The sequence below is a fragment of the Zingiber officinale genome, chromosome 8A, assembly GCF_018446385.1.
Source record: "Zingiber officinale cultivar Zhangliang chromosome 8A, Zo_v1.1, whole genome shotgun sequence".
Lineage (NCBI taxonomy): Eukaryota > Viridiplantae > Streptophyta > Magnoliopsida > Zingiberales > Zingiberaceae > Zingiber > Zingiber officinale.
Genome location: NC_056000.1, coordinates 12,616,542 through 12,760,720, shown reverse-complemented (window position 1 = coordinate 12,760,720; position 144,179 = coordinate 12,616,542). Strand labels below are relative to the sequence as shown.

Genomic DNA, 144,179 nt, shown 5'->3' with positions numbered 1-144,179 from the left:
AAAACTTAGTTTATAAAGTCAAATTTAAAAGCTTAGTTTTATAAAAAAAAACTAGTTTTCATAAATATATATTTCAAATTGGATTTCCAAGGATCATATTTTAAAAAGATTTTTAAGAGGAGTCATTACTTTTAAAGTGGAGAAAATAATTTTGATACTAAGTATGAAAATAAGTTGATTTAATCCTCCCCTAAACCTGACATTTAAAATAAAGCTTTTGAAAATATTTGCTAAGAATATTTAATATAAGATTTTCAAAGTAATTTTTTTTAAAATAAATTGAGGTAGAATTTTCTAAAGAGATTTTAAAGAGAAAAAAATTACACTTAAGGAGATTAAAAAAATAAACATCCCCCTGAATTTGATACTCCTTTAATTTATTACTCTCCCTTAATTTATTAATCTTCCTTATTTTATTATCCCCTTGATATAATACTAAGGTTTGAGTGTGTTAAATTTTAAAGCTCTAACACATTTTTCTACCTAATGGTCTGTTTGGGAGGAGGTGAGGGAAGGGGAAGGAAGGGGAAATAAGGGGAAGGGAAATTTTGAACCTCGTTTGGGAAGAAGTGAGGAAAGGGAAGGAAAGGTAAGGAAGGGTAAGCTTTAACATTCGTTACCCATGGAAAGAGAGATTTTCTTACACCCCGAATTGGGGTGTAAGGAAGGGGAAGGGAAAATAAAATATTTTTTATTCCAATTTTATCCCTGTTCTTAATAGTTTAAGAAATATTTCAATTTCTAATTTTACTATATCGCCGGAGTTCAATTTCCTCGCCTTCTTCACAGCCCGCTTGCTACCAGGTTATTAGAGGAGGGGATCCGACACGTCTTCTAACTGAATTGAAGGGAGAAATTATGTTTGTCGTCAAAATTTAAGAGGATATCTACTATTTTTTAATTTTTTCCATCAAAATTTAATAAGTTTTTAAAGAATAGAAATTTTCGTTATCAGCGTTGTCTTTCAAATTTTTTTATTTAAGATTTTTAAAATCATTATTTTCATTATTTCTCATTTAATTACTTGATTATCGATAATTCATTGTTTTGTTATGAATAGTATAAAAAATTAATTTTTTATTTAAAAAAAGCTAATTTAAATGATAATATAAAAATTAATTTTATTATTAAAATTAAAATACCTAATTTATATTTATAAAATAAATATTAATATTATGAAAATTTTCTTATTTAAAAAATAAGGGTATTTTTGTAACTTTATCTATTTAACCTTCATTCCCCTTCCTTTTCTCCCAAACAAAGTAACACATGTTACGTTAATGAATCTTCCATCTCTCCCAAACAAGAAGAAGTTAAATACTTTACTTCGCCTCACTTCTCCTTCCTTCCCCTCCCTTCCCCTTCCGTTAATGAACCTTCCCTTACTCCATCCAAACAGAGGGTAAGTGTTCTAGGGGATTTAGTAACACATAATTATCTCCGTATCTTTGGTATAATTATTTATTTGAGTTTGATTAATCAATAATTAATTTTAGATTCAAGTGTTTAACTTTAGTTTAAGGTTAAATAAGATAAGATTTTATTAATTCAATAACAGTTAACCATTATCAATAATTTATTAATTGGTTTTTACTTGATTTAATAATTTAATACTTAGTGAAATAATTTAAATTTCGTATTGATTTAACGAAAGTGCTAGTTATAGTTTTAACTATTCATTTACTTCCTTAGTTTAAAGTTAGCATTAATTCGACGTTAAATTTATTAAAGTTATTTAACATAGTTAAGGTTCAATTTAAACCAATCGTTAATAATGATAAATTATGATTTAATTATATTTTGATTAACAATAAAATTAAGATTTATTGAGTTAAATTAAGGTTAAGCATTAATTAACTGTTTAATATAAGGTCACATCTAATTTAGATCACAATTAATTTTTGAAGTTTACTTCCATTATTAAATTTATGATCTTAAGTTAATCAAATTTTAATAATGTCATTAGGTTTAGATTTAGTTCAAATATTTTAATGTAATTAGAATTTAGGGTTTAGGGTTTATTATTATATAATTTTATTTTATTTTAACTTTAAGTTTACTTTTTGAATTACAATGACTTTTTAAACTAATTTTTAAGAAAAACATAATTTTTTAAGTTAAAAGATTTAAGCTAAAAAGTAATATTTTTTTTAAGTAATAAGGATTTTTAATATAATTTTTTTAAAATGATTTAAGTTTAAGTATAATTTTAATTGTAAATTTTAAATTAAGTTTAAATTTTAAGTTTTAAATTTAAATTAAGTTTAACTTTAATGTTAAGTTTTAATTTAATTTAAAATTAAGTTTTTAACTTTAATTTTAAAGTTTTTAGTCTAAGTTATAAAGTTTTAATTAGCTAAGTGTCTTAATTTTAAAATGATTTTTTTTAATGATTAAAAGAGTTTTTTAAAAGGATTTTTTTAAAATGAATTTTTAGATGTTTTTAAAATATTTTATAAACAATTTAAAATAATTTTTAAAGAATTTTTAAAAGAGTTTTTAAATAAATTTAAAAAATACTTTTTAAAGAACTTTTAAATAGTTTTCAAAGAATTTTTTTAAAAGAGCTTTTAAAATAGTTTTTAAAGATTTTTAAAATATTTTTTTTAAAGATTTTTTTTTTAGAATAGTTTTAAAAGAATTTTTAAAATAATTTTAAACTAATTTTTAAAAGAGTTTTTAAAGAATTTTTAAAATAGTTTTTTTTAAAGAATTTTTAAAAAAGTTTTTAAAGATTTTTTAAATAGTTTTTAAAGAATTTTTTAAATAATTTTTAAAGAATTTTTAAATAATTTTTAAAATAGTTTTTAAAGAATTTTAAAATAGTTTTTAAAGAATTTTTTTAAAAAATAGTTTTTAAAATAATTTTTCATGAATTTTTAAAATAGTTTTTATAGAATTTTAAAATAGTTTTTAAAGAATTTTAAAATAGTTTTTAAAGATTTTTTTAAAAAAATAGTTTTTAAAATAATTTTTCAAGAATTTTTAAAATAGTTTTTAAAGAATTTTTAAAATAGTTTTTAAAGAATTTTTAAAATAGTTTTAAAAGAATTTTAAAATAGTTTTTAAGGAATTTTTTTTTAAAAAATAGTTTTTAATAAAATTTTTCAAGAATTTTTAAAATAGTTTTTAAAGATTTTTTTAAAATAATTTTTAAAATAATTTTTCAAGAATTTTTAAAATAGTTTTTAAAGAATTTTTTTTAAATGATTTTTTAAAATAGTTTTTAAAATAATTTTCAAATTAATATTTAAAATGATTTTAAAATAGTTTTTAAAATAGTTTTCAAAATAAATTTTGAAATGATTTTTAAAAATGGTTTTTAAAATAATTTTCAAAATAATTTTTGAAAAAATTTTAAAATGATTTTTAAAGTTGTTTTTAAAATAATTTTTAAAATATTTTTTTAAATAATTTAAAAAGAGTTTTTAAAATGATTTTAATATTTAAGTTCAAAAAAATTTTTAAGTTAAAAAAAATTAATTTTAATTGTAATTTGATTTAATTTAATTTAATTTAACTATATTTAATTTAATTTAAATTTAAATTTAGTTTTAATTAATTTAATTTAATTTAATTTGAATTAATTTGAATTTAATTAATTAATTTAATTAATTTAATTTAATTTTTATTTAATTTTAATTAATTGAATTGAATTTAATTTAATTCATTTAATTTAAATTAATTTAATTAAAATTCAATTTATTTTTAATTTAATTAAAATTTAATTTAATTAATTTAATTTAATTAATTTAATTTAAATTAAATTAATTTAATTAATTTAAGTTAAATTTAGTTAATTTAATTTTTATTAATTTAATTTTAATTAATTTCAGTTCATTTTAGGTTCTTAGTCATGTCACCCGATCTATGTTTTCAATTAGGGAATATTATAATTTTGTGAGATGAATTAGGTTCAATTTTTGGATTTGTTTTTAAGTTGTGTTAGATTCAGGTTTAGCTTTGGGTTCAACAAATAGGCGTTCTCTGGATAAATTTCTGGGCTATGGTGAGTCACTCGGAGATCATTATAGTAACCATACCTTCGAGGTTTTCCAAATAGTCCTATCCACTGGACTTAGTACAAAACCTTGGTCTAACTGGCTAGGATCCATAAATGATAGATTCGGTCAGTTCCACTTAGCCAAATGCACCAGGTCGAAGTCATATCTTCCTAGACATGCATAAACTAAGCTTCCCTAAAGTTCTATCATCCAAAACTTCACCAGTACCATTTTTCAAGTTAAACTTAAATCCTTTTTAACTAGTCATAGTTACCCTGTCGGGTAGGTTGATTAGAGTTACCCTATCGGGTAGGTTAGTTTTGGAGGTGTCATCTATTCTGGAGCCTCCCCTGAATTATTGGCCGTTAATTTAATTTTTAGTTCTGGGTTTATTATAGTTAAGTTTTGGCTAAAATTTAATGTTTAATTTATAATTTAGATTTAAGTTTTTAATTTTGAATTAATTAAATTGGTCAAATTATCTTTATTTAAGAGAGTGTATTTAATATTTGAATTTTCTTTTAATTTTATTAAGTTAATTGAATTATCTTTATTTAATAGATTAGTGTTAATGTTTAAATTTTTACTAATTTTTAAATTTGAATTAATTAAAGTGTTTGAATTATATTTCCTTAAAGGTTTATCTTTTAACCTTTTATTAATTGTTAATTTTAAGTTTTTCAGATTATCTTTGTTTAATATGTTATTTTTAACATTTAATTTTAATTTTGTTAAATTTAGTTTTGATTTTATCAAAGTATTTGATTTTATCTTTATATTTTCTTTGTCTTTTAAGTTGATATAATTAGTGGAATTTATTAGATTATTTTTATCATTAAAATTTAATTTTTTGTTAATTAAATTGTCTCGGGTTTTGATAGGATTTTTTAGATTAACATTGTCTAGATTATTAAACAATTTATTAATTGTGTCTAGATTAATATTGACCTTATCATCATTATTATTTGAACTTTCAGATTTGTTTAGGTTTAGATTTAAATTTTTAGGGTTATTAATTATTTTCAGATTTTCTAAATTTTCTAAATTAATTAGATTTATTTTATCAAAAAATATCCTAGGGGTATTTTTGCAAATATTGCCAGCTACACTATTTTCACAGATATTTTCAGAAATATCCAAATTATATATTCGTTAAACTACTATTAGCAGGGGTATTTTGGTAAATATTGTTGGTGCAACCTTAGGTCAAGGTTGATCTGGTTGACCTGACTCGAGTTGACCTGACTCGAGTTGTATTTTGATGTTTGACTTAGGAAGATTGTTGGTGCAACCTTAGGTCAAGGTTGACCTAGTTGAGTTGTATTTTGATGTTTGGCACTCGTGGAAGAGTTGTATTCTTGATATGGGACAAATGTTTGGGAGATTATTGGTGCAACGTAGGTCAAGGTTGACCTGGTTGACCTGATTCGGGAAAGAGTCCAAGTATGGAGACTTGGCACGGAGAAGTCCTAACTGGGATGTTAGGCAGGTGGAAAGTCCTGGTGAGTGAAGCCAGGCAGTGGGAAAGTCCTAACTGGGATGTTAGGCAGTGTGGAAAGTCCTGGTGAGTGAAGCCAGGCAGTGGGAAAGTCCTAACTGGGATGTTAGGCAGTTGGAAAGTCCTGGTGAGTGAAGCCAGGCAGTGAGAAAGTCCTAACTGGGATGTTAGGCAGTGTGGAAGTCCTGGTGAGTGAAGCCAGGCAGTGGGAAAGTCCTAACTGGGATGTTAGGCAGTTGGAAAGTCCTGGTGAGTGAAGCCAGACAGTGAGAAATTCCTAACTGGGATGTTAGGCAGTGTGGAAATCCTGGTGAGTGAAGCCAGGTGGAAGTCCTGGTGAGTGAAGCCAGGCAAGGGAAATCCAGATGGGTCAAGGTTGATCAGACATCTGGTGAAAAGTTCAAGCAGGGAGCTTGGCACGGGAAAAGTCCAAGTATGGAGACTTGGCACGGAGAAGACCAAGTTGGAGACTTGGCACGGGAAGTCGGAGAGAGCTCGGTAGCTCGGTAGCAAGGGAGCTCGGTAGCTCAGTAGCTCGGGAGCTCGGTAGCTCGGTAGCTCGGTAGCTCGGTAGCTCGGTCTCCGGACGAAGTCGGAGAGAGCTCGGGAGCTCGGTAGCTCGGTAGCTCGGGAGCTCGGGAGCTCGTAGCTCGGTAGCTCGGTCTCCGGACGAAGTCGGAGAGAGCTCGGTAGCTCGGTAGCTCGGGAGCTCGGTAGCTCGGTCTCAGGACCAGATAGGATTTAGGGCTGGGAGCTCTAAACCTGGATCAGTCTGGTGACCGATCAGGAGTCGATCCGAAGCCGAACAGGAGCGAGGCGCAAGAGGGGCTGATCGGTCTGGGGACCGATCGGCTTTGACCGATCAGGGACCGATCAGAAGCGAAGGAGGAGGGAATGGATCGGTCTGTGGACCGATCAGGGCACTAGCCGTTGCGACGCAACGGCTAGATTTCTTCTGTGCTTCTTTCTTCGCAGGTATAAAAGGAGGCTGAGAGCTTCTACATTGACTACTACTTCTTCTTCCTTGGATTGAATCTTCTGCTTCTGTGCTCTGAGGTTCTGAGCTTTGTTGAGCTCGCTTCCGAAGTTAGCTGCTGCTGTTGTCCGAGAAGTTGTTGCTTCACAGGCAGTCGACGAGAAGGCGAGTTAGTGTTTGTACATTGTTCTTGTCTTTCTACTTGTATTTCTTGTACTCCTTCTTGTTGTTGCAAGTTTTGTGGCGAGGTTTCTCCACCCAGAAGGAGTTCATATTAGCCGGTTTTCCGGGGACTCATCCACCGACGGATTGACTGGACTCGTCCACCTTACGGACACGTCGAGGAGTAAGAGTCCTAATCTCCGAACCTGGTTACATCGGTTTGTTTTTCTTCTCCTCAGTTTCTTCCTTGTATTTCCGCTGCGACTAACCCTAACTGTAGGAAGAACGCGAGAATTTGGGGCGGCTATTCACACCCCCCTCTCTAGCCGAGTACGAACGATCCTAACAAATATTACTCACCTTAACCGCATCCCCTAATTCAGTAGGCTTTTCGATTGGATCTTACCCGAGTTCAGATTCGATTTTTACTTGATCCTCGAGTTTCATTAGCTCCTCGTGAAATTTGATCAACTGGGTCCAAAGCTCATGTGCATCTTTGTACTTTTCTAGCCTATATAAAGCATTGTTAGGTAAAACATTACAAATAATTTTACTTACATTTGTGTTTATATCTGAGTTCTGAGAGGGTTTTCTCAATATCAGCCAATAATCAAAGTTTAGACTTCCTAAGAAACATTCCATTTTTCGCCTTCAGTAGTTGAAATCTTGATCGTACGATGGTGGTTCATTGGGGTTCCATCCTTCTTGAAGAGGCATTATTCTTGCACACAGAGAAACAGACAAAAAATCCAAAGACTAGGTCTTGAATTAGCAGTGCTGGAAAAAATAATATTTCACTATTTTCAGAAAAATAATAAAATATTATTAAAATATTAATAAAATATTTGAAAAAATATTATTTCAAAAGTTTGAAAATGTAATATTTTGTCAATACTAAATAATGGTGAAGAGATGACGATGTATTTTTCAAAAACTGTTTTGGAGGGAAAAAACGAAAGACGTAAGGTTTTATTTTAAGAACGAACGATATCTAATTTTTCTTTAAAAAGACCCCCCTTTGTCTGATTGGTGGTTGCACCAAGTTAGAGCGGTACCTGCTCTGATACTACTTGTTGGATCGTAATGTTTCGATAGAGGGGGGGTGAATATCGATTACGAAAAATTCTTTCGAAAAGAGTTGAGCGCAGCTGAAAAAGTAAGCAATGCTAACGCAGACCAATTTTACTTGGTTCGGAACCTGTGTCGACTCCTACTCCAAGGGCCACACTCGTTGAGTGTTTTCGGTGGGCAATCACTAGTCGTTCGAAAATTATTACAAACTATATGCTAAAATGCTGATGAAAGTAAAAGCAATACCGACAAAGGAATAAATCGAAAAGGAAAAAGTGTGTTGTCGGAGCTTCGTTAGCGTCGCAGGAGCGCAGAGCAAGTAGTAGAAGATTTTCTTGTCAGTTGTTGTTCTTAGGCTCCACCTCTAACCCTCCTTTTATATGAGGCTCGGGGCGCCCCGGATCCCTTCCGGGCACCCTGGTGAGATGTGGCAGGTCCAACCAGCGAGCTCCACGTGGCGACGACGCGATCAGGATAGAAGTTGCCTCCCGGGCGTCCGGATCCCCTCCGGGCGCCCGGACAACCTTTCTCCAGAGATTCCTTCTCCTACAAGACAAGGTTAGTCCAAGGCAAATATATAATATGTTTCCTACAAAACAAAGTGTTAGCACAATTTATAAATTCAATGTCAAGAGTATGACTTAGATTCCATCTTTTCGAGACCGGAATCTAGTCACGTTCTCGACTTAGATATCCGAAATGGATCTAAGCCGGATCGACGCCTAATGTTCCCTTCCCGGGAACGTGTCCTCACAGTCACTCCCTTCCAGTGACTTACCTTTACTTACCCTCCAGACGTCCGGTCAACCCTTCGACCCGTTTGGACTTCTCGCCAGCTATCCGATCAGCTCGTCGACCTAGCTGGACTTCTCGCCAAGCGTCTGGTCAGCCCGTCGACCCTCTTGGACTTCTCTCCAGCTATCTGGTCAGCCCGTCGACCTAGCTGGACTTCATGCCAAGTGTTCAGTCAGTCCGTCGACCCGCTTGGACTTCGTGCCAGCTATCCGGTCGGCCCGTCGACCTAGCTGGGCTTCGTGCCAGACATCTGGCTAGCCCGTCGACCTGTCTGGACTTCGCTTGCACACTCGGTTAGAATGTTAGATCAACAACAAGACTAACTTAACCTATTTTGTCATTCATCAAAACCTGAGTTAAACCGTTAGTGCTAACCGCACCAACAAAATCCACATCAGGCTATGCGTTCTTGCTGAATGATGACGTCATCTCATGGAACAGTAAGAAACAATCTTGTGTAGCTTTGTCAACTATAGAAGTTGAATATGTGACATGTTCAGCGACTGTGCAAGAAGCAATATGGTTGAGAAGGTTCCTAAAGCATTTGAAGATTACTGAGGACAGTGGGAGTCTAATAACTGTCTACTGTGATAGTCAAGCTGTAATAGTTTTTTCCAAGGATCCCAAAATCACAACAAAGGCAAGCATATAGATATAAAATATAATTTTGAGAGGGGTATTGTGGCTAAAAGAAAAGTAATTCTTGATTATGTCTCTACACATGCTATGCTTCCAGATCCTTTTACTAAGCTAATGACTAAAGAGTCATTTAAAGAACATGTAAAGTCTTTGAGACTTTGTAGAATGTAACAACATTATAATTACAATCAGATATTGTGATTTGATTGTATAATTTGCCATAATTTATTCAATGTATATGATTTTGCTATATTCATATAAGATCTCGATGAGTATGTTGACAGGTTGAGATTGGTCCACTCACATGAGCAATCATCTCTGTTTGTTGAGTATAAATAGAAGTAAGACAGTTCCTTATGGGATAACTTATGTAGCTGTGAACATAGACAAATCCATAAGTTAAGGTCGCATTGATAATTGTGTCAATTTGAGATTATTTATATGTTAATAATGATCGAAGTAATGACCCTACCATTTACTGAATTTGTTGAAAGCTAGATTAGAATTCATATGTTGAATTCAGAATTAGACATTAGATATGTTTAGATCAAAATCTATACAATTTTAAATTTGAGGAAAAAACATGTGCTCTTTTTAGTAAAGAGAATAATATCGTAGCATGTGATTCATACCACATGTGCTATTGTGATAATAAAGGTAATAGAAGAATGGATCCCTATTTCTTTACTATGTGAGACCTTTGAGATTATAAGTTAATATTAATTTTGCCCTTAGTGACTATTTAGCTGTTTACTTGAAGTTTTAATCAGCGTCTGCTACTTTAGCATGTATCCTATGGCTATAGATGATTCAATCTACAGGACATAACTAGAAAAACAACTGATTAGAATGAATAAATTTTAACTAAAAAGGAAGATTAAATAGATTTACATCTTTTGATATTATTCATTGGTCGACTAATTTCTGTTATGTATAGAAATAATTATAAATACTGAATGTAATAGTTCTCTTCTCTCTCCTTTAATTGTTGCATACAATTACTGTAATACTGATTTTTAAAAAAACATCATCACCTTAGTACTTATTTTTAAAAACTAGAACCAAGGTGTTGCTAGTATTTAAAAACTAGCACCCATCACCAAAGTAGTGTTGGTGGTGGACCACCAAACCAGCACCATACACTTAAGTGTTGGTTTGTAAAAATAAACACTAACTTAGTGTTGGTTTGTAAAAACCAATCCTTTAAATCCTAAATTCTAAATCCGAAAATTAGCATCAAAATTTTGCTGTGATTTATAAATCCTAAAATCAGTATTAAAGTGGTGTTGTTTTTTTATAAAAATGGTGTTGGTTTATAAAAATCAGCACCCTAAACTCTAAAATTAGCATTAATATTGGCACTAATTTTTATAAATCAGCATCAAGATGGTACGGGTTCAAAAGAAATTGTCATCCCTAAATACGAACGACGGATCGACAAGCGAGGAACTGTGAGGAACAGGAATGGCGAGTCAGGATCGACAAGTGAGGAACGGAAGGACGACGTCGTGGCGAAAGAGAAACAACTTCGTCAAAACCTAACTAGGAAAATGACCAGAGAGGAAAAGTGGTTTAAGAAAATAAAAGGAAAAAACAAATGACACGACATAGAAAAAATGATATACAAAGATAAAAATCTTCGGAAAAATCTCAACGATAGATACATAAAGTGATAAGGCCCACAATAATAAAAATGATGTGTTATTAATTTATGTGTCTATCCTGAATTTTTTTCTGAAATTTTTTCTCTCTGCGTATCATTACTCGAAAAATTAGGTTTAGAAAAATAAAAGGAAAAAAATTATACCTCTCCTCTTGTGAACACATAATTATTTTTAATTTATTTAATTTTAATACTATAACACAAATTCTAAACCCTAAAATTAAACTCTAAATTCTGAACCCTAATTTAAAAAAAAAACTAAAAAAATTTATATACTTGGTGCGATAATATATATATAATTATATTTTTCACTACGAGGCCAAGCCTTTTCCATTTCTATTTTCTTTCAATCAAGGAAGGTATATTATTCTGGTCCCAGCGTTTCGCATTTAGGCGATCCAGAGGTACGCCTTCTCCGATTCCCGTTCACCTCCAAATCGACCTCTTTCTTCTATCAAAAACACGGTTAAGCAATTCCACTAGGGAATTTCCCAACCTCCCATCCGCTGACGAAGGAAGAAATCCGTATCCTCTTCAATCCTACGCTAGCGTGCGCTTGTTTTGTTTGAGGTTGCACCCTTTACGATCTCGACCGAGCACTTCACGGACTGCAACGAGCCTCTTCCTCGCTTCGCTTGCTGCTGATCAAGACTCGGCAGCTATCAGGTCGATCTTTATGCGCATGTTTGTGTGGCAGGGTTCTAGGGCTTCGAAATTTGTTTTTTTGGGGCAGATGTAGGAGAATCTGTTGGCTTCACTACTACATTCGAACTATTGCTTCAATGATCCAGACCTAGGTTTTAACAATTTTGTTTTATTGACTTTGTATTCGGCTTTGCGAACCAAGTCTGAATTTCAACATCGTAACTGATTCGGATATGTGCATGCTTTTTCTTCAATTTATTATTATTGTTGTTTTGGCTGTGGGGTTTCTTACTAATTACTATGTGGCCGGCTATCCCAATTTTCTATCGATGCTCGTTATACGGATTGATATTGTTTTTTCTTCTTATTTTTCTGCTTGAGCTTTTATGATTTCATATATTCCGTTTATCTTTCTCCACATCTCGCTGAATTGGTTTTTTGCATCTATGTGTCCCTATCGGTTATTCATTAGTTGATCCCCATGCTGTATAACTTTTAAAATGAAAATGTCACCATTAAATCCTAACTGCCTAGAGGCTCATTGCTGTAGTTTGAGAAATGAGGTAAACTGTAGTTTAAGCTGGTTGGCTAAACCTGTAAGTTGCACAACTGACTCTCGTAGATCTAATTAGCGCCTAGACTAAACTTATAATATGATCACTTAGGATACTTGAAGGCCTAGTATATGGTGATCCATCAGTTATTTGATTGGCACTCCTAATAAGTATTTAGATGCTATACTTACTGTAACTTTCCATGATTACCTTTTGCAGAAGTATCTGGGTTTCTCAGCTTGTTGGATGATGTTTAATTTTGTGTGTTGTATTTTTCTTTTTTTTTTCCCAACTAAACTACTGTAGAGAATGGTTCACGAAATATACAACAGCAATTAGTGAAGTCCATAGTAAATTTCTAGAAGCTATTTTTGCCACTTTGTTTATACTTCAGTGTCAATCTGACTTTAGTTTGCTTGTAGCTTTGTTTTTGTTTTTGCTCTATTTATTTTGTGTTCAGATTTAGGCTAGAAATAAAGGTGAAGGTTTCAAATTTCAAACTGTTTGTCCATAAACAAGTTGGGAACCTACTAGTTGTATTTTCTGGTAACAATTTGGTTGTAAATACAAATGTACACACTTATATTATATAAATTGTAGTAACCTTTTTATATATCAATTGCCATAATACCTATTTTCATCTCTCTAGAACTTTTCCCCCCACGCATGCAAACACACAAGTTCTCCACCCTCTGACATCCAGCAGCTATCAAAAATTTTCCACTGATGGCCTTTTCTTCTCTTCCACAACCACAAGATCATGGCGCGCTCTCTTTCTTTTCATTTCTTCTAAATTATTACCTTCTCCTTTCTCCTCTAGCACCAATCTTCACAAATAGGATGATTCACCTGATTCTCTCTCACCCATCCCTGGTTGCATCAGATTTCCACTATAGTTGATATTCTTTGTGTGAAAATTTTTGTTTCATTGCTTCTATTTGCTGATTTCTCAGCAAAAACTGGATTGCAAAGGCAAATTCCAAATTTAATCGGCTGTTCTAGATTGGACTTGGACTATTTGGAACACTGTAATTGTATTATTATGGATGAAGCTACCAGTTGTAATCACATTCCCTTCTAGAAAGTTTTGAAATTTTATTGAAGAACGAAGATTAATGCCAAGATTCCCAAAATTCCTTCATATTACTCAAAGCACCATCTGATCTAGATGACCTTTAGCTTAAATTTGTTCAACATAGTATTGAAAATTTTTCCTTAAACTTATGTGGATTACATTGACTATTTGATTTCGACTAGGTTGTTTGAAGGGACAAGAACTTCAATTTGGACACAAGATGGTATGCTATTTTACTGTTTTAAAGCTTTTGGCTTTCCTGAATTCTATTTCAACAAATTGTTTTTTCATTGCTTTAAAAGTCACTAAGCATCTTGTCAATGAAAAACAATAACTTTGGCATTTCAATCATGGATTATTTTCATCTCCCATATGAAGAACGTGTTAATTATTTATTTCACATTCTGTTAGCTTCTGCCAGAGAATAGGAGAATTCATATGTCCATTGAGTGATTGTCAGTATAGACTTGTACCTGAAGTGCTTGGTATGCTATGCAAGTACATATATTTATTTTCAAATTTGTCTTGTTGTACTCATGTGATCCTTTTTGGAGGTTTGCTTTAGAAAAGGTGCTGGGCAATTAAGAGAGACTCAAATTTGTGTCCTTATGTATAATTTTGCACAATGTTTAGAAAGGTATTCTGGGTGACTAAGAATAATGTAATGTATACTGAGACAACTTCTTCATATATATGCTTGATTGGGATCTTTAATTTTTTTTCTTCTATGCCATTATTTAGTTTATCTTAAACATTCAATTATTTCTGTTTCAGCTATTTGGAGGATTTAATTACCATGGGAATTCATTTGAGCAGTCTTACCTTTGCTATCCAGCTTCATTCATTGATAAGGTTTGGAATTCTTCTCTCTTCAATTGATGACTGTTTACACTTATTGTTTCTATACTCGTTGAACAGTCTTACTATTTGGCTTGCAATCAAATACTGAAGTTGGAGTTTGCTTTTCTCAGAAATGTCTTCACAATATACTGAAATTGGAGTTTTAGAAGTTTCTATTTGAGTTTGTTAGTATATTCCATGAGTTTATAACTGTGAGGATCAAGGACAAATAATTAATATTGGATCTTGAGATTCCAACCAAGTGATTTGGATTGTTTAGTGGCAATTTTGGCCATAGTATTACAAGATTCTAACTCATAACGATAGGATTGCAATCTTAACAATCATGCAATCAAATACTCACAGCTTACTGCATAGCTTAGTATTTTTCATAATATACTAGTGTACATTTAAAATTAGTTGACCTTGCTTAAAACAAATAAGTTTTAGTTTAATTTGTTGAAGTTTGTTTTAACAAAAAAATAATCTCCTATCTATGCAGCCTCAACTGGAGATGGGGGATAAAAGTAAGCAAGTTGTTCCTTGATCCTTATGTTGTTATTGTAGTTTTCTTTTATATACATTTTAGCCCTCTTTAACTTGATTTACTTTTATTCTTTCAGTCATAATGCCACCCTCTGCTCTTGACCGTCTTGGTAAGTTGAAATGTTTGCACTGTAGGTTCATAGTTATTTTTCTCCACTATATCCACTGTCATTCACAGTAACATTTGCTTGAAATTTATAATCTCTTATATTAATTCAATTTCTAGGTCTATTGTATAGTCATTAATTTTTTTATTTCACTTCCATTTGATGTTTTTTTGTACTTCACAGCTTCTTTACATATTGATTATCCGATGTTATTTGAGTTGTACAATGGTGCAACAGAAAGAGTTTCTCACTGTGGTGTTCTAGAATTTATAGCAGAAGAAGGAATGATATACATGCCATATTGGGTAGGCTAGACCTTGAATTTCTTTTGCATATTTATCTTCCTGTTTAATTGTAAAAAAAATATGATTTATGGTCCTCTGTGTAAGGTATTATGGTTCATTTCTTCTTATCCTTCAGATGATGCAAAATTTACTTCTGCAAGAGGGAGATATTGTCCGTGTCAAAAATGCAACCCTCCCAAAGGGTACATATGTGAAGCTGCAGCCTCATACAAAAGACTTTCTGGATATTTCAAACCCCAAGGCTATGTTCGTAAACCTCTTGTTTGCTAGTTAATTTAGCGTCATCTAATTATATTTATGTTTCTTATTTTTTTCCTTGGTTCATTTAATGCGTTGTGTACATCAAGGTAGTTACAACTTTAGCTTCATACATCTAAGCATATTTTCTTTTTGAGTTGTTGCAGCTTGGAAACAACTTTAAGAAACTTCTCTTGTTTGACGACCGGTGACAGTATAATGGTAGCATACAACAATAAGAAATACTACATAGATATAATCGAAACAAAGCCCTCATCTGCAATCAGCATTATTGAGACCGACTGTGAGGTTGATTTTGCACCGCCTCTTGATTATAAAGAACCAGAGCGGCCACAAGCTTCTGTACCTACAAGCAAAAAAGTGGAACAAGGTTTATATTCAGGCTATTTTTTTTTAATTTATACCTACAAGTTTTTTTTTTTCTTTCTTTCATGTACTTTTTAATTTGTTTGATTTTTTGGTCAAGGTTTTCTGCTTCGAGTTTAAATTTTTAGCCATGCTATGATTAATTATTGGCAAAAGTATGTGTAACCAAGGCCTTTACTAATTTAACTAATTGCGCCTTGGGATGCATATACTTGAAATTAGTGCAAAGAATTTTCAGTCCTCCAAAAAGTTAATAATTTTAATTATGTACTTTTGACTCTGTTACACTAATGGTAGATATGTCAAAATAAGTAATATAGCTTTGTAGAGCTGCGTTTGGTAGCTATTTGATTTCTAAAAGGATTCTTCAATGGGTGTACTATCTTAATAATGTTCAAAATTAGTGTTGCTTATGAAACAAATATTCTCAAGAGACTGATATATAGATAGAAGGCTAGTGTGGGTCAAATGAGGGTTGTTGGAATAGACAGTTGGCATTGCCAAGGAATATACCATAAAACTTGACTTTGAGTATACCATGACACGAGTACAAACAAGCTAATTTTCCATGAACATAGAGCTACTGAAATAAATAGAATCTGTGTTCTTATCTTGTGCCTTTTTTTTTTTGCGCCGCTTATATTTGTTAATGTTGTTTAATGTACTTCAGCTGATATGCATTCAAGATATTATTTATCAAAATCTTTTATTTTTTTATGACATAAATTAATATAATTTCAGCTCATGAACCACAAAATGAAGCTGAAGTTGAAAGAAAATTTACTGCGTTTACTGGCTTTGGAAGAAGGCTGGATGGAAAGCCAGCAAAGGAGGTTTTTTCAAGCGATTCTTCACCAATGCAAGACAAAAAGTCTGAAACTGCAAGCAGTACGAAGCCAATATCACCTTCAACTTCCGAGGCCAGCACTTCCCGCCAAACTAAGGGGAAGCTTGTTTTTGGTTCAAATGCAAACCGTGCTCCAAAAGAAGCCCAGGTGCAATACTAATTTCTTTTATTACTAACAAGTTCTTTGTTATAAGAAATCAAAAGCATACTTGAAGCCAATTTTGCAACAATGATGTGCTAATTTTTGCTCCATCAAGCCTATTCAATAACCATGTTAGGTTAAAGTTCAAATCTTGATTCATAAGGAAACAAAAGAAATTTATTTTAAATTCCTTTGTAGGTTGCCCCTAAGGAAACAAAAGAACCTGCAAAAGAAGAAGAACCGAAGTTCCAGCCATTTACTGGGAAGAAATATTCATTGAAGGGTTAAACAACTGCCCTAGAATGTTAAAAAGGTTTCTATAAAGTCTCTCTTACTCGAAAAATATTTCTAATACTTTTAATGTATGACTTAAAGAGTTTATGTTTCGAGTATCTGTTTCCAGCTGGTTTAATTAGTTGTTGACTAATGGTAACTGCTGCATTTATTATAGTCTTTTCATTTGTTAATAACTTGATAGTTGATAGCGTGTGATTCTGGAGTTACCTGCAGTCTGCAGAAAAGATACAGCCTAAGCTAGCGTACTAAATCTTCATTCGTCTGTCTCAGGATCTTACTAATATCCATTTTTTAATGTTTGATTATTTTTTCTTTTTATAAATTTTTTCCATGAATATCTAAGCAAAAATTAGATCATTAAACGTAGGTCTTTTTTTTTAAAAAAATTATTTGACATCATATCTAGTTCTAAGAACCGAATTAGATTAATTCTGGAATGTTGAATTCAATTTCACAAAAAAATTTCATTGATATCAGGGTAAATCGAAAGACATTTGTGGTTATCTATTCAGACGGCTCTCGCTTTCTATTATTGAAGAGAAAATTCTTCACAATTATTTTTTAAGTTGATATTAATTAAATGTCTAATTTACGTTGAATAATTTTATGAGTAGTCAGTTCAGTTTTATAGAAATTTTTTATCGGTCTCTAAAATAAATTGGTCAAGCATAAGCTATTAAGATTGCCTAGTGCTCTAATTTATCTATGCCTAGGCTCCAATAAAATTAGTGTCATTAGTATTAAAAAAAAATTAAATAGATTTAATAATTGAAACTTAATTCTGATCAGAGCCGCTATTTAGTTTCGATTTCTGTACACAACAGTGCACACTGCACAGCCATTCATTCCAACGGGAAAAATAATTTTAATTAATTATATATTAATTATAATTATTATATTCTCCTACAATCCTATATAAAACAACCACGGTAGAATTTGATTTTTTTTTCATTACATTCTTCTTTTCATATTCTCCGTCCATGATGACCGATCCCAAGTTTGGATAAAAAATAGGGTTATGTTAAGTTGTCAGCCAATATCAAAACTATAATAAATATTCAATGAATGGATTCATTAAACTATTGTGCTAATGCTAGGTTGTTTCCCGGAAGGAACGCATTGCAGGTTCTGACTATAACGTCTCGGCAAGGATCGTTGCATCTCCAGAACTTGGGTGTAGTACTAAATATGCAAGAGTTCGCATTACAGGGTTCGACTGTAACATCTCAGAATGGACCGCTACATCTCCATGAGAGCTTAGATGTAATGTTAAATACGCAAGAGTTCTCAAACCATATGTTGGATAAGAATAAATATGATAGAAAAACTAATAATCTAATATTTGTAACATGGAACATAGGAACTCTCACCGGTAAATTAATGAGGTAGTAGATATGATGATTAGAAGAAGAATTAGTATTTTGTGTGTACAAGAGACAAAATAGATAGGCGAGAAGACAAAGATGATAGAAAACTCGAGTTTTAAGTTATGGTACACTGGAAAGAGTAAAGCAAGAAATGAAGCGGGTATTATTGTAGATAGTTTGTTAAAAGATGAAGTTGTAGGAGTAGTTAGAAAATGTGATAGAATTCTTAAGATAATAGTGACGAAAGAAACTATGAACATAATTAGCGTATATACACCACAAATATGATTAGATGAAGCTACCAAATCAAAGTTTTGGGAGGACTTAGATGAAATATTACAAAATATTCCACCAAATAAAATGATTTTAATGGGAGGTGATCTAAATGGACATGTCGGAGTGAAAAATGAAGAATATGAGAGGGTACATGGGAGTTATAGGTTTGGAACGAGAAATGAGGAAGAGAAAACTATATTAGATTTGCGATAGCATATGATCTTATATTAGCTAATATGTTTTTTAAGAAAAGAGAAGAACAATTAGTCATATTCAAAAGTGGGAATAATAAATCGCAAATTAACTTTCTTATGGTTAGGAATAAAGATAGAAAGATTTGTAAAGATTGCAAAGTCATCCATGGAGAAAACTTAACTATCCAATATAAGTTAGTAGTGTTGGATATACACCTCAAACATAGTATTAATAGAAAGAAAATTATATACGATTCCTATAATTAAGTGGTGAAAGTTAAAGGATGGAAAGTAAAATATATTTAAGGAGAAGGTAGAAGTACAAACATTAGGTGAAATATACGATCTCTCTAATACAATATGGGATAAGATGGTATCAAAGTTGAAAATAGTAGCTAAGAGTGTACTCGGTGAGTTAAAGGGGCATGCACCACTAACTAAGGAATCTTGGTGGTGAAATAAAAAACGTACAAGAGAAAGTGAAGGAAAAACCAATAGCTTATAATGAATTATATATTTGTAAGAAAAAAGAAAATTTAAAAAATATACAATAGCCAAGAAAGAAGATAAGAAAGTAGTGATTGAAGCAAAAAATAAAACTTTTGAACGATTATATCAAAAATTGGATACAAAAGAAGGGAAAAGAGACATTTATAGAATAGTTAAAGTGAGAAAAAAAAATGTTAGCCAAATAAAATGTATTAAAGATGAAAGTAATAGGGTATTAGTAAACGATGGAGAAATAAAAGAGCGGTGGAAGAGGTATTTTCATCAACTTTTTAATGAAGGTTTAGGTGACCAATTTAACTTAGATAATTTAAGTAGGTCAAATGACATTGAAATTTTAATTTTTATCATAGAATTCAAACTTTAGAAGTAAAACAAACTTTAAATGAGATGCATAATGGAAAAGCCGTTGGACCAGATGATATTCCGATAGAGGTATGGAAGTGCCTAACGAAACATGGTAGAATGACTTACAAAATTATTTAACATGATATTGAAAACGAAAAAAATATCTGATCAATGGATGATAAGTACTCTAGTTCCCTTATATAAGAACAAAGGAGATGTACAAAATTGTGCAAACTATAGGGGTATTAAACTAATGAGTCATACTATAAAACTTTGGGAAAAAGTAATAGAAAAAGATTAAGGAAGGAGGCCACAGTGACCGAAAATCAATTTGGGTTAATTTTTGAAAGGTCGACAATAGAAGTTATACATCTTCTTAGACAATTAATTGAAAAATAGGGAGCAAAAACAAGATCTACGCATGGTATTCATTGACTCAGAAAAAACATATGATAGAGTCCCAATAAAAATTATATGGAGAATTCTAGAAAAGAGGGGTGTTAGCATAACATATATTGACCTAATTAAGGATATGTACGAGGATGTAATGACTAGAGTAAAGACTTCAGGTGGAGTAACTGAAACATTTCCAATAAAGATAGGGTTACATCAAGGATTAGCTCTAAGTCCCTATCTTTTTACACTAATTATAGACGAACTCACTGCGCACATTCAACACACAGTACCGTGGTACATGTTATTTGCAGATTATATTATTTTGGTAGATGAAACACGTGAAGGAGTAAATGCTAAACTAAAATCTTGGCGGGAAACACTAGAAGGGAAAGGTTTAAGGGTAGTAGATTAAAAACAGAATATATAGAATTTAAATTTAACAATATTAGAAGTAATGAGATAATTGTTAAAATATGAGAGGATGAGTTGCCCAGAACCGAGAGATTTAAATATTTAGGATTATTTTTGCAAAACGATGGAGGGATTGAGAGAGATGTCTTACGTAGAATACAAGCAGGATGGGTGAAATAGAGGGGAGCATCGAGTGTTTTGTGTGACCGTAAAGTACCTCTTAAACTTAAAGGTAAATTCTATAAAATTGCAGTTAGACCTGCTATATTAGATGGAGCTGAATGTTAGGCTATGACTCGAGCACATGAGCAGAGATGAGAGTTGTAGAGATGAGGATGTTAAGGTGGATGTGTGGCCATACGAGGATGGACAAAATAAGAAATGAGAGTATTAGAGAGAAAGTCGGAATTGCATCTATTGAGGAAAATCTCCGAGAGACACGTTTAAGATGGTACGGATATGTACTTAGACGACCAATAAATGCTCCAGTTAGGCGATGTGAAACTATGATAAACATGCATATCAAACAAGGAAGAGGAAGACAAAAAAAGACTTGGTTAGCAACAATAAAATAAGATAAAATGTATTTAAATATAAATGATGATATAGTAAGAGATAGAGCTCAATGGCGTAAAAGGATTCATACAGCCGACCCCACCTAGTGGGAAAATGCTTGGTTGTTGTTGTTGTTCTATTCTTCTTTTCATATTCTCATTCTCTAAGTCTCATCCTTTATAATTTGTATTTTTTTGTCCCTCGTTGTCTCGTCAATGATTCTTTCAGTCTCAGAAGACGACAAGACGTCCTTTGCATTCCTCGATCGTCGGGTAATATTTTTTCGATCTTTTCTTTATTCTCGAAATGTTCTTTATTGTTCTGTATAAATAATAAATTATGGATGAAATGGACTCAAATATCGCTGGAAAAATAGATTATTAGTAATTGTATGAAATTTTCCCCCATTTTTCCTTTCTCGATGCAAACAAATTACTACCATCATAAACATGATTTATGCACTTAAAAAACCATAAAATATGATTCATATATTTTTAATAATCTTTAAGTGCACTTATTTGATTTATTATATATTTATTAAGTACAGTTTATTATAAACCACTTAAGTTAATCGATTCAAATCAAATTTAATATTTTATATTTTATGATTATACTTGTACAGATAATAGTCAATAATCAGTTTGAAAAAGCATCAAATTAAAATTAAATAGGATTTTATTGTTCATTTAATTCTAAGTAATTTTATTTTGATAAAATAGTAGAGACTTATATTTTATTTTTATTATTATTTTAATATAAATATGTCTATAAAAAACTATGATTCTGGCTATATAAAACGTATCAAAAAAAAATAGAAAAATTTATTCAATCTCAAAAAGACACACTTATAGATTTATTATTAATAATCAAAATCAAAACTCAGAAAGTAATATAATTAAAAATTTAAATAAAAAACTAATTGAATTTTCACCGGAAGATAATACTTTATGATAAAAAGAAATCTATCAAGAACTTTCTAATGATCACAAATTGAATTCATCAAATATTAATATTGAAATGAGATTTCTTAAAAATAAAACCATTGATTAAAATTTACAAGAAAAAATAAATAAGGAAAAAAAAACATTTGAAGAAGGTATTAATAAGAATTATTACTATAGTTAAAAATCTTGCAAAAAATAAGTTGGCATTTCATGGTACAAATGAGAAAATTTATCAAGATAACAATAGAAATTTTTTAGATTTAATTGAAATGATTATAGAATTTGATCCTATAATGCAAGAACATATTATTCAAAATGATCAAATTCATAATCATTATCTTGGTCATAATATACAAAATGAGTTAATAAATATATTAAGAAAAGAAGTAAATAATATTATAATTAAAAAAAATAAAAGAAGCAAAATACCTTTCAGTTATACTTGATTATACTACTGATTAAGCCATCAAGAACAAATGTCTCTTATATTAATATGTGTAGATATTTAAATAAGTCCAATCAAAATAGAAAAATATTTTATAAAATTTTTAAAAGTAGATGATATATCATACAAATATCTTTTTTATACGTTTATTAATATAATAAAGAAAATTGAACTGGATGTAAATGACATAAGAGGACAAAAAGATGATAATACGATTAATATGAAAGGTAAACAACAAGGTGTACAAAAGAGAGCTATAACATTTTTTGGTGTGATACAACGTATTTACTTATTATTTTCTTCTTCTACAAAACGATAGCAAATTTTACAAGACCATGTTTCTAATTTAACTCTTAAACTATTATCACAAATACGTTGAGAAAATCATCTTGAAAGTGTTAAAGTAATAAAATATCAAGCTCTGCGGATAAAAGAAGTTTTATATAAACTTGCAGAAACTAGTGATGATCATAAAATAAAAAGCGAAGCAAATTCTTTAGCAACATATGAGTTTGAAATTTTAAAATTTTTATTAGATATGATATATTATTTGTGGTTAATATTGTTAGTAAATTTTTACAATATCTTAACATTGTTATTGCATTAGATCATTAAAATGTTTTATTTCTTTTTTTTTTAATGATTATAGAGAAAATAGATTCATATATGCTGTGATTTCTGCCAAAGAGATTGCAAATGAAATGAATATAGAACCAAAATTTTGTGAAAAACTAGAATATACGAAGATAATTTAAATTTTTTATATGATGTGGAAAAGTTATTGCTTGATGATGAGTTTTTAAAAAATAAAATATTTAAATCTTAAAACTTTTTAATACATGACATGTTATGATATTGATGGTTTAAATTTATTTAGAATTAAAAGTTTTAAAAATAATAATAATAAATCTAGAATTAAAAATCACACTTGAGGTATTGAACCTTATAAAAAAATTAAATTCTTTTCCTAATGTATGAATTTATAGAATATTATTAACTATACTTGTTATAAAGTCTTATTTATGTTTAACAATGTCTCAAGAAGATTAGTGGGTGTTTGGTTGATGAGTTTGGAAATGAGGGAATGATAGTAAAAGATAGTGTTTGAATTATGTGTTTGGGAATGACAATTTGAGAATGATTTCTAGATTTATGAGATCAACAAAATCCATATAACTAGATGGGTTTCATTCCTATTCTCATTCTCATTCCACCTTACTATCAAATACATATCCATAGTCATTCCCATAATTTAACCAAACGCCACCTAAATAATCTAGCAATTTTATCAATTGAGAAAAATTTTTTTATCAAAACTTGAATATAAAAATTTAATTAATAATTTTACATCTCAAAAAGTTAAAAAAACTAAATTTTACAAAAAATCTATTTTAAATTAATATTTTATTTTAAAAAAATAAATCCGTCATTGTCAATCCCAAGTCCAAATGAAAAAGGGTGAAGAAAATTTTATTTTTTTTTAAAAAAAAATATTAAAGACCTAAATATTTTTTTTACCCTAGGACCTCATGGAACCTTGAGAGGGTCCTGGTAACAGACGGCTTGTTAGTCCAGTATTTTTAGATCAATCATTTATTAAAAAAAATTATTCATTAATTCGGTAAGTTAAAATTTGATATGAAATTTTTTTATTGACTTCTAAAATAAATTAAGAAGTATTCATAACGGACAGTTTGTCAATTCAATACTTTTTCGATCAATCATCTATTAAAAGAAGTTATTCGTTAATTAGGGAAGTTATATTTGATCCAAAAAACTGAGACGCGAGAAGATGCCTTGCTCACGCCCCGGGCCTCTTCGTTACCCTTCTGAATCACGATGTTGAATGATTTCTAAATACGATTTACGCGATTCGCTGACAGAAGTTCATTGCTATCGGATGGTCGTTGTCATTGGCCGACCCTTCTCATTGTTAAAATCGTTGTTAATTCAATATTGCCCATTTGGGTTAGTATTCACAACTGTTGAATGATTTTTTTTTTAATAAATATTTAAGTTTTCCTGAATCTTTCTTTCTAATTTACTTATCAGATAAATTTAAAACATAATTAATACAATACTCAGAAAGTAACTTTTAAAAATTCATACGTTTTAGTTAATTCCAAAGCCATTTGTCCTCTTTCAACAATTCAATGCAAAACACTTCCATCATACCTCACTCACATTTCTTTCCTTAAAATAACTTACATTCTCGACTTTTATACTTACACTTAGCTGAAAATTCGTTTGAGTGGTCAATTCATCATTAAGAGCATAATTCGAGTATGGTCTACCTCAAATAGTAACCAAAACGACACATCCCTTCTATAGTTCTATTCACTTGAGCTGTCCTAACAAGCTTTGATACTACTCTGTCTCCAACATTTAAGATCAATCAATGCCTCCTTCTCAATCCTTTCTATTCATGAATCGAAGCAATCTCCACATTTTTTTTGCCATCCAAAACTTGTCTTAATCCTCCTACAAAAGCTCAGTGAAAAAGCTCTGATTATCATCTTAAGCGGCTCGAGCCCCATATTCCTTTGCAAAACCAAAAAGGAAAAAAGAAACAAAAAAATCAAGATTTCTACAAACTTTTTTATTAAAATGCAAATAATTCGTCCTTGTCTATTTATTTATTGAGCGGGCCGTCCAAGCCAAGCCACCCGCGTGATAGATGTGGTTATGTGATTGACGTGGGGGTGGCATCGAACATTTATAACGCACCTACTGAGAGAGGTGCATTATGAATGGTATATAGTGTCAAGCATGGGGATATTTTACATGCCAATGGCGCTATAAAAGTCAAACGTTTATACCTTCACAATTAGACGCTTGCGTTGAGAGCATGAGACCATCCTTATCAATTTTTCTATTATTATATTTAAAATTTAAAATTTAAAATAAATAATTTATTTTAATAAATTTAGATAAATATTTTCATTATACACCATATTAATTATCCTACAATTTCTATCCTCGTTAACTTTTTATTATTTTATTCTCTTTCTTTTATTTTTTTATTATTATATTTATGAAATTGATGGAAGGAGATATTGAAAAGAGTTAGTGGAAGGAGAGAAATTAAAAAAAATATATTATTTTATTTTTAGAATAGATGTTTCATTTCCTAAATTTAGAGAATCATTATTTATCAAATCTAAATTTAGGATAAAATTTTTATATAGGATAGCTGATATGGATGCTCTAAGAGGTGAAGCCTGTGGCAGTTCTCTACTATTACACCATATTATTAAGAGAATCATAAAATTGAAATAAGTCATATGAGACGATATTTTCAGCAATTTTATTAAGAATTGGTGCTTATTCAATTTTATAAATCTACCTCATAGTGATCGTCTTGACTATGCCCCGGGGGTGAGAGTATCATTGCCCATTTCCCTTAAAACTAGGGTTGTAAATGAGTCGAGCCTATCCGAGATTTGGGGTATTCAAGCTTGTTTAATAAGTTAATCAAGCCAAGTCGAGCCGAGCTTAAAATGAATCAAGCCTTTGAAATAATTGTTCAAGTTTGACTTAGTTTATTTTTTATGACCTTGAGCTTATTTGAAAATTAGCTTGAGCTTGGTTCATTTAGATGTTATCGAGCTCTCAATTCAAGCTTGATTTGAGCTTGATTCGAACTTGGTTCGTTTAGATGTTTTTAATTTCTCAATTCAAGTTTGTTTGATTATTTAAAATTTTTACTAATTTAATTGGTTATTGAGCTTGATAATTTAAACTTATTTATTTATTTTTATTTATTTAGCATATTAATAAAAATTTTATTAATGAACATAGTTTATGAATATTGTTTACAAATATTAATGAGTTAAACACATATGTGTTTAAATTTATTATTTAATTTAACGAGTTATTCAATTTTATTTATTTAATTGATCTTGTGTATATTGAAAGAATATAAATAAACTTTTACCAAATTGAACATTAAACTTGTTCACGCATATTTAGTTCATTTATAATCCTGCTTAGAATGGTCAATGTTAATTATTTCAATTAGTTTTGTAAATTTATTTGATGAGTGAAATATTATGATCAGGCCATCTGTTAAAGATTAATCAGTGTAAAATCTAAATATCGAATATAAAAATATAAGTCTACAAGAACATAAAAGTATCGGATTAGAACCTCAAATGCTACCAATATTTTGGATGTTAAACTTCAAATTTATTTAATAGATAATCAAATCTAAACATTTGAATTATCAAAATTAAGGTAAAATTGGAGTGAGCGTTGATATCAAGGTGTTTGATCTCTCCTATATAAAAGGTTGTTGATATTAAATCTCTTGAGATGAACGATATCTTTTCTCTAATCATAAGGGCAACTTCTTGGAAATAAACGAGGAAAGACCGATCGTTATAATCAATGTTGGAGAAAGTTGATATCATTATTATAATAGTGACAAATAAGTTCATTAAGGACAATATAATCTAAAACGACAAAATTAATTAAATATTCACTTGCGGATTCTAAGATATCAACCTCCTCCAAAGTAGTGATAATTATGTTTATAAACATTCTTATGTAAAACAATGCTTCTTGAGTTAAGGGATGAAATATTGTTTTCGTAATGGATTTTGCTTGAATTTAAACAGAGATTCGTGTCTGTTTTCTCTTACACTTTATGCTCATATATATGACTTAACTGAAAGAGACCAGCGGTTAATGTATTGCTTGTTAGCTAAAATTGATTCCATGCTGAAATAATTAGTGTTGGCTAATTATATATATATATATATATATAGTCTTAAATTTATGAATGTATTTAATAGCCCATGAATTAGATGAGAAGTCACTATACACCCTTCAGAAAATTTTTGAGTTTTCATATATTTGACCAATAATGGTGACATAAGAATGATCAAAATGCCATTAGGGGTCTTAATTTTTTTACTAAATTAGAGATAAACTCAAGGACCAAGCTAAAGAAAAGTCAATAATAGGTCCTTTAAACTTCAAATAAATTATGATTTTCCACATTAAAAATTAAGTTTGAATTATTATTACAAGTTTAACTTTACCATTTTTCACTGTAAAGAAGAGATTAATCTGTACTCGTCCATATTTTTTCAAATTCTTGCTTAGTTGATTATATATGGGAAAAGAAAGGCACTCCATAATTATAAAGCAAGTCCAAGCGAATGTACTAAAATTCTCCTGAAATCCTTCATTAAATAGGTAGGGTTGGCAGATCTATGATTATATATAGATATCCACCAACCATGTACCATATCTTGGTTGAACTCAAACTTACCCTCCTTTACTTTTTTTTCTATGCTTAATTCAATGGAATTGACTATTAATTCTGATTTAAGTTAATCTTAATTATTTCCATATATATATAGTAATGCAAAATCTCACCCAACACCATTATAAATCATGGGCAATTATACGACAGTCTGTCAGAAAGCTCTTAATTGCCCTAAATGGTTGCACGAGCCCATGCATTACTTTGGAATGTCATTTTTTTGGCTAAAATTTTTCTTTTCTCCAGTTCTTCCCTCTCTTAATTAATTTCCTTCTTGTAGATGGTTGTGAAGATCTTATCAAGTAATAATTGTGATTTCCTTCCCAGCCTTTGGACTCATCGACAATATATACATATTTCTTTCATATTTAATTTTTGCTCGTAATAGTCCAGAGTAATTGTGTTCTTGCTCTCTAACATGCGCATGACTCTCGCCACCGTATCTCGTGACTGTATTTCGTCTTTGACCAGAATCTAAACTTGCTATGAACGCCTTAATTTCAAGCGGCAGACAGTTGACCGAGAGATAGATTCACTTCGCCAGTACTTGCTCACTCAAGTCAAATGTCGGCAAAACTTAATTACCCTGCAACGAAACCAAGCCAATGTAAGGTTTATAATTAATGTAATGCATGGAACACATACACGTATATACGTTTTGTGTTTTCTTTATTATCTTTAGTTTCATAGGCCGATCGAGTTGATTTGTATGTGGACGTATGGAACTCAAAGTCCACCAATTAAATAATCCGATGTACGTATGTGTAAGTTATGAAGCCGACAAAACGGTTGAGCTTGAAGAAGTAGTCAACGTATGGTAGTTAATGCAAAAACACTCGAGTGCAATTTTCTTATGCAATATTAATTTGCAAATTGCATGCTAAACTTCCTGCTATAGCTAGCTGCTTGTGAATTCATATCGAATACTTCTACTCCAAATCAATAATATATTTAGATGGAATAAACATTAGGATTTATAAGAAGAAAGATATCTTTATTTGAGGTTTTTTTTTATAGAATCAAAAAATAAATCTAAAATAATTTAAGGTGCTCTTTGTTGAATACGATCTTCATATACTATGTGACATGATAGCACTTTTAGTACGGCAATATGTATGCTCTATGTAGGAGCCTAATTAACAATAGTTAGTACACACTAATGTCATTTTCTTTGCAACTATATTGGTTTTATGCCAAACCAGAACTTGTTGTAAAGGGTTGTGGACTCAATTCAGTGCCTGATCAGCTTCAGCGCCCATGGCACCATAACATCGTCACACTCGCACTAGAGGCGACCCCAGAATTAACATTGCTGCTGATTTTTTTTTAAAGAAAAATAGAAAAAGAAAAAGGCCAAATCGCAAAACATAAAAATAGGGCGTTGTTAAACGCGGTATTCAACTACCACCCACCTTCTTTTCCTTGCCCAACAAACCCTTTAAATGAATCAATCAATTCCACTCTTCTCTCGCTCTCCACATAATCAATCAAACCTCCCGACTAGGGTTAACTATCTAACCCTCTTTTCTATTTTTTTTTTTATCTCGGCCGATTTCGATTAATTGCACGTTGCAGTTTCTTTAAATCCACCCCATCCCATTACTACCATTTAGCATTAGATCACTCTTTATTTACTTCTTCCTTTCCCTTCTCGTGGGCTGCCTCCTCACTCTTCCTCCCCTCTGCTCTCCTCTCCTCTCCTCTCCTCTGCTTTGCCGGTGGTTGTAGCTCCGAACCTCACAAGCCACCCGAAACCCAAACCCGCAAGCCACATTGCTAATATAGATTTAGCAGCAGGGCGCGGGGAGTGGCGGAGGAGGCGCGATGAAGGGCGGCGGCGTCGGCGGCGGCAAGAGTGGCGGTGATCAGTCCTTGCTCACTCTCGCTGGGGAGCTGCTCAACGCTGGCGTCAGCTTCCTCGTCTTCTCCTTCCTCGACGTCCTCGATGTCGTCCTCTGCCTCGTCTACAAGCTCATAGACTACTTCATCGAAGCTGAGTGGAAGCCCTGCTACTGCTGCAGCTCTTACGCCGGAGGCATGGTCGCTGGCGGCGGTAGCAGCTTCCTCTTGTCCGTCAACAGAGGTCCCAAGGTGGTCCGCCTCTGCTCCGCCAAGCTCCAACTCGAGGACGTCTCCGACACGCTCTACTCCCGCCCCTCTCGCGTCTCCGAGTTTTCCCGCAAGGCAGCCGTCGCCGTCGCCGCGAACACCAGCATGTCGGTAAAATCGCCAGCGCCGCCGGCCGCCTCCTTCGCCGTCAGCGCCAACGTGATAGAGATGCTCCGGGGGAAAATCGACGGCCGACGGCATCGGCGGCCCAAGCCCATTCCGCTCTGGTCCGACTGCGACTGCAAGGTCTGCAACTCCTGGAGCAGCTCCTCCTCCTCCGGGGGCGAATCCCGGCTCTACGTCCACACCGACGGCCCTGGAGACGGCCGGCGGGGGACGACGTCCACCGACGTGTTGTTCATCCACGGTTTTATTTCCTCCTCCACGTTCTGGACCGAGACGGTGTTCCAGGAGTTCACCGAGGAGACGCGGTCGCGTCACCGGCTCTTCGCCGTCGACCTGCTCGGCTTCGGTCGGAGCCCCAAGCCGGCGGACTCCCTCTACACTCTGCGAGAGCACATCGACATGATCGAGAAGTCGGTGCTGCAGGTCCACGACATCAAATCCTTCCACATTGTCGCCCACTCTCTCGGCTGCATCATCGCGCTCGCCCTCGCCGTCCGCCACCCCGAAGCCGTCAAGTCCCTCACCTTGCTCTCGCCGGTGAGCAATCCATAACCGATCCACCAATTAAGCACTGCTCCATATTTTATACCATCCAATTACTCATGAATCCGATACAATTGCGGCAGCCATACTTTCCGGTGCCGAGAGGGGAGGAGCCGACGCAGTTCGTAATGCGGCAGGTGGCGCCCCGCCGGGTGTGGCCGGCGATCGCCTTCGGCGCCTCCATGGCATGCTGGTACGAGCACGTGAGCAGGACAATTTGCCTGCTCATCTGCAAGAACCACCGGATTTGGGACTTCCTCTTCAAATTCTTCACCCGAAACCGGTAAATTCTGTTTTTTTTGCTTCTTCTTTCAAATAATTACCTTTCACAATCTCTTCATCATCATTCCTCCTCCTTCAATTCTTCTAAAATTTACCACGCATGCAATTATTGAATCCACTCATGGATCCAATTAAACGCTCTCACCAAACTCGCCAGTAGATCATCAGAGCCGGAGCAACAGCCCCACACAAAAGCATTTGCTTTCATTAATTCTCAATTAAGTACACCCTCCGGCTCACGTCAACCATATAAGCCGGCAGTTAAATGAGGGCAATTAACGCCCATTGATGCTACACTCAATGCGAGAGTGAGGAATAAGTTGATCTTGATTGGATTATACTTTATTTACGACCTTTTAACTGATCAATCTGATACATTTAAGCACTTAACCTCCACCTGATGATCCATTGACTGAATGGGTTAATATAATAGCGAGACTTCACATGGCAAGAAGCAACATCCATTAGGGTCCACACCCACCTGTTCCCCAGAGATTGGGCCCCTCTTGCGGGCCATATGCATTGAAGGATAACCAACACAATTGGAAGCTGCAGGGAGTGAGTTTGTGTCTTTTGTGGTTCACAGCGGTGACTAGCTAGGCAAATTATTGCTCTTCACACTTATTGCACCCTCTCAAAAATCGTACATATGTTTAACTACACGAAATTCGAGTGAGAGGTCTGTCACCAGCCATAAAATTTACGAATTTTTTGGCGCAGGATTCGGACGTTCATGATCGAGGTGTTCATGTGCCACACGCACAACGCAGCGTGGCACACGCTGCACAACGTCATCTGCGCGAGCGCGGAGAAGATGGAGAGCTACCTGGAGACGGTGCGGGAGAAGCTGAGCTGCGACGTCCGGGTGTTCCACGGTGACGGCGACGAGCTCCTCCCCGTCGAGTGCAGCTACGACCTGGCGGCCAAAGTCCCCCGCGCCCGGGTCAAGGTCTTCCAGAAGAAGGACCACGTCACTATCCTCGTCGGCCAGCAGAGGGCCTTCGCCAGAGAGCTGGAGCAGATTTGGAGGGACAACGATTGATTAATCCATTGAGGTGGAGAAAGAAGAAGTACACGGCCGAAACAGGGGCCGCGTCTCGTCTGAATTATATTAATTTTCTCTGCTCATAGGAATTAATTAATCGATTAATACTGATTAAATCCTCTTCTTGATTCTGCATTTGAATTCTTCTCTTCTACTCCTGTTAATTAGATCTGGAAGGGGGAATAGTGTCGATACTTGGGGGCTTGCTCTGCCGGTGAAGTCTACGAAAAGTTAATACAATATATAAGCAAATTAATGTTACAGTTGTGAAGTTGGTTACTGTCTGAGCTAGCTGGCGATGCGCTAGATTTTGTCAATTTAAAATTTTAAAGGGGAATTATTAAAAAAAAAAAAAAAAAAAGCAAATCTCGACGATTTTAAAATTATTATTATTTTTTAAGAAAATATTAAGAAAAGACTAACATTGTGAATCGAACACCATAATTGACTATTGACAATTAATAACATCCTAGCCTGGCAGAATGTTATGGTTTTATGAGTTGCATAAGAACGTAGATATATATTTTTGTTTAGCTATTGTAGATTTGATACTATCCCAAAGTATAAGAGATGGATGCTAAGGACGTGATGTTCTTATTGACTTTCAGTGAACTTCGTTTTTATTTGTAATACAAGTAACGTCAGTGTCGAGTCAGAGAAGGGGTCCCTGGCGATGACCTTCCGATACTCAAGTCAGTATTCGGCGAAGCAAGAAGAAACGAGAAGAAGCAAGAACTGTAACGCAATAGTAGAAATCGCGAGAAAAACATACCTCCGTCGATACTTGGACCCCCTTTATATAGAGTCCCGGAAGCACGCATGCACGCTTCCCAAGGCGAGCACGCATCTCAAATCTTTCCCTGAAAAGATATGTCAATAAAGTGTCCCTGACACAGTACCTTAACGGGTCGAGCATATCTCTGAAGTGACAGTAGAAGTTTCCGCCGTACGATCCTCTTTCTGACCATGCCGCCTGTCAGCGGCACTAACTCCCAAAAGGATATCGAAGGATATCCGGCTGTATATGTTGTTTGGCCGAGCGGAATGGTCACTCAGCCGGAATTTTGCTATCCTTGCGCTGTCTGCTGTCACGCCGAGCGGGATAGCCACTCGACCGAGAGTCCGCTATTCAAGTATCGCCGGTTGCTGGGCCGAGTGGGAAGGTCGCTCGGTCGGGAGCCCACTGTCCATATGCTCGATTGACGGGCCGAGCGAGATAGCGGCTCGGTGGGTAGTTCACCGTCTGTGTGCTCAGTTAATGTTTAGTCTGCTGCTAGTCTGAGCGGAGTAGCCGCTTGGCTCGACTTCTGTGTGTCCTTTGAGCGTCGGTCTAATTACTCCTGTGTCGAAGACGATGGATCGGTGTTTAATCCCGGATCGACCTATGACTCACCCAACCGACCAACATCGTCCAACAGTTGACTTTGACCTCCACCGTGGCAGCGGGGTGGGGCCCCTCCTAATCACCGCATCACAAGTCTTCCCTTCAAGTTTAATCGTAGGAGACTGTAGTCCGACTGACTGGACCATTGTGCGAGCTAATTCCCTCCCGATCGACCTTCGTCGTTGTATGGACTCCGATCAGGATAGACCCGATCCTCGCCGACCGACCTTTTGAAGCTTGCCGCTCGATCATAAGCACACTCCCTCGATCCGATCAGACGAACAAAGGTTTGCACTTGTAGAACTTTTTCCTTGGGTTGTCTCGGGCGAGCGAAGGCAAGGCTGACGTCACCCAGATTTCTTGGGAATTGTGCAAATCTCCGCTCATTAAAGCTGAACATGTTCCCACGTCGCGACAGTTGTGATGTGACGTTTGCGTTTGGCGGTTTGAATTCAACGGTGAGATCTTGGCCTGGGTTTTCGCGACCTAGATCGGACGGTCCCGGTTGTCCGAGCCCAGGCCTTATAAACCCGTCGCCTCACCGCCTCCTCTACGCGTCCGTCTTCCTCCAGTGCTCTCAATGACCTTCGTGTTCAGCTTCTGTGCGATTTTCTCCTGCGATCCTCCGCGCTCCTTCCTCGGTGACCCTCTCCCAGTAAGCTCTCTTCCTAATCAAGTCTGCTTGATCACATTTCTTCCTTCGACTCCTTTTTTGTCTATTTTTGTGATGGCCAGCTCCTCTCAGCCGCCTGCTCCTGTCCCTGAACTTTAGTATTGTACGACATTTCCCTTATCCCCCGGGTCTTTCACTACTTTTATTACCCTAAACTGTCCGATCCGGAGACCTTCCTTTTCCAGTCGCAAGTTGGTCTAGTCTTTTTCGACAAAATATCAACCTCCAACAAGCACTGGAAGGAATACTTCTTCTTCATGCATTTTCCCGAGCGGTCAGATTTCTTGACCAACTGGCAGCTCGAAGTGGCACCTCAACCCCCTTGAAAAATTACAAGAGCCGCTCGGACTACTTGAACGCGACCTCCATGCTAGCCGATCAGAAGTACGACATCCATAAGCTACTGCTGGAGGGCGTCTTGTACATATCTTCAGCCTGAGTCCGATCCGCACCCGGCTGCTGACCAGCTTAGGTATGAAGCTTCTTTACCTCTTCCTTTGATGCTAACTGATTTCTCTTTTTCTCTTGCAGCCGCAGTCATGATGCGAGCTTGTATGGCCGACAAGGCGAAGCTCAAGGACTCCATGATCGAGGATATGCCACCCCGGGCTCACAGCCTCCATCCAAGCAACACCCCATTATTCCCGTCGAGGAACCATCGGGCTCGGCCTCCTCTGACGTGCCACTAAATCGGTGCAAGAGGCGATAGGACGACCCTTCATCGCGTACTACTACTTCGACAGCTCAGTCGGTCGATCGGGTCAAACCTTCGACCCCCACCCCGGTTCAAGAGATGGTGACCTCCGTGTCGTCTGATCAGACACCGTCCCTTGCCGAGCTACCTTAAGGGACTCTAGCCGCTCCGCCGGTGTCCTTCATGCCGCCGACTTTGAAGCCCTCAAAGGTAAAGATGTCCGGCATCAACCTCCCGGCCATCCGGCCGGGTGACTTCGGCGCAGTTGGCCCCAAGCTACCAATGTCATATCACGGCGATCCTCCATTTGCCGACCGAAGAGTACCACGAGTCAAGCGCAAAGTCTAGGTCCCCCAAGCACCAGATTCACATCCAAGGGGCACTCGCGAAGATCTGGGATAACAAGATCACCATGCTCGAGCGGCTGAATAAGTAGGTCGCCACCTTTGATAACAAGATCGAGCCGGCGATCGCGTGGAAGAACAGAGTCATCACCGACCTCGAAGAGAAGGATAAAGAGGCCCGGGGCCTCACCCAAAAGCTTAAAGAGGTCGAGGATTTCTTGATTGTTGAGCGGAACAGCCGCTCGGCAGAAGAAGCGTCCCTCCGCGGCCAAATTGCCACCGCCAAGGATGAGCTGGAGGGCTCCCGGGCGGCATTAAGGATTTGTCAGGATGCCGAAGGGACTAGGTTTGAGGCCATGAGGTAATCCTACATCTGTTCGGACGCATTCTGTGATAAAGTCACCGACTGAGCCCTCTGACTGTTCGACTTGGTGATCGACGAGACAATCAGCCAGCTCCAAGAAGGGGGCAATTTATCAGCTGCTCTGACCAGCAACGTCATCAACTGAGACAAGCTCACCGCCTCTCTGCCAGATGACGCCATAGACTATCTTGAGTGAGGCTGAGAGTGCCTGTAATTCTGATGCTTTGTAAAAAATTTTGAAGTCGAAATAAATGCTCGTCCGTTCGGACGAGCTTTACTTCCATGCATGTTTTTCAACTTCTGATTATTTGCCAAAGCTCTTAGCTTTGTTCATAATTTTCCTATCAGCCGATCGACCCCTCTGTTATTTAGAGTCCATGATTCCGCGATCTCCCGCTCGACCCTAGGAGTATTTGAAAGAATAGTGTCGAGCGGTCGCTATATTCTGAAGACTTCGAGCTTTTGAGCAGGCCGGGTTCACGGTCGACTGTACAACACTCGCCTGCTCACTGAGCTTTCGAAGGCTGCTCGACCCCGAACGGGGAGACAAGGAATCCCGCATACTGGTTCGAGACCAGGGGAAATAGGAGATCTGGTATGCTGGTCCGTTACCAGTACCGCTCGACTGTTGATGAAGACCCAGGTTTTAGGTCGCCGCTCGACCATTGTTGAGGAATATGTGAAGACTCAAGTTTAAGGTCGTTGTTCGACCGTCGATGGAGATAAGGATTTAAGATTGCCGCTCGACCGTTGTTGAGGAATATGCAAAGACTCGAGTTTAAGGTCGTCGCTCAACCGTCGGTGGAGACAAGGGTTTAAGGTCGTCGCCCGATCGTCGATGGAGACTCGCGTTTAATGTCGCCGCTCGACGATTTAGTGGAGACTCGTGTTTAATATCACCGCTCGACGATTTGGTGAAGACTTGCGTTTAACGTCGCCGCTCTATGATTTGGTGGAGACTCGTGTTTAACGTCGCCGCTCGACGATTTGGTGGAGACTAGCACCCGGCTTTAAGGTCGTCGCTCAACCGTTATGGGAGATGCACTTGAGACGCCTTTGCTTTCTTTTTATTCAAACTTTGCCCTGCGTTCGACAAACATACCACAGATACAAAGTATAGGATTCATTTGCGCACCTATCATCCAGCCTGTAGGGTTGAAGATGGTTCGCGCTCCATGGCCTCTTGAGCTGCCTCCCCTCTTCATCCTCCAGATAATGCGCACCTGATTGGAGCTTCTGCGTAACCTTGAATGGTCCTGCCCATGGTGTCTCGAGCTTGGCGACGTTGCTAACCGGCTTCACTTTCTTCCAGACGAGGTCGCCGACCTGGAAGGACCTCAGGATCACTCGCCGGTTGTAGTTTTGCTTCATTCGCTGCCGATACGTCGTTAGTCAAACGATGACTTTTGCCCTTGATTCATCCACCAAGTTGAGCTCCATCAACCTCCGTTTAGCGTTCCCTTCGTCGTAGTGCTGCACCGGATCGGATTCTACCCCAACCTCTACGGGGACAACTGTTTCGCTGTCGTATGCCAACTGGAACGGGGTTATGCCGATCGCCTCTTTCGGGGTAGTGTGGAGAGCCCATAGCACACTCGGGTGCTCGTTGGCCCAGCTACCTCCCATGTGCCCAAGCTGAGCATGCAAGACTCTGAGGATCTCCTGATTGGTGACTTCGATTTACCCGTTGCCCTGAGGGTAAGCTGCCGAGGTGAATGTTTGTTGAATGTCATAACCTTCACACCACTCTCTGAGTCCCCGCCCAGCGAACTGCCTCTCATTGTCAGATACGAGTTGGTGTGGGATGCTAAATCGGCAAATGATGTTCTGCCACAGAAACTTGATGACCATCTGCTCAGTGATTTTTGCCAGCGGCTCGGCTTCTACCCACTTCGAGAAGTAGTCCACTGTCACGAGTAGAAACTTTTGCTGACCGGTCGCCATGGAAAAAGGCCTGACGATGTCCATGCTCCATTAGTCGAACGACCATGATACCGTGGACGCTTTCATTTCCTTAGTTGGCCGGTGCCGCAGATTGTGATACTTTTGGCAAGACAAGCAAGTCGCTACCATCCAGGCGGCATCCTCCTGGAGGGTCGGCCAGAAGTATCCGGCCAGGAGTATTTTTATGGGATAATGCGTGGCTACCCGGATGACTTTTGCAAGAGCTTTGGTGCACCTCATTCAAGATGTAGTCGACGTCTTTCCCTTCATCCGACCGACGTGCACCACAAGCGAGACTTGGTCGATTGGCTGACCAATGACGATCGGCGATAATGAACTAGCTAGCTTCACTAGCTCGTCCGTCGCTTGATTCTCTGATCGGGGGATCTTCTATGTGACAACCTCCTGAAAGTTGGCCTTCAGCTTCTCAAAAGCTTCTGCATAGAGCCTTAGCCGTGTGTTGCTTATTTCGAAGGTCTCGGATAGTTGCTGAGTGTCGAGCAGGGAGTCCGAGTGGATGAGGATTTTAACTGCTTCCACGTGCCGAGCTGCCTATAGGCCGACTATCAGTGCCTCATACTCTGCTTCGTTATTAGTGGCTCTATAGTCCAGCCGAATGGATAGCTACATTCGGTCCTCTCGAGATGACATAAGCATTATGTTGATCCCGCTGCCCTACCGAGTAGATGGGTCGTCCACATATATCTTCCATGTTGCTGCCGGCTCGTCACTCTGGATTTTCGTGATGAAATCTACCAATGCCTGAACCTTGATCGCCGACCAAGGTTGATACTGAATGTCGAACTCACTGAGCTCTGTCACCCACTTAATCAGCCATCCGGACGCTTCTGGATTGAGGAGAACTCTTCCCAAAGCGCTGTTAGTCATCATTATTATTGAGTGCGCCAGGAAGTACGGGCGAAGCCTCAGCGCAGCGAGTACTAATGCATAAGCCAACTTTTCAAGACCAGTGTGTGGGACTCAACATATTTTAATATGTGGCTCAAAAAATACACAGACTACTGCTCTGGGTCGTTCTGCCTAATTAGAGTTGACCTAACCGCGTGCTCATTAGATGACAAGTAGATCCAGAGCAGCTCACCCGCGACTGGCTTGGCTAACACAGGCAGTGAGTTAAGATACTCCTTCAGCTCCTCTAGCGCCCGGTCGCACTCAGCGTCCCATTGGAATTTGTAGCTCGACGCAGTGTCATGAAAAATGGTAGGCTCCGATCGGACGACTTGGAGATGAACCTTGACAGCGACGTGATCCAACCAGTTAGCCTATGAGCTTCCTTCAAATTCCGAGGAGGAGGCATGTTCTGCAAAGTTTGGACCTTGCTCGGATTGGCTTCGATGCCCCTCTTGGTGACGATGTAGCCCAAGAAGCGGCCGCTCTTTGCGCCTAGGGTTAGACATAATTCGGTTAAACCCGAAAAACCGACCAAACTAAAATTTTTTTTTTTTTTTGGTTCGGTGTTTTGGCCGGTTTCAGTTTAAGTTTTAGAAATTTGATTATTCGGTTCGGTTTATGATTTTGACTCCCAAAAAATAAAATAAACCGAACTAACCGTATTATACTTAAAATATGATTTTATGGATATTGGGACATACAAGTGAATTGAGCATCTAATCATTTGTAATATAATAGTACAATCAAATTATATATTTATATATTTACTTATTGTTACCGGATAAAATTTTTTTAGTATTATTTTAAATTCATAATTATTTTAATAAATTGATACTTTTTCTTGGTCTCTAAACTAATATTTGTAGTCGCATAAAATCAATTTAATTCATTATATAAACCATATATAATCGATCGTATAAATCAGACCATATTATAATAAAAATCGGATCGAACTGTAATAATATGGTTTGGTTTTGGATCAAAGATTTTCAAAACCGAAATCAAAAAAATCAAATCGTAGTAGAGTAAAACTGGACCAAACCCACCGATGCCCACCCCTATTTGCGCCGAACAGGCACTCGCTCGGGTTCAGTTTTATTCCGTATGCCCTTAGCGTCCCGCAAGTCTCGTTGATATCTACACAAAGGTCAGCGCCTCGGAGGGATTTGATGAGTATGTCATCGACATATACCTCCATATTACAGTCAATCTGCCATCAGAATACTTTATTCATTAGCCTTTGGTAGGTGGCTTCGACGTTCTTCAGTCCGAACGACATGACGTTGTAGCAGTATGTCCCATCGGTCGTAATGAAGCTGACCTTCTCTTGATCCTCCCGGGCGAGCGACACTTGGTGGTATCCTTGATACGCGTCGAGCATGCAGATCAGCTCGCAGCCCGCCGTTGAGTCCACCATTTGATCTATCCTGCGCAGCGGATAGAAATCCTTTGGGCAAGCCTTGTTGAGATCGCGAAAGTCGATGCAGACCCGCTATTTGTTGCCCGACTTGGAGACACTAGCACCATATTAGCTAGCCAGCTCGGGAATTGGACTTCCCTGATATGGCCGATCTCCAATAGTTTCTCTATCTCCGCCCGGATAATCACGTTCTGCTCCGCACTGAAATTTCTCTTCCTTTGCTTGACCGGTCGAGCGTCTGGTCGAACGTAAAGCTCGTGCTGAGCCACTCTCAGGGAGATGTCGAGCAGCTTATGTGTCGACCACGCGAACACATCATGATTCTGTTTGAGGCAGGTGATCAGCTCGGCCTTCTTCTCCTCCTCCAGGTCGATGACCACGAAGGTCGTGGCTTCCAAGCAACTCGAGTGGATCTATACCTCCTCCTTTTCTTCATATACAAGGGTGGGAGGTTTTTTGGTAATAGCATTTACCTTTAGTCGTGGAATCTTTCGAGCTGCTTTGGCCTCGGTTTTGACCATTGTTGGTGCAATATCCCTCAGGTCAAGGTTGACCTGGTTGACCAAGCTTGAGTCTTGGTTTGGGTTTCAATGTTTGACAATATAAGACTTCGATGATATGGACAAGTGCAGGTGCAGTTGTTCATTTGGGGAGATTGTTGGGTGTAATTCTCCTCTGATCAGGGTTTGATCAGGTTGATTGAAGAAGAGTTAAGCAGGTCAAGGTTGACCAGATACTTGACTGGGAAAATCCTAACTGGGATGTTAGGCATAGGGGTGGGCATAATTCGGTTCAAACCGGAAAAATCGACCGAACCGAAAATTTTCGGTTTTTTTTTTCGATTTTTTCGGGGTTTCGGCCGGTTTCGGTTTAAGTTTTTAAAAATTCGGTTATTCGGTTCGGTTTCCGGTTTTGACTCCCAAAAAACCGAAAAAACCGAACCGATCGTATTATACTTAAAACATTATTTTTATGGATATTGGATCATACAAGTGGATTAGTTTCTAATCATTTATAATATAATAGCATAATCAAATTATATATTTATATTTACTTATTGTTACCGGATAACAAAATTTTAGTATTACTTTAAATTCATAATTATTTTAATAAATTGATAGTTTTTCTTGGTCTCTAAACTAATATTTGTAGTAACACAAAATCAATTTAATTCATTGTATAAACCGTATATAACCGACCGTATAAACCAGACCGTATTATAATAAAAACCGAACCGAACCGTAATAAAATGGTTTGGTTTTGGATCAAAAATCTTTAAAACTGAAATCGAAAAAATAAAATCGTAGTAAGGTAAAACCGGACCAAACCGGCCGATGCCCACCCCTAGTTAGGCAGAAGGAAAATCCTAGTGAGTGAAGTCAGGTGAAAGACCTAGTGAGTGAAGCTAGGCAGTGAGAAAATCCTAGTGAGTGAAGCTAGGTGAAAGTCCTGGTGAGTGAAGTCAGGCAGAGGAAAATCCTGGTGAGTGAAGCCAGGTGAAAATCCTAGTGAGTGAAGCTAGGTGAAAGTCCTGGTGAGTGAAGCCAGGCAGAAGAAAAGTCCTAGTGAGTGAAGCTAGGCAGAATGAAAGTCCTGGTGAGTGAAGCCAGGCATGGGGGGAAATCCAGATGAGTCAAGGTTGACCAGACATCTGGTGAAAGTCCAAGTAGGTCAAAGGATTGACTGGATACTTGGCATGGAGAAATCCAGATGGGTCAAGGTTGACCAGACATCTGGTGAAAGTCCAAGTAGGTCAAGGGAGTGACCGGATACTTGGCATGATGAAGAAAAGTCCAAGTGGGTCAAAGGGATTGACCGGACACTTGGTGAGGGAGTCCTAGCAGGTCAAGGGTGACCGGATGCTAGGCATGATGAACCAACAGGTCATGGATTGACCGGATGTTGGTTTGGGGGCTTTGGGACTCGGTTTTGGGCAAAAACCAGCAGCTGGATCGATCATCCGATCGATTGGATAGAGGCCAATCGATCGGCCGATCAATTGGGGTGTCCCCGCTAGCGCACAGAACGCCTCTGGATCGATCAGCTGATCGATCCAGAGGTCCCAATCAATCGGTGGATCGATTGGGATGGTGCGTTTTGTCGCGATAAGCCCTGGATCGATTAGCCGATCGATCCAGGCAAATTCCCAGAGCACAGAGGCGCTCTGGATCGATCTACTGATCGATCCAAAGCCTCCCCGATCGATTGGGAGCATTCCAATCGATCGGGATCCGACCGTTGGCGTCATTTTTAGCTGCAGGCGCTCGATCCCTTCGATAGAACTTTAGAGAGCTTGCACTGTTCACTCCCGATACTCTCCAGCACCTCCACAGCTCTCTCCAAGCTCCAGATCGCCAGTTCTTGAAGATTCTTGGAGGCTCTTCCAAGTCAAGAGGCGGATCAAAAGCAAGAAGAAGAAGTTAGGGTTAGGGTTTTTATTGTACATCTTGTAAGATTTTGCTTATCTTGTATATCCCTTTCTTCTTCTTGTATTGAGAGTGTTGTAGGGCTTCTTCGCCTTTGGTAGTTACCATAAATGAGTGTTATTCATAGTGGAGGGTGCGTGAGTAGGTGTGGATCCTTGGACTAGTCACCTCTTGTGAGGTGGATACCAAGTAAACCATCCTTGTTAGCGTTGTGTGAGTTTGTTTCTTGTATATTTCCGCTGCACATCTTTGAAGAAACAAGCAACATCGACCACGAGCACGCGACGAGCTATTCACCCCCCCCCCCTCTAGCTACTTTTTGGTCCTAACAAGTGGTATCAGAGCAAGGTTGCTCTTCACCGGAATCATCGTCAGAAGGGGCAAACAAAACAAGCAAAGCTAGAGGGTGAAGAAGTTGGAGCAAAGTTATCAAAAGTCAAAGATTTCAAGAAGCTCAACTTCAAGATGCAATTTCAAGATGGACTTGGATTTAAAACGAGGGTGGCTCCACCATACGCTTCAACAAGCTTCGATCTTTGGAAATCAAGGATCGAAAACTTCTTAATGGTGGAGATAGAGCAATGGTTTGCTCTTATGGAAGGCTTCGAAGCTCCAACGAATTCAAAGGGAAAAGTTCTCAAGAGGAGCAAATGGAGCCCGGAGCAAGTCCAAAGGTGCGAAGCAAATGCCAAGGTAACCAAATTATTGGTTAATTTATTGCCTAGCACAATTCTATGTAAAATTGGAGAGTTCAAGGATGCCAAGGAGCTATGGAGTAAATTGGCATCAATTCATGAGATCCCCTCCAATGCACCAGTCCAAGAAGAATCCAAAGAGGGTGACTCATTGGAGCAAAATCAAGAGGAAGAGGAAGAGGACTCCGAAGTTGAGAGATGCTCAACTTCCGAAGAAGAAGAAGTCCAAGAAGCATCATCCTCAAAGGAGTACAACCAAAAGAACAAGGAAGGAGCATATTCCGTGTTTAATGTGCAAGAGGATGAAGAAGAAGAAGAAGCATCCACCTCTAGGATTGAGGGGGAGCAAATTTCGGTGACACCGGATCAAGGAGAAGAAGAAGTCTCCACATCTGGGTCAAGAAGAGAAGAGGATGAAGAAGCTTCCACCTCCACAAGTCAAGCTAAACCAAATGGAGGAGCATCACTATCAGATCAAGAGGAAGCCTCTACATCCACATCACATGGAGGACCAAATGTCATCTCTACATGTGAAGGTATAAACAATTCAATTAAAAATAAAAATCACATTATATGTTTTGAGCGTAGGGAGAATGGGCACTACAAGAGCAAGTGTCCCAACTTGGTCAAGAAGAAGGGCCAAGTGGCACCCAAGGGCAAGGAGAAGCCCAAGGAGACCATCCCCGGAACAAAGAAGAGCAAGGAGCACATTGTATGCTTCTTGTGCAATCAAAAGGGGCATTACCGAAGTCAATGCCCTAAAGGGAAGAAGGTGGTCAAGGCTCAAGGAGGAAGCTCAATTCAAGGGGGAGCATCCAAGGTAAAAAGAAAGGTAACATTTATTGAGCCTACCCCTTTAAATTATGGTAAAAAACATGCTAGTTCTAACTTATATCATTTTAATGCTATTTACCATGAAAATAGGAGGCGTGATAAAATTAAAGAAAATCATATAGCTTATCATGCTAAGACTTCTCAACCTAGGTTTAGAAAGGTAAATAGAAACTTAGACAAGAACCCTAAAGATTCTAGGTATGTGCCTAAGAAGAAGAAAAATTAAAGTTTTAGTCAAAAACCCAGGGTTGAAGAATTATGTAAGGAAAATCAAGTCTTGAGGTCAAGACTTGATAAATTAGAGAGGACCCTTAGAAAAATCACAAATATGACACAGGGGTCCAAGAGTCAAAACCTAGGTCAAGAAGTATCAAAGTTATCCAATGGTTATAAGGGTTTGGGATACAAACCTAAAACCAAGAAGGATGTAATTTCTTACCATAGGGTTTCATATAGCTATGGAACCAACCCTAGGCCTAGTGGGCAAGTTAAAAATACTAGGGAAGTCATCCCTAAGAGTATTTTTGCAACAAATGTAACTAAGACTCTAAGAAGTCTAAGAAAGTCACAAAAAAGGTCACAAGGGAAGCAATCCCTTGAGTTAACCTAGAAGATGTGACCAAGGCTTCTAAGAAGCCAAACAAGGTCACTAGGATAGTATCTAGGGAAGTTATCCCTAGTAAATACCTAGAGCATCCAAGGAGCACCAATAGGTTTTGGGTTCCTAGGAGCATCTTCTCTACCCCATAGATGGGGTAGAGAATGTCAACTCTAAGAAGAAGGGTAGTTAACCCAACTTTGAAGAAATTGACACTCAAGGAGCATTTTCAAGGTTATTATCAACCTTTGAAAATGAAATGGATTTATGATTTACTCTTTGGAAGAGTAAAATGTGTCTAATTCCGGAGATATTGATTTTAATCTTAATTGACACAATTTGGAAGAACATAAGAAATATCAAGTTGGGACTTTGGTATTTTCTTAATAATTTAAGGCAATTTGAGCCTTAATTTAAAGTGCTACTCTTGTGGAAAAACGAAATATGCCAATATTTGAGGAATAAGCTTAATTTCAATTAGCATAAATTACTCAAGAGAATTAGAAATGCCCATTTAGGTTTTGGCACTCTCTTGAAGCACTTTGGGCAATCTAGGGTTTAAGTTTTAGGATTAGCTAAGATTAAGGATACTTAGATAGGTAATCTAGGTATTTTATTTATGCTAGACCTTACCATGTGATCCGGCGGTTAGAACAGGGGACCCCCATTTTGAGGGGTCAACGCCACGTGAAAGTCAAAGGCCAGGTGGCCGACCGGAGAAGGATGGGCCAACCCCCCCCCCCCCCCCCGGCCGGCCGGTCGGTAAATAGCCGATGGTAAAAGGCGCCCCGACAGGGGTCGGGGTTCCGGCGCTCGATTGAACAGTAACGAAGGGCCGAGCGGAAGTCATGTTCGGCCGTAGACATAAGGTAACATACTGCCAGTAGTCCCCACACAGCACCTTACCGAAGATCTCCCCAGCATACCGATGCATATGGAGGGCCGTATGTGATGTGAGGGTCGGCTGGCCGGATGTGAGATGAATGTCGGCTGGCCGGACGGGAGATGAGTGCCGGCCGGCCGGACGCCCCGGCTTGGAGTAGGGAGAGAAGGACAAGGAGCATCTTATGACAGCTGTCAATTCCTATGACTAGGCCATACTCCAAATCTGGCGGTAAGGTGTTCTGCTGTCCCATCGAAGATGTGTCGGGACTGTAGCAGTATGATGTCAGGTAAGCTCTCTGACAAACACATACCGAGGTATGGGCTAAGAACACGTGTTTGCCTCGGTATGTATGCGTGAGTTCTTTCACCGCTCTATATAAGGAGCCCTATACTTCGCCGAAGGTACGCATTCTAATACTAGGGGAGTCACTTCTTCATTGTTCACTTACCTGACTAGAGCGTCGGAGGGTCGCCGCCGGGAACCCCTTCCTGGCCCGACTTCTTTACAGGATCGCCGGAGGTTCGCACCAGCATCCGCCATCCGAAGACCCACGTCAGCAACCGGAGAACGCCACCTGCCCAGCGTCCGTTGATTCAGCTTTCGGACAGGATCAATTTGGCGCCGTCTGTGGGAACGCTCCTGCATCCGAGCGGAAGCAATGGACGAAGCTGGACGGCAACACACGGTGACGCTTTCCACGGAGGAACTCGATGCTCTGATCGAGTTGAGGGCCGCCAAGCTTGTGGAGCAAAAACAGAAAGCACCAGCCGAGCGGCCGGAGCAGCAAGCAACGTCAGCATCTGGTGGCCGAGCGGAAGCACCACAGTCCACCGTTGCATTCCATCGGGCCCTATTCCGCACCCCCGAAGCCGCAGCAACTAATCGAGATCGGGGATCTTCTTCGGATGAAATGCCTTGACGATACGACAGAAAAGGGAAAGCCCCCCGAGCGGATGCATCGCCCGAGCGGATTAATCGCCAATTTTCAGAGGCTATTCTACGAGACCCTCTGGCCAAGCATTACGTGCCTCCGACGATCGGCGAATACAATGGAACCACCGATCCGGATGATCATTTGGGCAAGTTTGATAACACGGCAACCCTGCATCAATACACAGATGGGGTGAAGTGTCGGGTTTTCCTCACCACCCTCTCTGGGTCGGCTCAACGGTGGTTTCGGAGATTGCCGGACGGATCTATCTCAAGCTTCAAAGACTTCCGAACGGCTTTCCTCCATCACTTCGTAAGCAGTCGGCGCTATCAGAAGACTAGTGTCAGCCTGTTTGCCATCAAACAGGAAGCTCGCGAATCGCTCCGAGCCTACATCCAACGGTTCAACAGAGTGGCCATGGATATTCCAACGGTCACCTCGGAGACCATGATGAATGCTTTCACACAAGGCCTAGTGGATGGGGATTTCTTCCGATCACTCATTCGGAAGCCGCCTCGAGACTACGACTACATGCTACACCGGGCCAACGAATACATCAACGTGGAGGAAGCCCAAGCAGCCCGGAAAAAAGAAACTCCAACCGAGCGGACTCCTCCTGCCGAGCGGAAGCCTCACGCTGCTCAACCACCCAGAGGACCAAGGGCCGAAGCAATCCGCTCCCCCCATGCTAGGTCCCACGTACAAGAGGTGGCTGTCGCTCGGCCCAAGCCAAAGAAGAAATGGACCCCAATGTTCTGCTCCTTCCACCGGACGGATACGCACAACACAAGGGATTGTCGAAGTCTTCCCTTGATTGCTCATCCCGTTTCCCAAAGTGGTGGTCGACGATCGCCCTCATCCGACAGGCGACAGAGGCCTCGTGAAGCCGATCAGACGATAGCTGACAGACGACAGCAACAGACTCCCGAGCGACATCGCTCTCCAAGGCGGGAGAATCTCTGGATGTCTAGGGAACGTCCCCGACCGACCGCTCGGGAAGAAGAAAATAGAAGCAATATTTCCCGAGGCGAGATCAACATCATAGCTGGTGGGCCGACCGGAGGAGACTCCAACCGAGCAAGGAAGGCGAGCGTCCGGCAGCTCCAGATCCATGCAGTCGGCTGCAGCCAAGAGCGGGCTAGTGGACCCGAAATCAATTTCTGGCCCAGGGACTTGAAAGGAGTTGAAGTGCCCCACGACGACGCTCTGCTCATCAAAGCGGTAATAGCCAACTACACTATTCATCGTATTTTTATTGACACAGGAAGCTCGGTCAACATCATATTCAAAAAGGCGTTCGATCAACTGCAAATTGACCGCGCCGAGCTGCTGCCCATGACAACCCCCCTCTATGGGTTTACGGGCAATGAAGTCCTGCCGGTTGGACAGATCCGACTGGCTATCTCACTAGGAGAAGAGCCGCTCAGGAGGACGCGGACAGCAAACTTTGTGGTGGTTGACTCTCCCTCATCATACAACGTCATTTTGGGACGACCGGCGCTCAGCGAGTTCCGAGCGACCGTCTCCACCTTCCACCAGAAGATCAAGTTCCCCATCGAGGACAAAGTGGGAGAGGTACGGGGAGATCAACTAGCAGCTCGGCGATGCTACGTCGAGATGGTCCGAGCAGAAGCCAATTCCGCTCGGAAGTCGCCACGGATCGAGGTGAACGCTATAACTGAGAAGCCTCCCTCTCTAGTTTATGAAGAAAAAGAGGAAGTACAGATTCACCCGACCCGAGCGGAGGCCACAACGTTCGTTGCGTCCGACCTGGAGGCAGACCAGAAACAAGAAGTGATCAAATGCCTCCGAAGAAATTGTGATGTCTTCGTCTGGTCGACGCACGAGCTGCCTGGAATCTCGCCGAGCATAGCGCAACACGAGCTACATGTCCGACCGGACGCTCGGCCAGTGAAGCAGAGAAAAAGGGATTTCAGCGCCGAGCAGAATGTCATCATCCGGGCGGAAGTTGAGAAGCTTTTGGAGGCCGGCCATATACGCGAGGTTCAGTTCTCGAGCTGGCTAGCAAACGTAGTATTGGTCTCCAAGCCGGGCAACAAGTGGAGAGTATGCATAGATTTTCGGGATCTCAACAAAGCTTGCCCGAAAGATTTCTATCTTCTGCCTCGAATCGATCAATTGGTGGATTCCACTGCAGGCTGCGAGCTGATATGTATGCTCGACGCTTACCAAGGCTATCACCAGGTGCCGCTCGCCCGTGAAGATCAAAAAAAAGTCAGCTTCGTTACAGCCGACAACACCTATTGCTATAATGTGATGCCGTTCGGATTGAAGAACGCGGGAGCTACATATCAGCGGCTGATGAACAAAGTGTTCAAGGGGCAGATCGGGCGAAACCTGGAAGTATACGTGGACGACATTCTTATCAAGTCCGTCCGAGCGGCCGATCTCTTCGAAGACATGGAGGAACCTTTCTGAACGCTACGGAAATATGGAGTCAAGCTAAACCCCCAGAAGTGCCTGTTCGGAGCAAAAGGAGGGCGTTTCTTGGGTTACATAGTGACCGAGCGGGGTATCGAAGCAAATCCCAGCAAGGTGAAAGCTCTACAAGATATGCCGCCTCCAAGAAATCTGAGGGAAGTGCAGCGTTTGACCGGTCGGATAACTGCTCTGTCCAGATTTATCTCCAAGACCACCGACCGGAGCTTGCCCTTTTTCAAAATACTGCGCAAGGCCACTAAATTTTACTGGGACGAAGAATGTGATCGGGCGTTCGAAGAACTGAAGGCATATCTGAATTCTTTGCCTGTACTAGCCAAGTCAGCCGTAGGTGAGCCTCTTTGTATCTACTTATCTTCAAATGAACAAGCAGTCGGCTCGGCATTAGTGAGGGCGAGCGGAGAAGAGCCTGTATATTTTCTGAGTCATATTTTAAAAGATGCTGAATCTCGCTACACTGGGCTTGAGAAATTAGCCTTCGGCTGGTCCTCGCCGCTCGGCGCCTTCGTCCCTACTTCCTGTCGCATACCATCATTGTCAAAACTAATAGCCTGCTCGGACGAGTATTATTGAATCTAGAAGCGTCCGGACGGCTTATTAAGTGGACAACGGAGTTGAGTGAATTCGACATTCAATATTAACCCCGCTCGGCAATTAAAGCGCAGTCCTTAGCAGATTTTGTGACTGAGGTGCAGAATTCAGAGTCGAAAGCAATGTGGAAAATATTTGTGGACGGATTTTCGACTCGGCTCGGAAGCGGGATTGGAGTACTGCTGCTCTCTCCCCAAGAAGAAAAGATGTATTTATCCGTCTGGCTGGATTACAGAGCTACAAACAATGAAGCTGAGTATGAAGCCCTCATAGCCGGCTTGCAGGCAGCTCGACATGTGGGAGCCGGACGGGTGACTATACATTCAGATTCTCAGTTGGCCGCTCAGCAGTTCTCTGGTACTTTTGAGATTAACAACACTCAGCTCAAGCTTTATGCTGAAGCCTTTAAGAAGCTCAGAGCCAATTTCAGAGAGGTCATCATCCAAAAGATACCCCGAGCAGAAAATCAAGCGGCCGATGAGTTAGCCAAACTTGCAAGTGCAATAACGCCGTTCGTCACCCAATCGCCAATCGAGCAAGTATCTTTGGTGGCGCACGTCGATCGAATGGAAGCCCTCACATTCCCAAGTGATTGGAGGGCACCCATCATGGAGTTTCTCAGCTCGGGTGCTACACCGTCCGATCGGGATGAGGCCCAGCTACTAAGGAGGAGAGCCGGTCGGTTCACGCTCATTGGAGATCAACTATACAAGAAGGCTTTCTCCCGCCCGCTTCTGAAATGCGTGAGTTCAGAAGATGCAGCATACATCCTCCAAGAAGTGCATCAAGGATCGTGCGAGGGACATCCGGGCGGACGATCGCTATCTAAGAAGATCCTGTTGGCTAGATACTTCTGGCCAACCCTACAAGCTGACGCTGCTCGGACCGTCGCAACGTGCCTTTCTTGTCAAAGGTATCACAATTTCTCTCACCAACCGGCGGAAGAAATGAAAGCAGCTACTGTGTCCTGTCCGTTCGACCAATAGGGAATGGATATTGTGGGTTCATTCCCTATGGCGACCAGTCAGCGGAAATTTCTATTGGTGGCTGTAGATTATTTTTCCAAATGGGTGGAGGTCGAGCCGCTAGCCAAGATTACCGAGCAGATGGTTAAGAAGTTTATCTGGCAGAACATCATCTGTCGGTTCGGCATCCCCCGCCGGCTTGTCTCCGATAATGGGCGGCAATTCACAGGAAAGTTGCTCGAAGATTGGTGCAAAAGCTACGACATCGAGCAACACTTCACGTCCGTGGCATATCCCCAAAGCAATGGTCAAGCCAAAATAGCCAATCGGGAAATCCTTCGCATTTTGCGCACTCGGCTCGATCATATGGGAGGTAGCTAGGTGGATGAAGTGTCAGGTGTCTTATGGGCCATCCGAACGACACCGAAGGAGCGAACTGGGGTCACGCCCTTCCATCTGGTGTATGGTGGCGAAGCGGTTATTCCTGTCGAAGTTGGCGTCGAGTCCGCTCGGATCCAGAATTATGATGACGACAACGCCGAGCGGAGGAACATGGAGCTGGATTTGGTCGAAGAAGAAAGAGCCAAGGCGTCCGTCCGGCTGATGGCGTATCGTCAAAAAATGAAGCAGAATTACAACCGGCGCGTAATCCCCAGAGCATTCCAGGTCGGTGATCTTGTCTGGAAGAAAGTGAAGCCGGTCGGCGACGTCGGCAAGCTAGAAGCTCCTTGGGCAGGCCCCTTCAAAATCATCGAAAAGCTCCGCTCGGGCTCTTATTATTTGGAGGATGAAGACGGGCGACAACTGGATAGGCCATGGAGCGCGAATCATCTCCAGCCTTATCGAGCTGGGTGAAAGGTGCACTGATGTAACTCATTTTTGTATATATTTTGGGCCGCCTATGTACTTGTAATGCAGGAAGCAAAAAGATAAAAACGCATGGAGCATTATCCGCCGAACGACCTACTACATGAAGACCCTGTGCCATTCGGCCGGGCATACAAATTACACGAGTCAAAGGCTCGATGGTAAAGACCCCGTACCGTTCGGGCGGGGTGTATATTATTCGAAGCACGATCGAGGTCAAAGATCCCGCGCCGTTCGGCCGGGAGTATGTTAGCCGAGTCGGAGGCTCAATGACGAGGACTCCATGCCGTTCAGGAGTATATAAAAAATTAGCCTTAATAGGCCGTCGGGCTCCGACGTTAAATATCGAGAGACGAGCCGGCGTCTATAAACCCGCCGAGCAGAACACCGTCGAGCTCCGACGTTAAAAATCGAGAGACGAGCCGACGTCTATAAATCCGCCGAGCGGAAGACCGTCGAGCTCCAACGTTAAATATCGAGAGACGAGCTGGCGTCTATAAACCCGCCGAGCGGAAGACCGTCGAGCTCCGACGTTAAATATCGAGAGACGAGCCGGCGTCTATAAACCCACCGAGCGGAAGACCATCGAGCTCCGACGTTAAATATCGAGAGACGAGCCGGCGTCTATAAACCCGCCGAGCGGAAGGCCGTCGAGCTCCGATGTTAAATATCGAGAGACGAGCCGGCGTCTATAAACCCGCCGAGCGGAAGACCGTCGAGCTCCGACGTTAAAAATCGAGAGACGAGCCGGCGTCTATAAACCCGCCGAGCAGAAGACCGTCGAGCTCCGACGTTAACAATCAAGAAATGAGCCGGCGTCTATAAATCCGTCGATCGGAGGGTCGTCAGGCGCTGACGGTAAAATTCGACGTTCAAAGGCAAATAACCGGAGTCTATAAATCCTCCGGACGGATAGCTTTCTGCAAGGTCTTACTCTGTTGTAACGGCCGGCTCATGATCGGGCCTGCCTTAAGGGCGGGAATGAAGATATCGTGCGGCCAAGCGGCTACTTTATAAAATGTACTTGGACGCGAGAAAACTGAAACCGAGACGAAAGTTAAAGATTGGACGCGGTTCGAACAAACAAATAACAAAAGAAGACTATCCGTTTACGCCGAGCGGCGGACAGACAAAATTTATATTCGCCCCTAACGGCAGGCATACAAAAGATTGTACACTTGAGAGAAATTGCATAAGCTCCTCATTCACTATCATCGAAATTAAAGAGGGAGTCGGGGATGGAGCCCATCATAGCCGCCAAATCTTCGGGGGGAACGGACAACTCGGCGGGTATGTGGCCTTTGGTCTTCAGATATTCCACTGCCACTTTGATCGCCTCTTCAAAGGTTAAGGACAGCTTGTCGCTAAACCTTTCGTCAAATTCATCCGAGCGGATGAATGCTTTGCGCACCTCCGCCGACCGGCCAGGTTCCCCGTCCTGATATTCTTTACAAGTAGCTTTAGAAGCATCGAAGGCGGCTTGAAGATCTTTCAGAGCCCCTTCCGCTTTAGCCTGGTCGGCCGAACGACCTTCCTGTTCGGCGGATAATGAGGTTTCCAATTCTTTAACCCGCTGCTCTAACCCCCGGTTCTCTACCTTCATCATATCCATGTCGTCGATGGCTTTAAGCTTCCGGGTGGTAGCGGTCTTTATCTCCTTATCCCGCTGCTTGACCAAAGCTTCGAGTCGAGCCACTTCACTCGACAAGCCAGAGGACTTACCCCGTTCGGCTTCCAGCAGCTTTTTGGCCTTCTCCAGAGCGGCCGTTACTCAGTCTGACCGGCAGTGCAGTCAGTCGAACTTTGCCTCCTTCGACTAGACTTGAGGGGGAGGCAAGTGATCCGGCGGTTAGAACAGGGGACCCCCATTTTGAGGGGTCAACGTCACGTGGAAGTCAAAGGCCAGGTGGTCGACCGGAGAAGGATGGGCCAACCCCCCCGGCCGGCCGGTCGGTAAATAGCCGATGGTAAAAGGCGCCCCGACAGGGGTCAGGGTTCCGGCGCTCGATTGAACAGTAACGAAGGGCCGAGCGGAAGTCATGCTCGCCCGTAGACATAAGGTAACATACTGCCAGTAGTCCCCACACAGCACCTTACCGAAGATCTCCCCAGCATACCGATGCATATGGAGGGCCGTATGTGATGTGAGGGTCGGCTGGCCGGATGTGAGATGAATGCCGGCTGGCCGGACGGGAGATGAATGTCGGCTGGCCGGACAGGAGATGAGTGCCGGCCGGCCGGACGGGAGATGAGTGTCGGCCGGCCGGACGCCCCGGCTTGGAGTAGGGAGAGAAGGACAAGGAGCATCTTATGACAGCTGTCAATTCCTATGACTAGGCCATACTCCAAATCTGGCGGTAAGGTGTTCTGCTGTCCCATCGAAGATGTGCCGGGACTGTAGCAGTATGGTGTCAGGTAAGCTCTCTGACAAACACATACCGAGGTATGGGCTAAGAACACGTGTTTGCCTCGGTATGTGTGCGTGAGTTCTTTCACCGCTCTATTTAAGGAGCCCTATACTTCGCCGAAGGTACGCATTCTAATACTAGGGGAGCCACTTCTTCATTGTTCACTTACCTGACTAGAGCGTCGGAGGGTCACCGCCGGGAACCCCTTCCCGGCCCGACTTCTTTGCAGGATCGCCGGAGGTTCGCACCAGCATCCGAAGACCCACGTCAGCAACCGGAGAACACCACTTGCCCAGCGTCCATTGATTCAGCTTTCGGACAGGATCACCATGATTGTTTGCCCATTATATGCCATGACATCATGATTATTTTTGCATTCATACCTTATGATGAAAAACACAAAAATACCATGTCATGTCATACATACATCATGTAGTTATAAGAAAATTTTCTTTTGGAATTTTTTTTCTTTTTGATGTATGTCATAATATTATCATGCATTATGTTTATTTCCTTAAAATTAAGGACAAATGACATTTATTAACAAGTGGTACAAGTGTATCAACAAGTGACATCCTAGGTGGATGTTCAATATCCACAAAATACCTAGATAGATATGCATGATCCCTAGATTATGGCAAAACCAAATTTTACATCTCACAACGACCTATAAGATGACTTGTATGTGTTTTGTGCACATTAGATACAAGTGAGATGTTATGATGATGAACAAAACTCAACATGATGATTTAGTGCATTTCCTTGAGTTTTAAGTTCATTAAAACACATAGTTATGTGTTTTCCCATCATTGGGAAAGCTAATGTACAAGTCATATGCATTAAGCCCAAGGAACATGGTGGGATATTGGTTTTGAAAATGTTTTTAAAATAATTTTAGAAAACCTTGGTGAAGGCTATCTTTTGATAGTAATCACCATTGAATAGTTAAACACAAACTTGAAGAAAACACTAAAAGTTTTGCAAGTTTTCAAGTGTGTGTCAATCCTTGAAAGTATGAATTATTTTCTTAGAAAATTATTTTTCCATGATAAAGTATACCCTAAATAATGTCTACACAAATTTTTATGATTTTTGGAATTTTGTATAATTTTCTAGGGGTTTCTGAAGTTGACTGAAATGAAATTTCAGCAACTATCAGAACTCCAATCGATCACCCGATCGATTGGAATGCCTCAATCGATCGGGCAATCGATTGGGAAGGCAAATCCCGTGAGCAGAAGCTCGCTGGATCTATCCACCGATTGATCCATCCCTCCTGAATCGATCAGTGGATCGATTCAGCATGGTCTGATCGATTGGGACCCAACTCCAATCGATCGAAGTTGCTGATTTTGGCTGGTAAAGCCTGATTTCAGCATTGTTTGGACCATGGTTAGTCAAGGTAACCATTCCAAAACCTTAAAAATACACTTGTATACATAACAAGGGTGTTTTCGTGTTGAAATCAAGGATGGATTGGTTAAGAAAGACTAAATTGAAGTTTAGGTTGAGGTTTGTTTCAATATTAAATTTTTGAACCTCAAAACTTCTAAATTTGGGTTTCCTAAAGGTTTAGGGATTCCAAGTCATTGTTGGTGCAATGACAGAAGTTACTAACATGTCTTTAGGGGGAGGGACTCTTTAAAGACATGAAAACTATTTTTCCATGAACCTTGGAAGGTGATTAACCTTTTTTTTTCAGAAAATGCTCAAGGTTGAGCGTTTAAACTTTAATGGGGAGTGGATATCCTCATTGTTCAAGTGGGTTAAGTTAGAAATGCTCAAGGATGGGCATTTGACTACATTAATGGGAGAATGTAGGGTTAAGGATAATGAAGGGTATGAGACTTTCATTATCATGTTGATCACAACGAGTGAAGTTGTCAACAACGATGAGCAACTCTTCAGGGGAAGAGTCTCAAAGGGGAGAATTTTCAACAAGTGAATTTGTTGATGTGTGCCTAAGGATGGGGCATGTTGTTGATGTGTGCCAATAGGGGGAGAATGAAGGGTTTAAGTTAGGACTTCATTACCTAGAGGGAGTTTGCCCTCTTAGGAGGAGAATGAAGGGTTTAACTTATGCTTTCATTACCTAGTGGCATGAAGGAAGTTTAGGCTATGGGATTAGTCTAACTTACATGTGGTATTGTCAAACATCAAAAAGGGGGAGATTGTTGGTGTAATATCCCTCAGGTCAAGGTTGACCTGGTTGACCAAGCTTGAGTCTTGGTTTGGGTTTCAATGTTTGACAATACAAGACTTCCATGATATGGACAAATGCAGGTGCAGTTGTTCATTTGGGAAGATTGTTGGGTGCATTCCCCTCTGATCAGGGTCTGATCAGGTTGATTGAAGAAGAGTCAAGCAGGTCAAGGTTGACCAGATACTTGACTGGGAAAGTCCTAATTGGGATGTTAGGCAGAAGGAAAATCCTGGTGAGTGAAGCCAGGTGAAAGACCAAGTGAGTGAAGCTAGGCAGTGAGAAAATCCTAGTGAGTGAAGCTAGGTGAAAGTCCTGGTGAGTGAAGCCAGGCAGAGGAAAATCCTGGTGAGTGAAGCCAGGTGAAAATCCTAGTGAGTGAAGCTAAGTGAAAGTCCTGGTGAGTGAAGCCAGGCAGAAGAGAAGTCCTAGTGAGTGAAGCTAGGCAGAATGAAAGTCCTGTGAGTGAAGCCAGGCATGGGGGGAAATCCAGATGGGTCAAGGTTGACCAGACATCTGGTGAAAGTCCAAGTAGGTCAAAGGATTGACTGGATACTTGGCATGGAAAAATCCAGATGGGTCAAGGTTGACCAGACATCTGGTGAAAGTACAAGTAGGTCAAGGGAGTGACCGGATAATTGGCATGATGAAGAAAAGTCCAAGTGGGTCAAAGGGATTGACCGGACACTTGGTGAGGGAGTCCTAGCAGGTCAAGGGTGACCGTATGCTAGGCATGATGAACCAACAGGTCATGGATTGACCGGATGTTGGTTTGGGGGCTTTGGGACTTGGTTTTGGGCAAAAACCAGCAGCTGATCGATCATCCGATCGATTGGCTATAACCCAATCGATCGACCGATCGATTGGGGTGTCCCCGCTAGAAGCCTTCATCCCAATCGATCAGTGGATAGATTGGGAGGAAGCCGCGAGCGCACAGAACGCCTCTGGATCGATAGATGATCGATCTAGAGGTCTCAATCGATCAGTGGATCGATTGGGAAGGTGCGTTTTATCGCGATAAGCCCTGGATCGATCAGCCGATCGATCCAGGCAAATTCCCAGAGCACAGAGGCGCTCTGGATCGATCTACTGATCGATCCAAAGCCTCCCCGATCGATTGGGAGCATTCCAATCGATCGGGATCCGACCGTTGGCGTCATTTTTAGCTGCAGGCGCTCGATCCCTTCGATAGAACTTTAGAGAGCTTGCACTGTTCACTCCCGATACTCTCCAGCACCTCCACAGCTCTCTCCAAGCTCCAGATCGCCAGTTTTTGAAGATTCTTGGAGGCTCTTCCAAGTCAAGAGGCGAATCAAAAGCAAGAAGAAGAAGTTAGGGTTAGAGTTTTTATTGTACATCTTGTAAGCTTTTGCTTATCTTGTATTTCTCTTTCTTCTTCTTGTATTGAGAGTGTTGTAAGGCTTCTCCGCCTTTGGTAGTTACCATAAAGGAGTATTATTCATAGTGGAGGGTGCGTGAGTAGGTGTGGATCCTTGGACTAGTCACCTCTTGTGAGGTGGATACCAAGTAAATCATCCTTGTTAGCGTTGTGTGAGTTTGTTTCTTGTATATTTCCACTGCACATCTTTGAAGAAACAAGCAACGCCGACCACAAGCACGCGACGAGCTATTCATCCCCCCCCCCCTCTAGCTACTTTTCGGTCCTAACAACCATCTCCACATAGCAGCGCCGAGCAGCCAGTTGGTCGCCTTTGACCTCACCCACTTGATCGCCCACTGGGAACTTCACCTTCTGGCAGTAGGTCGACACTACTGCCCGGAACTCGTTGAGGGCCGGTCGACCCAAGATGACGTTGTAAGCTGATGGCGCGTTTACTACTATGAAGTTAGTAGTTCAGGTCCTCCTCAACGGCTCTTCTCCTATTGAGATGGTCAATCGGCAAAACTTCGTTGCTGGTGAATCCGTAGAGCGGGGTCGCCATGGGCAACAACTTGCTACGATCGATCTGCGGTTGATCGAATGCCTACTTGAAAATGATGTTCACTGAACTCCCAGTGTCGACGAAGGTCCGGTGAATGGTGTAGTTGGCGATCACCGCTCGGATGATTAAAGCATCATCATGAGGGATTTCAACACCCTCCAAATCGCTGGGGCCGAAGCTGATCCGAGGCCCTTCGACCTTCTCCTTGCTGCACCCCATGGCATGGATCTCCAACCGCCGAGCGTATGACTTTCTAGCTCGGTTGAAGTTGTTGGTGCGGGAAGCATCTGACGATCGAACCCAAGTTTTGATAATGGCAAAGGGTTCAAAGTTAAATCTTGTTGTTATCTAACATGTTGAATGAGTGTTTTAGGAAAGTCCTAACTGCGGTTAGATAGGTGAAAACCCTAAGGGGTGGTAACCCTAGGTCCTAAGGGGTGGTAACCCTAGGTGGAGAAAAGTCCTAGCTGCGGTTAGGCAAACGGTTGTAACCCTAGGTCATAGGGGGTGGTAACCCTATGCGGAAAGTCTTGGCAGGTCGATGGCTTCAGGCAAAAGTCCTAGGGGATGGTAACCCTAGGTGGAAAGTCCTAGTGTCGCGAACCAGGTGAAAGACTGGACTATCCGGGAAGCGGATGTCCAGCAGAAAGTCTGGAAGCATCGAGTGCTGAGCAAAAGTCCAGTCGATCTGGAGGATCGCACTGGCAGCAGGTAAATCTCCTGAGTGGAGTAGGTGAGGACGCGTTCCCCGTATAGGGAACAGTAGGCGTTGGGTCGACCTACGGTTTCCGGACGGAAATCCAAAGTCAGACTCGGACAGTCCGGAGACTGTCATTATCACATCTATTATGTTTTATGTGCTAACTTTGTGTTGCAGGGTCTTTTTGGGACTAATGTATTTTGCAGGGACCAAAGTGCAAAGATTAACCTCGGATGAACAGTGTCCGAGGCGCCTCCATGAAGCTTGGAGGCGCCTCGGGTGCAAAACCTGAGCTGGCTGCGAAGCAAGCTTGGAGGCGCCCTGAAGGAAGCCAAGGCGCCTTGGACAGCTTGATGAAGGCGCCTTGAACCTGATAAGGTTCGACCAGTTCAGCACTTATCTCCGCGGCTGACTCGGCTCATTCAAGGCGCCTTGGTGAACAGTAGAAGGCGCCTTGAACACCCTTTATAAGGGATCTCGACCAGTAGCTCAAATCAACAATTTCCAAGTCTTCTGTCTCCAACGCCCTGCTCTGAAAGACGCCCGAAAGTGCTGCTACAAGTTTACGACGACTCGAAGCTCCGAGATTCTATTCTTGTCGTCGGTATAATTAGTTTTTGCATTTACTTGTACTTCATCTTGTAATCCTTTTATCGAGCTTATAGTTGTTTCCCACGCAAAGCGATCAAGGATCGCGGGCCTTCGAGTAGGAGTCGATCAAGGCTCCGAACGAAGTAAAAATCTCTTGCGTCTTTGTATGTTTGTTTTTATTCCACTGCATTAACTCTTACGCTTTTTACGATTCCGATAATCGAACGAAATAGCCGCGAGCGCTATTCACCCCCCCCCTCTAGCGCTTCTCTATCCAACAGGAGTCTCCGTCGGTCGGCCCTCCTGCAATCATACTTATTTCTCCCCGGGAAGCATTGTTCCTGTTTTCCTCTTCTCGAGCGGATGACCTGTTGCACTCGACTGGGATCCTAGAGGGATCGGGTTCCTCCCTTCGCTGATGGCGATGGCGCTCGAGCTCCCTTCTTTCTTCCTCCCGCCACTCGATCGAGCGACAACGATCTCGTCGGTCAGGCAATGGGGAGTGACGGCGATATCTTCTGGGGGACGGTCGACCGATGATTGGCGTCACTCCTTGGCAGTCCCATGTGTTGTGCGTCGCCGACTTGTGGAATGAACAAAACATAGGCATCCATACCTTGCCCTTCGACGCCCTGGGCTGACCGGACGCCACATGCTGTACGGCATGTGCCCTGGTCTCCTGGTATGACCGTGCTCCCTCAGCCCTCGGCCCCTTGGGTGGCAGATGGCTGCTAGCCAGTCGACGCTCGATCGGCGTCAAATGCTCAGTCGACGCCTCCTTTCTCCATGTCATCTGGACTTCCTCCACGTTGATGTACTCGTTTGCCTTCTTGAGCGCGTGGACGAAGTCTCTGGGCAGCTTCCGGATGAGTGATCCGAAGAAATCTCCCTCGGCGAGCCCTTGGGTGAAAGCATTCATCATGGTCTCAGACGAGACTGAGGGGATGTCCATGACCACTTGGTTGAAGCGTTGAATGTACGCTCGGAGCGTTTTCTTGGGCCTTTATTTCAGGGCAAAAAGGTTGACACTTGTCTTCTGGTAGTGTCGGCTACTGGCGAAGTAGTGCTGGAAGGTGGCTCGGAAGTCTTTGAAGCTTCATATCAAGTCGTCCGAGAGTCTTCTAAATCAGCGCTGCGCAGATCCGGAGAGAGTCATGAGAAAGACTCTACACTTCACTCCGTCCATGTACTGGTGCAGCGTAGCCTCATTGTCGAACTGATCCAGATGATCATCTGGGTCGGTCGATTCGTTGTACGCCCCGATCGCCAACGGGGTGTAGTGCTGAGGCAGAGGGTCTTGTATGATCTCCTCTGAGAACTGCCTATTGATCTGTTCGTGAGACATGACGCTTCGGGGCGTTTTTCCTTTTCGCGCATCCCAAACAAGTGCATCGTCGGAAGATGATCCCTGCTCTTGATGTGCTTGGGCTATCTCCAAGGGGGTTTGGAACAGAGCTCGATGGAAGGGGATCGGCGCGGGCGGCGCTTCCTCTTGGGTGTCGGTCGACCTTCGATTCTGCCCTCATACGGAGAGTTGCTCCACTCGGTCTTCTTGCCCCGCTCACCTATCGACCGTCGATGTTGCAAGTTGCGGCGTTAGCCGATCGACTAGCGCTTGTTGTTGTTGTTGTTGCTCTATCATTTTTTATGCTCGTGCCTGCACGAGCATTTCCAACTCCTCTTGAGTGAGTGTCACGGTGGTTAGTTGTCCAACGTCTTCCATCCTCTCGACTCGGATTCAGGTGACATTCCCATAGACGACGCCAAATATGATCCTGTCCGTAAGTCGAAGAGATGGATGCTGGGGACGTGGTGCTCTTACTGACCTTCGGTGAACTTCGCTCCTGCTTGCAACACAAGCAGCATCAGTGCCAAGCCAGGAAAGGGGTCCTCGACGACGACCCTCCGACACTCAAGTCAGTCTCCAGCGAAGCAAGAAGAAACGAGAAGAAGCAAGAATTGTAGCGCAACGGTAGAAATCGCGAGAAAAGCATACCTCTGACGATGCTTGGACCCCTTTTATATAGAGCCCCGGAAGCGCATGTGCATGCTTCCCAAAACGAGCACGCATCTCAAAGCTTCCCTTGAAAAGATGTGTCAGTAAAGTATCCCTGACACAGTACCTTAACGGTAGGGATGGCAATTTTCCCCACGGGTTTGGGGCCCCGTGGGGAAAACTCGAAATAGGGATGGGGATCCTCGATTTTTCGGGGAATGGACGGGTTAGGGCGGATATGGGAATACTATCTCCATTCCCGAACCCGCCCCGAATATTATTATTATTAATATTAATAAATAATACTATGTTTTTTAAAAAAAATATTAATAATAGTGTTAATATTTAATAATAATATTATTATTATTGATATTAATATTAATATTATCGTTAATAATAATTATTAAATAATAATAATAATATAAATTAAATTTGGAAATGAGGCGGGGATGGGGACGGGGATAGGGATTTGATCCCCGTGGGTTCGGGTTCGGGGAATCCCCGAACCTGAAAAAATGAAAACGGGGCGGGGATGAGACTGGCAAACCCGCCCCCGCCCCGCCCCATTGCCATCCCTACTTAACGGGTCGAGCATATCTCTGAAGTGACAGTGGAAGCTTTCGTCGTACGATCCTTTGTCTGAACATGCCGTCTATCAACGACACTAGCTCCCAAAAAGATGTCGAAGGATATCTCGCTATAATGTCTGTTGCTTGGCCGAGCGGAATGACCGCTCGACCGGAGTTTTGTTATCCTTGCGTTGTCTGCTATCACACCGAGCGAGATAGCCGCTCGGCCGAGAGTCCGCTATCCAAGTATCGCCTGTTACCGGGCCGAGCGGGAAGGCCGGTCGGCCGAGAGCCCACTGTCCATATGCTTGATTGACGGGTCGAGCGAGATAGCCGCTCAGTGAGTAGTTCACTGTATGCATACTCAGCTGATGTTTTTGTCTGCTGCTAGTCCGAGTGGAGTAACCGTTCGGCTCGACTTCTGCACGTCCTTTGAACGTCAGTCTAATTACTCCCTGTGTCGAAGACGATGGATCGATGTTTAATCCCCGATCGACCTATGACTCACCCGATCGGCCAACACCATCCAACCTCCACTATGATAGTAGGATGAACCCTATCCTAATCACCACATCGATCATAAATTATAAAGTTTATTCAACCTTAGCCGAGTGGCTTTTCTAAACATGGGGCATGGGATAATTTAAAACTATATTTACATCTATCAAGAATCAAATCATAGTTCATTGATAACAATTCCTGCGAAGTACAATACGGCTACATGCGAAGTACAATACGGCTACATCCGCGAGTGCATGTCTTGCCTAAATCACAACGAAAGAAAAGGTTAATATTAGAGCATCAGATGAAAGACAACAGAGCAGCAGTCGCTGGTTGAAGATTTTTAGGCTTCCGGCTCTCTGTTAGGCCAACAGGCCGATCTTGCTTCCCAGTAACAACGCCCTTGCCTAGACCAGCCAACGGCCTAGTAGGCTGAGGCCATATCCTCCGTTAGCGGTGTCAACAATCTGAGCCATCCATGACTTTAAATGAATTATGAATAAGCGATATTCATAAATAAAAATTATGAATAATTGAGGAACAATATTTACTAATAAAATTTATAAATCGTGTTCACCAATAAATTTTTATCAATATGATAAATAAAAAAAAATAATGATAAATAAATTTTTATTATCAAACTTAATAATTAATTAAATAATTTTTAAAAATAAAAAATTCAAATAATTAAATAATTTTGAATTAAAAACTTGATAGCATTTAATCTTAAGTCTGGAACCGAACACAAGTTCATTTGAAAAAACCAAGTCAAACAAACTTAACTCATTTACCATTCAATCCTCTCTACCTTTTTACATTAAAATAAAATCTTAGTTCTTAGTTTTTTAAGAACGTCACGTACCATCCAACACTTATCGAACTGTTTAGAAAACTTTGGTGAATGGTCTTGTGCGATTGTTTAATTTGGACCCAGAAAATTAAAACATATGCTTGTTCAGGATTGATTTTTTTTTAAAAAAAAAATAATAAGTATATATATATATTGCAGATTCGTTATCGCATCGAGGGCACCTGGATTGAATCCAGATGTCCTAGGTTAAATCCAAGCACCCTTATTCAATGAGAATATTTTTTTATTTTTTGTTTCCTTTTTAGATATATTATATATATTTATGGTTTAAAATTTAGGATTTAGGATTTAGGAGTTGGATTATAATGGATTTAAGTCAATAAAATTTTCTCTCTAAGGTTCAGACTTCTCTCGTGGAGTATATTATATGTATTTAGGATTTAGGGGTTGAGTTATAATAAATTTATATTTTACTCCTTTGGATTATAGTATTTTTTTTAATAGATGCTGATTTAAAAAAAAATAAAATAAATCTAGACGTCTAAATTCAATACCAACCTCTAGCACGCAGACTGATTCTTAAATCGATTGAATCAACTAAAGGCACCTATAATGAAATGTTAAATGAGCATTATAATACACATTTAACATCCCTCTCTATTATAAATAGATATTACAATATTCACTCATAAGAGAGAGAAAAAGAGAAGGATGTTCATCTCTCATTTTTTTAAGCGGTAGTAATTTGATTTTAAAATTATTTTTTAAAAGTAAGATTATTATTAAAAAATAATAATAATAATTTAAATATTTTAAAATATATTTATTTAATATGATATAATTTAAGATAATTGAGTGGACTATGAGATAGATAAATAATAAATGTTAATGTTAAAAGAAATGTGAGTAAAAGAGATATATTGTTATAATGAGTATGTAATAGTAAATTTTTATTTTTTTTTTTGATGAGATGATGAATATTATAATGAAAGTAAGTTATGGATGCTCTATTTAATATTAAAAGATTGACAAAATCGATGCCACGTCCCTCCCATTCTTTCAACTTCGTTCTAGTCACATGACATCATAGCAAACGTAATACCAATCAACTTGTTTACCTTCATTTTGCTTCAACTTAAGATAAAAATATTAATGTTTATCTTCGTCAACACCATTAAAGGACGGAATAAATTATTGAATCCACACCGCACTCCATTAATTATCTAACCAAAGATTTGTGAAATTTTGATTTTATCTTCCAAAACTTTTAATGTATTTTTCAATTTTTTTTCTTACTAGTTTAAATATTAGAGTTTTCTTATGATTTATAAAATAAAAAATATTAAAGTAATCTAAGAATTTTATCGAATCTTGGAAGGTATTTTAAACGCTACCCTCGATTTAAGGTCACGTGGGCAACAGATATTTTATTAAAAATAAGAAAATGTAATTTTCTTAAAAGATTTATTTTTTTTCTTCTGACAACATTCTTTATATATACTAGTGTGATCGTGCACACGCATTGCATATATAATATAATAACATATAAATTGCATTGCGCATATAATATAATAATATATAAATTATTTGGGTTAGATAAGATTTATCAGACTCATACAATAGTGACGCTAGAAAATCCCAGTAACGAAATTCTCTATGTAAAAAATTATTTTAATTTAATATTATACTGATCTTAGTAAAAAAATCTAAGAAAAATATATTTTTTAACATCGTCGGCCTAATATATTTATAGAAGTTTCTTTGATCGTAATATTATCAATTCTAAGACATGGGACTAAAAAGAACTATATTTTTTTTATATAAAATAACCAGATAAAGTTAATGATGAAAAAAATTCATAATAATACGCTGTAGCTGAGTCTCGAAATCTAGATCACTTATTATTTCGCTTGTGAAATTACTAATAAATTTTAAAATTTTTTTTAGTATAAATAAAAAAAAAAGATATTAACGTAAATATATTTTATGCTTCGTTAAAGTTGATTAGTAAAGGAGGAAATTTCTTAATAAAATAGTAAGAAATAGTAAGATATAATGGTGGGTAACAAGCTCTGTACGATTAAAGCTCTCTAACAACGTAACGCCAGCCCAACTAACAAAATGCGGACTCTGACGAGCGATTGATGCTACGATCGCTTAATTTTGAAGGGACGCATCGCCATTAATGTGAAGCTGGTCGTAGTCCACGGCGAAGAAGCTCGGAGGAGGCGAGCACAGAACTCCACTCAAACCCGCTGCGCCCTCAAATGAGGGGATTTGGTTAGCGTGATCCATCTCCGACGACGTATAAAGAAACCGGTCGAGAGCGGACCATGATCCGCCGGCGACTCCGCCGTAGCTTTCGATGCCGGCCGCAGGCTCCTCCGCTTGAACTATTTCATGCCCGGCGCAGTCCTCGTCGGGTATCAGCCACGGAAGGGGAGTCGGACTCTGCAGCGCGGCCGGAAGCTTCGTGACTTCGCTCGCCGTCGACGTCGACTCTTCCATGCAGGACCTGCCTGTGTAGTGGAGTATCCGGCGCAGTCCGCCGTCGCAGTTCACGACGTCGAAGCTCTTCTGCTGGCAGCTGCTGCTGGCGACGACGTTCTTCTTCTTGAACGCCCTGCATACTACCCAACAGTCTTCTTGATTTGCCGCCACTTCTCCAGCCAATCCAGTCGTCGCCTGATCAATTAATCAACAAGGACAACAAGATTAATTCTGTATTCTCTTAATTAATTTTGGTAAAATGCTAGCTGATTGTGTATTTACGGCGTCGTACGTTGATTAAGTCATCGTCGAGTCTGTATTCATGCATGATCCATTCGGACTTCTGGCCGCGGGGAGCGCGGCCTCTGTAGAACACCAACGTCTTCCTCATCCCGATCTGTCCGACGCCCGCGTAGATGACCTTGTCTCGGCCGGTGGCCTTCCAAAACCCGGCCGCCGTGGCTCGGTTGGTTCGCGTCCCGGTCGGGTACTTCTTGTCCTTGTGGCTGAAGAAGTACCAGTCGTTCTGCGGCGTTGTTCCGATCTTGCATTCCTCTAAAATGTTCATTTATTCATCAAATTAATCAAGCTTTAGATGCACGATGCCTCAATCTATACATACATATATATATATAAATGCATACCTTGAATGTCCCATGGCTCGAGCTTGTTGAGGTCGACGTCGCAGATGACATCGGGGTCGATCTTCTCGCACGCCACCTTCTTTCTCAAGTAGTAATTCAGGAGCTCTTCCTCTGTGGGATGGAAGCGGAAGCCCGGCGGCACCCACGACTGCCCATTCACTGTGATGCTCATCTTCAGCAACTAATTAAATTTTGTTAGGACTGGTGGAGCACAGCTGCACAGGAGAGTGCATACATATATATATATATGGGCATGAATTAGCAATACTCCTTGCCCCCGCGGGCTGGATCAACCGGTTAAGGCGTGGCATCCTTGCACAATGAGTCGTAGGGTCGAAGGTCCACGGACGCGCACTGGATAAATAATCTGGGCTGACTGTGTTAAATTCCGGAGACACCACGCTTTATCCGGGCCAGCATTCACCGCTGATTTACCTCCTTTTAGGATCCCTGTGGGGCCAGGCCTAGGGGGCCGCTGGGCGGTGAATTAGCAATACTCCATATCTTGGTCACTAGTATAGCTGGTTTACTTTGTGGTTGGAGGTGGGGGTTAGTTTACAAAGAAGAAGCCAAGCCACCCACCGCCCCTGCCCAACCTGTGCATACAACGATCGCGCACGTGCAAGTGCGCGCAGCAGGGCAAGCTCAAGAAAGTGTGGCAACATCTGAAAGGCATGACAGCTGACCTTATAATCTCCACGAAAAGCACAAACGAAACTACCAGCAAAATTAGGGGCATGAGGAAGAATAAGATCCCATCGTAATCATCTACAGCTGCTCCGGTGCCACAACAACTACCGCAACAACTACGACAAGAACGGCAATGGCAATCAACAACAGCAGCCGGAGAGTAGCTAGCCACAGAAACGAGAAAAGGCGTTCTAGAAAGAGAGACCAAGGAGATGATGGATTGATGGGGAGTTCGGAGGAACAGCGTTTTCGGGGTGTCCACTGGTATGCGTTGATATATGGGGCAAGATCAGGTGATAACAAACACACTTGATTATTTCACGTAAGTACATGCCCATCGAGTTTGTGTGTATATGGCTATGGCTAGTATTACACTTTCTTGTTGATTGATTGCATGTGCCAACCAATTTGTCCCAAAATTATTTGGCAGGTCGGCTTGTAGAGGTAGACGCACGAGGCAAAAATATTGTTAGCAAAGGCATAAGTCATTTTTTTTAATCAAGAACGTGTTTCTAGATGATCTGCTACGCTCATGCCCATGTTTGCAAAATCGTCATCAAATCAAAGGTTTCAATAATCCGGAACACGTTAGTTTTAGTTAGTTTTTTGGTAATAATATTTTGTTATTTATTTTCTCCCAAATGATTAGTTTTTAGATGCATATTGCCTGATATTATGTGGTATTAATAGATATTTAGAAAATTATTTTTGATATTCATGTTAGAATCAAAGATTTCAATACCTCCTACTACGCTGCTTTATTGGCACTTAAATTGAATCATCTTGTGAAAAAAGTAACATTCTTTAGGTTAAATGTGATTATTATTATTGTGTTAGTAGAAATTTTATAATTTTTTATTTTGTGATATAAAAATAGAAATATTATTTTTATTGTAATCGAATGGTAGTTAAATTACTAGTTAATTTAAATTTATACATATAATACTATCATATGTGTCAAGGGTTAATGATTTATATCTAAATGACCTTTTTAGACTTTTTAAAATTATTAATCATGTACTATAAAATTTCAAGAGTTTTTGATAGGATGACATAATTCTACGATCTAATTCTGATCGTTCTAATCTTGACCCTTACAATTCTGTAATTTACATAATTCTCAAGCTTCGCAATATTCGGCTTGTTAGCTCGTGAACATGTTCGTTAAGCTCATTAAACGACTTTAAATAAAAAAATAATAGTTTTGATATTGAATTTATAAATTTTATACTTTACTTATGAAAAATATAGACAAATATCTTAAATTTATTTATTAGAATAAAATTATAAATTTTAATAATAATATTATAATTTTCTCTAAATATATAATTTATTTTTTAATGAATATTTAAATTTATGATTTATATTTATTAAGCTCGTTTAGACTCGATAAAAGCTCGAATAAGTTCATGAGCCATGAAGATATTCGTTAAATAAAGCTCGAGCTCAGCTCGATTATAAACGAACCAAGCTCAAACATTTAAGAGTTCGGTTTGGCTCGGCTCGAATATTACATCCCAGTAAACTATGGTTCATACAATGGCTTAATTACCCCCTTCTAAGGGAAATAGGCAAAAAAAAAAAAAAAAAAAAAAAACTTTCAAATACTGGACCATTGTTAATGAAATTATTGCTTAAAAAGTTCCACATCATAAAATACGGAAGTTAATCAACCAACCTGATGGGAACATCATCCGTAACCAGTAGTTTTTCCAGAAATTCTATGCCTCCCAAGAAAAATCTGCAGTAGTGAAAAAAATAGCAAGGTTCAGCAACTTCATTCCACTTGTAAATGGGATGTAAACAAGAAAAAAAAATGGAGGGTAAATTTAATGATGAAGCTGTTTTATATAATCATTAAGACAGCTTGAAAAGGAAAAAAAAACGTAAATAAAAGATACAATGTCACATATCTAGATTTAACAATTAAGATGCGATTAGCCTATTACTGAACCAAGTCAATCAAGAAAAAAATCCTTTTGCTAAACAGATATTTGGACATTAATATATGACAAAGCAAGATTCAAGCATAGATAGCAAAAGCAAATGAATATTTGACGTATCCAAACTATGCGGACGACCTACTTGTATGGAAGAGCCATTAAAAATTTCTGTTTTTAGTTTTCACTTTTTAGAACACTAAAAAAATCATTAAAACTGGGGAAAAAATTATTTGCTGCATCATTCACATCAAATAATTTTTTTAAAATTACTTTTAAATTTTATTTTCTAAAAAACAATAAATATAAACAAAAAGTGAGAGAAAAACAGTGAAGACAAGAGGAAAAGAACAAATAGCAGGAATATGTGATAAATCAAATTGGAGATGCATCTTACAGTCCAATCATATGAACATAAAAAAATTGAAACTTAAAACGCAAGCAATTAGGTGAGAATAGCATCATAGCCGATCTTCTTGCTAAGTATAATCCCAAGAAAAATTTCCTATTCTAGATAATATCATATTCATGCCAAGTTCTGTCTAGCCAATGTAACTTCAGACCCATGGTATACCATCTCCTATGAAGTAACTTGCAATGCAGCAGAGAGACTCCTACGAACTCCTAAACAAAGCGATGTTAGGATAAAACCTAGATATGTGAGACAGGTCGAACAACTAAGCTTACTTTTGGATATGCATACATACACAACCACTAAAAACTATAGCAAACAATGTTTTCACAATACAACAACTAACCCTTTGTCCTACTAAGTGGGGTCAGCTGACTTTTTCACGAGAATCTGCAGGATAAAACTTAGACAAAAAAAAATTGGTACTTGAATTAGGAGACCAATATCCAATATGAATTGGATCTAGATGTCTGACACCATATTTTATAAAACTATTTACATGTGGTTCATAAGAGTGCAATGCAACTATTTTGGCAGAGAGTAATAGTGGGGTATTGGGCATCCGAAGACTGCATTTTCATGAGCATCTGACCATTCATTCCCTTCCCATTCTCACATTGTATCATCAACTATATTAAATTCATAATTTCAGCTATATAAACATGAGAATTTAGCTAGAAAATGAGATTTCTCCTTGTAAAGGTTTTGTTTTTTGTACGCTCCGTGAAAGACTAGCATGACAAAAGACTACTGATTAAAATCTTGAGCCACGTCAACCAATAGGAGTGAATTTTTCTATTCCTTCCGCTGATCAATAGGCAAGATGCTTACTAAAACTCCACGTATACAAATGGAACTTAATGGCTGCTTTCATTACGAGAAGCTCTGAGTTTCTCAATCTTTTGCCAAAGACTTAAAGCAAGAAGCTTTGTGCCTCTGGATCACTCAACCCAGTCTTCAGTGTTAACACAATCTTTTGCTGATGTCCTCCATGAGAAGAAGTGAATTGTTCGCCACTAGTAGCTCTGCATTGTTCATTCTTCATCACAAGAAGCTCTACGTTGGCTCCTCCTCCATGTTGAAACCTAGTTAAGTTTCCTCCTCTAGCATTGACTCGCTAGGGAGATTCGAGACATGTTGCAACTCATGTTTCTCTAACATCAAAAATGCCTACTCCCCTTCTTCCTTCTCCCCCTCTTTGAGGTCGGACAGGATAGTGATTATCCGGAATTGAGAAGAAGACAAGAAGAGAAACCATTGAAAATGAAGAGAAACTCGTCGTTCTCTAGGTTTTACCAAAAAAGGAAAATTTTATTAAAAATAGAGGATAATCCCTCAAACAACTAAACAAACGCTTATATAGAAAAACCCTAACTCATAAATTCCCGTATAACAAAAATACTCTAAATACCATAAAAAACAAAAAATACTAAAAATAGAAAAAAGATGTTTGGATCCTCCGAAAATGTTCTAAATGGTATTTTTTTTGCACGAAACTTGGTAGTTACGGTTCCCCGTATCAAATATATCTCTCTAAATTCTACACGCGTGAGAGCAAATGAGTAAAAAGTTGACTCGTTGAAAATTGGGTACTCCTATGTTTGCCCTGCATCACTCTTCTTGTCTTTCCCCTCCCCTTCCTTGATGGACATCATTGACATAAAGCAATTTTGTTGTGACTAGGAGCCGAAACTCCAATTTGGAATGAGATTTTAAACTTTGCAGAAGAGTTTAATTGCTTTCCAAAATTTTAAACTTCATGAGAACATGAAGAGAGCAAATTTGAAGGTGCAGTGTCTCTATATCACATTTTACTTGTTTACCGAGTAGTCAATTAAATTTTCATACAGTTGCCTATTATGACATTAATCATGACCAAAAAGATAAGGATTCTAGATTATTTCAGACATGAAATGTTATATCTTTTAAAAAAATTTAAAAAATAAGGGTGCATTTGAAATTTTTTTAAAAAATTTAGACCTTTTTGCAAAAGTACGATTAAAGGGATGCATAAATGGTGAAGATGATTAGACAAATTAGTTGTTGACAACTCAGAGTAGCTAGAAAAGCAATGCAAATAAAAGACGTAGAGAACTAGAGTTCTTCAAAGAGATCACGTATTTCTTCGTGTATCGCCTATTAAGGGCGTAAAGAGATTTGGTGTTAAAGGCAAAGTTAGTACCTAGATGTATTGGACCCTTTCAGATTCTTGACCGATGGCTTATAGGCTTGCTCTACCACGTCCACTAGCAAGAGGAGTTCATGATGTGTTTCATGTATCGATGTTGCGGAGATGTGTTTTCCTATCCATCTCATGTGCTAGAAAGTTTGATGGCACCTTTTACCTAGATACTACTTGTGAGAAACATCCACTCTGTATCTTGCAGCACAAAGAGCATTTGCTTCGTGTTTTAAACATGACCTTCGAGTCTTTCTGTGTGTTCGTGGGCTTCGTCCCTGACTAATAAAATGATAAACAAATTATATCATAAAGTTTAGCACTACCCTCCAAAAGGAGTTACGCTAACATTGATATTAATTAACAAAATAATAGATATGATATTTATATTTAGAGTTTTTGACTTTACGTTTTGAAAGAAGTGCATTACCCTTGACATTAAATTGTTAAGATAATAAATGTATTACTTACATTATTGAGCTTCGGCTTTCCTCATTAAGAGTTGTGTGATTATTTGTAGTATAGAGCAGTTGGCTCCGTTCTCAAAGAGGACTTTTGAGTCTTTTCGCACATTCATAGGCGTCGATCAAATTAATATGATTTTCTTTCCTCATAAGGTGGATTGCAGGTTGTTCACCCTATTTTTATGTGAGGCACCTCATGAGATGGATTGTGGGTCGTTCATCCTATATTTTATATGTGAGACACTCTTCGGATAGATTGCAGGTCGTTTACCCTATATATATGTGTTTGTATATGTGCATTCATATGATCATGTATTTCATATTGGGTGGATTGCGAGGTCGTTCACCCCATGTACATACAATACATCTCTTTCGGGTGGATTGCTGGTCATTCACCCAATCTATGTATGTATAGGTGCATACATATGATACGTTGTCGTCATGAGTAGATTGCAGGTTGTTCACTCTCCTATACAATACATCCTTCTCGAGTGGGTTGTAGGTCGCTCACCTCGATATTTTTATTTATACATAATGTGTTCGTATTAAGTGGATTGCAGGTCATTCATCTTTATTTATATGGTACCTCCTTGATGAATATATTACATATGTGATTCACCAACTTAATAAAGTATATTGAGTTGTCGGATAAAATAAGACCATAATATGGGTAATGTTGAAAAATGAGAAATTAAGGATAACTAACGAAATCAACTAAGAAGAGAATCAAAGACGAATAAAAAAGGGCAGTCCGGTTCACGAAGCTCCCGCTATGCGGGGTCCCGGGGAAGGATTCATTGTACGCAGTCTTACCCTGCTTTTTTGCAAGAGGCTATTTCCAGGATTCGAACCCGTGACCTTTTGATTACAAAGTAACAACTTTACCGTTGCGTCAAGGCTCCCCTTCAGAATCAAAGACAAATGATATGGAAATATAATTTGTAAATCATGTTGCTCTCTTTGATTATATTTTCATGCACGTCTTCTTATCTCCACTTTGTAATTTGTACTCACTCTCTTTTTTTCTTTGGCCTTTAGGTTAGTGCTATAACATTAGTAGAGTTACTTCAGAGGTATGCATGTAGTTTAGTTAGTTTTTTTTTTTCTATATTTTGCTCTAATATTATTACAATTCATGTACAGAAAGTGAAGTTAATGTCATGGCAAGCCTAGCTCATACAAGGCATGACATGAAAACTTGTCGAGCATAATTAAAGTAGGGTACATTGATGAATTTTCCAAGGAGGTCTCTAGATGGGTCTTTTTATTTGTCATCAGAAACAGATCTATTCAAGGGCTATACTGGGCTATAGCCCAGCCCTACCAACCCAAAAAAAAACAAGTGTAATATGACATATCTAATTTCGACTCGCTCCCATCTCCCACACGTGTGTGTCATTCGATCACTGATGCCACCGCAAAGGCACACCGTCCGACATCAGAGTGACTCCTCTGCATCGGCACCGCCGCACCGGTCCTCACAGCATATGCGCATCTGATATCTCTCGGAGGACAGACAACTGGAGTTTGGACAGGTAACCCTAAATGGCTAAATCCCTAACTATTTTCTCCTTCTCCTTTCTACTGTATGTTCGCAATCGCATCCTGACTTCGTTGTCGTGGCCACCGTTGAGTAGCCAAAGCATGTCGTGGCTTGCCGGCTTCACTACCAAAGCATTGCGTATTGGCGTGATGGCGTTGGTCACGTTGCCGTGTTGGTTTTGGCATTTTGCCAAAGCCAACTTCACAAATCACATTATTGGTGAAAGTGAAATGACGTTGCCGTGTTGATTTATAATTTGTTTTTTTTATGGATTGTCATTACTCATTATTTTACATAAAATCATATTACAATAACACTATTTGACTATTTGATTTTATCAATATTTTTCAATTGGCTTTAGCTTTTAGCATATTATTTTAGAATAAGATAATAATTTACATTTTATCTCAAGCTATTTCCCTACCTAATTCATTGTACTTTGAGCCATTAGTGAACTATTACTTGTTTATTTATTTAGGGATTTAATTTGAACTATTTCAAGATGGAACATTAATCTGCTACAAAGAAAGGAAAGACATTAATATCATCTTTCTTTAAAAAGAGAAATCGTGAAACTAGTGAAAGCACTTCAATTCCTACTACAATGGAAAATCAATCTAGTGAAAGTCTTTTCATTCCTAGTGTCCAAATTCCTTTAATTTCTTCTCCTAGTGAAGACCATCAATCATCCTCTGCTTGTATTGAACGAGATCCGGGAAAAAGAAAACAAATATATGAATATTATGTTAATATACAAGATAAGATAAGGCGTTCATATCTAAGGATGAGGCCTTATCAATCAGATATGTTGGAGTATCCGGCTACAAAATTTGGAAGTCAAAATCATCGATTTCAGAAATTTCATTAGTTGGAGTATTTGCCTTCAACAAACAAGGCGTATTATTTTTATTGTTTTCTTTTTCTGAATTATATTAATTCATCTAATATCTCAGCACTAGTCAATGAAGGATTTGATAATTGGAAAAGGGTAAACCAAGGAAAAACATATGCATTTCTTGCCCATATTGGTTCTACAGCTTCTTCACCTCATACTATGTGTGAGAGAAGAGCTGAAAATTTGATGTCAGCATATTGATAATGTGATGCATGTTCAAGCTAAAGAGGAAAAGGAGAAAAATCGTATGCATTTGAGGACCTCAATTGTCACTATTCGATGGCTAGCACTTCAAGGTTGTGCCTTTAGAGGTAACGATGAATCTCTCTATTCATCTAATCATGGGAATTTTCCTAAATTGTTGAAGGCTTTTGCAAAAATGAGTACGGAAATTGATAAAATTATACTTGAGAATGCTTCAAAAAATGCCCAATATATCGCTCCAGAAATTTAGAAAGATATTTTGCATATTATGGCCAATAGAGTACGACAGATGATTTGAGAAGAAGTTGGAGATAAATTCTTCTGTATTCTTGTTGATGAAACACGAGATATATCTAAACGAGAGCAAATGATCATTATCTTGATGTTTGTGAACAATCATGGGATTTTGACAAAAAGATTTTTTGCCATCAAAAGTGTTAGTGACAATACCTCATTAAATCTGGAAAAAAAAATATCAAATGTTTTTGTTCATCATGACCTATAAGTTAAGAAAATCAGAGGCCAAAGATATGCTAATGCTAACAATATGCGTGGCGCGTGGAATGGACTCCCGGCATTATGTCTCAAAGATGGTCTTTATGCATACTATGTCTACTGTATTGCTCATCGACTACAACTAACATTGGTTTCTGCTGCTAAGGATGTCAGTGTTACTTGAGAATTCTTTCCTCATTTGGACAATATTGTCAATATTGTTACTTCTTCTATTAAGTGCATTGCTGAGTTACATACTGCACAAAGAAATGAAATCGAACATTGGCAATTAGAAAACTTGATTATAGAAGTGGGGCCAATCAGATTGGTAATTTGCCGCAAGCAGGAGCCACTCGTTGGAGTTCTCACTATGACTTAGTAAAAAGCCTGATAGGTAAGTACGATGCATCTTGCAAAGTTTTTGAAGTTCTTAGTGACTATTCTCCAAATGGAAGAGCTAAGGCTGAAGTTCGGGGAATTTATATAAACATGGCAAGCTTTGAATTTGTGTTCATTTTGCACTTAATGCATAAAATTATGAGAACAACAAATACTCTAATTCTTCAAAGAAAATCTCAAGACATTTTGACTTCTATTACATTTGTCTCTACTACTAAAATCATCGTTCAAGAACTTAGAGAATGCGGGTGGGAAGAATTTCTTCATGAAGTGAAAGTTTTTTGTTCGAGAAATGATATTGATGTGCCTGACCTTAATTGCCTATATAAGATCAGTCATTCTCGTCAGCAAACTATAGTTGAGCATCATTACCACTTTGATATTTTTAATGTAGCAATAGATTTTATCCTGATGGAATTAAATACTCAGTTCAATGAGTCATCAGTGGGACTTCTTTCTCTTAGTATGGCTGTAGATCTTAAAAATCCATTTGACTCAATTAACAGTGATGATATTTGCAAACTTGCAAAGAAGTTTTATCCTAAAGATTTCACAAATCAAGACATCATTACTTTAGAATATGAATTGATACATTATAAACTTGATGTGATGCAAAATTTGAAGGTTTCTACACTTGTTGAATTGTGTCAGCAATTGACTGAGTCAAAGGTTTACATTATGTTGACTAGATTGATTCATCTCGTTTTGATGTTACCTGTTTCTACTACCACTACTGAGCGAGCCTTTTCAGTAATGAAGCATGTGAAGATGGTACTTCGCAATAACATGGAGGATGATTTTCTTGAAGATTGTTTGACACTCTATATTGAATGAGATTTAGCTAAGGATATAGATATCGGTTCTATTATAGATGAATTTTATGTTTCAAAATCTCGTAAGGCACAACTTTGTTGAACAGTATAATGTAATAACTTTTTTTTATTATATATCTATATAATTTATTACATTAAGTTTAAGGCTTCAAAGCCCCCCCCCCCTAACTCTAATTCATGGATCCGTCCCTGTTTGTCTCTTGTCCTTCTTATATCTTTAAACTAAACATGTAACATAGTTCTTATGATACTGAAGATCCTACATATTAGATTATATACCAGTGAATCTAGCACAAATAAATTCTAAAATGTAAAAGGTTGGTATCTTCAAAAATTGAGATATGTATTAGCATTGGAGATAAGCCTAATAATTCATCACATGATCACAAAACCTTATTAAAACGGAGAAAAAATGAATGCGTTGTGTCAAAACAAGCAATTCATACACAAACCCATCTTTCTAAGTTGCAAAACCATTGTCCTAATTGTTAGAAACACAATGGTGCAATCAAGTAGAAACATTGATGCAAATCACGGACTACCTTCCTGAAACGTCAAACTAAACTCGGTTATCTTGAAAACCCTAACACTCTATTCCAAACATCTGTTAATGAAACTGTAGGAAAATCATTCCTTTATAACACTTTAAAAAAGTGCAAGCCAGATTGTAATCAAAACTAACAATTGAAACGCTAACGAAAGACAATTGAGGTTTGTCTAGGATACAAATACGGATCTCAGAGAGAATAAGTAAACATGCTGAAAAAAAGCCAAATCCCAACCAAGACGAATTGATCATGAAAAATGAATGAATAAATAAATCAATCAATAATAAACAGAAGAAATGCCCGAAAGAAGATCCAGGAATCACCTCGTTCAAACGCCGACACAGACAGAGGGATCATTTAGCGACCATTCGGAGGATGAAGTCTTCGTAGCATATGATGCCGGCGGAGCCGACCTCGACCTCTCGGACCCACTCATCAAACTCGTTGGGATCTAGCTTCTAGCCGATGCTAGTGAGGACATGGCGGAGATCCGATACGGCGACCTCGCCGGTGGAACTTTTGTCAAGGACACGGAAAGCGTCGCGCAGTTGGCCGTCGAATGGCTCGGGGCGGAGGTATTTTTGCATCAGTTAGAGGAACCGGGGTAATTCGATGGGGGCGGTGAGGCCCTCGGTGGCGGCGATGTCCTTGAGCGGGGCCTGCGTGGGGTTGCCGTCCAGGGAGCGCATCAAAATGCCCAGCTCCGACGCTGCGATCCGGCCGTCCTGGTCCGCGTTCAACAGATTGAACGCCTCCTTCATCGACACCACTTGCTGCTCCGTCAGATCCTCCTTTACCATCGCTGCTGCTTTTTTTCTCGCTATTTTTCTGCGCACCCTCTTTACCTACCCCGCCGTTGGTGGCCTTTGCAGAGAACGAAGCGAAACACGGGAAGGCGGAAAAGGGCGAGATTGTAATAATGTTATAAATACTAAAAAAAAAAATCATCACGTACATTTTACAAAATGCCTCTATAGTTTAAAATAATTGGCAGAAAATCAAAAGAGCATTTTTCTTATTCCAGAAATCTGTAATTACATAGCACTCGCATATGATCTGATTCAAGCACCAATAACTTTATCCGCATAAGCTGAGCAATCCTCCTCAACTTCTTGGTCAAAAACCTCAGCCTTGTACACATACAGCTTACTGACGCAGAGGAAGAAGAGGAAGTTGAAGAAACTGAGAAGTAGCAGTAACGCATAGTAGTAATCCAGGTGCGAAGCATTAAGATTGTTCAAAATCCATCCCTTTCGAGCGCCGAATTTCACGGTGATATTAGAGACAGAGGAGAGCAGAACACTGCTGAGAAAATTCCCAATTCCATATGAAGTCAAGGAGTAGGAGGTGCCGAGGCTCTTCATGCTCTCAGGAGCTTGGCTGTAACAGAGATCCATCATCCCAACGATCGTGAAGGAATCAGCTACTCCCACGAGCGCAAACTGCGGAAGCAGCATGAAAATGGTGCGGGGGATTACTTCCTTCCCGCTCTGCACCAGGCCTAGATCCCTCGCAACCCGCAGTCGCCGGTTCTCGGTGAGCGACGCGACCAGCATCGCGACGATATGGAGGAAGAATCCGAAGCCGATCCTCTGCAGCAGGGTGATCCCTCGCGGATTCGCAGTGTACTTTTTCATGATCTTGACGAAGTAGCGGTCGTAGAGGAAAGTGGTCACAATCATGGCTATTGTCACGGACGTGGCGAAGCTGGCCGGAGGGATTTGGAAGTGTTTGCCGATGTGGCGATCGAGGGTGGTGCATTGCTTGACGAAGAGAGTGTGCGTTTGAGCCGCAATGGAGGCCGGAATGAGGGAAGCAATCCATATGGGAAACAGCCGCAACATCTGTTTGGTCTCCTCCACTTCGGTAACCGTGCAGAGCATCCATCGCGTCCTCATCTGACCAACAACTTTTACAGCGGCTTTGTTCAGAAACCTCAAGGAATTCGTGGGAAGGATTCTGAGCTTGTGATGATTCAGTTCATGGAGTTGGACCAAATTCTCAGGGACAGTCACGCTCCATTTTCTGGTGGCGGCCACGAGGACTCGGGCCATTTGAGTGAGCGGACTGCCGTGGACCTTCTTGTGCCTGTAGAAAGGAGTGCCAGCGAGGAAGATTAAGATCGAGAGGAAGAGACCGGCGGTGGGGATGCCGTAGCCGACGGACCAGCCGACGTTGTCTTGGATGAAAACCAGGAAGACGTGGGCGAAGAGGGAGCCGAGGAAGGTGCTCAGGAACCACCAGTTGAAGAAGGAGATCTTGTGAGTTCGTTCTCTGGGGTCGAAGTCGTCGAATTGGTCGGCGCCGATGGTAGCGACGTTGGGCTTGGTTCCACCGGAGCCGAATGCGATAATGTAGAGGGCGGAGAAGAATACGGCCAGCTGCAATGTGGAGGTTGGCTTGCACTCGGCAGTGGCTTCATTGCCATGAACGTTGCAGGGTGGTGGCCTTAGAGACCGGACAGAAACTGCCACCGTCACGAGACACATCCCCTACGTGTTAATTAACTTTGGTGAGTATTCAAACACCTCTGTAAATAATAATGATAAGAAAATCTCTAAACTACCGGCCATGGATCTGAGTGAAAGAGAGAGAATTTCATGATAAGTTTTTTATAATAAAGTAAGGGATTAATTTTTATCCCTCCTACTCTTAGTTAATTTGACGGTCCATTATAAATAATTAATAATAAAGTGGAGAAAAATTTTAAATCTCATTCTTAATTTTGCATGCAGTCCCTTTATCTAAAAAATTTTATTTCCACTCCCTACATGCAAAGTTTCTTTTGCTTCAACTCTCCTCATGTAAATATCAAGACCTAATTGTCCTCAGATTTTTTAGATATAAAAAATCTAAGAATGAGTATAATTCTTCAAAGTCAGTATTTTATACTAGAATGTATATTTTCTATTAAAATTATCTCTCATATTTTTTAGGTATAAAAAATCTAAAAACGAGTATAATTCCTGTTAAATTCAATATTTTACATTAGAATCAAGTATATTTTCTATTAAATTGAGCATGATTTTTTCCTTGCTTAATATAATTTCTCTTAAATTCAGTACCATTTAAACAAAATTTAATATATTTTCATCCAATTGAATATCATTTAAAGAAAATCATGAATATTTTCTATCAAAATTAACTCTCATATTTTTTTAGGTACAAATAGTATAAAAACGAGTATAATTCCTATTAAATTCAGCACTTTAAACTAGAATCGAGTATATTTTCTATTAAATTGAGCATAACTTTTTTCTTAATATAATTCCTCCTAAATTCAGCACTATTTATCATTTAAAGAAAATCTAGTATATTTTTCATCCAATTGAGTATCATTTAAAGAAAATCTAATATATTTTCCATCCAATTAAGATGAAAAAAGAATTGTACTCAATTTGATAAAAAAATATATTAGATTCTAAATTTAATGTACTGAATTTAAGATGAATTATACTGATTTTTGAACTTTTTATACCTAAAAATATCATGAGTAATTAGGTAAATATGTTTGATTAGGGAGTGAAAATAAAGAATTTGGGAAGTGGAGACTGCATGCAAAGTTATATTTGTCAATGGGGATTACATGCAAATTTTCCCTAAAATCAAGCACAATTTTATGTCCGGAAATTTTTATTTAAAAAATTAAAAAAAACGACTGCTTCGAGGTGAAATATTTAATTATAAAATTTAAAATAAGTTAAAAAGTAAATATTTGAATGGCGTGAAAGTGGAATCATAGATATTTAAGAGATACATTTTTTACCGTGGATGCTCTAGGTCTAGCAAATGGAAATTAAGAAGGACAAGTACGATATCCATTTATATTTAGATGGAAATTAAAACTCTCGATAATACAATTGAAACACGAAAGAATCTATTTTATATTATGGTGATTGTCTATATATAAGTGAAGATAGATTAATTATTACCGTAAAATAAAGAGCGGCGGAGATGAGATAGGTCCAGTATCGCCCAAGATATACGTCTGCCACAAAGGCACCAAGAACAGGCATTAAGAACGTAGTCCCGACCCAATAAGTCACATTGTTCGCAGAAGCCACGGTGCCTTGGTGCAGCTCCCTCGTCAAGTATAGAACTAAGTTCGATGCTATCCCGTAGTATGCCATCCTCTCAAAAAATTCATAAACTGCACAGATTTTAAATTAAGGCTCGTCTGTTTCAGAAATGAAAAAAAAAAAAGCTATCGATGTGAAGCAGCATATGCAATATAAAAATGTTTAAGTATAAACGTACCTACAATAAAATAACAAGCAAACCATCCTCCTCTCTCGGATCGTAGAACAGGGTTGCCTTTGAGGTCAACAGAGCCATCCTGAGCGTAATCCTTGTCTGCTGGTACTTTTGGTGATGATGATAAGCCCGCCATTGGTGACCTCCAATGATTTGACTATGGTCGATATGTTGTACAATGTTGTTACCTACAGGCTTCATTATTTATAGATCCTGGATATGGATAGTCATAGCTAATGGGCTATTGAAAACATTGGCAGAGATGATCAATATAATGTATATGCACGGTGGGTACAGTCGATGGCACCACTCAAAAACAAGGGACTAGACAAGATGAGCTGTAACTTCACAGAAAGTGATACATATGAAGATATATAAAATGTTACCTGAAATAAAATAACAAGCAAACGATCGTCCCTTCTTGGATCGCAAGATATTTAGGGTTGCCTTGGAGGTCCACTGAGCCATCCTGAGCGTAATCCTTCTCTGCTGATACTTTTGGTTGGTGATGAAAAACCCTGTTGTTAACCTCGAATAAGTAGGACATGGTCAATATGCTGTATAGTGCTGTTAGCTTCCTGCTTCATTATTTATAGACCTGAATATGGATATTAAGCTATAGCTAAGCTTAATCAGGGGTTGACAAGATCAACACCCTGCCCGCTATTGAAAAAATTGGCAAAGGGGACCAATGATAATATATGTATGCACGTGAGACGAAGTTAGTGGCACCACTCAATTACAAGATGAGTAAAGTAAATTGACTTACACTGGCGATAGCGAATTGCAAGTATAATGGATGAGCTGTAACTCCACATCATCTGTTGATCTGCTGCTGAAACGTTGCCTTCAGTCAACTATGGAATAGCACTAATCACAGTTGTGGTCATATGCTCCTGCTTTCTTCAATGGAATAACGAATATAATAAAGCAAAAGCAATCATCTCACACCATTCATTTTTCTGACACTTGAATTCAAGTCAAATGACAGTACAGTGTAGAACACTAATCGAACAATTCTATAATTATAGATGATAATCGAACAATGCTATAATTATAGATGAGAGCGAGTTGTTCTGAACTGATACGGACACCACCGAAACAACCAAAGGAATCCATAAATACTGGCTACAATTAAACAACTTCCAGACTAACCATCAGACAGCTGGAACCTGACTCGTCATCCACCTTTGAAGGATCATAAATGAAGTTCGCAGAATGTTCTCCAACTGTCCATCTCAGTCATATCGAACATGCGAGGCGACTAGCATGGTGGCGGCATCAGCAAAAAGAAAGATGAGATTGGCACCTGCCCTTGGTTGAGCGGTTATGTGAGGTTGAGCTTGGAAGCCTGGCGCCGCACAGCTGATCATCCGGCTCAAGAATATGTAATGGTCTTCCCGACTGGTTCCGTACATTGACCGAATGACTGGAAAGAAGGGCACGGGCAAGCTTTCCTATTCTTCCTTTGTATTTTCTATTGGCATCCTAGGTAGCACCCGAGTGCTCAATGAGCACAAAGGGTGTAAAAGGATTCCATTAGTAATAGAATATAGGTTTGAATCATTAGCAATATCAAACACCGTTTGCCCACTTATCAACATATTTGCTTCTTTATATAATGAGGACTGCCCTTCGACACAACATTTCCGTTTCTATTGTAAGACAAAGATTTCAGGCTTAGTGTACACGTGAAACCTGGACAAAAGAAAAGAGGGGGGGAGGCAAGCGAACAAACGCTATATCAGAAAGGCCTTAGCCACGTTGCAACCATAGTAGTTTCACGTCATGTAACTCAGCTGCTGTTTTTCATCAAGGGTTGTGATTGTGCTCTATCGTCCCTATGAGAACTTTGAAGTTTCTGAAGAGAGCGATACTGTAAACGTACACTTTCTCCACTGCCGAGAATCTTGAGCAAGTACCTGCAGATTGCATCTAGCAATGTAACCGAACAAGAATTTCTAGACTTGATATTATGCAGCAGAGATCTGCTTATTAGATATATTTGCCATCTATATTTAAAAAGATTGGAGGCACCGGGGAACGTACCAGCCATTCAAACATTGAGACGTAACTATTGCTTCCCGTCCCACAAATTTATCAGGAGTTCTCTTGTTTCCCTGAATATAAGGTGACATCAGTTTCATTTCCATATTGAGCGTAGGTTAATTTGACGTTTGAGATGATTATACTTTAATCAAAACTTTCTCATTGACTACAAATGGATATTGAACTCCCTTCAGGTGTCTGGTACTGTCATACTCTGTCGCAATCTCCCCATTGTCCTGTAGACAAATTAACAACATATAGGAAAAGAAAGAAAAAATGAATGAATGGGTATTATTAATCCAAAAGACATGAACTTTGGATAATCTCTTCACTGCTTCCATTTGTTCACCAACTTCCTTCCTACGTTTGCGCAGAGTAGCATTATGGAAGAGTTTCCTATCATCCTCCAGCTTTACTGTCGAAGCTGCAGCCTGCAAAGCTGAAAGGAAACGTCCAAAAAAATAATACATTTATATCTTAGACGAGACTCAATTTGTTATAGAATTTCCTAAAACTTGAGCATAATTTACCATAATTAGGGACCAACGTGTCTGCCTCTATCTCTTCATTGCATATATTACATCTGGCCTGATTTGAAAACAAACAAAGAACAAATGATAGTCATCATCATTACTTGCTGTGACTAATCAAAAAAGCTCGTAAGAAAATTGCACAAGTATAAGGAATCAAGACAACCAAATAACATCCCCAATTTTAAACAATGATACAGATCACGCTAATCGATATCAGAAAACCAGCACTAGCAGTGAGTATTACTGAGGAGAGTATTTATTATTGCAAAGAAAGACCACTTTTATTTCTATTTAAAATTATTTGTATGCATATTTCCTAGAAGTTACTAATAATCCAATACCACAAGCAATTAAAAGTTTTAACTTACTGTGAAGTTTTATCAGGATTAGAATGATATTACCTTGGTTTAAAATCATAAATATCGAGGTTTCGGTCTCAAACCATAACGATATAATTTTGGTACCGTATCATGTCCATACTTTTTAAATATAAAATATATTAATTAAAAATAAAAAATTTACTGCCTCACTCTATTGCGCAAGCGAGGTGCGCAGAATAGCAAACCTATACATAATCCAACTCCTAAACCTTAAAGGCAAAATCTTATTAGAATAACCAAAAGCTTTAAAAAAAAAATAAAACAAAAGAAAAAAAAAAATGAAATGCATGGTCCATACGGCAGGTCCGTAAATTTGGTCCGTTGGATACCTTTAGTGTGTGTGTGTATATAATGGGATAATTAGCTTTGCCTATGACGAACTAGTCATGGTCGATCCCAAGCCCGAATAAAGGAGAGTTGCGTTAGGTTGCCAACCAGCGTAAAAACTATGACAAATATTCAATGAATGGATCCATTAAACTATTATGATAATGCTAGGTTATTCTCAGTAAAAAAAATATCATATACACAAGCTGCTACACGAAAGCGTTCTATACATTTTTGGACCGAGTCCCCATCGCTCAAGGCTGCCTGGTTCGTTAGGTAAACTGTTTCTTCCTCTATCGCCTTAAAATCTAATTAATTTTACTTTCGTTTTTGCAGCTGAAGTCAAGTTGAAGTCCCTACTGAGCGGCAAAAGCAAACTCCCTACCACTGAGATCAACATTCGCGGTGCCACCGAGCTGGAAAGTGGCGAGATCACGCCAATTGGCAATTCAACAGGCTTGACTGATGAGGCGAGTCGAGCGGCTGGAAGTAGTGCGACCGTTAATACTGGTGAGCTTCCGTCTACTCGGCCCACCATGGCCCCGGTGACCGTGCCTTCAAAGTCGCAGCCAACCGACTCGGCAAGTTCAAGGGAACCGCTGCTTCAGAGACAGAGGAGGAAGAGGCTTCGCTCAGAAGGGACCTCCCGCTCGGGCGCCTCGACACCAGCGCTGATAGAAGTGCCTACATCCCGGCCTCCGTCCAAGTGGGGCGAGAGCTTGTCTTCTGTCGTTCCCATGAAGACGACCGTCTTGGCAACGCTCCTATCATCCGATCGGACTCCATCAATTTTAGAACTGCTGACCTGCACCATTTTGGCACAACCGGCATCATTCTTTCCACCACCTGCTAGTATGGAGACCAAATTCTCCACCATCTGTCCCTCAAAGTCCCATTCCCAGGGTCAGGCAACTTCACAATCTTACGGTCCGATCGGCCGCCAACTCATCTACGCTCTGATCCGCCTACCCATTGATACCTAGCCTTCTCCCGAGGATGCCACGCCCCGGGCGCTTGAGCACACTATCCACATTTAGGGTCTCTTGGCTCAAACTTGGGCGGACACTCAACGCAGGGCCTTGACAATCCCGCCCGGGGAGTTAGCTTACGACTTTACGCGGAAATCCACCATGGTACGTTTTCTAAATATAGTTATCCTCTTGTACGTGGCCGCTCTGACTTATATCCTGTGCAGTACTGGGTGGAGAGCTTGGCCTTGTGCCAAAGATTGGCATTCCTTGAGCAGGACAAGTTGTTGCGGGATTCGACTGGCGGAGCAAGCGCATCCCGAGCCGCTGCTGAAGCACTCTCCGCTGAAGTTGCTCAGCTGAAGGAGCATCTGGAGAAGACCTCCGAACAGTTGGGAGAAGGATAAGAGCCAAGAGCAAGCTCAACAAGCAAGCTAGGGATTTTGACTCCATGGTCCGATCAACCAACACCCGCAAACTTCGCGCAATAGAGGACCTAGAGAAGAAAAACCTGGAGGCTCGGGCCCTGGACAAGAAACTGAAGGAGACCAAGACAGCTTTGGCCCAAGAGCAATTGGGTTGATTGGCGGAGCAAAAAATCGCAGATCACGAAGCCGAGCTGAAGTCTCTACATGCTGAGCTGGAGGCGTCCAAGGCCCAACTGGCCAAATATAAGGAGGATGAGCCCGCCCGACTTAAAGACTTCCGGGCAAATACCTTCGTTCGGAGGGCTTCAACCGGCTCTTCTCCGATCGAATTCTATGGCTATTTGACTTGGGCATAGCGGACACCGTCCAACAGCTAAAGGACAGCGGCCACTTATCTACCAATATTTCCGTTGAATCCTTTTGAAAGGACGAGCTCGTGGCTTCGCTCCATGAAGAAGCTGTTGTAGATCTAGAGTAGCTTTTTTCCTACTTCCTTGTCATCCTTTTGCCTCCCCCCTTTTGAGTTTTTGTAAAAAAATTTCTAAGTGTCAATGAATCTACGCCCATTCGGCGCTTCTCCACTTTCGTTATACTTTACAGTGTCCTTCCATGCATCGCCGTTCGGCTCCCATGAAGTTGTCCAACATTTTAACTATCTTGTAATGTTATGTGAAAATTTCCAAAGTATGACTTCTCGAGCTTCCGCTCGTCTTTGTAACTAGTCACCGAGACATTCAACCGCTCATCTCAACATATATCGAACGACCTCTCTGTCTTTGTAATCGAAAATCATATCTATCAATCGGTAGTAGGACCGGTGTTCATAGTCGCCACATGACTTATCACTAATTTTAATCTCGGATTTATAGCCGCCTCTCGACTGTGGTCGTCGACTCTTGGTTGTTGTCGTAGATTCAAGGGTTTATAGTCGTCGCTCGACTTTAGTTGGCATAAAATCGGATTTATAGCCGTCGCTCAGCTATTGTCGTAGACTCAAGGGTTTATAGTTACTGCTCGACTTTAGTTGGCGTAGACTCAGGTTTATAGTCGTCACTCGACTTTTGATTCGTCGACAGAGGTTTATAGTCGCCGCTCAACTTTTGATTCGTCGACAGGAGTTTATAGTCGCTGCTCGACTTTTTTTATAATCATCACTCGACTTTTGATTACGTAGACAAGGATTTATAGTCGCCGCTCGTCTTTTGGTGGAGTAGACAAGAGTTTATAGTCACCGCTCGACTTTTGATTCATCGACAGGAGTTTATAGTAGCCGCTCGACTTTCGATTGCGTAGACAAGAGTTTATAGTAGCCGCTCAACTTTCGATTGCATAGACAAGGCTTTATAATCGTCATTCGACTTTTGATTCGTCGACAGGGGGTTTATAGCCGTCGCTCTACTTTTGATTGTATAGACAAAGATTTATAGTCACCGCTCAACTTTTGGTTGCGTAGACAAGGGTTTATAGTCGCCGCTCGACTTTTAACTTGGCTGATCGGTGCAAAAGTCTGAGACACTTGTGAATTTTATTCATTGTTCACATGTAAATAACATACGTTTATACAATTTAATTTGAATTTAATGATGCACCTCTCACCCGACCCTATAAGGCTGGAGATGGTTTGCACTCCAGGCCTGCTCGAGCTTTTTCTCATCTTCATCTTGCAAATAATAAGCTCTCGAGCGGAGTTTCTGAATGACTTTGTAGGGTCCTCCCCACGAAGCTTTTAATTTAGTGACGTCGCCAACCGACTTCACTCTTTCATACCAAGTCGTCGATCTGGAACAATCTCGGGATTACCCTCCGGTTGTAGCTCTACTTCATGCGCTGTCTGTACGCTATGAGCTGGAAAGTCCGTACTTCATCTACTAGGTTGAGCTCCATGAGTCTATGCTCGGCGTTTTCATCGTCGTAGAGCTGCACACGGTTGGACTCTACTCCGACTTCCACTTGAACCACTGCTTCACCTTCGTACACCAGATGGAACGAGGTGACGCCAATCGCTTCTCTTGGTGTGGTACGATGAGCCCACAATACGTTGGGGAGTTCATCGACCTAATTGCCTCCAACGTGGTTGAGCGGAGCCCACAACTCTGAAAATTTCCCAATTGATGACTTCCGCCTGGTCGTTGCTCTGGGATAAGCCACTGAGGTGAAAGCCTGTGCAATGTCATAACCTTCACACCACTCCTTGAGCTTCCGTCCTGCGAACTATCTTTCGTTGTCTGAGACTAGCCGACGAGGGATGCCGAACCAACACAAGATATTTTGCCATATAAATTTGATAACCATATGCTCAGTTATCTTGGTAAGCGATTTGGCTTCCACCCACTTTGGGAAATAATTTACTGCGACGAGTAGAAATCTTCATTGATTAGTCGCCATTGGAAATGGTCCAACGATGTCCATGCCCCACCGGTCAAACGGACACAACACCGTGGATGCTTTATCTCCTCGGTGGGTCGATGCGGGATGTTATGATATTCTGACATGACAAGCAAGTGACAACCATCTGAGCGGCGTCATCTTGCAATGTGAGCCAGAAGTACCCCGCCAACAAGAGATCATTCGGGCTAGTGATCTGCCACCCGGATGACTACCGCAGGAGCCTTAATGAACCTCTTGCAAGATGTACTCCATGTCCTCCGATTCGACGCATTTGAGCAGCGGCCTTGAGAAAGCTCTTTTATATAACTGGTCGCCAACCAGAGTAAACCGCCGGACCCTCTTCTTCAACAAATGAGCTTCCTCTTGATCGACTGGTGTGACGTCCGATCGAAGGAACTCTATCAATGGCATCCTCCAATCACTCGGGAATTCTATTCCGTCCGTCCTGTTGATGTGTGCCACCAATGAAACTTCTTCGATCGGCTTATCAATGACGATTGACGACAACAAACTGATTAACTTAGCCAGCTCATCAGCGGCCTGGACTGTCCAACCGAGGGATCTTCTATATAACCACTTCTTGGAAGCTTGCCTTCAGCTTCTCGAAAGTTTCAGCGTATAACTTGAGTCGGGCATTACTTATCTCAAGCGTGCCCAATAGCTACTAAGTTGCCAGCTGAGAATCCGAATGGATGAAGACTTTTGTGGCTCCTACATGCCGAGCTACCTGTAAGTCAGCTATCAAGGCCTCATATTCAGCTTCGTTATTTGTAGCCCGATAATTCAGCTGCACGAACAATTGCATCATATCCCCCCGCGGCGAAATCAAAAGGATGTTGATCCTGCTACCTTGCCGGATGGACGAGCCATCTACATAAATCTTCCAAGTCGCGTCCAACTCAGCGTTTTGGATCTCGGTAACAAAATCAGCAAAGTCCTGTGTTTTGATCGTCGTTCGCAGTTGATATTGTATGTTAAACTCGCTCAGCTCGGTGGTTCATTTGATTAGCCATTCGGACGCTTCTGGATTAAGGAGAACTCTTCCAAATGCACTATTGGTCATCACCACGATCGGATATAAGAAAATATGGATGAAGTCTCCAAGCGGCGAGTACTAGCGTATATGCCAATTTTTCGAAGTTGGTGTAGGGGGATTTTGTATTTTTAATATATGACTTAGAAAATATACAAGTTGTTGCTCAAGGCCGTTTTGCCGCACCAACGCCGAGTCAATCGCATGCTCGGTGGATAACAAATAAATCCAGAGTGGCTCGTTGGCGTTAGGTTTCGCCAATATAGGTAAGGAGGTAAAGTACTCCATTAGCTCCTCCAGCGTCTTGTCGCACTCCGCATCCCACTGGAACTTCGTCTCTCGGCGCAGTATCTTGAAGAACGGGTGATTCCGATCAAACGATTTGGAGATCAATCTCGATAATGCGGTGATCCGTCCGATCAACCGTTTGGCCTCCTTTAAGTTGCGGGGTGGGGGTATATCCTGCAGTGTCTTCACCTTACTCGAATTCGTCTCGATCCCCCGTTCGGTTACGATATAGCCCAAGAAGCGGTCACTCCTTGCTCCGAACAGGCATGTACCTCTTCCTCTGTTTCACCGGCCGAACGTCTGGTCGGACATGAAGCTCGAGCTGAGCCACACTTGGCGAGATGCCCGGGAGCTTGTGTTCAACCAGGCGAACACATCATGGTTTCGCCTAAGACAAGCGACCTTCTTCTCATCTATCAAGTCGGCAGCGACAAATGTAGTGGCTTCCGACCGACTAGGATGGATCTGAACCTCCTCCTTTTCCTCATAGACCAGCGCGGGAGGTTCTTCTATGATGGTGTTCACTTCCAGACGCGAGATCTTCCGCGCGGCCTTTGCTTCGGATTTGGCCATCTCGACGTAACACCGCCGAGCGGCCAACTGGTCGCTTTTAACTTCGCCCACCTTATTGTCTACCGGAAACATGCTCTTCTTGCAAGACACCACAGCTCGGAACTCATTATGGACCGCTCGACCCAATATGACATTGTAGGCGGAGGACGCATCCATCACAATGAAATTTATAGTCCTCTTGAGAGGTTCTTCTCCGAGCGATATGGCCAACCTAGCCTGGTCAATCGGCAATACTTCATTGCGAGTGAACCTGTAGAGCGGGGTCGTCACATGTTGCAGTTCGCTCCGATCGATTTACAGCTGGTCGAACGTCTTCTTAAATATTATATTCACCGAGCTACCTGTATCAACAAAAGTTCGGTGAATAGTATAGTTAGCTATTACTACCCAGATAATCAAGGCATCATCGTGAGGGATCTCTACTCCCTCTATGTCTCAAGGGCCGAAACTGATCTCTGATCCCTCGGCCTTCTTTTTGTTGCATCCCACAGCGTGTATCTCCAGTCATCGGGCGTGTGACTTTCTTGCTCGACTGGAATCACCGTCTATTGGCCCACAGGCGATCATTCCAATTTCGCCCTGAGTGGCATTACTTCGATTCTCCTCTTCCCGAGTTGAGGATCTAGTCCACTCAGTAGAAGTTCGTACGGGACTTATGTTATTTCTTCTTTGAGACTGACGATGGCATTGTTCGTCCGCCAATCTGTCTTCTTCTCTTCGCCCGTCCGACAGACGTCGATGTCGTCGCTCGAAAGTCGGTGAGTGACGACGACATCCTGGAGGAGTCGATCGACTGGAAATCGACCTCAAGTCATAACAGTCCTAAGTCTTATGCGTCGCCGATTGATGAAACGAGAAAAACAACGGCGCCCAAGTCTTGCCTTTCGTGGCTTTGGACCGACCTATTGCTACATGCTACACGGCATGCGTTCTTGGCTCCTGGAGTGGTTGTGCTACTCCTAATCGTGGGCCCTTTGGTGGTCGGCCGTCGTTCCGAGGGAGCAGTATACTCGACAGGCGCTTCCTTCCTCCGCGCCACTCGGGCTTCCTCCACGTTTATATATTCAGTGACCAGCCTGAGTACGTAGTCGAAGTCTTTTGGTGGCCTCCAGATGAGGGAGCAGAAGAATTCCCCTTCGGTGAGCCCCTGGGAGAAGGCATTTACCAATATCTCCGAGGAGACCAATGGAATATCTATAGCCACCTGGTTGAACCGCTTGATATAGACCCTCAATGCCTCCTTGGGCCCCTACTTCACTGCGAATAGACTAACACTTGTCTTCTGATAGCGGCGACTACTAGCGAAGTGATGCAAGAATGCCGCTCGAAAATCTTTGAAGATGTGAATTGATCCGATCGACAGACGTCTAAAACAGCGTTGCGCTGATCCTAAAAGAGTGGTGAGAAGACCCGGCACTTCACTCTGTCAGTGTACTGATGGACGTGGTCGCGGTATCGAACTTAGCCAGATGGTCATCTAAATCGGTTGTTCTATTATATTCCCTGATCGTCAATAGAGTGTAGTGTCGAGATAGGGGTTGTCTAAGATCCCCTAAGAGAACTATCAGTTGATAATATTCGAGCAAATCATCATTTTTTGGTGCTTTCCCTTTTCGTGTATCCCGAACGGGTGCGTCGTCCAAGGAGGAATCTGGATCCCTATCCGCTCGGCACTGTTCCTCTGATGGAGTCTGGAACAACGCGCGATGAAAGGGGATAGGCATATTGGGCGCGTCCCCATATGTGTCGATCGGCTTCTTATTCTACCCCCGAACGAATACATGTTCCGCTCAATCTCTATACTAATTCCTCCTTTGTCAATGTCACTGTCGTGAGTCGTCCAGTGTCCTCCATCTTCGCATTTCGAATACAGGCTATGTTCCCACATATGTCGCCAATATGATCCTGTCCGAAGATCGTGAAGAAGGCTGGCTAGCGATGTGGCTTCAAAGTTGACCAGATGTAGACTACGCTCCGCTCTGCAACATAAGAAACGTTAGTACCGAGTCAGGGAAGGGGTCCCTGATGTTGGACCTCCGACGCTCAAGTTAGTCATCATAAAAATGAAAGAAAGCACAGGCGTGAATAGTGAATAATGCGTACCTCCGCCGGTGCATGGATCCCCCTTTTATATAGCGCCCGAGTAGGCGATGTGCACGCATCTCAAGGCGCTAACACGCTTCCCTAATCGTCCTATGAAATGACCTATCAGGGAAGTGTCTCTGACACCATACTTTAACAGTGCATGCAAATCCCTGATGAAATAATAGAAGCTTCTGTCGTATGATCCGCTTATTGATCATGTCTCCTTATCAATGGCATTATCTCCGAAAGGAATATTAAGAGATATGAAAGGGGTCCCACTATTTCGCCAAACGAGAGAACTGCTCGTCCGGGGATCCCCGCCCTGTCAACCTCAATCGATCTTCTCCATAATCCCTTGGCATGGTTGATTGTTTCCGCCTGACCGGACCAGCGTTCTAGTCGCCTTAGCATTCCTCCACTTCGTGATGAGCATCTGATGTTCTAGCCGTAGTGCTCTTAGTTGTCCGGGCGTTCCACTCGGACAAGTCACTTGTCGATCGAACACTTCATGCCCAATCAGCAACTGTAGTAGACCTCCGCTCGGCCCACCTTTGGCGATCCCGTTGGTTCTCTGGCGTTAACCGCTCTGATTTTGACCTCCACGTTGGCTGCTACCTCCGTCCTTAACCCGCACTTAGTGGGCCCTCCTTTATCACCGCATCAACCGCTATATCCCTAAAATTTGAGTGTAGTTCTAAATATACAAGAGTTCGCGTTGTAGAGTCCGACTGTAACGTGTCGATAAGGACCACTACATCTCCATAGAAACTTGAGTATAGTGATAAATAAACAAGAGTTCTCACATCATAGGTTAGATAAGAACGAATATGATAGGAAAACTAATAGTCTAAGATTTAGAACATAAAACATAAAAACTCTCAATGTAAATCAATGGAGGTCGTAGATACGATAATTAAGAGAAAAATTAGTATTTTGTATGTACAAGAGAAAAAATGAGTAGGCAAAAAGATAAAAATGATAGAGACCTCATATTTTAAGTTATGGTACACAGGAAAGAGTAAAGCAAGAAATGAAGTGAGTATTGTTATAGATAGTTCATTAAAAGATGAAGTTGTAAGAGTAGTTAGAAAAGAGAATCGAATTATAACCCTTAAGATAATAGTAATGAAAAAAGAACATAATTAACGTATATACAACGCAAGTAGGATTAGATAAAACAATCAAATTAAGATTTTGGAACGACTTAGATAAAATATTATAAAATATTCCGCCAAATGAAACAATTTTAATAGGAGATGATCTAAATGGGCATGTCGGAGTGAAAAATGAGGAAATATGAGAGGGCACATGAGGGTTATGGGTTTAGAGCGAGAAATGAAGAAAGAAAAACTATATTAAATTTTACGATAGCATAAAACCTTATATTGGCTAACATATTTTTTAAGAAAAGAAAAAAATACTTAGTCACGTTCAAAAGTGGAAATAATAAATTGCAAATTGACTTTCTTATAGTTAAGAAGAATAGAAAGATTTATAAAGATTACAAGGTCATCCCTGGAGAAAACTTAACTACTCAACATAGGTTAGTAGTGTTGGATATACGCCTCAAGTATAATATCAATAGAAAAAAATATACAACTCTTAGAATTAAGTGATGGAAGTTAAAGGATGGGAAGCAAAATATATTTAAGGAGAAGATAAGAGTACAAATGTTAGGTAAAATATATGATGACTTTATTACGAAAATTCTTTTGGGTTCGTGCATGGAAGGTCAACAATATAAACTGTACATCTTATTAGACAACTAATTAAAAAATATCGGAAGCAAAAACCAAATCTACACATGGTATTCATTGACTTAAAAAAAGTTTATGATAAAATCATAAGAAAAATTATATGTAGAAGTCTAGAAAAAGGTATTAACGTAACATATATTGAACTAATTAAAAATATCTACGAAGATGTAATGACCAGAATAAAGACTTCACGGAGTAACTGAAGCATTTCCAATAAAGATAGGGTTACATCAAGGATCAGCTCTAAATCCCTATCTTTTACACTAATTATGGACGAACCCACTACACATTCAATATATGATATCATAGTGCATGTTATTATAGATGATATTGTTTTAGTAGATAAAACACGTGAATAAGTAAATGCTAAACTAAAATCTTGACGGGAAACACTAGAAGGGAAAGGTTTTAGAGTTAATAGAATAAAAACAGAATATAGGGAATTTAAGTTTAACAATATTAAACGTAATGAAACAATTGTTAAAATAGGAGATGATGGGTTGCCCGAAACCGAGAGCTTTAAATATTTAGCATCATATTTGCAAAACGATGGAGGGATTGAGAGAGATATTTTACATAGAATACAAGCAGGATGATTGAAATGGAAGAGAGGGTCGATTCTTTTATGTGACCGTAAAGTACCTCTAAAATTTAAAGGAAAGTTTTACAAAACCATAGTTAGACCTGCTATGTTAAATGGAACTAAATGTTGGGCTATAATTCAAGCACATAAGCAAAAGATGAGAGTTGCGGAGATGAGAATGTTAAGATAGATGTGTGGGCGTATGAGGATGGACAGAATAAGAAATGAGAGCATTAGAGAGAGTCAAAGTTGCATATATTGAGGGAAAACTTCGAAAAACACGTTTAAGATGGTACGGGCATGTAAACGATCAATAAATGCTCAGTTAGACGATGTGAAACTATGATAAATACACATATCAAACGAGAAAGAGAAAAGTCAAAAAAGGCCTTCCTCTTGTTTCTCTTTATTGATTATCAACAATAAAATAAGATAAATTTTATTTAAGTATAGAGATGATATAGTACGAGATAGAGCTCAATGGCATAAAAGGATCTATATATTCTACCTCACCTAGTGGAATAAGACTTGGTTGTTGTATATAATGGGATAATTCTATTAGATTTTAACTAAGTCAATCTAAATTATCCCAATCATATCTAGGAATTAATTAAATTTATTAACCTAAGTTTTTAATTAAACACTAAACCCCTCCTGTTCCACCGTGTTCCGCGAGGCTCCCGAGATCGTGCCACGCCACTTGAAGCGTCACTAGGCTCACGTGATGCTTAAGGATGCATTGTCAGGCTCACGCGAAGTGTCGCAAGGCTCGCCCGACATATCCAGATGCGTCGCACTCTTGTTCCACCGTATTCGCGCGACGCATCCGGAGGCATCGCCGTGCTCACGAGACGTGTCCGAAGGTGTGTTCAGGATCACACGACGCATCTCGAAGCATCGTCAAGATTGCATGACTCATTCAGACACGTCGCCAAACTCTTGTTACTCTTCTGGACATGTCATCATGCTTGCGCGACGCACCCGCGGAGCCTCAAGGGACGCTAGCACCGGAGGAGTGACGATATCGGTCGACATGCGGAATGAAAAGTTTCGCCTATATCAAGCGAAACGGCTCAAGATTTTAATACATGGATATTACTACTGTTGGACTCCGCGGGTGTTTTGATGTGATCAACCAAGTTGGTTAGGTCATGCTTTGTGTTTGATCCCTGTGTCTGAGCGTACAGGAGCTTAGGAGCGCAGGAAGTCGAGCGGAAGATGCGGCTAGCGAGAAGGACGGCACGGGAAGGGAACCGACGGGCTCGGTGCGTCCGAAGGACGAGAGAGTTGCGGAAGAGTACACCGGTGGGCGAGAAGAACGTGCGCAGCGTTCGAGGGACGTTAAGCCGGGAGGAAGACTGCTCGAGGAGAAGGCCGAAAATTGGGTTCGAGTGAGCCCTATTTCGGTTGACCTGAATCACCCAAAAGAACGGGACTTCAGAAGACGAAGCAAAAAAGCAAGCAAACTGGAGAAAGCTGTCAGTCAGCTTGGAGGCGCCTCCAGCTTGAAGGCGCCTGGAAGTTTTATCCACTCTCTCGATAGAGGCGCCTTGAACCCCTATTGGAGGCGCCTCGGACATCCGAGATAGGATTTCCAGAGGCTATATAAAGGCCTCTGGAACTAGAAATTAGAAATCAACTGTTCCATCAACTCTGTAATCAATTCCTAGCAATAGTTCTGAGCTGTAAGAGTGTAAAAGGCTTCTCCGCCTTCAAAGAAGGAGATTTTTCTAGTGCGCGCTTTTCATCTCCCTGGATTAACAACCTTCTTGGTTGTAACTAGGTTAACTCCCGGTCTTCTCTGTCTTTCTATTTAGCTTTATTGGTTTAAGTTACTTTTTATTGCTATTGCACTTTCGAGTTGAAAGATCCGAGGAGGGTAGTTTTAATTTGTGCAGACAATTCACCCCCCTCTTGTCGGCTTCCGCTGCACCAACAAGTGGTATCAGAGCCTAACCGCCTCAGAAGGACTAACCGCCGACTGAAGCACAACGATCAAGACGATGGCCGGAGCGAATATTCTTCCCAATATTCATCCCCCGAAGTTCGACGGAGACTTCGCAACATGGAAACGCCGGATGGAGGTATTTTTCAAAACCGACTTCGATATTTTACTAACTATGAAATATGGTTTTGAAGTTCCAAAAGACAAAGAAGAGCATCAGTGGAGCAAGAAAGAGCAAGCCGAGTTTGTCGCCAACGGAAAGGCAGAATTCCACCTGCTTAGTGTGCTGCCACCACAAAAGGTAAGTCGAATCGGAAGCTACGGCTCCGCGAAAGACCTCTGGGAAAAATTCTTAGAGCTCCACGAAGGTACCTCGGAAGCAAAGCTAGCGAGGCGCGACATCCTCCAGACTCAACTTACGAACCTCCGGATGAACCAAGGAGAGAAGGTAGCGCAACTCCAAGCAAAGATCAAAGAGTTGATCACGCAACTAACCAATCTTGGAGAAGAAGTAACGAACCGAGACTCGATCCGATACGCGCTCAACGCCTTCCCGAAAACTCAAGAATGGGCGTCCTTAGTAGATGCGTACTACATCTCTAAGAACTTCGAGGTAAGTACTTTAGAAAATCTATTTTCAACTTTTGAACTTCATGAATCTCGAATTGCAGAGCCCAATGGAGTAGAAAAGACAAGTCAGAACATTGCTTTGAAGGCAAGGGCAAAAGGTTCTGACTCCGAAGCCTCGATTAACGAAAACGAAACTGCATTAATGGTAAGACGTTTTAATAAGTTTTTCAAATCTAATAAATTTAGATCGCAGTCAAGTAAACGTCATCTAAAGAGAAGGACAGTTCGTTGCTACAATTGCAACAAAGAAGGGCACATCAAGGATGACTGCCCGAAATTGAAGAGCAAACAGAAAGAGAAAGAAAAGGTAAAGTACAAGAATCCAGAATCCTCCAAGCACAAGAAGTTGAAGGCCACTTGGTCAAACTCTTCATCCTCCGAATCAGAAGTTGAAGAATTCTCAGGATTAGCACTGATGACCAACCATCTCGTCGAAGACGACTCAAGCTCAGAGATAAGCATAGATGAAGGGGGAGGAACCTCAGAAGAAGAAAGTAGCGATGAAGGGGGAGCATCACCAAATCAGGTAAGTAAGGTACGTGCTCTAACCCCTACTCAGTCGTTTAAATTTATCAAATCTCTTTCTAAAGATTTGTTTAAATTAGAAAAAGAAAATACTAAATTAAAAATGAAATTAGCAAAAGCATGTCCACTTGAAATGTACGATAATCTAAAATCAGAAAATGAAAAATTAAAAATTGAAGTTGAAAATTTAAAAAATTTAAATAAATTTCCAAATTCAAAAATTAGAATATATGGAAAATTAAATTGGTACATTAGAAACAGGTCAACTTAGAAGAGTGCCCAAGAAATATGTACCCCCTAAATTTTTAAATAATCCGGTAGGAAGGAACCTCTATTGGGTTCCGAAATTTGTGCTAAATTAATTTATTTAATTAAGGCTTTCAGAAGCAAAATTAAACGTTAAAATTTCTTTATGAAGCTTTGTCTAAAGAAGTGGTTGTTGCTCCAATAACCAAGAAGGCCTAGTGCCTCGCCACGACCTGAAGGCTGAAATATTGAAATAAAATATTTAATTAACTTTCTGAAAAAACATTAAATTATAATTAAATGCTTTGAAAGTTTATCAAACATTTTTGAAAAATTCTAAAAATTAATTTTTTGACTTAGAAATTAGAAAATTCTAAAAATTAATTTTGACTTAGAAATTATTTTGAAAAATTCAAAAAAAACTCAGTTTACCTAAATTTTTTTTACTTAGAAATTCAGTGTACTTAAATTTTTTTAATTCTAATAATTAATAATGACTTAGAAATTCTTTTTGATAAATTCTTTTTTGAAAAATTCATCTTGCTAAGGAATTTTTCTAACTTAAATATTTTTAAACATCATACTCTTACCTGTTTTTGCTGTGATCAAAGGGGGAGAGATTAGTACAAGTCTAGGGGAAGATAATATTTTTTTTCAAAATTTGTTACTCTTAAACTTTTTATTTAGTTGCAATTTTACTTATTGCAAATTTATGCTTAAAATGTTAATTTAGTAATTCTTTTTAAAATTAGTATTTGTTTATGTTTTTACCCTAACTTGAACTTGGGTTGATGCACATCAAAAAGGGGGAGATTGTTGGACCCCGCGGGTGTTTTGATGTGATCAACCAAGTTGGTTAAGTCCTGCTTTGTGTTTGATCCCTGTGTCTGAGCGTGCAGGAGCTTAGGAGCGCAGGAAGTCGAGCGGAAGACGCGGCTAACGAGAAGGACAGCACGGGAAGGGAGCCGACGGGCTCGGTGCGTCCGAAGGACGAGAGAGCTACGGAAGAGTACACCGGTGGGAGAGAAGAACGTGTGCGACGTTCGAGGGACGTTAAGCCGGAAGGAAGACTGCTCGAGGAGAAGGCCGAAAATTGGGTTCGGGTGAGCCCTATTTCGGTTGACCGGAATCACCCAAAAGAACGGGACTTCGGAAGACGAAGCAAAGAAGCAAGCAAGCTGGAGAAAGCTGCCAGCCAGCTTGAGGCGCCCAAGGCGCCTTCAATGCCGCTCAGGCGCCTCAGCTCCGTGAACGTTGGGCTTTTGGATAAAGTTTTATCCACTCTCTCGATGGAGGCGCCTTGGACCTCTATTGGAGGCGCCTCGGACATCCGAGATAGGATTTCCATAGGCTATATAAAGGCCTCTGGAACTAGAAATTAGAAATCAACTGTTCCATCAACTCTGTAATCAATTCCTAGCAATAGTTCTGAGCTGTAAGAGTGTAAAAGGTTTCTCCGCCTTCAGAGAAGGAGATTTTTCTAGTGCATGCTTTTCATCGACCTGGATTAGCAACCTTCTTGGTTGTCACCAGGTTAACTCCCGGTCTTCTCTGTCTTTCTATTTAGCTTTATTGGTTTAAGTTACTTTTTATTGCTATTGCACTTTCGAGTTGAAAGATCCGAAGAGGGTAATTTTAATTTGTGCAGGCAATTCACCCCCCTCTTGTCGGCCTCCGCTGCACCAACAACTACCATAAGATTCTCAAAAAAAGACAATATCAAGACTTCAAGATTCAACAATTTGATTCAAAACAGAGTTGCAAGCTTTAGATTTTTTTTCCTAACTTAAAAGATCAATAAAAAAAAAACAATTAGATTACTTAGAAAATAACTTAGCTAGTTTGCCTCAGAAGCTCCTATAAAAAAATACATGGAATACCTATGCATACCATTTCTATTACTTTCTTCAGCATATGACCGCCAAAAGAATGCCCACAAGAAACAACCATAGCATCCTCAAGAAATGCACCTCTGACGCAGAAAAAGATAAAACATGAGTATGGAAACTAAACAAAATACAAACATATGGAAGTACGGAAAAAAGAAAACTACTTTCAAATTCAACCAAAAGAAGGAAAAAATAGTACTAGCGTTGAGGAGAAACAACATTAGCAACTTTATTTACATTCAAAGCAATGGTGAAGAAAACACAATAAAATGCATTGCAACTGTTGGACTTGTGAAAACCATTAAAAGGTGGGAAATGTTAATTTTGCCAAATTTATAATGGAAAGTGAAGAAGGAGAGTCTTGGCGCAACGGTAAAGTTGTTGCCATGTGACCAAAAGGTCACGGGTTCGAATCCTAGAAATAGCCTTTTGCAAAAAGCAGGATAAGGCTGCGTACAATGGATCCTTCCCCGGGACCCCGCATGGCGGGAGTTTCGTGCACCGGACTGTCCTTTTTTTATTTTATTTTATAATGGAAAGTGAGCAATTATCAAAATTAGATGTAAGATGGATGAGAGTGACAAATTTCAACATTTTCCAAATTTAAGAGAATTCTCTCAATTTTATTTGATCTAGCTTGTTAACTATAGATGTTGTCCTCTTTTGAACACATCAATATCATCAACACCATTTTTTCATTTTATAATCTATCGAGCCTAACTATCTACTGTCAATAAAAATATTTCATTTTTAATCAGCACACACATCCACGCAAGAACCTGAACATCACTGCTTGTTTCTTAAATCTTAACCATCCAAACTCACATACATAATATGTTAAATCAAATTATTATCTAAAAATTTTCCTTTTAACTTGGAAGGCATGTAACGATCCCAGAAAACTCTCCATTCTAAATTTCCAGTTTTAATTTAAAACTCTTGCAAAAAGGTTGTCCATCTATCTTAATATTCCTTCATAGCATAAAGAGATGTAAAATAGAATTTTAGAGTCTTGCGTGATGATAGTATACCTCTTAGGCAAAAAAGAAAAAAAAAAAGAAAAAACATAAGACTATAACATAACCAGTAATACTTTATCAATCAAGAGAGTTAAGCCGCAAGAAACAATTCATTAACTTATTATGCAGAGATAAGAATGCTAAAATAGATGCCCAGTGTTACTATAAATATAAATCATAAAACTATTACTGAGGAACAATTAGGTGTAGATGATAAAATAAGAAAAATTAATTTACTATGGTATAGGCATGTTCTGATGGGCTAAGATGGTATAAACATGTTCACAGACAACAATGTAATTTAAACATGTGGCTGCCATTGGTGTTGTAGGAGCCTTATGTTGAGTAAAAGGGCAGTCCGGTGCACGAAGCTCCCGTCATGCGAGATTCCGGGGAAGAATCCATTGTACGCAGCTTACCTTGCTTTTTGCAATAGGCTATTTCCGGGATTCGAACCCGTGATCTTTTTGGTCACATGACAATAACTTTACCGTTGCGCCAAGGCTCCCCTTATGTTGAATATAATTGGATTATGATTTATGTAACTGACTCCTGATAGTTAGGACTCAAAGTTTTGTGCTATTGTTATCTACTTTATCAATATGTTTTCTGAATTGATTTCCACAATTCAGTTCTCAAATTTATAATTTACTAAAATCCCATCATTCAATGCAATATTATTTGCAAATAACACATACAACACAAATTAATTATTAAGTGATTAGTAAATTCATGAAAAACTTAGGTAAAAGGACCAGGATTTAAATTACGCTTAGTTGTAATAAAAATAAATTGCAATATCTCTAACAAATATAACCTCATTATAAAATGTTTGTTACTAGCCACTTTATTGCTTTTCACAAATGTAAAACCTCTATGCATATCTTTTTATTCACCAAATTCTCTCCCTAAATATCTGTTCAAAATTAAAGGCCCTTTCCAACCAATATCAACTATTTTAAGTGGTTATTAAACTCATCAAACTGGTCCTCCATAAGCAGATGAAAACAGAAAAAATAGCATTTCAAATTATAACAATCCAAAAATAATTTAGATTAAAACACAATATTCAAACATGAAGGAAGTATAACTGATGGAAATATAGGAGACTGGAGACCTACGACAAAGGATCTGAAAGTATGCTTCTGAGAGATGGTTCCTTAACAAGGTCGGTTTGAGTTTCCTGCAACATAACAGCTTAAAATAAGGACCAATCAAAATACCAAAAAGCTACAAATTGGCATGCTGAATTGCATGCAAAATCATATTTCATACATAAGGAGAAAGGAATATTGCTTCGAGCACACGGGATCAATCACGAGTGAAGAAGGCCATGGAATCATTGACTATGAGAGAACCCGTTAATATTGATAAATATGACAGGAAATAACAAACAAGATGACATTGTAAACTTGCATCTCATTATTTTTGTTCATTGCATACTTATAGATGGATTACAACACTTACAACTAGGACTGCAGTACAAATAACTCATCAATTAATGCTGCATGTCACATATCTGAGCTCTGAGTTTTATGCACATCATAGTGTCAATGCCAACAATTGACATATTATTCCGTGCTGGACAGCACAGATAGTTCTTACCATTCCGATTGGGGAGCGAAATCGGCAAAGTAAGCTCCCTAATTTCGCATGTGTGCGCCGCGCGCATCACGCGATAGAGCGTCCCAGAGGCATCGCAGGATGCTTCCGGCAACGCCGAAGGCGCCCGCAAGTGATATCATTATGCAAAATTTAAATTATGATTTATTTAATTCAAACAATTCCACACTATGATATTTCGAAGAGGTTTTCATAAATCCTAATTCAATTATCCCAACAAAATATATAAAAATATATTAATTTTATTAATTGATATTTTGAAATTGTTTTTACTGTTTAAATTTCATTTAAAAATTCTAATAAATCAAATTTATATTCTCATAACTTTTAATTATTATTATTTTATATTTTTTTACTATTTTAATATTTAATTGATATTCTAATATTTTTTTTATTATTTTAAATATATATTATTTAAAAAAAATAACAGCCTGGTGCACGAAGCTCCCGCCATGCGGGGTCCCGGGGAATGATCCATTGTACGTAGTCTTACCCTGCTTTTTGCAAAAGGTTATTTTCAAGATTCGAACTCGTAACCTTTTGGTCACATGGCAACAGCTTTACCGTTGCGCCAAGGCTCCCCTTCTATTTTAAATATATATTATTTAAATTAATAATTAATTAAATGAATAAATAGTTAATTTATATAATTACAACAAACAACAACAACCAACCCTTTTCCCACTAGGTGGGATCGGCTATATGAATCCTTTTACGCCATTGAACTCTATCTCCAATTATATCATCATCTATATTTAAATAAATTTTATCTTGTTTTATTGTTGCTAACCAAGTCTTTTTTTTATCTTTCTCTCCCTCGTTTGATATACATGTTTATCATAGTTTCACATCGCATAACTGGAGCATTTATTGGTCGTCTAAGTACATGTCCGTACCGTTTAAACGTGTAGTTTTTCCTCTATAGATACAACTCCGACTTTCTATCTAATGCTCACATTTCTTACTTTGTCCATCCTCATATGTCCACACATCCACCTTAACATCCTCATTTCTGCAACTCTCATCTTCTGCTCATGTGCTTCAGTCATAGCCCAACATTCAGCTCCATATAACATAGCAGATATAACTGCGGTTTTATAGAACTTACCTTTAAGTTTAAGAGATACTTTACGGTCACATAAAACACTCGACGCTCCCCTCTATTTCACTCATCCTGCTTATATTCTATGTAAGACATCTCTCTCAATCCCTCCATCGTTTACAAAAATGATCCTAAATATTTAAATCTCTTTGTTCAGGCAACTCGTCCTCTCCTATCTTAACAATTGTTTCATTACTTCTACTATCGTTAAACTTAAATTTCATATATTCTGTCTTTAATCTACTTAGCTTAAAACATTTCCCTTCTAGTGTTTCCCTCCAAGATTCTAGTTTAGCATTTACTCCTTCACGTGTTTCATCTGTTGGTTGATACTCGGAATATCGTACCGGTTCTCCTATACAAAAATTTTGTAAAAGTCCTGAACCATTCCTAACAACCTATTGTGTTCTTTAGAAATTAAATTAGGAATCGCAAGCGGAACTTAACATTATTGATTCCAAATTTAACTTATCTGTTCTTAGAGGTTTAGACTTGGATCGCAAACGATACTTAACATTATTGATCCAAATCCACCCATGTTACAAATTCAATTAAATATTAATTTCAGATATTGGCTTCCAGGTTAAACATGGCGAGGCACTAGGCCTTCTTGGGTATAGGAGCATCCATCACTTACTAGACAAAGCCTTTCAACGAAATTTAATATTTAATTTCCTTATAGTAACCCTAAGTTTAACCAAAAGGAATAATCGAATCACAAGATCAAAAAAAAATAAAAGAACACAAACTCGAATCACAAATTTGAAACCTAGAATCATATGTCTCTTGTGTTTGGTATTTCAAAATCTATACAAAGAAAACTAGTATGATGCGGAATATAATTACTGGTTATACCTTTCTTTGTAAGCAACAACCTCTTGATCTTCTATCGTATTCCTCTTCTTATCTCGGACGTCGTGTGGGCGACGATCTACCGAGACGAGAACCACCCAAGCTTCCTTCTTCTCCAAGCAAGTTTCAGCCACCACAAGAACTCCAAGAGAATATGAGGTTCGGCCACCACCAAGCTCCAAGGGATGCTAAGAAACAAAACTTCCTATCTCTCCTTCTTTTAGCAAGATCCGGCCACCAACCAAGTTCCTTGAGATGAAGATGTCGTCGGCCAAGGAAGAAGAATAGGAGAGGGAGGGAGAGAAAGAGAGGGGTCGGCCACCAACCAAGAAAGAGAGGAAATAATAGAAGAGATATTGTTATGAGGTGAGGCACCTCTACCCTCTCTTTTATATTCCTTGGTCTTGGCAAATAGGGAAAGTTTTATTAAAACTTCCTTATTTTCTTTGCCAATGAAAAGAAAGTTTAATAAAATTTCCCTTTCAAACTATATATGGTCGGCCACCTTAATCCCTCCAAACAAGGAAAGTTTTAAATACAAAATTAAAACTTCTTAATTTGTTTCCGGAAATTTTTAAATAAAAATTTCTCTTTTGAAAATTCCCTTCATGGTTGGTCATAAAAGGAAACTTTTATAAATTAAAATCTCTCTATTAAAACATGTGGATGATTTATAAAAAGGAAAGTTTTTCTCTAAAATTAAAATCTTCCTTTCAATCTACAAATAAGGAAAGATATCAAATCTTTTCTTAATCTTTTATAGAAACTATAAAAGAAAGATTTAATTTTAAAACTCTCTTTTAAAATCATGAGGATGGTTACAAAAAAGGAAACTTTTACTAAAAATTAAAATCTTCATTTTAACTACAAATAAGGAAAGATATCAAACCATTCTCTTAATCTTTTGTAGAAAATATAAAAGGAAATATTTAAATTTTAAACTCTCTTTTAAAACCATGGATTCCACATAAGAAAAGATTTTAAAAATAAAATTCTTTTTATTTTAATGTGGCTGGTCACACCAAGCTTCGGTTCAAGCTAGGGTCGGCCACCTAATGAAATCAACTCACCTTGGTTTGGCCGGCCCTAGCTTGGGCTCCAAGCTAGGCTCGGCCGGCCACCTTAAGGTGGGTAAGAAGGTGGGTATGGGTGGGTTTAATACTTTATAAATAAGAGGCTACGATAAGGACCGAGAAGAGGAATTAGTTTTGGTCTCCCGATGAAATTAAGTTTCTTGTGTTCGCCACGAACACTCAACTTAATTTCATCAATAATAATTCATACCACTAAACAATTATTATTGAACTACCGCACCAATCCCAAATTACATTTTGGGCTCCTTCTTATCATGAGTGTGTTAGTCTCCCTGTGTTTAAGATATAGAATGTCTACTAATTAAATGAGTTACTGACAACTCACTTAATTAATATCTAGCTCCAAGAGTAGTATCACTCAACCTTATCGTCATGTCGGACTAAGTCCACCTGCAAGGTTTACATGACAATCCTTATGAGCTCCTCTTGGAGACATCATCAACCTAGATTACTAGAACGCGGTTTGCTTCTATAATCAACAACACACACTATAAATAATATCATTTCTCAACTTATCGGGTCTATTGATTTATCGAACTAAATCGCACCCTTTGATAAGTCAAAGAAATAAATACTAGATATATGTGCTTGTTATTATATTAGGATTAAGAGCACACACTTTCATAATAGCAAAGGTCTTGTTCTTTTATGCAGTCAGTATAAAAAGAACTTACCTTAAATGGTCCAGCTCAATACACTCTAAATGTACTAGTGTAATTTTATAGTTAAGATAAACTAATACCAAATTACACTACGACTATTCCAATGGTCTGTTCCTTTCCATCTTAGTCGTGAGCTACTGTTTATAATTTATAAGGAATTGATATCATGATCTTCTGTGTGTGACACCACACACCATGTTATCTACAATATAAATTAATTGAACAACTACACTTAGCATATAAATGTAGACATTTGACCAATGTGATTCTTTATTTCAAAAATAAATGTTTACAAAAAGCTAGGTTTTTAGTATACACTTTAACATTATCTACCAAAATAATATCATCGGCAAACAACATGCACGTACTGTGTCTTGAATGTGCGCAGTGAGTTCGTCCATAATTAGTGCAAAAATAAGGACATAGAGTTGATCCTTGATGTAACTCTATCTTTATTGGAAAAGCTGCAGTTACTCCGCCTGAAGTCTTTACTCTGGTCGTTACATCCTCATGCATATTCTTAATTAGTTCAATATATGTTACGCTAACACCTCTCTTTTCTAAAATCTCCATATAATTTCTCTTGGGACTCTATCATAAGCTTTTTCTAAGTCAATGAATACCATATGTAGATCTTATTTTTGCTCCCGATATTTTTCGATTAATTGTCTAAGAAGATGTATAGCTTATATTGTCGACCTTCCAGGCATGAACCCAAATTGATTTTCTGTCAATGTGGTCTTCTTCCTTAATCTTTTTTCTATTACTTTTTCTATTACTTTTCCTCAAAGTTTCATAGTATGACTTATTAGTTTAATACTCCTATAGTTTGCACAATTTTGTACGTCTCCCTTGTTCTTATATAAGGGAACCAGAGTATTTATCCTCCATTGATCAGGTATTTTTTCATTTTCAATATCATATTAAATAATTTTATAAGTCATTCAATACCTTGTTTCCCTAAGCACTTCCATACCTCTATCGGAATATCATCTGGTCCAACGACTTTTCCCTTATGCATCTCATTTAAAGTTTATTTTACTTCTGAAGATTGAATTCTACGATAAAAATTAAAATTTCTATGCTCATTTGACCTACTTAAATTACGTAAGTTAAGTTGGTCACCTAAACCTTCATTAAAAAGTTGATGAAAATACCTCTTCCACCGCTCTTTTATTTCTCCATCGTTTACTAATACCCTATTACATTCATCTTTAATACATTTTATTTGGCTAAGATCTCTTGTTTTCCTTTCTCTCACTTTAGCTATTCTATAAATGTCTATTTCCCCTTTTTTGTATCCAATTTTTGATATAATCGTTCAAAAGTTTCATTTTTTACTTCGCTCACTACTTTCTTAACTTCTTTCTTGGTTATTGTATATTTTTTTAAGTTTTCCTCGTTCTTACAAATATATAATCCTTATAAGCTATTCGTTTTTCCTTCACTTTCTCTTGTACTTTCTCATTCTACCACCAAGATTCTTTACTTAGTGATGCATGTTCCTTTGACTCACCGAGTACACTCTTAGCTACTATTTTCAACTTTAATATCATCTTATCCCATGTTGTATTAGAGTCATCGTATATTTCACCTAATGCTTGTACTTCTACCTTCTCCTTAAATATATTTTGCTTTCCATCCTTTAACTTCCATCACTTAATTCTAGGAATCGTATACATTTTCTTTCTATTGATACTATGTTTGAGACGTATATCCAACACTACTACCCTATGTTGGGTAGTTAAGCTTTCTGGATGACTTTGCAATCTTTATAAATCTTTATATCCTTCTTCCTAAGCATAAGAAAGTCAATTTGCAATTTATTATTCCCACTTTTGAATGTGACTAAGCGTTGTTCTCTTTTCTCAAAAAACGTATTAACTAATATAAGTTCATATGCTATCGCAAAATCTAATATAGTTTTCCCTTCCTTATTCCTCGTTCCAAACCCATAACTCCCATGTACTCTCATATTCCTCATTTTTCACTCTGACATGCTTATTTAGATCATCTCCTATTAAAATCATTTTATTTTGTGGAATATTTTATAATATTTCATCCAAGTTCTCCCAAAACCTTGATTTGGTAGCTTCATCTAATCCTACCTGCGGTGCATATACGCTAATTATGTTCATAGTTTCTTTCGTCACTATTATCTTAAGGGTTATAATTCTATCCCCCTTTCTAACTACTCCTACAACTTCATCTTTTAACAAACTATCTACAATAATATTTCTTGCTTTACTCTTTTCCAGTGTACTATAACTTAAAACCCGAGTTCTCTATCATCTTTGCCTTCTTACCCGTCCATTTTGTCTCCTGTACACACAAAATACTAATTCTTCTCCTAATCATCATATCTACTACCTCCATTGATTTACCAGTGAGAATTCCTATATTCCATGTTCCAAATCTTAGATTATTAGTTTTCCTATCATATTTGTTTTTATCCAACCTATGGTGTGAGAACTCTTACCTATTTAACACTGCACCCAAGTTCTCATGGAGATGTAGCAGTCCTTGCTGAGACGTTACAGTCGGACCCTGTAACGCAAACTCTTGCATATTTAGCACTACACCCGAGTTTTGGCGATATAGCGGTCCTTATGGAGACGTTACATTCGGACCCTGCAACGCGTTCCTTCCGGGGAACAACCTAGCATTAACACAATAATTTAATGGATCCATTCATTAAATATTTGTCATAATTTTGACGTTGGCTGGCAACCTACGCAACATGATTATTTAATCTCAACGTTGGAGAACTATAGAGTTAACCTAAGCAGAATATTATGAGAATCAATGCTTCCTTCTTATTCACGTCACTCCTTTTGGTATTATTAAGGTAATATATTATGATGTATCAATTTTAATTCGACTCATTAATAGATCAATTTTTTTAAAAAAATATATATATTTAATTATTTTTTCTAACAATATTAAATTGTTCGATAATGGAAAACTTATATAAAATCAATATACAATTTATTTTAAAATTATACACAATAAACATATTTATCTAATAATTACTATATATAAATAAAAAAAATATTAAAACCGTATCGGTACGGCATGATATTGAAACTATATTGGTCTAGAACCAAAACCTCAACACAAGTCAAGATTTTAAACCTTGGTCAATACCACTATTGATCATGCTAGTACAAGTTAAGGCTTCAAACTTCAACCAACAGACATTGATGTCAACCAACTCCATTACTGAATGACTTGAAAACAATGTCTGATATGGACCTTGAAGACAAATGTGATTAACCTCACTCTTGCAAAAAACTCAATCTCGCACAATGGCAAGATTTCTTCAGGTATTATTAAGACTTTCTTCTAAAAAAAGTTACAAGAGGCTTCTCCAACGAATAAGTTAACAAATTTTCAAAATATTATTGTTGATTCATTGCAATATTATCTAGATTAACACTGAAATTAATTTATTTCTTGTGCGGGTAAACGTGCCAAGCAGTTGGAGTAATAGAGATGGTCAAAATTTTATCTTGAAAGGGAGCCTTGGCGCAACGGTAAAATTATTATTATATGACCTAGAGGTTACAAGTTCAAATTTCAAAAATAACCTCTTACAAAGCAAGGTAAGGTTGCGTAAATCCTTCCCGACTCCATATTGGCAGGAGCATCATGCACCGAGCTGATTTTTTTTTATTATTATTGTTCAAATACTAATGTAGAAAACTCACATAGACATTATCAGGATAATTGCACATGAGATCATCTTCGGTAGATAAGTCATCCATTAATTGGCTTGCTAATATTGGTTGGTAACTCTGTGGTATAACATGTCCAGCTGCAGCAATTGGTGAACAATCCAATATTGCATTACGCTGAGGCATGAGCTTAAATGTCAGCGATGACCTACAAACAGAGCAATTCCATGATGATAAGTGGGGACCCAAACAACAAATGCAAAAAATAATAAAAATAAATTACAAATATATGAAAGAGAGATTCAGACCTTCCCCGGCTTATGGAGCTAGGAAAACTCTCAGGAACCATTCTATATGAGGCAGCTGGACGAAGTCCAGCGGTAGCATGGCTTAGAGCCCTTCCAGTTAGTAGTAATAGATTGCCAGGACCTGAACTCCCATCAGCTAAGAACCAACGATCATTTGGATCGCAAACCTACCAAAAGGTAAAATAGATGAGTTTGCCAAAGTATGGCAGAATAGGAATATCCAAATGAACAAATATGCCAATACAAATTATATTGTTCTTATTAACAGAAACAATAAGATTAATTACCTGAATCCCAGGACTGTCAGAAGCAATTAATGTCAAAAAACCTTTTTCAACTTCAGTGATGGAAGACTTTCCACCTCCAACTTGGTCCTTGCCATTACAGTATGAAGCTTGAGAACAGGAGGCAATCAGAACTGATGATGAAACTTCAGTAGCAGGCAAGGGTGTATCATCAAGCAAATGGTTAAAAACACTGAAAGTTGTTTCAGCAAGTATTAACTGAATGAGTCACAGATAGATATAGCAACCTGCTGAGACACTAGAGTATAGAGTAGAAAACTAATATAAACAAAAAGGGTATTTACTCGCTTCGGAGCCGAAGATGTCTTGCTACCGCACAAAGTGCAGCACGAGCTGCCTTTCCCATACATCTAAAGGCATCTCCCATGCATGCAGGAGTTAAGTCTCCATCTTCCAAAGTCCTAATAAAATTCATAATAAACTATGACTTAACAAGATCATAAGGCGTTGAGATAAAAGCACATGATTCAGATGCAGCGGAATTAGAACTGACTAATCAATCAATGATGTAGAGGACGCCATGGTAATTGAGTCAGATGCAGATGAAGAAGGCATCGAAGCAAAATAATGCATAGTAATTGTTCTAAAATATGTAAGAGAGCTCAAAATATAACATCCGCCACTACTGGTACAATAGAGTACACTCGTCCAGTCATATTTAGCTGTATTCAACAGTGAAACGTTGTATAAAGTATTCACCTTCCAGCACGGTAGGTATAAACACCCTTGCCTGACTTCCCACAAACATGAACTCCGACGCCCGCACCATTGCACATGGCCCTGGCCTTGAAGCAAGTCCTCGCCGAGTCCAGCGCACATTTCAAAATCACAGCTTCGTCCGAACCAAGCTCAATCAGCACGGCGTTGTGCCTCATCAGAGACCCTGACAGTTCCTCCACCGCCTTCAAGTACACCCCATCGGCTACCCCCTCGAACGGCACAATGTCCTCCAACTTCACCTTCGCGACGGGCGGCACCACGTGCTCCACGGAGTCGTGCCCCGAAGGGTGGCGGGCGGCAGGAGCAGGGAGGAGGGGAAGGGGATGGAGGCCGAGCGAGAGGGAGGAAGAAGGATGGGAATGGAGCGAGAGTGGCGGCGGCGGCGGCTGCGACTGCGGAGCCAGGGCCATAGAGGAGGAGAACATCTGCACGACCCGGCCGCCGTTCATGGATCATCGCGTAGGATCGGCTAGGGTGATGGGGGAGTCGGCCCATTCCGGTGGTCGGGAATCGCCATTAGGGTTTCTCTTCACCGAAGTCCACAGAGGCAGCTTCTCTCGTTTCTTTTCTCTATTTTATGTTTTTTTTACCCCTTTTTTCTGGTTGCGTTTTACTTTTTTTTTTTTAAATATAAGATATTTTCGTTCGAGCGTCGCTGCGAAGCACAAGAAGGAGAGAGGATACTTGGTTCGTGAAAATCTTCGTTACACATGGCCGACTTAAGTGGTGTTTGATTAACAGATTTAGGAATGAGAGAATGGAATGGCGTATTTAGATTATGGACTTTGGAGATAATTTGATAATAAAATTTAGATTTATGGGAATAAGATAAACTCATATAAGAGGTGAATTTTATTTCTATTTTTATTCTCATTTTATTTTACTATTAAACTGGTATTATAGATATTTGAGTCATTTAATCAAACCCCAATCTATTTAAGGATTTAAGCGGAAAAAAATATATCTCCAAGATTATTTTTAAAATAAATTCCTCACTTTTTATCGACTTGAAACGGATAACCCTGATTTATTTTTTAAAATAAATCTACATATATATATTTGACTTTTTAAAATAAAATAAAATTAAAAAAATAAAAATAATAAAATAGGATAACAATAAAAAGAATAATGTTGTCTCTTAACTCTTCATCATCATCCATGAATTAAAAAAAGTAAATAAATAAAAAATCACAACTCTAAAATTGACCAAACTTAATAACAATCCCTAGAAAATGAAGGTCACAGCAAAATCAAACAATGAATTTTTTTGCGATGCGATTGTAAAGGAACTCTACTAAGTTTAAGTCAAAGGCAGGAACAGTTGTCGACGTGGAGGTCAAGTCAAGATGTTCAAAGGTAAGAAATCGTCGAGTCATCAAAGTTGGTCGAGCAAGTAGCAACGAATCGAGCGGGCCTGAAGGGTCCGATCGACCCAGAGGCTTATCTGAGTAGGTCGCTCGTCCAATCGTGACGACTATAAAGATGACATAAAATGCTCAAAACTATAACCAAATGAAGGATAGTCCGACCGAACCACCTATCCGGCCGAGCGAGGAACGACCTACTGAGTTGAGCAACCATGGAGAAGAACAACCTTGAGTGATCGAGCGGGGGAATCCTAGCCGAGCGGCTCCCTCGCTCAGCCAAACAATGGGACCCCTTGTGTAGCTCATCATATTCTTCTAGGAATTAGTGTTGCTAACAACAGGACATGGTCCATCGATAAATTGTACCGCGAAGCTTCCACTGTCATATCAGATATATGCTGTTAGGACCCTTGGCGATCGGCTAAAGGGGGGTGAATAACCCCTGCACAAAATAAGCAAGCACAACCTTTCTCGAACTTATAACTTAATTAAAAGAACACTTACATAAGACTAATAAAGAAACTAAAAGGAAAGAGGTATCGAGAATTTACTTGGTTACAACCGGGGAGGTTGTTAGTCCAAGTCAGATAAAAAAACATACTAAAAATCTCCTCTGAGTGGAGAAGCCTCTTACAGCATTCAAAGCTCACAAAAAGTTAAACTCAAACAAACTCAAGCACAAGTGTTGTTCCTTTGTAATTCTTGTTCTTCTAGGCTTCTGGGAGCAGAGTTGCTTATATAGCTTTGCTCGGGACGTTTGGAAGGGTTTCAGACGCCCGGAATAGGATAGAATTCTATCTCAGACACAACGTTTAAACGCTACGTCGAAATGGCTAAGAATCGGGTTCCGGGCACCCGGAGTTCGAGCGCCCCGAGGCTAAAAATCAGCCCTTTGATGATTTTTTATCTTGATCTCTTTCTTCAATTCCGCTCACATCGGTCCGGGTCTTCCGCTCCTACTCCGCTCGCTTGGGTGATTTCGGCGATCCGGAATAGGGCTCACACGAACCCAACTTCCAACCTTCTCGAGCAAGTTTCCGTTTCGACTTCTCGTCTCTCGGAAACGTCGTGCGCCTCATTCTTGTTCGCCCGCTTACTCTTCCGCAGTACCTCGTCCCTCAGAAGCACAGAGCCCGTCGGCTCTCTCCTGTGCCGTCCTTTTTCACTAGTTGCGTCTTTTGCTCGACGTCCTGTGCTCCTAAGTTCCTGCGCACTTAGACACAGAGTTAAACACAACATGACCTAACCTAACTTGGTTGATCACATCAAAACTACCTTAGGATACCAACAATCTCTCTTTTTTTTATGTGAGCAACCTGAGTTAAGTTAGGGTAAACCAACATAAAGTAAAAGCAATAAATTTTGAAATTAAGTGCAAAAAGTAAAAAAAAAAAAATTTAAACTACCTCCCCCTAGACTTAATTTTTCCTTCTCCCCCCTTTGATCACATAAAAAAATGGGCTAAAAAAAAAAATCTAAGGGTAACTTTTCAAAAATAAGAAAGTTAAAAAAACTCTGATTTTCTAACAATTTTGAAAAACTTATCAAGTTTTTGAAAATTTTGAAAATAATTTCGATATCACTTAAAAAAATGCAACATAAGTAATTTTAGAAAGTTTTAGTTTTGTAAAAAAAATTCTAAGTAAAAAAATATTTGAGTAACTATTTAAAGCATTAATTACAATTAAATATTTTATCAGTTAGTCAATTAAAAATGTTATTCATTAATTGACTTCCAAGCTGTGGCGAGACACTAGTCTTTATTAGTTATTGGAACAACAACCACTTTATAGACAAAGTCTCTTAAGGAAATCAAACATTTAATCTACTCTCTAAAAGCCCTAACTTTAATCTACTCTCTAAAGTTTTAATCTAAGAATGATTTTGGAACCTAATATAAGTTCCTTCCAACTGGGTTGATTAAAAATCTTTTACGAATATATTTCTGAAAATTTTCCTAATTTGTCCCTTGTGGTAATTAAGGTACCAATTTAGACCATTAAATTTTCTAATACTTATATTATATGAGCATGTATGATTTTTAAGTTCTTTATTTCTTTTTAGAAATTATCATTTTCCAATTTTATTTTGTCAAATTCTTCTAATGGATAAGATTTAGCTAGAATTAATTTTAATTTTTTGTTTTCTTTTTCTAGCTTACAACAATCCTTTGACAATAATTTAACAAACTTGAATAATTTATCGGGAGGCAAAGATCGTACCTGACTTACTTTGTCGATCCTGTTGTCCATAGCTCTCTATGAATTGTTACTTTCTTCCGATGTCGCTCCTCCGTCATCGATGCTATCGATGCTCATTTCGGATGAGCTTGCTTCGTTTTCGTCTTCTTAATGACTTGTCACTAATGCAAGTCCGACGATGGCTTAAATTTCTGATTCGGACGACGTTTCGTCCCACGTTGCCTTTAGCATTTTGTACTTGTTAGATTGGGCATGCTTCTTGTTCTTGCTCTTGTCATTGTTCTTCAACTTAGGGCAGTTGTCTTTAACGTGTCATTTTTCATTGCATTTGTAGCATTTAATTTTTCTTTTTTTTTCTACCATGCAGATAATTAGTTTTTATATATTTAAATAATTTTTTTAATCGCCTTACCATCATTGTCGTTTCGTCATCATCGTCGAGAGAGGATTCTGAATCTAGTTCATCCATCTTCGCCTTGAGGGCAATATTATGCTTCGGCTCCTTCTTTGAATCTACACATCTCGTTTTATGGATTTCAAATGTTGAAAACATTTCTTTTAAGGTGACAGATTCTAAATCTTTAGATATATAGTAAGCATCTACTAATGATATACACTCAGTAGTTCTAGGAAATGCATTAAGTGCGCACCTTAGTGAATCTCGGCTGCTTACCTTTTCTCCAATATTAGTGAGTCCGATGATTAGTTCCTTCATTCTCGAGTGAAGATGTGCAACGATTTCTTCTGCTTCTAATTTTATGTTACTCAGCTGGTTCCTTAGCAGATCCCATCTCGCGAGCTTAGTTTCAGACGTCCCTTAGTGTTAGCTCAAGGAATTTCTCCCAAAGCTCCTTTGCTAAGTTGCAGGCGCTGATCCGGTTGACTTCTTGTAGCGGTAGGACGCTCAGCAAATGGAACTTTACTTTGCCGTTTGCCACGAAGTCGACCTACTCCTTCTTTGTCCACTGGTATTTTTCCTTATCTTCAGGTGCTACAAAATCAAACTTTATTATTAAAAGTAATTTAAAATCGGTTTTAAAAAATACCTCTATTCATTTTTTCCAGCTCGCGAACTCCCCCTCGAACTTTGGTGGGTAGATGTTTGGTTCGGTCATCTCGTGTGCTTCGTTTGGCGGTTAGTCCTTCTGAAGTGTCCTTGCTCTAATACCACTTGTTAGGACCCTTGGTGGTCGGCTAGATGGGGGGTGAAAAACCCCTGCACAAAATAAGCAAACACAACCTTTCTCAAACTTATAACTTAATTAAAAGAACACTTGCATAAGACTAATAAAGACACTAAAAGAAAAGAGGCACCGAGAATTTACTTGGTTACAACTTGGGAAGTTGTTAGTCCAAGGCAGATGAAAAAAAAGCATTAAAAATCTCCTATGGCTGCAGAAGCCTCTTACAACATTCAAAACTCACAAAACAAAGTTAAATTCAAACAAACTCAAGCACAAGTGTTGTTACTTTGTAATTCTTGTTCTTCTAGGCTTCTGGGAGCAGAACTGCTTATATAGCCCTACTCGGGGTGCCTAGAATGAGATAAAATTCTATCTCTGACGCAACGTTCAAAGGTCACATTGAAATGTGTTGGTGCGGGAAGCATCCGACGATCGAACCGGTGTTTTGATTATGTCAAAGGGTTCAAGTTAAGTTGTTATGTTATCTAACATATTGAATGAGTGTTTCAGGAAAGTCCTAACTGCGGTTAGGAGGGTGAAAATCCTAGGGGGTGGTAACCCTAGGTCCTAGGGGGCGGTAACCCTAGGTCCTAGGGGGCGGTAACCCTAGGTGGAGGAAAGTCCTAGCTGCGGTTAGGCAAAGGGAAAAACCCTAGGGGGTGGTAACCCTAGGTCATAGGGGGTGGCAACCCTATGCGGAAAGTCTTGGCAGGTCGATGGCTTCAAGCAAAAGTCCTAGGGGGTGGTAACCCTAGGTGGAAAGTCCTGGTGTCGCAAACCAGGTTAAAGACTGGACTAGCCGGGAAGCGGATGTCCAGCAGAAAGTTCGGAAGCGTCGAGCGCTGAGCAAAAGTCCAGTCGATCTGGAGGATCGCACTAGCAACAGGTAAATCTCCTGAGTGGAATAGGTGAGGACGCGTTCCCCGTAGAGGGAACAGTAGGCGTCGAGTCGACCTAGGGTTTCCGGTCGGAAATCCGAAGTCAGACCCGGACAGTCCGGAGACTATCATAATATTCGTTATCATATTCATGCTGCTGGTTATGCTAACTTTGTATTGCAGGATAGTTGTTTGGACTAACATGTCTTGCAGGTACAAAATAATGAAGTTTTCCCTCGGATGAACAGTGTCTGAGGCGCCTCCATGGAGCTTGGAGGCGCCTCGGGTGCAAAAGTTGACCTGGCTAAGAAGCATCAATGGAGGCGCCTTGAAGGGAGTATAAGGCGCCTTGGAAGGCGCCTTGAGTAGGGTTTAAGGCGCCTTAAGCAGATGAAGTTCGACCAATTCAAGCTTGATCTACGCGGAGGACTCAGCAGCATGGAGGCGCCTTGAACAACCTTCAAGGCGCCTTGAACACCCTTTATAAGGGGGTTTCGACCAGCACTTCAGATAAAAAAGTTCCAGGCTTTCTTTCTTCAACGTGCTGCTAACAAAATCATTCCGAAGTGCTGCTGCAACATTCCGACGACCCGGAGCTCTGTTTTCTTCTTCTTTAAGTTGTCGGTACAAAGTTATTTTAATACTTTCATTGTAATTTGTAATTCTTATCGAGCTTATAGTTGTTGCCCACCGTAAGCGATCAAGGATCGCGGGCCTTCGAGTAGGAGTCGCCTTAGGCTCCGAACGAAGTAAATCCCTTTGTGTCTTTGTGTTTATTTTATTCTGCTGCTTTAATTACTCAACGAACGTTTTACGATTCCGATAATCGAACAATTTAGCCGTGAGCGCTATTCACCCCCCCTCTAGCGCTTCTCGATCCAACAAAATGGCTAAGAATCGAGTTTCGAGCGCCCGGAGTCCGGGCGCCCTGGGGCAAAAAATTAGCCCTTTGCTGATTTTTGGTCCCAACTTCCTTTTTCGATTCCACTCACAAAAGTCTGGGTCTTCAGCTCCAGCTCCACTCCGTTGGGTGATTTTGGCCATCCGGAATAGGGCTCACCCGAACCCAACTTCCGGCCTTCTCGAGCAAGCCTTCGCTTCGGTTTCTCGTCCCTCAGAAATGTCGCGCGCCTCCTTCTCATCCACCCGCGTACTCTCTCGTAGCACCTCGTCCCTCAGACGCACTAAGCCCGTCGGCTCTCACTCGTGTCGTCATTATCGCTAGCTACATCTTTTGGTCAACGCCTTGTGCTCCTAAGTTCCTGCATACTTAGATACAGGGTTAAACACAATAGGACCTAACCTAACTTGGTTGATCATATCAAAATTATCTCGGGGTACCAACATATGCAACCCTGTTAGGAGACACTTTTCTAACTTATCTTTTCATAGGACAGTTGGGAAAATATGCACGTGTATTGAGAAGCGTGCACATCCGCTACAGAGATATTATATAAAGGGGGGTCTATGCACCGGCAGAGATATGCATTATTTGTATTTACGCTCTCGTGCTGCTACAGTTCTTTACCGCCTTTCTATTATTTTGGTGACTGACTTGAGCGTTGGAAGGTCAACGTCAGGGACTCTTTCCCTGGTCTAGCACTAACGTTCTTGGTTTTGTGGAATGGAACGAAGTCTTCACATGGTCAACTACGGAGCCACATCCCCAGCCAGCTGTCTTCACCGTTTCTGGACAGGATCATATTAGCGCCATCTGTGGGAACTTAACTTGTATCCCAAACGTGATGATGGAGGATGTTGGATGACTTACGACCGTGATACTAATGAAAGAATAATTGGATATGCTAATACTGTTGGGGCAATTTCCCTAGGTCAAGTTTGACAAAGTTGACTAAGCTTGGTTTAAGTCAAACTTGAGTCAGGATTTGAGTTTTGATGTTTGACAATATAAAGAGATTGCTGAAATAATCGTCTGATTATGGAGATGGTCAAAGGGTTGACCAGGTTAATGAGAATACAAGTCAAGTAGGTCAAGGTTGACAGGAAACTTGACTGGAAAAGTTCTAACTGGAGGTCAGGTGTATGGAAGTCCTAACTGGAGTTTAGACAGTGGTGAAAGTACTAACTGGAGGTTAGGCAAATTAAAAAGTCCAAGTGTGATATTGGCAAAGGAGAAAGTCCTGGTGCAGAGCCAGGCATTTGGGAAGTCCTGGTGAGGAGCCAGACAATTGGGAAGTCATGGTGAGGAGCCAGGCAACGGAAAGTCCAAGTGTGATCTTAGCAAATGTTGTAAGTCCAAGCATGTGGTCTTGGCAAGGTAAGTCCTAGTGTGACTTGGCAAGGAGAACTCGATAACTAGGATGAGGCCGAAGGAAGCTCTTGAAGGCAAGGCGTGAAGGATGGGGAGATATCTGAGGGACACAAGGCTGATGGAGGAGGCTAGAAGGCTAGTTCGAGGTTGGTCGGTATGGCCGGATGCTAGGCATGATGCACCAACAGGTCATGGATTGACCGGATGTTGGTTTTAGAGGGCTTTGGACTTGATTGGGCAAGTCCACAGGAGCTAGATCGATCAACCGATCGATTGGCTCATGCCCAATCGATCGGTTGATCGATTGGGAGAGCACCCGCGACAAAGGGTTCTCCCAATAGATCCATGGATCATTTGGGAGCCTTTGCCGATCACACAGAAAGCCTCCCAATCAATCGGCTGATCGATTGGGAGGTTGGATTTTCGTGCGATCTCTGGAAATGGCATGAAACACAGTGAATCGATTGGGCAATCGATTCAGGGGATTTCCATAGAGCATAGAAGCGCTCTGTATTGATCGGTCGATCGATCAAAAGCCTCCCCAATTGATTGGGAGCAATCCAATCGATTGGAATTCGACCGTTAACGCAGATAAAGGCATTGGCGTGCGATTTCTTCGGTAGAAATCTCATTTATTTCTACACGAGCTTGCAAGGGCGATTTTCACAGGTTCTCCACAACTCTCCTTGTCAGTCTTGAAGGTTCTTGGAGGCACGTCCAAGTCAAGAGGCGAGTTACAACAAGAAGAAGAGGTTAGGGTTAGAGTTTATTGTACAAAGCTTATAAGATTTTCCTTGTATTTGCTTCTCTTTATATTCTTGTTGTATTATGAGCTTGTAAGGCTTCTCCGCCTTCGGTAGGTACCATAAAGGAGGGTTTTCAAGTGGAGGGTGTGTGAGTGTGTGGATCCTTGGACTAGTCACCTCTTCTTGAGGTGGATACCAAGTAAATCTACGTGTTAGCATTGTAGTGTGTTGTTTCTTGTATTTTCCGCTGCACATCATCACAAGAAGTGATCATCAACAAGACGAAGCAAACGACGCAAGGAGCGCAATGAAACGCTATTCACCCCCCTCTAGCGGGCACAAAGATCCTAACAATTGGTATCAGAGCGAGGTCGCTCTTCTACGGACTAACCGCCAAGAGAGCAAGAAGCTAGAGGAAGGAGAAGATGGACTTGGGAGGTCCACTTGGATGGGACATCCGGATTCCTCCGCCATACGACAAGGAAGACTTCGCCTTTTGGAGGAATCAGCTGGAGACATGATTCCAAATGGAGTGGAACCAATGGGGTGTCTTGAGTGACCCATTTGAAGCTCCTACGGACAAGAAGGGTAAACGCCTCCGACCTCGGCATTGGACCGAAGAGCAACGAGAGCAATCAGAAGCGGACAAGGAGGTAACGAGAATTTTGCATAATTTACTACCTTCTAATATTTTGTTGAGTGTAGGTGAATCACAAATGCAAGTGATCTTTGGAAAAAAGATCATTGCCTATCATGAAGACCCTACACAAGTCCAAGGAGTGGAAGAGCCCAAGGAGAAGGGCTCATTGATCCAAGAAGAGAATGACCAATCCGATGTTGACATCCGAAGAAGAGGAGGAAGAAAAGATGCAATCCGATGTTGACGAGAGGTCAACATTCGAGGAGGAAAAGGAAGAGGTGGAAGAGGAGAGATCTTCCACATTCTCAAGAGATGAAGAAGTGGAAGAGCCCACATCCTCAAGTGAAGAGGAAAAAATAGAAGATAATGTCATCTCTACATTGCAAGAAAAATCAAATGGAGGATCAAACATCAACCCTACAAGCAAAGGTATAAAGATTTCAATTATTAAAGATAAAAATCATATCATTTGCTTTAAGTGTAGGGAGCATGGACACTACAAGAGCAAATGCCCCAAATTGGGCAAGAAAAAGGGCCAAGTACAACAAAGGTCAAAGAAAAGCTCAAGGAGACCAACCTCATAATAAAGAGAAGCAAGGAGCACATTGTGTGCTTCTCTTGCAATCATAGAGGACATTACCGAAGTTAATATCCTAAAGGGAAGAAGTCAACCAAGGTGATTAGAGGAAGCACAAATCTAGGGGCAACTTGTAAGAGCAAACCCAAGATAAATTCTATTAATGCAAATTCTCTTAGAAATGATAAAAAGCATGCTAGTTCAAATTTAAATCGTTATAATGTTATTTATCATGAAAATAGAATGCATGATAAACCTAAGGACAAATATATACCTCCTCATGCTAGATCTACTATACCTAAGGTTAAGAAGGTATATAACTACTTAGGCAACAATTCTAAGGACTTTAGATATAAGCCTAAGGCTAGCAATGCTCATAGGAATCAACAAAAATTCAAATCTATGGATTTAGTAAGGGAAAACCAAGTCTTAAGGTTAATACTTGATAACTTAGAGAGAACCATAGCAATAATGGAAAACTTGCTTAAGGGGCAAAGTGAGCACAACCTTGGAAAAGCTAGACAAGAGTCATCCAATAGCCATAGAGGTTTGGGATACAAACCCAAAGCCAAGAAAGATGTGACTTCCTTTCATAGGGTTTCATATAGCTATGGAACCAAACCTAGGACTAGTAGCACTACAACATTTTTTATTTTTGGCAACGCCTCTCATTGCAACGGCTTAAAAACCGTTCTCTTAAAGTACATTAGGCAATGGTTTTTAATAGTGTTGGTTTAATAAATTTTTTTAATATGCAACGATTAAAAACCATTCTCTAAAATACATTTATTAAAAAAATTATACTAAATAGATTAGGCAACGGTTTTTAATATTTTTTTGTAAATATTGTTGCGCTACATTAAGCAACGGTTTAAACTATAATATTCTTTATTTTTTGCAACGCCTCTCATTGCAACAGTTTAAAAACCGTTCTTTTAAAATACATTAGGCAACGGTTTTTTTAAATTTTTTTGCAACGATTAAAAACCGTTCTCTTAAAATACATTAGGCAACGATTTTTTAAAATTTTTCTCCAACGATTAATAACCGTTCTCTAAAATAAAATTTCTATTTTTATTTTTCTTTTCTAAAATAAACCCTACCCGCGCGCGCATTTCCCTACTCATTTTTTGCCCGACCTTTTCTTTTCCCTACTTTTTTTTCCCTCCTAAAGTTTCCCTACCCGCGCGCGCATTTCCCCCAACCACGCACCCTCCAAAAATTGTTGTCTACCCCGTCGGCACAAGCGTCGTCTCCCCTGGTTACACCAGTCCATGTTTATGTGGGCTCGCTTGGAGTAGCTAGTTAACAAACAGCAAGCCGACCGCTTGCACCAGTCCTGAGACCTGATCGCATCCCTTACGAGGGAGAGGACGAAGAGCAGATAGATTTCGGCTTGAGTTCTGATTGAGAAGGCAACGGGTGGCCTTGAAGCAGGTGCGAGGTCCGTAGGTTGTTTCAATTTTACTATTTATTGATTGCAAATGTTGTGGCAATCTTGCACCCTTGATTCAACTATAATTTCAATCTCTGCTTGATTATCGCTACTTCATTATCGCCAGATCCTTCGTTGTAGTAACGTGCACAATAATTGTTTGATATAATGCTTAGGAGATGTTTTTTATTCACTGTTTGTATTATTTTTTCTTTTCAAGTAAAAGGGGGAAGGTAGATTCCCTTCCCTGCTATAAGAAAGCATTATTGAGTATGCTTGTGATATTGAGGGAAGTGCCTTCTCGTTATCCCCTAAAGATCAACTTGGACAGAGCAATTGGAACTTGAAGGTTTTGATATGTCTCGCCCTTTTATGTAGACATCTAATCCAATCATGACTTTAACCGAATCTATCATGACAAATTACTTTTTACTAAATACTCTTTATACATCTTAAATGGAGCAGAATACAAGAAATTTATACCTACTCTACCATGAGAGTGAATTAAGGCTAGTCCTAACAAAATGTCTCATGAACTTAATTCTCATAAAAGGCTTGCTATTCGATGAATGTAATCATCTCGTAGTATGTTCTTGTAACCCACCATGCCCTTGGTTGACCATCAACATATGTAATAAGAGCTCCTTTTACTCTCTACATCCCATGCTCTAGAAAAGTCATTCACCTTGTTGAGCCAAACAGACTCAATAGATCAGGCTGCCCAATTGTTATTTGTACTGTCTTTGGCCAATCATATGAATCTCAGTACTAATGTCTTTCAGCTTATATTAATGTTTGTACAGAGGAATCTGTGCTCTTGTTGGTATCTCTATTTCACCTCTTGTACTAACACTTCATTGACTTCCTTATCTCTACTTTCTTTTGTCTTTACGTCTGCAAAACCTTTGGAATCCAGCTGCGATATTATTTAACAGGGAAGTTAAGGAAGTAAATTATATTATCTCTTTTGAAGATTGTTGCCAACTTCATCTTTTGAAATAGTCTGTCTTGGAATATTGTTACCAACTATGTTTTTGAAGATATATCCATTAGAAATTGTCAAGTTTAATCCAATTATCATTTCATTTAAAGATTAGTCTAGAGAGTTATCTTTGATATATTAATCATCTTTTCATTATTGCATTTAGGGACATCTTATATTTTACATAGAAAATTGGATAGGTTGTTTCTATGCTCTAACATGGGAGGTAGATTAAGATATAATAGTTTCTATTGTCTATTAATAAGTTAATGGAATTGTTAGAACTACTAGTAATGTTAGACTTCGTTTGATGCCAATATTTTTGAATTGGTTGGTTGGTGTAGAAGCTATATCATTAGTTAGTTCTCCTTTGATTGAATAATAAAAATAACCCATCATTTTTTAATCTATTAATTTTGATTATCTATGTTCATTTTTCCTTATTAAGCTTTGATTAAATGCAGAAGTGTTAAGATGGTCCAAATTCAAAATAATTTATAACACTTTGAGTTTTGGTGGCTTAGACCCACTCAATCACAAGGATTGTAGTTTCCAACCTCAATTTTGAATTGTGTTTCCATAGTAAACAATATATAACCCTTTCACATTAAATTTAGATGTTTGTTATAACAGATGTTTTTCTAGGTTTTAACTGCAACATCACATTTGACCAGGGAACAAGTAAGGTGCCATGACAAAAAATGATTTGGAAAAGTAAATATAACTCAACATCATATTCATGCCTTTTAAGAATGTTTTTATGGACTCTCATTCATGTTATTTTGGTGGGTGAATCTAACTCAACATCATATTCATGCCTTTTAAGAATGTCATAGCTTTTCATTACATATTGGCATACAAGTAAATATTCCTTATCCTTTTTTATTTGATGCTATCCTAAGGAAGCTGATGGACAAGGCATGGATGAAATTACCAAGATATAGCCCAGAATACATTAATGGTGTTGAAGTTTTTCTGAATTATGCGTACACAAAAGGAAACCCCCAAGGAGTAGAGATTTTGCACCCTTGTGCTAAATGCCACAATGCTTTTTCGAGGACAAGGGCAATGGTGCTTGATCATTTAATTGGATACGGATTTGAAAAAGGATATGATGTTTGGGTTCGTCATGGTGAGGGGCTAATAAACCTGATGGATCTCAATGGTGATATGGATGATAGAGAGGATGCAATTGATGATATTGATGGACTATTGTATGAACAATTTAGAGATGTGGCACAAGAAGAAAATGGAGTTGGCGAAGGCCCTAATGAAGATGCTAAAAAGTTCTATAATCTACTTGAAGATGCAAAGCAAGAGTTGTACCCAAGTTGCAAAAACTTCACTAAATTGTCATTCACTATTCGACTGTATTTGCTGAAGTGCCTTTATGGTTGGAGTAATGCATCTTTCAATGCTTTATTAGTGTTGTTGAGAGAATCTATGCCTCAATTGAATATTCCCGATTCATTAAACAAAACTAGAGGCATGATAAGGGATTTGGGGCTTGATTATAAAAAGATTGATGCTTGCCCTAATGACTGCATGCTATATTGGAAAGATCACGAGAATGACACCTCTTGCCATGTTTGTGGAGCTCCACGATGGATTGAGAATGTTGAAGGAGATCGCCAACTTGAGGAAAATAAGAAAGCTTACAAAATTTTCGGTAAAGTTTTGAGACACTTCCCCTTGATTCCTAGGCTTCAAAGGTTATTTTTGTGTTCAAAGACAGCTGGCTCATTAAGGTAGCATGAAGAGGAGCGTTCAAAGGATGGAAAGTTAAGGCATCCGCGGATGGAGAGGCGTGGAAAGACTTCGATAAATGTCATCCTAACTTTGCCAGTGATTCATGAAACATAAGGCTTGGATTGACCAGTGATGGATTTAATCCTTTTTGATCCATGAATGTGTCTCACAGTACTTGGCCTGTGGTTTTGATACCATATAACTTTCCACCTTGGTGGTGTATGAAGGCTGAGTATGCTATGCTATCTTTATTAATCCCTGACCCACAATCACCAGGGAATAACATTGATGTGTACCTCCAACCATTGATTGAGGAGTTGAAGTTATTGTGGGGTTCAGGAGTAGAAACATATGATTCTTCACTAAATCAAACTTTTCAAATGCGAGTAGCTCTATTGTGGACTATCAGTGATTTTCCTGGGTATGCTATGTTGAGTGGGTGGAGTACAAAAGGGAAATTAGAATGTCCTTGTTGCAATTATAACACTAATTCAACTTATTTGAGGTATAGTCGAAAGATGTGTTATATGGATCATCATATTTTTTTGCCTATGGATCATGAATATAGATCAAATACAAGGGCTTTTAATGGGAGAAAAGAATCTAGGCCTCCACCAACTTTGTTGAAAGGGAAAGATACCTTAGAATTATTAGAAAACTTCAATAATGTATTTGGAAAGATGCAAAAAAAACTTACCAATGGTCCTTGGAAGAAAAAATTAATTTTTTTTGAGTTGTCATATTGGAAGCACAATAGCTTACGGCATAACCTTGATGTGATGCATATAGAGAAAAATATATTTGATAATATAATTGGGACTTTTTTGGATATCCCAGGGAAGACAAAAGATCATGAAAAAGCTTGTTTTGACTTACAAGACATGGGCATTAGAAAGAAACTTCATCCCCAAGAGACAAATGAAGGTAAAAATATAATGTTCTCAAAAGCATGTTTCTCCATGACTCCGAATGAGAAGACTATTTTCTGTGGTGTTTTAAAGAAAGAAAAAATACCGGATGGTTGTGCGTCAAACATCTCAAGATGTGTTCATGTTGCTGAGAAGAAAATTTATGGTTACAAAAGTCATGATGCACATTTCATTCTACATTACTTGCTACAAGTAGCTGTGAGAAGCACAATGTCCAACTAGGTTTCCCACCCTTTAATTCGTCTTTGTTCATTTTTTAGTTGCTTATGCAAAAAAGTAATTGATGTGGGGGATCTTAATATCTTGCAATCAGAGATTACTGAAATACTTTGCCAGTTGGAGACAATTTTTCCTCCTAATTTTTTTGATATAATGGTTCATTTGCTTATACATCTAGTGGATGAGATAAAATTAGGAGGGCCAGTACAATTTCGATGGATGTACTTTCCAGAAAGATAATTAGGTAAATTGAAGAGTTATATTCGTAACAAGAGTCGACCAAAAGGTTCTATTGCTGAGGGATACTTGGTTGAGGAATGCTTAACATTATGCTCACGATATTTGCATGGTGGTGTAGAAACAAGGCTTAATAGAATGACAAGGAATAGTGATAGATGTGATCCTTGTGAAGTTGGCATTGGTCATTCTATTGGAAGTGCAAAAGTAATTTCTCTGGAATACAAGTTAAGGAGTCAAGCCCACCGTTACATCTTGTTTAATCATGATGAAGTTCAAGAATTCATTAGGTAAGTAAATCTATTGGTTGTTGGCTTTAATTATGTTAAAAGTATTTAACATTCATTTTAACAATGCAATTTCAATTGTAGGGAGCATGAAAACGTAATTACAAATGTTAAAAAAAGAAAGAAGTGGAGCAAAGCAAAGAGTCAAGGACAAGATTTCGTTGAGTGGTTCAAAAATCGTGCTTTGATGGATGATGTACCTGACCACCTTAAGGAGCTATCTAGAGGACCAAATACATTTGCAAGATGTTTTTCTAGCTATGTCATTAATGGTTACCGGTTTCATACAAAGCAACGTGATGCAAAACGCAAGACACAAAATAGTGGTGTTTCGGTGGTGTTAGTGACCCAAAGCTTTGCTAGCACTAAAGATGAAAAATCCAACAACAAAACCAATAGCATACTATGGATCAATTATTGAAATAATTGAACTGGACTACTATGGTAGTTCTAAATTTGTGTTATTTCGATGTAATTGGTATGAAGTTGAGGACGACAAGTATGGGTTGACTTGTGTTTACTTCAATAAGAGATGTTATGTAGATGATCCTTTTCTGTTGGCTTCTCAGGTCCACCAATGCTTCTATTTTGAAGATCCTTTTGATGCTAATAGAAAATATGTTATGAAGACCGTTCCACGAGACTTTTTTAATATGAAAGATGATATAAATTCAAATGCCCAGGAGTTATATCAAAGCGAGCCGTCAGATCATGCTGTAAATCTAGCTATAGTTGATTCCAATTATAAAGTCGAGTTGGTCAGGGATGATATGTCGGCGACGGTTATTGAAAATCCATTGCTTAAGTCAAATATGGTGGAATCCGAAGATGAATTAGATTTTGATGCCACTTTGTCGGAATCCATGGATTAGTCTATCTGTACTGATTTTATTTTGTGAATTCAATAGTAATTAATTAGTCTATCTATACTGATTTTGTCACTATTTGCGCCAGACATTTAAACACAATGAGTATCTTTTATTTGTTCCAAATTGCTAATATTTGCTTATTTGCTATTCAAATATCTTCTTTACTTTATTTGTTCTAAATTTCTAATATCTACTATTCAACTTGGCTGGTTTTAGAGTATTGTGTTGGTGGTGACCTCGTGACATTATTGAAGCAGGTGAGTGTGTTTATTTTTTGCAAACCAAGATTTTTTTTTTCTAGATTGCATTTTGATTGGCCAAATGATTGAGTAGTTTCACCTCTCTAGCAAGCTCCCATCCTAAAAACAAAGGTCATGTTCTTAGTGGTTTATTTTTTGCTATAAAAGACGTTAGTGTCCTGACAATTTCGCTACTTCTTGACTTGAGAAACTTCAGCATTCTTCTACCATAAGAAAAGCAACTTTACAAAAATAGCTCTTATGATGGACTTACAACATTTGTAATTTGTTGATTTCATTTCGTTTCATTTAAATTGACATTAGTTACATATATGTTTTAGTTACAATGATAACCTGCTAGTTGCCAGAAGTTACACCTATCTTCAACCTGCTAGTTGCCAGAAGTTACACCAAGGAACTGAGACTGAGGAAAATAATATACTGAAGGGTCTTATAGTATGTGTGCATCCCTGCCTCCAAGTGGACCTGTTCTCCCCTTTGGTGCATGTTTACACATGTTATGTTCTTGGAAGATTAGTTCTTCCATAGTATTCTTTGTTTAATTTGGCTTGCTAAAAGTTGATTGGCGTGATTCATAGCTATTGCCTTTGTAAACATCAGATGTCGATTCTTATGGTAGAAGCATTTGTATATTCCTCTTTTGTGACAAAAATTGGGAATTAAACCAATCTTGAGAGTTTCTAACTAACGTAAATTGTTGATAAACAGGAATCTTGGCATTGGAATAGTTGCATAAAGCCCTCTTCAACGTCAGATGTCGATTCTTATTTTTTTTGCGTAATACATGATCCTCCGATTTCAAAAATGATTTTAAATCACAAGTGTATGAGGATTTGGTTTCTTTTCAAACTTTTCTTTATTACTTTAAGATATGATCCTTCAATCACAGAGATGATTTCTTTTTCCTTGGTACATAAAACATACAAATGCACATGAATTTTGTTTAATATCACAATGACAATATCCGTACTGCGTATGAAATGATCAGAAGGGTATGCCAATTTTGTTTCTTCTTATATCGTACTTGTATGCTCAAGGCATGATCCTTCTGTATAAAGACAATTTGATCCTTCAGTATAGAGATGCTTCCTTGGTTGGCTCACTAGTTGTTTTCCTCAGTCTCATTTCCCTAAGTTCTCTGGAGACAATTTGATCCTTCAGTATATTATTTATCTTATAGTATCACCAGTCTCTTTGTTTACAAAAATTTGTTCTTAATTCCAGTGCTTTTGTTCTTAATTTTTCATACATTGCCTCACTTGTTATGTTATTGTTTTAATCATTTTATGTGCTTTTGTTTTTTTTCCTTTTTTAGAAAAATGAACAGGATAATTGATATTGAACCTCATCAATTTCAAGTTAAGTCTAGTGTTGAATTGCTTAAATTGTATAAAGTAAAAGTAGAAGGTGCCAAGAATATGAAGAAAAACAAAGAATCTACTTCAAAGCAAGAGCCAAGGAAAAATTCTACGGCTGGAAGTGCAGTCCAAGAAGCTAGAAATACTCAAATACAACATCAAAAGAAAGACCAAAGGAAGCAATCATTGACCACTACAAGTGCAATTCAAGAAGGTGCCAAAAATATGAAGAAAAAAAAAGAATCTACTTCAAATCAAGAGCCAAGGAAAAATTCTACTGTTGCAAGTGTAGTCCAAGAAGCTAGAAATACTCAAATACAACATCAAAAGAAAGACCAAAGCAAGCAACCATTAAGCACTACAAGTGCAGTCCAAGAAGTTAGAATGCAGCAAGAAAAGTTAGAAGTAAGATCTACTTTGATGCAACATGGAAAGCAAGAACAGAGGAAGAAGCTATTAGCCATTGGAAGTGCAGTTCAAGTAGGAAGATCTACTCAAACACACCACAAAAAGCAAGACCAGATGAGGCAATCCTTAGCCACTGGAAGTGAAGTCGAAGTTGGAGGATCTACTTACATTCCAAGTCAAAAAGACCTTGATAACCATGCATTTTAGTCCAACCTGAATAATCTAAGAAGATTGATGACCAAAATAACAGATTTTGTCCAAATAATTTGAAGAGACAACTGAGAAATACAATAAGAGATCATGGTCAAGGATCTACGGAAGAACAACCAGCCTCTAAGAAGCCAAAGGCTACTTCAAAGTTTCCTGCTATATCACTTGAAAAATATATTAATAACCATAGGGATCAACTTGAAGAAGAGGAATTAGAAGATGAAGAGAGTGAAGAAAATGACATAGAACAAGAAGTTGAAGGGGATATCAACTTTGAAAATAAAGAAGATGAGGATACTAATGACAATACAACCGAAGGTAACATTTTTTCTAGTTTAAGGGGATATCAACTTTTGATTTTAACTCATTTGTGTTTTAAGTGTCTTTGCTTATTTTAGACATTATGAAAATATGAAATTTCTTGTTTATTCGTAATGTTAATTAGGGGCAACATCGAAGAGAAAACGGGGAAAGACGTTATGTAAAAAAGTTCATGAACGATCAATAAATGATAGACAAGAAATCATCTTCAATAAAGAAGGAGAACCCGTTGGACCAAACCAGAAGATAGTTTATCGACTTAGTAATTTCTTGGGAACAATAGTAAGAAGTGCAGATTTGTGTCCTCTTACTTACACAAATTGGAAAGCTATACCAAACAAACAACACATATGGAATTATATCAATGTATCAACTTTTTTACTTTTGTGTTTCTACTACATGTGTGTTTTAGTATTTTTATAAATTATATCTTTATAACTGCATTACTTTTCTTGGCAGCAAAAATACATCATTCCAGAAAAAGGGGAGAAGGCTGTGTATGGTATTATAAATGATGCTTGGAGGCGATATAAATGTTGGATTAAGAAAAATCATTTCACCGAGTATACAACCATGCGCGAGCGGCTGAAAAATCGTCCTCAAGACATACCAGAAGCACACTTTAGAGTGTTGATGGATTATTGGAGACTTGAAACCATTCAAGTAAGATACATATTTTTATAATTAAGTAATATTTTATATTATATTTTTCATGTTTGATAAAATTCATTTTTCATTGATGAATTTAGGAAATAAGTGATCAAAATGCTAAAAATATTGCTCAGCAAAAATGAAGACACCGTGCAGGGCCTATAAGTTTTGCTTGTATAAAGGAGAGATTGATATTCTATTATATTTGTTATAAGCATACATTTAAATTGGCCTAAATTTAGTGCTTAAATCATTATTTTCTTCATGCAGAGTGCAAACAAGGAGGATAAAGAGTCTCCAACTCAAGCTGAAATGTTCATTGAAACTCGACAGAGTAAGAAAGGAAAACAACTAGATCAAGAAACAAATAATGCAATTGTAAGTGTTTCTCTACGCTTTATATGTCAAATGTAATTATTCACTATCACAATTAACATTACTTATACAATTTCTAGACAAAACTTCAAGACTTGATTGAAAATTTTGGTGTACTTTCTACTGAGGCTTTTAAGACTGTATTTGGCAAAGAGAAGTCAGGGAGAGTGCGATGCTATGGAAGAACTACAACACCTACACTCTTAAAAAGAAATGAAGAAATAGCATAAATTGAGAAAAGGCATGCTAATGAAGTCAAACATTTAACTGATAAGGTGCACGAGATAGAAGCAAAACATGAAGAGATGGAGGTGAAACATAGTAAAGAGATGGCGACAATGGAGCAAAAATTTCAACTTCTTCTAAGGACCATATTAAATCAAAATGATTCAAGAGTAGACATGGAGTCTTTGGCAGCTTTGTTATCTCCATGTGATGCTAATAGTGGTCTACGTTCATCCACATCTACTCATGCTCCAAATAATCCCAAGGTAAAAATGAAGTTCATATTAAATAAATATTTTTGGAATTTGTTCAAATATTTATGCACTCAAGGCATAACTTGTGGTAATTCCCTTTTTCAATAGACTTATTGCATCCTTGGTATACCTGTCTAACTTGACTTATTGCACGTAACCTCTTGACTTATTGCATCCTTCAATAGACTCCAAATTTAGTTATTAGTTAGATCTTCATATCTTGTCCTTGGTATACCTGACTAACTTGGGATCTCGACTTTCACTGTGTTTGAAAATTGGAACAGATAGCTGGATCTATTTTGCAAAATGTTGCATCTTTTACCACCCCTACATTTGTGATAATTACTTTGTACTGATTTAGGCTGTTTTTATACATAATCACGTGATAAATTTCAAATGTAATTAGTCAAATTCAGTTGTGGGTATTAACCTATACTGGCACATCTTTTCCTCTAGGAGTCACCTATTCTTGCCTGATAATTAATGTGTGTAATCAAACAAAGACACCTGCTCAGGGTTTGGCAAATAGAAATTTAGGTTTGGGCTAAGAACTCATTGACGTACTAGGATTCGAGTCTGAATCTTCATGATGCAAGGCATCGTCACCGGACCATATTATGGATGCCCTAGTATGTGTGTGATATTCTACCTCTGACCTTAGGTATCATTTTAGGCTCTGAATTGGTTTAAAGACTCACTTACAGTAGCACAGGCCTAGAAGAAGCAATGCAAGGAGACATACAAATTATAACCAGTAATATATACACAAATTTGGTTGGTCATGCTATGAGTGTCACATTACAAGCATTGAATATGCCCCAAACTAACATCTGTAGTGGGTTAGATAATATCAATTCTCATTATGCACCTAATGTTTTCTTTGTAATTCTACAATATTCCTTTTTTTGTGCTATACATATGTTTTTTTTTAAATATTTTCTATAATTAAATGCCTTTTTCTTAGACTTGAGCAAGGCTTTGTGGTGTGCGAATGTCTAATGTTTTGCCAAAGACATTGATGCACTCAGAGACTTTAGTAACTTAACAGTGGCCAACTCGAGTTTGAGGAATACAATCTTTTGTGGTAGTCAGCTAATCTAAGGTCTGCAATTGTAGTTTAATATTCTCTATTCTGCTATTTGATTCCAGACTCCATTAACCACTACTTCCCTCTAGGATTGATTTTTTTTCCTCCCTGATGATGGCAAGCACCAATCTGTTGTTTCTTATCCAATTTGTCTGTATGCTATTCACTTCGCTACTACCTCTAATGCCTGACCCCTATCCAATGCAGATGATGGTATCAAGAACTCAAATGGACCTAATCTATAACTCGATGCCAAAAGAATATTGCTTTTATGATATGATATCACACCTATTTTTTCTTATTGACAACACTTCCGTGCTCACTCAACATGAGTCGTGTCATCAGTATTTTTCTCAGTTACCCCTATGATATCGGATTGTTGCTTTTATGCATTTTACTTCTGTGCTCACTCACCCCTGTGATATCAGATTGTTGCTTTTATGCATTTTAGTTTCTGTGTATTTTTCTCAGTTATCAGTATGAATCCAATTATGTCATTCAACATGAGTCATGTCATCACCATGAGTCAACATTTATCTAATAATTTATTCAACATTTATAACTCTCTAGTAGCTATGATTTTTCAATTATTATTTATGATGATTGGTGAGGTCTTAATATTTTAAATTTTATATACAGGATCCTAATATGGATGGTGATCATGTGGATGAAGATCAAATGTTGGACATAGAAACGGAAGAAGATGATGCTATATAGCTTGATTTTTTAGTACAAGTACTGATAGTGGATGAAGGTCAAATGTGGATGCAGATCAAATGTTTTGATCAGTAATGATAGATGACAAATGATTTTATATTTTGTGTGCAAAGATTTAAGTTTAAGGTAGAGAAATATTAAGACAAATGTGGATGAAGATGATGCATACTTTGTTAATTAGTATATTTGTTTGAGTATTATAATATTTTGTTTTGGATAACAACGTAATTAATTTTCTTCAATATGTATGTGGATGATTAATATATTTTGAGCATGTTTTTCTTTAATTGGTATAATTTTCTTCAATTGGTATATTTTTAGTATTAATTTTTTCTGTTGCTATCAACGACAACAGTTTTCCTCTGTTGTTATCAATAACAACGATTTTCCTGTATTGCAATCAAAGGCAACGATTTTTTCTGTTGCTATCATAGATAACTGTCATAAACCGTTGCCATAGAATGATTAAAAAACCGTTGGCTATATTCATCAAAGGCTGCGATTTTTTTTTATAGTGTTGCGAATTATTAGTAAAATCGTTGCCTAAACAAAAGGCAACGGCTGACTAAACCACGGTTTAAAAACCGTTGTCTAAAGAAAAGGCAACGGTTTTTATACTTTAGGCCACATTTTTTGGACGTTGCCATTGGTGAAAAATGTTGTAGTGTAGTCAAGCTAAAAGTACAAGGGAAGTTGTCGCTAAGAGTACTTTTGCAAAGACCAATGTGACTAAGACTTCTAAGAAGCCTAATAATATCACAAAGAAGGTCACAAGGGAGACCATCCCTAGAGTTGACCTAGTAAAGGCGATGAAGGCTCCAAAAAGGCCAAACAAAGTCATAAATAAGGTTACAATGGGAGTTAGCCCTAGAAGTGACCTAGTAGAAGTGACCAAGGCTTCTAAAAAGCCTAGAAAGGTCCTTAGGAAGGTAGCTAGGGAAGTCATTCCTAGTGAGTACCTAGAGCATCCAAGGAGCACCAATAGGTTTTGGGTTCCTAGGAGCATATTCTCTACACCCTAGATGGGTTTAGGGAGTGTCAACTCCAATTGGAAGGGTAGTTAACCCAACTTTGTTAAAGTTGACACTTGAGAGCATTTTCAAGGTTATTGTTAACCTTTTGAAAAGAAAAGGATTGTTGGGTTACTCTTTGAAAGAGCGATATATGTGCCAAAATTTGAAGAGTTGAACTCAATCTAAATTGGTATACTTAAGAAAAGTATAAGAAAAATTGAGTTAGAATTTTGATACTTTCTTAAGGAATTAAGAGAAAATCCATGCTTTAATCAAATGTGATTAAGCTTTGAAGGGCAAAAAGGTGTCAAGTGTGAGGATTTGAAATTAGGTTAAATTGGCACACTTGAGAAGCAAAAGTAATGCCAAATTTGGAATTCGACAATTTTTTTTGGAATTAAGGGAAATGTAAATCTTAATCCAAATGGTCACCCTTGCAAAGAATAACATGTGCCAAATCTTAAGGAATTATGGTTGAATTAAATTGGCACAATTGGGAAAACATAAGAAATACCAAATTGGGGTTTTGGTATTTTCTTAGAGTAATTAAAGGAAAATCTAGGTCCTAATGTAAAATGTTTACTCTGTGAAAGAGTAAAATGTGTCAAACTTTGAGGATTTGAGCTTAAGTTAAATGGACACATTTAGAAAAAGATAAGAAATGCCAAGTTAGGGTTTTGACATTTTCTTAGAAGGTTAAAGGTGAATCTAAGCCTTAATTTGATTTTATTTATTCTTTAAAAGAGTAAAATGTGCCAACTCTTGAGTGTTAGTGCAATATTCCCCAGGTCAAGGTTGACCGTGTTGACTGAGCTTGAATTGAGTCAAGCTCGAGTCTTGATGTTGTGGTTTCAATGTTTGACAATACATGTAGATAATACATGAAGATTGCAGGTGCAACTGTTTCATGTGGGGAGATTGTGAAGGAGAGTCAAGTAGGTCAAGGTTGACTGGATACTTGACTGGAAGTCCTGGTGAGTGAAGCCAGGCAAATGAAAAGCCCTAACTGGGAAGTTAGGCAGATGGAAGTCCTGGTGAGTGAAGCCAGGTGAAAGTCCTAGTGAGTGAAGCTAGGTAGAAGGAAGTCCTGGTGAGTGAAGCCAGGCAGTTGGAAGTCTCGGTAAGTGAAGCCGGGCAATGAAAAATCCAAGTAGGTCAAAGGAATAGACTGGATACTTGGCACGAGGAAATCCAGATGGATCAAGGCTGATCGGACATCTGGTATTGGAAAGACCAAGTAGGTCAAAGGGATTGACCGGATACTTGGCACTAGGAGAAAAGTCCAAGTGGGTCAAAGGGATTGACCGGACACTTGGTGAGGGAGTCCTAGCAGGTCAAGGGGGACCGGATGCTAGGCACGATGGACCAACAGGTCATAGTTGACCAGATGTTGGTTAGGAGGCTTTAGACTTGATTTTGGGAGAAAATCATGAGCTGGATCGATCAGCCGATCGATTGGCTCATGCCCAATCGATCGACCGATCGATTGGGTGAGTCTTCGCGACAAGTCTCCTCCCAATCGATCAGTGGATCGATTGGGACGAGTGCGCGATCGCACAGAACAACGCTGGATCGATCAACCGATCGATCCAGAGCCCCCAATCGATCAATGGATCGATTGGGAAGTGCGATCTTTGCACGATAAGCCTTGGATCGATCATTTGATCGATCCAAGCAATTCCTGAGAGCACAGAGGCGCTCTGGATCGATTAGCTGATCGATCCAAAGCCTCCCCGATCGATTGGGAGCAATCCATTTGATCAGGATTCGACCGTTGGCGTCGTATTTAGCTGCAGGCGTTCGATTCCTTCAGTAGCGCTTCACCGATTGATCTCAGATCTTCACTGTGCTCCCAGAGCTTTTTCACAAAGTTCATATCGCCAGTTCTTGAAGGTTCTTGGAGGTCTTCCAAGTCAAAAGGTGAATCTACAGCTGAAGAAGAAAGCTAGGATTAGAGTTTTCAGTTGTAAAACCTGTAAGCTATTGCTTGTATTTGTTTTCCCTTCTTTCTTCTTGTACTGTGAGCTTGTAGGGTTTCTCCGCCTTTGATAGTTACAGAAAAGGAGTGATTTCTTAGTGGAGGGTGCGTAAGTGGGTGTGGATCCTTGGACTAGTCACCTCTTGTGAGGTGGATACCAAGTAAACCCTCCTTGTTAGCGTTGTATGTTTTTGTTTCTTGTATTTCCGCTGCATACCATCAAAGAAACAAGCAACGACAAGTACTTAGCACGCGACGAGCTATTCACCCCCCCCTCCCTCTAGCTACATTTGGTCCCAACATTGAGGAGTTGGACTTAAATTTAAATGGGCACAAATGCAAAAAGAAATACCAAGTTGAAAATTTGATATTCTATTGAGGGGTTAAGGGAAAATTTAAACTTTAATCAAATTAATTACTCTTTGGAAGAGTAAGATGTGCCAAACAAATATTTGAGGATTGAATTCTTAATTTCAATTGACACAAATAGAAACGGGGTAAAAGAAATTCTAAGTTGGGTTTTGGCATTCTTTCAAGAGATAAGCAATCTAGGCTTAATTTTAAGGTTTTAGCTAAGGTTTAAGGATACTTAGATAGATTATCTAGGTATATTTTATTTATGCTAAAATGTCATGATTGCTTGCTTATCGCATGTCATGACATCATGTGTCACATTCATTTTTATTATGAAAAATATAAAAATATCATGTCATGTCATACATACGTCATGTAACTATAGCATGTTTTTCTTTGAAAATTGTTTATTTTGATGTATGTCATGTAACATCATGTATTATGTTAATTTCCTTGTAATTAAAGATAAAAGATATTTATTAAGAACAGTAAATATCTCAACAAGTGAGATTATACCAAATGACATTCTAGGCGAATGATCATAAGTCTTATAATGCCTAGATAGATATGCATGATCCCTTAGTTTAGGAAAAAACCAAATATACATCTCACAAGAACCATAAGGTGACTTGTATGTGTTTTAGCACACATTAGATACAAGTGAGATGTTAGGATGGTGAACAAAACTCAAGATGTTGATTTAGTGCATCTTGTTGAGTTTTAGGTTCATCAAAACACATAGTTATGTGTTTTTCAATTATTGGGAAAGCTAATGTACAAGTCATGTGCATTGATCCCAAGAAATATGGTTGGATATTGGTTTTGAAAATGATTTTAAAATACTTTTGGAAAACCTTGGTGAAGACGATCTCTTGATAGTGATCATAGTTAGACACAAACTTGAAGAAAACACTAAAGTTTTTATAAGTTTTCAAATTTGTGTCAATATTTGAAAATAAGAAGTATTTTCATAAAAACTATTTTTTATTGATAATATATACCCTAAGTAATATCTACATTAAATTTCATGATTTTTGGAATTTTGTAGAATTTTTGGAGAATTTTTGAAGTTGGCTGAAGTCAACTTTTAGACATATCAGGCATTCAATCGATCACCCGATCAATTTAGCTGCCTCAATCGATCGGGCGATCGATTGAGAAGGCATTTTACGCGAACAGAAATGTAGTGGATCAATCCACACTGCTTCAATCGATCCATTGATCGATTGAAGTACAGGTTTTTGCTGAAAACGGTTGTTTTCAGCATTTTAAACCAACCTTAATCTATAAAACCTTTCCTAACCCCTTGGAATACATTTGTAGACATTTAGGGGGAGTTTTTCTTGATGAAAATAAGTATGGATTGGTTAATAAAAATCAAAGTGAAGTTTAGGATAAGGTTTAGTTTCAATTCTGAATTGTGGAACCTTAAAACTTCAAGTTTTGGTTTTCAAGGGTCATTAACCATTCCTAACCCTTTGAAATACATTTGTATACACTTAGGGGGAGTTTTCAAGATGAAAACACGCATGGATTGGTTAAGGCAGACTTAGGTGAAGTTTAGGTTGAGGTTTGGTTTCATTATTGAATTTTGAACCTCAAAACTTTGAATTTTGGTTTTCCTAAGTATTTAGGAACCCCAAGTCATTATTGGTGCAATGATAGAAGTTTGACCATGTTTTTAGGGGGAGTTACTTTTTGAAAACATAAAAATCTTTTCAAAGACCTTGGAAGGGGCTAAACCTTCATGATGAATTAATACTCAGGGTCGAGTATTGGGGAGCAATGGAAGATTGGTTATCTTCATTGCTAGGATGATAAATGCTCTCGGATGAGCATTGTGGAGTAGATTACTGCTCAAGGGGGAGCATTGGGTTAATGAAGGGGATCCGACCTTCATTTTTAAAGTGAAAAATACTCTTGGATGAGCATTGAGAAGAAGATTACTGCTCAAGGGAGAGCATTGGATACAATGAATGGGAGTTTCATTGTGAAGTTGATGCCTGCTCTAAGATGAGCAGTGTGAAGTGAAATAGAGTTCAAGGGGGAGCTTTGGAGACAATGAATAATATGAGATCTTCATTGTGGGGCTGTTGACAACATGCGAGGTTGTAAACAACGAAGAGTTAACTCTTATGGAGAAGAGTTTATTTTCTTGGTTTGATGTGTGACAAAGGGGGAGAATGGAAAGTTAAGTTAGGCTTTCATCCCAAGTAGGGGGAGTTTGCCCTCTAGGAAAGGGAGAGAATGAAGGAAACTTTCATTCATGCCTTGTCATGAAGAGGTTAAGGCTATGAGTTTTAGCCTTGGTATAAAGAAGATGTTAAGACTATGGGATTTAGCCTTATGATAAAGAAGAGGTTAAGGCTATGAGATTTAGCCTTGTGATAAAGAAGAAGTTAAGACTATGAGATTTAGCCTAACTTAGAGGTATTAACTTGAGGCATTGTCAAACATCAAAAAGGGGGAGATTGTTGGGGCAATTTCCCTATGTCAAGTTTGACAAGGTTGACTAAGCTTGGTTTGAGTCAAGCTTGAGTCAGGATTTGAGTTTTGATGTTTGACGATATAAGGAGATTACTAAAGTAATCATCCGGTTATGAAGATGGTCAAAGGGTTGACTAGGTTGATGAGAATACAAGTCAAGTAGGTCAAGGTTGACAGGAGACTTGGCTGGGAAAGTCCTAACTGGAGGTTAGACGTATGGAAGTCCTAACTGGAGTTTAGGCAGTGGTGGAAGTCCTAACTGGAGGTTAGACAAATTGGAAAGTCCAAGTATAATCTTAGCAAAGGAGAAAGTCTTGGTGAGGAGCCAGACATTTGGGAAGTCCTGGTGAGGAGCCGGACAACTGAAAGTCCAAGTGTGATCTTAGAAAAGGAGGAAGTTCTGGTGAGGAGCCAGGCAATAGGGAAGTCCTGGTGAGGAGCTAGGCAACGGAAAGTCCAAGTGTGATCTTGGTAAAGGTTGTAAGTCTAAGCATGTGATCTTAGAAAGGTAAGTCCTAGTGTGACTTGACAAGGATAACTTGATAACTAGGATGAGGCCGAAGGAAGCTCTTGAAGGCAAGGCGTGAAGGATAGGGAGATATCCGAGGGACGCAAGGTTGATGGAGGAGGCTAGAAGGCTAGTTCGAGATTGGTCGGGTATGGCCGGATGCTAGGCATGATGTACCAACAGGTCATGGATTGATCGGATGTTGATTTTAGGGGGCTTTGGACTTGATTGGGCAAGTCCACAGGAGCTAGATCGATCAACCGATCGATTGGCTCATGCCCAATTGATCGGTTAATCGATTGGGAGAGCACCCGCGACAAAAGGTTCTCCCAATCGATCCATGGATCGATTGGGAGCCTTTGTCGATCACACAGAAAGCCTCCCAATTGATCGGTCGATCGATTGGGTGTTGGAGTGTATACTGAAAGCCTAAGCTTTGTAAACATTCATTATGAATAAAGAATCACATTTGGTCAAATTGTCTACATTTAGTTGTAGTTGTTCAATTAATTTATACTGTAGATAACATAGTATGTGGTGTCACATGCAGAAGATGATGTTATCAGTACCTTATAAATTATAAACAGTAGCTCACGACCAAAATGGAAAGGAACAAACCATTAGAAGGTCGTAGTGTAATTAGGTATCAGTTTATCTTGACTGTATAATTACACTAGTACACTTAGAGTGTATTGAGTAGGACCATTTGAGATCGTTTCTTTTATACTGATTTTATAAAGAAACAAATACCTCAGTTATTATGGAAGTGTGTGCTCTTAATCCTGATATAATAACAAGCACATATATTTGATATTTATTTCTTTAATTTATCAATGAGTGATATTTAGTTCGATGAATCAATAAGCCCGATAAGTTGGAAAATGGTATCACTTATAGTGTGTGTTGTTGATTATAGAAGGAAACTGTGTCCTAGAGATACTAGGTTGATAATGTCCCCAAGAGGAGCTCATAAGGATTGTCATGTTAAACCCTGCAGGTGGACTTAGTCCGACATGACGATAAGGTTGAGTGGTACTACTCTTGGACTAAGATATTAATTAAATGAGTTGTCAGTAACTCACTTAATTAGTGGACATTCGATATCTTAAACACAGGGAGACTAACACACTCATAATAAGAAGGAGCCCAAAAATGTAATTTGGGATTGGTGTGGTAGTTCAATAATAGTTCTCTAGTGGAATGAATTATTATTGATAAAATTAAGTTGTGTGTTCGGGGCGAACAATTTTATCGGGAGACCAAAACCAATTCCTCCTCTCGGTCCCTATCGTAGCCTCTTATTTATAAGTACTATACCCACCTTCTTACCCATCATTAGGTGGCCGACCAAGCCTAAAGGATGAGCCATTGCTTGATCCCAAGCTAGTGGGGGCCGGCCAAATTAAATTAAAAAAGAAATTTAATTTTAATTTTTATTATGTGGAAGATATAATTTATTAAAGAGAATTAAAATTAAAATATCTCTCTTGTAAAAGATCTACAATAGATTAAAGAAAGAGATTAGATCTCTTTCCTTATTTGTAAATTGGTGAGATATTTTATTTTCTCTTTAAAAATTATTCACATGTTGTAAAATTAAAATTATGGAAATTTCTTTTTATCAACCATGAAGAGATTTTTGAAAAGAAATTTTAATTTTAAAATTTCCGGAAACAAATTAGGAAGTTTTAATTGTTGATTGAAACTTGTCCAATTTGTTCTTCATGATGTGGCCGGCCACTTGAATTTAATTGAGGAAATTTTATTTTATTTTTCTCAATTAAATCATGTCAAGGAAATTAAGGAAATTTTATTGTAATTAAATTTCCTAATTTGCCTAGGCCAAGGAATATAAAAGAAGGGGTGAGGGTGCCTTCATGAGATACAACCTCTATTATTTCTCTCCCTCTTTTGTTCCTTGGTGTGGCCGGCCATCCTTTCCCTCTCTTCCTCTTGTGGTGGCCGAACCCCTCTCTTTCCTTGGAGCTCTTGTGGTGGCCGGATACTACTTGGAGAAGAAGAAGAAGAAGGAGAGGAAGCGAGCATCTCTTGGAGCTTGGTTAGTGTTTTGATTTTCTTCCTTGGTGAAGCTTCTTTCTTTGTGGCCGAACCTAGCTAGGAGGAGAAGAAGGTGGTTGGTGGTTTCTCATCTCGGAAGATCGTTGCCCACACAACGTCCGAGGTTAGAAGAGAAATATGATAGAAGATCAAGAGGTCTTTCTAGAAGGTATAACTAGTAGTTTTTCCTTTTCCGCATCATACTAGTTATTTATGGAAATAATACCAAATACAAGAGGCTTACATTCTAGTATTTCGAATATGTTTTTCGATGTTGTGTTCTTTTGTTTTATTTATCCTTGTGATTTGATTGTTCTTTTCGGTTAACCTAAAGTTATTTTAGGAAATTAAATATTAGCTTTCTATAAAAGGTTTTGTCTAGTCGGTGGTGGTTGCTCCCATATCCAAGAAGGTCATGTGCCTCACCACGTCAGTACTGGGAACCAATTATGGAAATTAATATTTAATGAAATTAATAACTTAAGGCGATTTGGGTCGAACGTGTTAAGTTCCGCAGGAGACCCAAGTCAAAACCTAAAAGAACGAATAGATTAAGTTTTGGATCAAACGTGTTAAGTTCCGCAGGCGATCCAAAATTTAATTTAAAAGAACACATGGTAGTTAGGAAAAGGTTCAGACCTTTGTACAAAATTTTTGTACAGTGGAACCTCTAGGTTTTCCGAGTAGCAACCAACATTGGGAGCCTCCAATCGATCGGCTGATCGATTGGGAGGTTGGATTTTCGTGCGATCTCTGGAAATCGCACGAAGCACAGTGAATTGATTGGGCAATCGATTCAGGGGATTTCCAGAGAGCATAGAGGCTGGATTGATCGGTCAATCGATCCAAAGTCTCCCCAATCGATTGGGAGCAATCCAATCGATTGAGATTCGACCGTTGGCGCAGATAAAGGCATTGGCGTGCGATTTCTTCGGTAGAAATCTCATTCCTTTCTACACGAGCTTGCAAGGGTGATTTCCACAAGTTCTCCATAGCTCTCCCCGCCAGTCTTGAAAGTTCTTGGAGGCACGTCCAAGTCAAGAGGCGAGTTACAACAAGAAGAAGAGGCTATGGTTAGGGTTTATTGTACAAATATTGCAAGATTTCCCTTGTATTTGCTTCTCTTTATATTCTTGTTGTATTGTGAGCTTGTAAGGCTTCTCCGCCTTCGGTAGTTACCATAAAAGAGGGTTTTCATAGTGAAGGGTGTGTGAGTGTGTGGATCATTGGACTAGTCACTTATTCTTGAGGTGGATACCAAGTAAATCTACGTGTTAGCATTGTAGTGTGTTGTTTCTTGTATTTTCCGCTGCACATCATCACAAGAAGCAATCATCAACAAGACGAAGCAAATGACGCAAGAAGCGCGACAAAATGCTATTCACCCCCCCTCTAGCGTGGACAAAGGTCCTAACAGATACAAGTATGGGCGACCAAGATGGTGGAGCAGCAACAGCAGGCGATGATTGAGCACCAAGCAAATGAACCTGCGGTATCAGCAACAGGACAACAAGCCGGCCACAGAGATTAAGCGAAAAATATATCCACTCAGAGGGCAAACAAGAAGTCGATCGACACATATGGAGATGCGCCAAATGCGCTGATCCCCTTTCACAAAGTGTCGTTTGACACTCCTTTAGAGGAACAAGGCCGAGCGGATAGGGAGCAAGGATCCTCCTCGAATGATGTGTCTATCCTAGACGAATAGAAGGTAAAGGCACAAAGGATCAATGATTCCCCTGAATAGATCAACAAGTATTTCTCTCAGGGAATCCTGGACAACACACTACTATGACATTACACGTCATTGACGATCAGGGAGTATAATGGGGCAACCGACTCAGAGGACCATCTGATCAAATTTGACAACACAACCATGCTCTATCAGTACACCGATAGAGTGAAGTGGCGAGTCTTCCTCAGCACTCTTTCTGGATCAGTACAAAGGTAGTTTAGATGCTTGACGATCGAATCAAGCCACAACTTCAAGGACCTTCGGGAGGCATTTCTGCACCATTGAGAGCTTACATCAAGAAGTTCAACCAAGTGGCTATGAACATTCCATCGGCCATCGTAGAGTTATTAGTAAGTGCTTTTTCACAGGAACTTACAGAAGGCAAATTCTTTCGCTTACTCATCCGAGGCTGCTAAAAAACTTCGACCATCTGTTTAGGCGCGCCAGCGAATACATCAACATGGAGGAGGGACAAGCATCTCAAAAAAATGAAGTCAATCCCGAGTCGGTCACCACCCCTGAGCGTCGGTCGGCTCTGACTCCTCAAACCCCCAAGGGCCCTCGAACGAGAGTGACCTGGCCACACCAAGAGCCCCGATCCCACAATGTGCAACATGTAGAAGCAAATCGACCGAAGGCTGTGAAAGGTAGGGTGTGGACACCATTGTTTTTGCTCGTACCACCGTTCGACGATGCATAATACCCGGGACTGCTACGACTTGAGGCCAATTTTAAGCCAACCGGCTCCTCTAGGATATTGTCGTCGATTACCTTCTCCTGATTAGTACCACCAATGTCGATCAGGTGGATGGCAGAAAGAAGAAAGGCCAGCGGGCGAGCAGTGCCAACACCAGCCTTAGCATAGAGATAATACGAGTCCAACCTAGCTTTCTACCGAGCGGGCTTGACCTTCAGCTCGAGAGGCAAAGAATAGGAGCTACGCTACACGAGGCGACATTGGGATAATCGTCGGTAGCCCGAGGATGGTGATTCCAACATGGTGAGAAAATTGCATGCCCGACGATTAGAGATACACGCCATCGGGTGCAACAGGGAGAGGGTTGAGGGACTATAAATCAGTTTTGGTCCTCAAGATTTAGAGGAAGTGGAGATCCCTCACGGAAATGCCTTGATCATTCGAGCGATAATAGCTAATTGCACTATTCACCAAATTTTTGTAGATATAGGTAGCACGGTGAATATCATCTTCAAGAAGATATTCAGCCAGCTATGAATTAGCCGGAATAACTTGCAACCCATGAAGATTCCACTGTACGAGTTCACAGGCAATAAAGTATTGTTGATCGGTCAG

The 144,179-nt window shown here is 39.2% G+C and overlaps 5 protein-coding genes and 2 pseudogenes across 7 annotated transcripts; 3 read left to right on the top strand and 4 right to left on the bottom strand.

The window, feature by feature from the left end:
- Positions 1-11,137: 11,137 nt before the first annotated feature.
- On the top strand, positions 11,138-16,879 carry LOC122012532 (ubiquitin fusion degradation protein 1 homolog). The gene is made up of 11 exons (XM_042569094.1): positions 11,138-11,212; positions 11,292-11,474; positions 13,265-13,305; positions 13,857-13,934; positions 14,425-14,449; positions 14,546-14,578; positions 14,759-14,880; positions 14,996-15,126; positions 15,285-15,508; positions 16,246-16,499; positions 16,692-16,879. The coding sequence occupies exons 3-11, from the start codon at positions 13,303-13,305 to the stop codon at positions 16,779-16,781; spliced, it is 960 nt and encodes a 319-aa protein (XP_042425028.1). The 5' UTR covers positions 11,138-11,212; positions 11,292-11,474; positions 13,265-13,302; the 3' UTR covers positions 16,782-16,879.
- Positions 16,880-29,083: 12,204 nt separating this feature from the next.
- On the top strand, positions 29,084-31,873 carry LOC122012531 (probable lysophospholipase BODYGUARD 3). The gene is made up of 3 exons (XM_042569093.1): positions 29,084-30,277; positions 30,367-30,566; positions 31,286-31,873. The coding sequence occupies exons 1-3, from the start codon at positions 29,330-29,332 to the stop codon at positions 31,605-31,607; spliced, it is 1,470 nt and encodes a 489-aa protein (XP_042425027.1). The 5' UTR covers positions 29,084-29,329; the 3' UTR covers positions 31,608-31,873.
- A 32,472-nt stretch (positions 31,874-64,345) lies between these two features.
- On the bottom strand, positions 64,346-66,927 carry LOC122011471 (NAC domain-containing protein 43-like). Its single transcript, XM_042567865.1, has 3 exons — positions 65,452-66,927; positions 65,100-65,362; positions 64,346-65,002 (listed from the first exon to the last, which is right to left on the bottom strand). The coding sequence occupies exons 1-3, from the start codon at positions 65,621-65,623 to the stop codon at positions 64,475-64,477; spliced, it is 963 nt and encodes a 320-aa protein (XP_042423799.1). The 5' UTR covers positions 65,624-66,927; the 3' UTR covers positions 64,346-64,474.
- A 613-nt stretch (positions 66,928-67,540) lies between these two features.
- LOC122012528 lies at positions 67,541-76,938 on the bottom strand (annotated as a pseudogene).
- A 13-nt stretch (positions 76,939-76,951) lies between these two features.
- On the bottom strand, positions 76,952-80,988 carry LOC122012526 (protein NRT1/ PTR FAMILY 5.2-like). 2 transcript variants are annotated; one of them, XM_042569090.1, is made up of 4 exons: positions 80,694-80,988; positions 80,311-80,520; positions 79,986-80,203; positions 76,952-78,545 (listed from the first exon to the last, which is right to left on the bottom strand). In XM_042569090.1, exons 2-4 carry the CDS (start codon positions 80,441-80,443, stop codon positions 77,115-77,117), a joined length of 1,782 nt encoding a protein of 593 aa, XP_042425024.1. In that variant the 5' UTR covers positions 80,444-80,520; positions 80,694-80,988; the 3' UTR covers positions 76,952-77,114. The 2 variants fall into 2 exon arrangements, with proteins under 2 accessions (XP_042425024.1, XP_042425022.1); XM_042569088.1 differs by having other exon boundaries at positions 80,311-80,495.
- Positions 80,989-81,901: 913 nt separating this feature from the next.
- LOC122012525 lies at positions 81,902-110,879 on the bottom strand. Of its 2 annotated transcripts, XM_042569087.1 has the most exons (12): positions 110,276-110,877; positions 109,861-109,977; positions 109,559-109,748; positions 109,272-109,438; positions 108,997-109,171; positions 101,075-101,136; positions 98,936-99,017; positions 82,887-82,944; positions 82,671-82,795; positions 82,500-82,592; positions 82,357-82,427; positions 81,902-82,229 (listed from the first exon to the last, which is right to left on the bottom strand). In XM_042569087.1, the coding sequence occupies exons 1-12, from the start codon at positions 110,743-110,745 to the stop codon at positions 82,103-82,105; spliced, it is 1,737 nt and encodes a 578-aa protein (XP_042425021.1). In that variant the 5' UTR covers positions 110,746-110,877; the 3' UTR covers positions 81,902-82,102. The 2 variants fall into 2 exon arrangements, with proteins under 2 accessions (XP_042425021.1, XP_042425020.1); XM_042569086.1 differs by having other exon boundaries at positions 82,500-82,795; positions 110,276-110,879.
- A 17,568-nt stretch (positions 110,880-128,447) lies between these two features.
- On the top strand, positions 128,448-132,734 carry LOC122010524 (annotated as a pseudogene).
- Positions 132,735-144,179: the final 11,445 nt, after the last annotated feature.

Coding starts and splice junctions, on each gene's coding strand:
- LOC122012532 (XM_042569094.1), top strand. Junction 14,450..14,545: donor ACTGGAGATGGGGGATAAAA/GTAAGCAAGTTG, acceptor TTATTCTTTCAG/TCATAATGCCACCCTCTGCT. Junction 14,579..14,758: donor CTCTGCTCTTGACCGTCTTG/GTAAGTTGAAAT, acceptor TGTACTTCACAG/CTTCTTTACATATTGATTAT.
- LOC122012531 (XM_042569093.1), top strand. CDS start 29,330: ATGAAGGGCGGCGGCGTCGGCGGCGGCAAGAGTGGCGGTGATCAGTCC. Junction 30,278..30,366: donor CCCTCACCTTGCTCTCGCCG/GTGAGCAATCCA, acceptor CAATTGCGGCAG/CCATACTTTCCGGTGCCGAG. Junction 30,567..31,285: donor AAATTCTTCACCCGAAACCG/GTAAATTCTGTT, acceptor TTTTTGGCGCAG/GATTCGGACGTTCATGATCG.
- LOC122011471 (XM_042567865.1), bottom strand. CDS start 65,623: ATGAGCATCACAGTGAATGGGCAGTCGTGGGTGCCGCCGGGCTTCCGC. Junction 65,363..65,451: donor CGAGCCATGGGACATTCAAG/GTATGCATTTAT, acceptor TGAACATTTTAG/AGGAATGCAAGATCGGAACA. Junction 65,003..65,099: donor TCGACGATGACTTAATCAAC/GTACGACGCCGT, acceptor TTAATTGATCAG/GCGACGACTGGATTGGCTGG.
- LOC122012526 (XM_042569090.1), bottom strand. CDS start 80,443: ATGGCGGGCTTATCATCATCACCAAAAGTACCAGCAGACAAGGATTAC. Junction 80,204..80,310: donor TGCTTGTTATTTTATTGTAG/GTACGTTTATAC, acceptor AAATCTGTGCAG/TTTATGAATTTTTTGAGAGG. Junction 78,546..79,985: donor CCGCCGCTCTTTATTTTACG/GTAATAATTAAT, acceptor ATTAACACGTAG/GGGATGTGTCTCGTGACGGT.
- LOC122012525 (XM_042569086.1), bottom strand. CDS start 110,745: ATGAACGGCGGCCGGGTCGTGCAGATGTTCTCCTCCTCTATGGCCCTG. Junction 109,978..110,275: donor TATACCTACCGTGCTGGAAG/GTGAATACTTTA, acceptor GAATTTTATTAG/GACTTTGGAAGATGGAGACT. Junction 82,796..82,886: donor CACGTTGGTCCCTAATTATG/GTAAATTATGCT, acceptor GTTTCCTTTCAG/CTTTGCAGGCTGCAGCTTCG.